This window comes from Nyctibius grandis, chromosome 4, assembly GCF_013368605.1.
Source record: "Nyctibius grandis isolate bNycGra1 chromosome 4, bNycGra1.pri, whole genome shotgun sequence".
Lineage (NCBI taxonomy): Eukaryota > Metazoa > Chordata > Aves > Nyctibiiformes > Nyctibiidae > Nyctibius > Nyctibius grandis.
The window spans coordinates 101,760,816-101,882,711 of NC_090661.1; the positions used below are offsets into that span (position 1 = coordinate 101,760,816).

General features: G+C 39.0%; 5 protein-coding genes across 8 annotated transcripts; 2 read left to right on the forward strand and 3 right to left on the reverse strand.

The window, feature by feature from the left end:
- Window positions 1–26,771: 26,771 nt before the first annotated feature.
- Window positions 26,772–32,580, reverse strand: TEX36 (testis expressed 36). The gene is made up of 4 exons (XM_068397465.1): window positions 32,539–32,580; window positions 31,033–31,164; window positions 28,365–28,445; window positions 26,772–27,053 (listed from the first exon to the last, which is right to left on the reverse strand). The coding sequence occupies exons 1-4, from the start codon at window positions 32,578–32,580 to the stop codon at window positions 26,772–26,774; spliced, it is 537 nt and encodes a 178-aa protein (XP_068253566.1).
- Window positions 32,581–35,645: 3,065 nt separating this feature from the next.
- On the forward strand, window positions 35,646–63,929 carry EDRF1 (erythroid differentiation regulatory factor 1). Its single transcript, XM_068400113.1, has 26 exons — window positions 35,646–35,793; window positions 37,144–37,352; window positions 38,607–38,673; window positions 39,577–39,702; window positions 40,230–40,354; window positions 40,821–40,980; window positions 42,242–42,343; window positions 42,636–42,757; window positions 43,735–43,846; window positions 44,579–44,726; window positions 44,801–44,909; window positions 45,240–45,351; window positions 49,336–49,596; window positions 50,934–51,005; window positions 51,121–51,271; window positions 53,561–53,749; window positions 54,650–54,850; window positions 55,224–55,442; window positions 56,609–56,832; window positions 57,230–57,388; window positions 57,665–57,814; window positions 58,431–58,584; window positions 58,835–58,950; window positions 59,720–59,888; window positions 62,138–62,141; window positions 63,110–63,929. Exons 1-26 carry the CDS (start codon window positions 35,728–35,730, stop codon window positions 63,279–63,281), a joined length of 3,699 nt encoding a protein of 1,232 aa, XP_068256214.1. The 5' UTR covers window positions 35,646–35,727; the 3' UTR covers window positions 63,282–63,929.
- Window positions 63,930–65,240: 1,311 nt separating this feature from the next.
- On the reverse strand, window positions 65,241–85,520 carry UROS (uroporphyrinogen III synthase). The gene is made up of 10 exons (XM_068400112.1): window positions 85,421–85,520; window positions 79,596–79,685; window positions 78,763–78,846; window positions 77,307–77,403; window positions 75,465–75,539; window positions 74,206–74,280; window positions 69,235–69,318; window positions 68,654–68,739; window positions 66,606–66,704; window positions 65,241–65,971 (listed from the first exon to the last, which is right to left on the reverse strand). Exons 2-10 carry the CDS (start codon window positions 79,656–79,658, stop codon window positions 65,825–65,827), a joined length of 810 nt encoding a protein of 269 aa, XP_068256213.1. The 5' UTR covers window positions 79,659–79,685; window positions 85,421–85,520; the 3' UTR covers window positions 65,241–65,824.
- Window positions 85,476–96,725, forward strand: BCCIP (BRCA2 and CDKN1A interacting protein). Of its 4 annotated transcripts, none has more exons than XR_011048139.1 (8): window positions 85,476–85,653; window positions 88,332–88,406; window positions 89,080–89,160; window positions 90,292–90,384; window positions 90,926–91,113; window positions 92,411–92,588; window positions 93,254–93,446; window positions 96,086–96,164. XR_011048139.1 is itself a non-coding variant. In XM_068400110.1 (7 exons), exons 1-7 carry the CDS (start codon window positions 85,531–85,533, stop codon window positions 96,254–96,256), a joined length of 909 nt encoding a protein of 302 aa, XP_068256211.1. In that variant the 5' UTR covers window positions 85,477–85,530; the 3' UTR covers window positions 96,257–96,725. The 4 variants fall into 4 exon arrangements, 1 of the variants encoding a protein (XP_068256211.1); XR_011048141.1 differs by having other exon boundaries at window positions 93,260–93,446; XR_011048140.1 differs by lacking the exon at window positions 96,086–96,164 and adding an exon at window positions 95,637–95,760.
- Window positions 96,726–121,447, reverse strand: DHX32 (DEAH-box helicase 32 (putative)). The gene is made up of 11 exons (XM_068400109.1): window positions 121,178–121,447; window positions 118,314–118,507; window positions 116,791–117,163; window positions 114,342–114,587; window positions 112,089–112,188; window positions 111,817–111,975; window positions 102,168–102,359; window positions 100,408–100,557; window positions 99,251–99,441; window positions 98,209–98,390; window positions 96,726–96,918 (listed from the first exon to the last, which is right to left on the reverse strand). Exons 1-11 carry the CDS (start codon window positions 121,445–121,447, stop codon window positions 96,726–96,728), a joined length of 2,250 nt encoding a protein of 749 aa, XP_068256210.1.
- Between the last annotated feature and the right edge of the window lie 449 nt (window positions 121,448–121,896).

The window sequence follows — 121,896 nt, forward strand, 5'->3', positions numbered from 1 at the left end:
TGATTTAGAAATGTATGTATGTGAAAGGAGAGGCAATGAATTGAACTGGTGGAAACTCACCACACTATTCACCAATTCAATCTTTATTATCAGATGCTAACGGAGATGAAGTGCATTATAACCCGTTTTGATCCTTTAGCTTACATGTTTGCAACGAACCAAGTTCAGCAAAATAAACTGTTGATTTTAAAAAGCTGTTTGTCTCCTATGTATAATATAGGCTGACATTTCCTCCCTGTTGAATCATCTTTTGCCATTCATTATACTCATCCACTGTGTCTTTCCTCGGATGTCTTTATATTTATAGTTCTGTGTCTTCTCTATTTTTTATTGCCTCTTAGGACTGTGGAGTCCAAAATCAAACGTGGTGCCAGAAGACACAATTGCTATTGGATTTTTCCAGGGCTTCTTAATTTGCTTTTGGATCCTATTCACTTCTTACCTAAACAGCCCCTCATTGCTTAAGAGGTTGTCCTGGTTTGGACTAGGACAGAACCCATTCTCCTTTCAGTAATGTTTTTCCTCAGTTAAGTTTCTTCTAAGTAACTGCACTTCCTGAAGTTGACTACATGTTTTTCAGTGTCAGCTTCTAGAATTGATAATGCTTGAAGTTTACAGTTAGTACTAAGGTAACGGTATGAATGGTATGCAGAGAGGCTCTTGCTTATACGTATTCCTATAGAAACCAAGGTCACTGCTAAATCTCATGTTCCACAGGTGAAAGGCCATAGAAGGGTCGCACCTGCAGGGAGGAGCAGACAGGGCAGGTGACCCAAAATTGACCAATAAAGTATTCCACCCCATACACATCATTCTCAGTCTAAAGCTGAGGGATCACGAGGGTCATGCGCTCTTCTTCTCTGGCTGGTGTCCAAAGAGGACTCTGTTCTTCTGCCTTCCATCCTGACCCATGCATTCCTGAATTCACTTCCCGTCTGCTGCTGAGTCCTGTCCAGGACTGCCCGCTGCCTGCCCTGCAGCATCAGTGGTGACATGATCATCATGAGGGGAGCTCGATCATGGTTTTGTATATATTTGTCTAGATTTAATTTTTTTCTATTAATATTATTATACTCTTTTTAATTGTTATAGTTTATTAAAACTCTTAACTTTCCAACACGTAAGTCTCTCTCCCTTTTCTCTTTTCCTCTCTGGGGAAGGAAAGGGTTAACAGAGAGCATCTGTTGTCCGCTTAACAGCCAGCCCAGCCTTAAACGGTGACATAGGTATAATGCCAGTATATAATCCAATTTACATATTGTATGGGAATTTGCAAGAGCGTAACAACCAGTTCCTGTAACTACCTGCAATAGCACTTGCCTCAGCTGGGCTACCTTCCCTTCCCCCAGGGAAGCGGTCTGGCACACACAGCCTTCGCTTTCAAGAATTGTTCTCTTCCCTCTAATTTAGTGTTTCTAGAAGATCAGTGCTTATTAAATATCACTGCTGAGCCTACTTAGGTTGATGAGACATTCTGGTATAAAGCCTCATCTCACTTGAGCGAGATGAGCCTGGGTTTATGTAAGATACATATGAGAGCTACCTTTGGCAAGTTACGGCCTCATAACAAAATAATAGAATTTTGAGGGACTTTTTGAGGTCATTTAGTTCATCCCAAGCCACAAAAAGGATCGTGATACCTATTAACTTCTGAGGCCAACCAACTTCCACAGATGGAGGCACCACAACCTCTTTGTAATACCTACTCCAATGCCTTGCATACCTCTCATCCTCTAGCCCCTCTAGATTTAAAATGATTTAAAATAAAGCTTCAGGTAAAGTCTTGCATTCCAAAATAGACAAACCTCTTACTAACTTTAAAAAAAAAAAGAAGAATTTGGTCTGTGTAAAAATTCTTCATTCATCGTTGTCTGCTGGCAGAGATTTTTAAACTCTAAGAGCAAGGAACAAACTCTACTGTTGCTGATGACAAGCAATAAGCATTCTTTGTTAGACAATAAAGCTTTTTATTTTAATTCCCTGTGACTTCAAGACACAGTGTATCACGCGTTTTTGGTTTCACACTTCACTACCATAATTTATTTGGAAACAGAAGAGGCGGCATAAAACACCACACAGTATTCCAGGACACTTCTAATAAACAGATAAATCCAAAATACCTGTCTGAAACTCCATGGAAAGTTTTCTACTCAATTTCTACATTGAGCATGGAGTTTACTACATGTATTCTGTTAGGGAAGGATAAGTGGTGGGAAATTGTTGCTCGGTGATAGTAATTAATGGTAGTAATTAAGTTTCCAGATTATAAGGCAAGTGATAATGAAGTGTTGATTGTTGCAGGTGAAAGAATGAGTATGGCACTGTATCCAAGTGGGAGTTTGGTACTTGGAGCTCTAATAAGCTCAAAACTTCATAAATAAACTTTTTTCTATTCTTCTTTTTCACCTAAAACAACTGGAAGAAAACCAACAAACTTGAAACTGATACTGATCTCAGTCCCACCAGCATTACATAACTTTAGTACCACATTAAATGATTTCAATACAGTTTAAACCAGTATGAGTACATTGCAGACTGGTCATAAATCTTGTTTTCTGATCAAATTAATCACCAATGCATGTCCTTCTACAAACTTCCTCATTCATCATTGATCAACACTGTAGTCTCCTCTCAGTTTTAACCAATTTTTGATTTTAGGAAGAAAAGAAGATTTTACAGCAGCTTTGTTTCACGTGCTAGCTATTCTTTGGGTAGACAGGGGCCATGATTCCTTTCAGTGTCCTTCAACACCCAAGATTATATTTGCAAGAATTATATGAAGTTTCAGAAAGGAAAAATACCTGAAAATTAGCAACTCTAAGTAGTTTATGGGAAAAACAGAGATGAGAGAAAGGAAGAGAGGAGAGAAAAACAATAAATTGACTCTTGGTGATTTCAGAAGGCCTGATCTAGGGCTTAAGTTGTTGTCTAGAGCCGTGGTCTATCTGTCCTTGCTCAAAGTTCACCTGAGAACATCCAATGCGATGGGGCTGACCCTACCTGTAATATTCTCCTCCAAGCTGCACTGCTGCTCTGCTTCCTTCCCACAGGAAAAATTACACATACAAAGGATAACAGCAAAGGCAGTCCAGTGGCAGGAACAGTGGCCCCAACACAAAGGGTCCTGTCCAGGGATCAGCTCCCCAGCTCGAAGGAGCGCTGGGCACAGAGCAGGGCAGAGCAGAAAGCAGAGCCTCGGCAGTGTGCTTCGGAGCATAACCTCTGAGAGCTGCCTCCAGGGGCGGGGGAGAAGGGATCTAATGGCTGAATCGTATCGTAGACACAGATGCACAAAATAACCTACTGCTTTGGCTACTACTTGATCCTTCTGCTGGTTAATTTGCCACCACTTCAGGACTGGATTTCTCTTATTACCTGCATCAGTCAATCAGAGATACACAGATGGAGAAAGGAAGAAGAAATGTTTGCATGGAAAATGTTCCATTTTAGTTCAGGCAACGCTTTTTCTGGCTAATTCTCCTTTTTAGCACCACTCTCTATGATACGGTAGCCATCCACTCACGGCGGAGTGCAATGAGACCCGCTCGGCCTGGCTTCTTGTGGGGCTCTCCACTGTTTTCTGGCATCTTATTACCCAAAGAGGCAACTGCCTCCACAGAGGGCCCTCCTGCCCCAGGTCAGGCACACAAGCAAGGGAGGGTGGGGAACCCCTCTACCTTTTATAGAGCTTCTGTCCATTCAAATCAAGATAATAAGAAGAATTCAGTCTCATGCTCCAGGCCGTAAGATGATCGCCCAGAGGTCTCTGAGAAGAATTTTCCCACACAGCCATGCACAGAGCTAGTGAACAGTCTGCGAGCACTGTGGTTTGCCTGCAGTCTGTTTTCTCCAGTTTGAGATGTTAGCCCTGGCAGGGACTGGTTAGCAAACTGGAGGGATCTCCAGTCCATTCCAGCACAGGCACCGAAGCCATACATTAAAGTTGGGGATCACAACTGGTGTAAGTTATTCCAAAAAAAATAACTCTGTGCAAGAAGCCACAGAACAGCTGTTACTTAGTAAGTGCTGATTTGATAAACTCAGTACATCAGGGAATCAGCATATACAGGCACGAAAGAGTTACAATTAATGTCCAGCAACTGTTACCAGCACCACTAACCAAAGAAGAGTTTAGCAGAGGGCTTAGACGCACTTGTTCAAGGATGGCAGAAGAGGAAAAGCCTTTGCAAACACCCACGTGTGCATGTGCACAATATCCCTTTTCGCCACAATCCACTGTAAACCAAACGCTAAGATATTACACCTGAAGTAGTCAAAACTTCTGAATCAGGTCTGCAAAAACACAGGACTGAATTTGAAGGTCTTTTATTTTTCTGTGGTTTATAGGCCTTTATGGCAGACCTTTCTCCACAGTCACAAAGACTTTATTTCCTCTTACTTTATTAAATAAAAGCTGAGACGCTTAGAAATAAAGCAGGAATCTAAAAATACGGAATGTGAGCAATGCAGGACATAGAGCAAGGCTGTGATTGGCTTTGAAGACATAACGGCAGACTGCTCTGCAATGAAGAGGGCACTGAGGCAAACTCAGAGAACACGTTCCCTATGGAAAAAAAAACCCTCAAAAACATAACAATACAAATTTCAGGTCAAGAATTTAATCTAAAAATACAGAAAATAGTTCACAAGGAGCAAAAACCAAGAGATATTAAGAGGAAACCTACAGAGGAACGTAGCCTACAGTAGGATTATAGGCTTTGGACTGATTCTTACCATGAGTAAGGATTAGCTTTGATTACACAACGGCTCCGTTACTATTAGCGACTTGCTCACTTGCCAGTTGCAATAAAAGCAATGCAAAATATATTTAGTTAATTTTGACACCAGAAATGCAGCCACAGGGCAGTTATTTAACCACAATTATGTGAAAAGAGTCCCACTTTTTGTTATCTTCCAGAAGTAGACGCAGAGTTCAGTTTGTACTAAATATCAACATCATTATGCATATACTGCCATTCCTCCCAAAATCTCCCCTATCTTTACCTCACATAAATAAAACCAACCAACCCTCTAACCTCAATCTCTCAAGCAACGCTTCCAAAGCAGAGCTCTATATTGCGAATAGTATGACAAGCAGATAAATGCACAAGTTGTGATCCCTCAATAAATTCCATTAAGGTCTGACTTTAGGATTAATAGGATTTAACAACTTCCCAGAGACACAGAAACTCAACATATAATAGGTTTTAGACCACCTTTAGAGCATCTCTCCTCCGTATGTCAAGCCAAACAGTCATTAGATTTAAGACAGACCCCAGTCAGCCCTTTTCCTTTCAAGTGAGTGCCCTGTGTACTGAGTTGTGGACTCCTGTTCCTACAAGTGTTCACTGGACTAATTAATCTTGAACAGGAAAAATTAGTAGTGCTCCTGTCCCATCCATCTATAACTCAAATAAATCACTTGAGAGATGAGATTTGAATTTCCTTATTCAAAGGAGGAGATTGAACATACATCTCCATTACATTTACTTGTGTAAGTACTCTGAACACAGCTATTTGCAAGACACTTTCACGTTCAGCTCACTTCCCTCCTTCTGCTGTCCTTCCACACTTCCCCAGCTACAGCTCTGAATCTTTTTGAGGATCAGGCTTGAGTTATGCTTGGAGCTCTTCCCTTGGTCTTGTCAAAGCTGATACACAGACTGAGGAGGATTCTCAGGCAGTTTGCAGTGTGGCAGCCAGCTGAAGCATCCTTAAGACTCTGTTAGCACTGAAAGGGGTGATCCTGACCTTCTTTCCACGGGAAAGATGGGACCTTAGCTGGATTCATTTAAAAGTAGCATATCATGCTAACTTTAACTACAATAACTGTGAAAGTCTGATGCAGGTGATACACTAATATACTACTAATCTTCTAACTCATAAATACTTCCCTGTTTCAAATCCAAATTTTCTGAGGCCTCTAGAAGGAGCAGGATCCTGCTGATTAAGGGCAATGTTAACACCTCCGTTGATTATCCTGGATTTCAAGAGAAAGGTTCAGATACTGAATCAAAAGTTTAACTCTTTTAAGAGCTCCTTCCTTCCTCATTACTTGTGTGGCCAAGATGAAAATCTATCATTGAAATTTTTAGAGAAAAAGCATTTGGGAAGAGAGCTTGAAATACTGTCATTAGCCTTACCTACTCATCCTAGCCTGGAATCACAGAGTTGTAAATAATTACCTTTACAGAAATCAGACAAAAGGACTGTAAGTACAGATACCCTTCAAGCCCTCTATTTTTTTTTTACACCACACTATGAAGATTTTCTGACACTGTAATTAAGCTAAAGGGAGCATGCATAGTCCCTTCTTTTTCTGATACACTACTACAGATTTATTAATAGTTCTTTTATGTTGATTTAGTTCCTTTTTGTGGCCAGTAAAGGAACCTTTGGTTTGAAGGCACCAACTGATGTCTTTCTGATCTTAAATGATGGAGCTGATACATTGCTGAGTAACTTTTGCACTGCTTTATTTATTATTTGGCATACGTAGCTATAATTATGGTGCTCAACATTAGGCTATGTTAAGTGAAGGCAGATATTTTTTCTGGAGTCTTTTCAGCTGGAAAGGTCTCCTTGGGAAATCAGTGATAAACATCCATGCCCTAAGCCAGTGTGTATACACGCACAAGCTGCCCTCTCCGTACCCACTGATGGATGAGCCGTGTGATGTTACGCAGCCATTGACCGCAGCACCATCTACCGGAAGCCCCTTCCTCTGTACTGCACCCAGGATTCCTTCCACATATTAAAAAAGCAAAGAAAGGAAAAGTTGTGACAACGTTTTCAAGTGGCAGATGTTGTCCACTGTTGTACGCGATGCTCAGAGGGGCCCTCATGAAGTCAGTGCCACATAAAGGTCTCTCTTCTTAGGCTGCTGCACATCACTGAACGCTCTCTTGGTCCTTCAGGTTACTAGAAAGGAAGAGACAGGCAACACGGTCTCCCTCCCCTGCACGTAGGGTGTGAGAGACAATCCTTGCTGTAACTACAGACTGATGTGGTGGAGGTAGAGGTGTTGTCTGTATGTTCGTGGGAGGAAAGGAGAAAGCGTGGCTGCACCAGATGATGTGGGAACACCCAGCCCAGCTCTTGGCATTAGTACCTCGCAGGTTTGGTTCTTCAAGAGTTCTTGTGTTATGGCTTCCCTTTCGTTAAACAAACACAGTATCCACTTTTATCCACTTGTAAAACACTATGAGAGCAAAGATTAAAAAAACACCAAACCAAACCAAACAAAAAAAGAAGACTCCGTGGAGAGACCCTGGGAACAAGTGACACACTGGGGTTCTGCTCTGGCTCCCTTAAACACACATTTGATCTCAGAACAATCACTGAAATTCTGTGCCTAAAAATTTGCCTTATGTAAAGGAGCAAAGGCAATAGGATGTTGACCCCCAACCACTGAACCTTATAGCTTCACTAGATAAAACGGGTTACTGACAGTCTCTTGTTTCAAAGGATCAGTCCAAGAATTAAGATAGACTAAGGAATGTGTGGTGGAGATGTATTAAAAATTCTTATGATGTATACGTATAAATGTGTCACTGCCACCTAACTTAAGGGATCTAGTTCAGCTAAAATGAACTTGCATTCTTCTAGGACAAACTGTCCTCCACTTCATCTAAAGCTCCACCATTAAATTCAAAGGCAGGAAGCCTGCTCTTTAAGGATATTCATCTATTTATTCTTAAATAACTGTAGAAATCTCTTTTCTGTATGAATAGCAGCAGACTACAGAATATTTGTAAACACATGCAAGCAATGCAATACACAATTTTGCTCTATGCTTTCTAGAAGTGCCATCCTCTCAGGTGGAATTATCAGGATTAATTTAAGGACCATTAAAGGACAAAGCCCTTCTTAAAAATGGAACCAGACCAATTTATCTCTTGCTTGCCAAGAAATGCATTTAGGAAAAATCAGCTACTTTGCATTTAGAACATGAGATAATTTAGTAATGTCAACATCCAGCAGAATGGACTGAAGTGCTAAAGTGACTGCTGCCACGGTGTAATTAAGACTCGAGTCTTGAAGGTTATAAAGCCGATATACCTGTATTCCACTGGGGTCGACTCCACTACATTGTCTAATTATTTTTTAAGAACAATGGCAAACCATGTCAGACATCTTGCTGCTGATTTAATAACATTAAGTTTCTAGGAGACAACCGCTATCTTTCAGGTAAATCTGAAAGAGCAAACAGGGCATTTAAAGAAAGGAAAGAAAAAATGCAGCTATTTACCTTTCCTCACACAAATACCTCAAAGCACATAATACAATCTACAAAACGTCAAAGAATCAATTTGAAGAAGTTTAAATCTGTGTACATCCACACAGGAAGACATCATGAAAACTTCATGGCTCTTTACTAAATTTACCAGTTTTTTTGAATTATTTTGAAGGTTTTTTGTTTACTTGAACTTATTATTCATCATTCAAATTCTTTGGGGAAGTTTTTTCCCATCGCTGTAATAATATATATTAGCTCTTCTGTTTCCACTAAATCTTTTCTAATACAGGTTGATCAGAATCAAGGAAAGCAATTCAAGTAATGCTGTGCACAGAATCGATATAAGACATTATAATAGCTCAGTTCTACTTTTATGCATTTCTGAAAACAGCCTTATATTTAACTATTGAAAGCTATATCTGAAAGATTATCCATTAATCTTCTTACAGGGACTTCTGGATCTTTTTCCTGAGGGTTTGGAATGAATTTAGAAACTATCTGTTATATCCGTGTGGTTAGTTATAATGATGCTTTTAAATATGCTTTAATGCAACTTTAACACCTAATTTCATTTCTCTTGTGACATGCAGACACCAACGTGTATTGGTTCCCTCAAAGTTTCAGCAGCCTCTTCTAGTCTTGAGTAAGTAGCTAATTTGTTTCATCTGTAAATTTTAGCATCTTTTTGTTCACACTGTATCCTGAATGTTAAAGAGACTGAATGAGATGCAGTATGAATCCTTGGGATACAGCTCCGCTAATTTTTTTGTCACACTAGAAGCTGACTGTTGTTCTGATGTTTGGATTTTTTTTTTTTTTTTTTTCCAGATTAAAATGGAGCTGCAAAACTGGGAGAAAAATAAACCAAACTTATCTCTCTCCCTGACAATTTAGTTCTTCTACCAGCTTATCACAGACATCTGAAAGTCCAAGTTTATTACCTTAAGTAGTTAATCATAACAAAAAATTTCTACTGGACCAGAAATGCATGATTTTCAAAGCAGCTATATTTTTCCCAAATGTCTTACAGTGCAGTTATGATCAGATCTGATTGGAAACAGGAATTTTCCCCAAGTTCTTTAAATTTTTTAAAGACAGAAATATGAACTTTTCACCCAGAATCCAAACATTTACTTTTCAATGGAGAGGACCTTGATGGTGCTATTGGGAAGGCTGGCAAGAGTTTAAATCTTCCAATGGAAAACGAACGGCTTCTGCACAGATACAGACATGATTTTCTCAAAAAAGAAAAGGGAGAAATTCTTCATTAACAGAAAATTTTACATCGCTTGAAATGATATCCCTATACCAAACAGAGGGGTATTTAATCACTTGGGTGTTTACTTAAAGGTACACAGAATTTTTACTGAACGTCCACAACACGGCACTGTACCCAGCAGGTAGGGGAGACTGCATAGTTTATTTAACAGTGCAAACATTTAAAAGTTGAAGTCCCTGCAGTTTAGCTTATCTGTTGGTTTTCCATTTTTTGGTTTATTCCAGCTCTGTCATTTTTTGACACATCAATATCCAGCACTGCCTTTGTCCCTAACTCCCTGCCACTCTTGCTTTTGGTATATTTGAAATAATTTCTTGTTTATCTTCCTATCTTCAGTTATTTGCTCTTCAATTTCCTTCTTAGTCTTGCTTGACTTTTTCCTGTAATAGTTTGTTCTTTCTCTTGGATCCATTTGGGCAGGATTGCCATTTTCTCTGTGTGGCTTGAGTAACCTCTTAAACTTTACCAGTAGAGGAAAAATCTGCTATTCTGATTGAGCAATTAGGATTCTTTAGGCATGTTAATGAAAGGACACTGACAAGTGGCTGAGCTATACATAATCATGCCCTTTTAGAAAGTGTCACCAGAAAACCAGTAAAATAAATTTACTAATACTAGGTCTTTTAAACCCCATCAGAGAGCAAAGTCTATGAGATAGCCTGAACATCTCATCAGGTCGTCCAGGTTCTTTTCTGGTTTCTTCACCACGAGCTTCTCATTGCCATATGTGAACTTTCCAGATGAGATTCACTCATCTGATTATTTCCCTGGAGGATGGGAAGAGCACAGCCCTAATTAGCAATCTACTTTGATAGGAAATAAATATTAATTGCCTTTTTTTAATCTGAAGGTGTGTACAACCCTTGCCTTGTACTATTAACAAGAACCACATTCCTTTCACTTTTTTTTTTTTAAATCTGAAATGTGTCTTTTTCTTTTACTGTTACATGGGCCATAAACTTGTCCAGGCAACATCTCATAGTGAAAGGTTTGTATGGTGCTACTATTGAGCAAGCACTGGGTTTTTTAGTTCCTTTCAAGGCAGTTTCAATGTGGTTGTGCAATACAATGTCCCAAACTATACAACTGGGCATTATATTGTATTTTTATGTCTTCCTTAACCATTATGTTTGCTCTGTTTCCATTAGAGAGAGACTCATCTAGCAATGACAAATGCTCTGGTGAGAAACAGATGCAAAGCTAGGAAGTGTTCAGACTCGACGCATCACTCAACCTACTATCCTGATCAGCAATTCAGCTCCAAAAATTCATCCACATTTCGTGATCTACTGTCAGCACACGGTACGCAGTTTATTTGCCTGGTGAATGCAGTTCAAGGCGGGGCTGAGGGGGGGGGAAGCACCTAATCAATGTCCCAATCCAAAGTATCAAGTGCATGAACAAATCTCCGTAAGAAGAGACATGAAAACTATGACAGATGTCAGATATGTCACTTAAAGGGTGACTCAAAAATGCTCAGACACTGTGGTAATGAGGAGGATATAAAATTCACCAATAAAGAGAAGAATCAAATTGTATCCTCTGTCTTCTACAATTAATATTTTAAACTAACACTCTGTGGTGAGTATCACTTACTATTAAAAAGGAAAAGAAACCTAGCATCCTGCTAACAGATTAAGCTTTTCTTTCTTCTTCTTTCTGGTTTAAATCAACCATAACATGGAGTGATATTTATCCTATATTTTTCAATTTTCCGATTTGTAGAAAAATCTGTAGAATTCTATTTCTAAAATAGCAACCAAAAGCAAACACTCACTTGATTTCCTTAGAAGTAGTCCAATAAGAGTAGATATCAGATACATTATCTATTTTAAAATGCTAATTAAAATGGTTAAGAAATATGGACTTACCCCTGTAAAATACATATCTGGAATTAATCTAACAAGTGGCTGTCACTACTGCTCAACATTTAAGGGATAAGGTACCACTTATCAGAAAGTCAGAGATGGCTTTCTAAGAAAACAATTAGAAGATACCAGTGCAGAGGAATGATTAATACTAAGGGGAAAAGGGGGCATGGGACTCCTTGGCACGAGGAACTGGGGTGCAAGAAGAAAAACATTCTGCAGAGAGAAAATGAAAGTTCTCATTTCCAGTCCGGTGCTGTTCTTCCTCAAGCAGCCCTTTTTTTCTGTGCCAGGTTTTCCCTTTAAAAACAGTAAAGAAGTTTCCTTACACAACATCCACAGAAATCATCTTCCCGTAAGAAACTTCAGGAATACAATATTAGCTTTTCAACTTTTCCTCTTCAGTAAGAGAGTAATGGCAACCTGGCAGAAACAAGAGGCAGGCATGAAAGCCTAGGGAGGATTTTTTTCTTATTATCAACACCATCACATCTGCAATAATTCCAGGATTCAAGCCAAGATCTTTGACACAAGTATTTGTAATGTTGAGCTAAAATACCAAACCAAAATGTAGTCAAGCTCTGTTTGCCAAGTCAGAAATCCTCCTGCGGAGTTTCTAGATTTATCTGTCTTCAGAAGATGAAAGAAAAAAAGAAATCCAGAAGTTTTTTCTGAACTGATACAGCTTCAGGATTGAGTGTGATCTGTAGACAGAACATTTTGCAAGGCTTTTTATCCCTGACATGGCAGCCATTTCACTTGAATGTTCTATTTCTGTAGCCACAGGGGATTTTTAAGTTTGCTAAAACAACTGAATACATTCTTCAAAACAATACAGTGGGTCTTTCTTGTGAAAGAAAGCTAATCAAATACAGCATCCTGTGCTACTGATGTCAGCCAGCAAGCCACTCACGGCACTACTAGATGCTCTGCTTGTAGGCCAACAGATGTATTATGGACTGTTTTCTCCATCTGTTCTCCAAGCAAATGCCAAAATGGTCAAGGTATCAAAATATCCCACTGAAAACCAGATCAAAGAAGTGACCTGAGCTGCTGTGCCAGGGCTGGAGTCTTTGCCAAGACAAAATCTGTAGAAATAAAATACAACAACAAATCTAGAAAACATTTATAATTCAAAAGGAGAAATCCTGGATGGACTTTGAGGCTTCCAAGCAGAGTGCACAGCCCAAATGAATCAATGAAAGTTAAACAGTGAAAAGAACTGATCCTTTTGCAAGGCAAAGTTAAAAGCAGAAATTGTGTGCTTATCAGTGCTGATAAGTAAACTGGAGTTCTTAAAACACATCTTTCGACCTGGTGTTGGTCTATTGCAGAGGCACCCCATCGCCTCAGTGAAGAGAGAAGCTGAATACTGTATTGAAAACAGCATCAGACAACCACCTGTGACACAGTCCCCTCTACACGCCTGAACAGCCCCAAAAGCCCTATCCCAATATACCAAAAGGTGTGTTAAGGAAATACATAATGTGATCAGAGAGCACTGGTTATTTGTTTGAAAAGTACGTTAGCCTCCTGCATGGCTCCAGTCTCCTCTTTCTAACCTGACATTAAAGGTTTTCTCATTACAGAAAGAAAGAAGCAAGCTGGGAGGAGAGGTGCAAACAGGATGGGTAAATGAGGTGACTCAGACCTTGGGAGGTTGGAAGAAAAGGAGAGGGAGATTGATGTGGACATAGTGCAAGAAAGAAAGGAGACTGTTGGCAAAGAACACCCTTTGATGGAAGCAAAAATCTCTCCCCACAAAACCAAGCATGAGGTTTGGTTAAAATCTCTCTTGAGAGCAGCATAATTTCTTAGAGGCTGGAGGAAATGATACTTAAATATTTAAGAACAAATACCTGGAAAATGGAAGCCAGACAAGAATGATGAGATGGACACATACGTGGATGTGCATGTGTACCCTTGCTCTCTGTTTGCACTCATGTTGTAGAGGCTCCTTCTCAGCTTTGGGATGTGCTACCCTCTTCCCCTGGCCTGGAGAACACCACAGATCGAGCGGAGAGGGTACTGCTGATAGAGCACAGCTCAGCACTGAGTGCTCATGCTTCCATCTGATGTGTCACCTCTAACAAACTAGGAACTGAGCATGTCCTGGCTAAGTTTTGCCTTCCTGGGGAGCCCAGCCAGGCCAGCTGAAGCTTTCAGAACACGTCACATCTTCCTTTAAATCCAGGTGTCTAGGGCAGCTGCCTGCTAGAAATGTCCATGGCTGAGCCAGCCTTACTGACCATGATTTCACTGCCACAGAAAGAGGCACCTGAACAGGAGAGGTGGTAGCTACAAGAGGAGAGGAGGACCTTCCTTTTGGCAAAAGCAGACACCACCACATCATTCCCACTCCACTAAATATGGCAAGAACAGCAAATCCAAACTTGCAGGGCTGTCAGTCTCTCCCTCTTTCCTTCCTTTCACTCCTCTTACTGGAGCAGGAGGGGACAGTCTCTGGCACCTCATCAGAGGTAGCAAAATTCAATTTTACCAGTGCTGCTGAAAGACCTGCATGAGTTCTGGACTACTGTGCCAAGAAAAAACTTTAAACTGGTTGCGAAGTTTAAATGTTCCAGGCAAGCACTGAAGTTTTCAGGGACTTTTCTTCTATAGCGAGTCAGAAAATGCCTGTGGATTCAAAGCTTCCATTTAAATGTAAAGCATCGCATTTCCCTGACTGACCAGAATAGGCTATTATGATTTGTTTGTTAAAGCCTTGTGTTTTCCACCTATTGAGTGCATAAACAACAGTTTAACCTTTATCCCAAGGCATGTACACCCTTCTACTCCTAGAAAAATGAATTCATGTTTAGCAGTCAAATCAGTATCAACCTGACCTTTAAACACATCAGTGTTTCTTGGAAAAATATTATGGCTGAGATGCCTACTGTGGTAAACAATATTAGCTGCTCCAACCCATTGTTCAGCCATGCTGTGCAGAGCCTTATCAAAATAAGGGGGTGGAAGTCGGCAGGGACCACAGATCTTCTGACGAACTCCACAGGATATGAAGAACAATGTAAATGTAACAGTACTGGCAGATATATTTCTATATTACTGTTCCAGAGATAACAGCTAAGGTGAATCATTTCCCACCACCTACAGTACTGAATTATTTCAAATTCTGAAGGGACCATATTTATTTCATTGGTAGGTAGCAATTTACTTAGCTGAAGATCATTATATTTATGTGTCTGTGAAATCCTCACAATAATTATATATTTGAGCTGTCTCAGAAGTGCTATATATATTCTCATTAGTCATGTACTTCCAAGGATATTATCATTTTTTTTTCCTTCAACAACCTTTGCAATCTGAGAGCGAAGTACTGCACTGCATATGAACCTCGCTTCTTATAGTTTTCTTAAACTCCAGTTTAATCAAACAGCAGGGTGGCCCACATTCAAATGCAAATGCTAAGCGTGCGATGAAATATCTTCATTTCCTTAAATGACTGCACTGTAGAGCTTATTTAACACAGACCACACTGTGCAACAAAACAGAGGAGGACATGGGAAAAAAGTCCTCTGTTCAATATTACTTTTGCAGAACTTTTCCAAAAAAGGTCACGAAAATGGTTTAGAGCAGGGTAAGGAGATAAAGGCGAGGGGATGCCTTGGTGCCAATCCTATCTTTGCCAAGTAGTTAATTATACCTCTCCAGGGTGGAGAGAGGTCCATTTATTCTCTTCAAAGCACTTCGGAAGTCTCTTCAAAACACAAAATGGTGTACGAGTCTAAACATAAGTGGTAGTCCATGTAGCTAGAGATTAATAAAACCATTGAGCATCATTCCTTTCAGTCGCAGTACACATTGATGTTAAAACTCCCAGCCCTCAGACCTGGATGAGAAGATCATGCTTTCCTTTACCCCTCAGCTTGTTACCCTCTGCAATGTTCCTGCGATAATTTTTTTTATTCCCTCCTTTTTAAATGCAGCAACAAGAGGAGGTGCCAGGCTGACAGTTCTGGAGACTGAAGGTCCTTGCTTGTGCTTGATGTTAATACTCCACTCTTTTGCAGAAAGTTTGAGCCAAAGAAACCCAAGAGCTTTAAAAATATTAATGACTTGCATCAGTATTCTCATTCTGCCTAGTTTCTTATTTATATGAATACCTCCCACAAGCAATAAGGAAATGGCATGAGTTGTATTTCCCTCTACCATCCTTGCCAAAACCAGATAAGCTTCATATTTGTTTCTCCTGGTTTGGCTGATGGATTTTTTTTACCTTTTTGAAAATAACTGAGTACAAAAAGATGTCATGTAGAACTTGTGTGCAAGGTACACCAGGTCATAACAATTACTCATTAGCCTTAGACCTACCGAAATGACAAATTACAGTTAAAATAAACAACAAGCATACGCAGAAGACTCAACATCGTATCTTATGCATGCAATGTAGTGACAGTGGACAAAACAGACAAGCTTACAGTGGCTGTGTTATAGTCCAGCAGCAGTGTACTACAATTACCAAAATCAGGAAGGAAAGGTTAGAGGTTAAGTTCTACCTCAGACTGTATAAGCAAAGGTTGAAACAAAGATAAACAGTTCTCACTCCTCTTGCTGGCTCGGGAAATTGAGTAGCGAGGGAGATGCTGAGGACTATCTTGCCATGCTCTCCGGAGCGTTGCTAGTGGATACAGTTATCCTGGCAGAGCACACTGCTGCCAGAGACCACCACACTCTGAAACGCAGTGTGGTCAAGGCACAGAGAGGTAGGCAAACACGTACCAAGCACTATGCAGCAGCAGTAAAGCAAGTTAAGTGAAGAAGAACATCAAGAGATGTTCTGGCTTGAAACATAATTTCTTCTTGACCATCAACCCATCGCTGCAGTAACCTTTATTCTTCCCTTTGCCAAATACACTCCTCAGTGCAGACATTTGCCATGAAAATTAAAACTCTACCCTATTTTTAAAAGAAAAGTTTCAGATCAGATCACCGAAGAATCAATTAAAAAAGCGTAACTACAAAGTTTCCCGAAAACCATCCTTGCAGCAAACGAGTCAAGGATTAACTAACTTTGAGGAGCTCACTGCACCCCTCACCTTATATATCTATCTATACGTATGAATATATATATACACATGATCCTGTCGACTTCAGTGGGGCTGCTTCCATAAATAAGGGAGTGCAGCTACACATAGGATCTACCATTTCTCTTCAGGTGAGCACCTATTCCCACCAAAGGCAGAGGAGGTGTGTTTTTTTTTGTTTGTGGGGGTTTTTGGTTTTATTTTTTACACTCCATGGTTGTGAAAACAAGCGTTGAACACATGTAAATAAGCATGACTTGGCAAATAGACGTACCCATTGTGAAACCCATCCACAGCAAATTAATAAGCCTAAAAGACTCTCACAGTTTGAAACTGTGCTTCCTAATCTATGATCACTGCCACATTTATTTTATTATGATATAAAATAAACATCACACCTTTAAACTTTTCACGTTGCTAATAAATCAGCTCAGAGGGGATGGCTCTCATGAGAGGATCGTGCCTGTGGTTAGCAGAGTCCCACAGATACACAAGAGATGCAATTATGCTAGAATAGCCAATTCTACAGCTCTGACACGGCTTATTATTTGACTAGCAAACAAGGAACTTCTTCAACTTAATTGCAGCCTGGCTTTTCTATCACTGTTTTTTTTCATCCTTCTTTTCTTTTAACTTTGCCCTTCACAGAATTGTGTTTTATTTTAATCCTTTGGTTGTTGATGTGCCCGTTTCTTGGGCCTGTGTTTTGTACTTGCTACGGATATGCACAGCTTCAGAACAGGGTAAGCAGTAGTTCTGATAAGATCTACTCCATCATAGGTCACTTGTTAGAAATTTGTGCTTCAGATTAAAGGAATTTCCAGCATTGACTCGAGCCATGCACTGACAGGAGTTCTTAACTGCAGTGGTGCAACACCCCTGAAACCTATGAAATTATCGTCTCTTATTGAAATGTTTATTTTTGGATGCATCTTCAGACAGTAATGTTCCTTGTATCACAACGTACGTATGTTTGGTAAGGAATTTAGAACTACAGAGGGCAGCACTAAATATCAGTAAAGATTTGCATGATCTGCTAACGCGTGAGAAGAGCTGAGCTTCGACCAGCGTTAGAAGCAGAGCTCGTGTCCCCCGAACAGTGGAGACCCTTACTCCATGGAGCTGAGGGACTGATCACCATCTTGGCCACACGTCAAGGACCAAGCCTGTCCCAACTGAACATCATTTCTGTCCCCCTGTAATGTAACAGTTCGATTGCCCTACACATAACGAACAACTAATTTTCACTAATTAACAAACGGCCCTGGCACAGGGCCCCAGGACCTGTCTGCCTGTGCTCTGGTACCAGGAAAGTGCACAGCAGAGCAACTGCTTTTGCAGGATTGGGCCCTTAGAGGTCAAGTAATTACCAACCTCTCGGACGCATAAACTGCCTTTAAAGTCAACAAAGTAAACAAAAACTGTTCGGAGATTCATCCAACATTTATCTTTCAACTTGTTATCTTCAATACATGAACTCATTCTTATACTGTTTGCATTGCAATGCATAAAATATTAAAATTAAAAGGCTTGGGGACTTCTGAGGAGAAAAAAAAAAAGAGTAAAACTATTTTAGGTTCAGAAACATTTCATCAATACGTAGTGTATTTGCATACTGGAATCAGGGACTCCTGATTATGCATGTTTTCATTGATTTTGGCTTTGTTTTGATTAATGATAAAACTACGATATGTCTTGTGAGGTAGCAAGGCTTGAGGGAGCTTAACACAATACAATGCTTTGTATTTTAAGAAATCCCAGTTATGCAAATAAGAGGACATTCACATGCATTTTGCTCAACCATGGTTGTAACAAAGCTCTAAAAACATTCTCTTCTATACTCTGGATAATTTGGGGAGGCATGTTTAATACAAAAATGCTGCATAACAATTACTTTTTTCTTCATTATGAATGACTTCCATTATATCACCTTGGACAAAAGAACAAGCTTAAATTCCCACTGCGTCTAATTTATTATTACTGCTGAAGATATTGTTTTGTGTCAGAGTGTGTACGATATTTCTAGGAATGTATTGCAAAAATCCTGCGGGGGGGAGTTAAAGGGGAGTGGGGAGAAGCAGGGAAGAAATAAAAACATAGCTGGCTATAAAAGTTTTTGCATCTTTTACAAAGAGCAACGTTGGCATGTTAGCCTACAGTCATGCCACTCAGGAAGAAGGGAGAGAGGTTTTCATTATACACAGAAATGTTATTAGAGTGCAAAAAAAATGTCAAGACAGACTTCCTATGTGTAGCATACTAAGGACATCAACAGTTGTGACAGATTTTATTCATGTCTTAGATACCAGCATTTAAACCATACACTGGGCAGCAGGCTGAGATTATTCTGAATTTATCCAACAAGACACCTGCACATCAAGATAAATAAAATTATCACGTGGCCTGTGTTCTGACACATGAATTATCCTTACAGATCTCAGCAGGATCTTTGTCTGTGACAGCTGCCATATTGGCTTCTGGTATCTACTTTGGCAGTAAGACCAGAATCTAGATTAAATGTAAGAGCAACCAGAGAATAAGGGAGAGAATGGAGATGAGGAGGATCTTCCTCCCTAAGGTAGGAACAACCTGATAGTCCAAAGCTGTGTTGTAGAAGAAGGATATGGAACAAAAGTGTCCACTTCTGCAAGCAAGCGCTGACCCATCTGCTAACAGACCCTGTGACAACTCATCTTCTAGAGCACAGCAGGGTTTGCCTTCTGTGGGCTGTTGGGGCTGGGGACAACAGAATACCACTCTTCCCCATCATCCTCCCATGACCTAAGAATATTTGCTTTCACAGCAGTTTAGAGCTGCTTCATCCTGCAGAAAGCCTGGTTGAATCCCTTCTGCAGGCACCACTGTGTATTTGGAGAGAGACTCGGCCAGCCTCAGAGGGAAGTGGGGTCAGCTGAACAGCAAGAAAGGGTCAGGCTGCCACACAGTCATTCCTGCATCCGAAGGACTGGATTTGTCTTAGAAATTGTGCCTCTTAACGTCTTCACTGCTTAACAAGCCCTCTTCTACTTCAGGGACTTCGTTATATGAGATAGATGAAACGTTCACCTTACTCTTCTAGCTCAAGATGCTGGAAATTTTTCTCCTCTTTCAGAAGAAATAGTATTGCCCACTGAAAGCCTTCGTTCTGCAGTCATTATGGGAAAGCAGGACAGCCTCTGCTTAACAGCTCAGCAGGGACCTCCCTTTTGTGATACTTAGGGATTGGGAACAACAAAGCCAAACAGACCGATGGGGAGATCACAACTGTTTTCTGAGACAGCATTTCTGAATCTAACAGTCTGTGGCTGGGGACTTCAGCACAAGCTCAGTACGCAGGAACCCGTTGCTGAGGGGTCCCTCCCAATCACTCTGCAAGAAGGGATCATCTAAGCTGTGAAAGTCCACACACACTTCCCTTCCTCTAACAAAACAAGTTTCATTCATTTTTCCACTCACTTGAAAGGGCAAATATGGATTGAATGGAATTTCAAATTTCGGATTTCATAAGGAGCTATTTAACCCAGACACTAAAGCTCTTTTATATTTAAGCCTGAATTTAACTTGAAACATAAAGAAAACTGTAGCATAAATTAGCACATATTGAAAACTTGAAGCTAGAAAAATTAAAAGTTGAATTAAATCTAAGTAGCAAACTAAAGAACTAATTTTGTTAATTTGCTGGATATTGTCAGTGATTGATTAAATAAGTAACTGCAGTCATTATAGGCTCTCAAAGACAAAACAAAATAATTGTGGATTGAAAAATCTTTGAACTTTTTAAGCATCAAAAATGAACAACTGGGAAAAGATATTTAAATCCATAAAACCCACGAGACTTACGTATTTCCACTTGTGTCCAAATCAAGTTGTTGCATTTCTCTGACATGACTGAGAGCTCACTGATACCAGTACAAATCTGATAACTCAACTCACTACAGCAGATCTTACACTAATGTAACACATGTCAAAATAAAGCCATTCAACACATGTGCCCTCCTATGGTACCAAAGTGCATCGCATGTTACAAAATATTTTTATGATTAAATGTTAATTCTATTCCAAATGATAGTAAGCTTAATTTAGAATGAAAATTAACGCCACACATACACAGAAAAGCCTCACAGTAATATCTGAAAGTTGACAATGTAGAATTTCACACCAGTAACAAAAATAGGATTAGGCATTTTTGATGGAAAACATTCTGCTTCTGTATTAACAGTCTTCCCCCCTCACCAGTCCTGTTTTTTCCTTTTTTTTTTTTTTTTAAGTCTTGAAACCTAGTACTTAACCCCATCCATGAAATATTACACAATATGTTGATCATGCTGTTTTTTAATTTCAACTCAACTGAAGAAGCATTGTTAAGAAGAATCACTATATCCCAGGGGAATCAGGAAATTAAACTTTATTTATTGGGTTTTGACTTTCCCATAAGTAGATAGAGCCATATACCATCTGATTACCATCTGAGGGGAGGCACAGCTTGAAAAAGAGCACTGCCAATGTGCCACTGGGCCATTGATTAATTAAGCAATAAGACGAGAAGGTCTGTCGCTTAGGGTCATTAATGCATGCCTAAAATGCCATTTGAGGCATGAATGTCTGGTTAGTATCATAGAGCCTGATCCCACAAGAATTTACATCTGAGCACAGTACTTGATACTTGTGTTGGTCTGTTTGCATAGCGGGCACTGCCATTTGCAGGTATTAGAATATACTGGACAATCTAAACGTGATCTTTATTTTTGGGTGAGGGAGGGATGAGACAGGGAGAGATGATGTTCATTTTAAATTTAAAAAACACACTGCCATTTCAGAAGTGGCATGCTTCGAGTTACAAAATTGGTCTTTCATTCCATAGAGTGTTGAAAGGGATCATAAAAACATACACACAGCCATTAGTTTCTTAAAATAATACACTGGCAGGCAACTAGATCTCTAATGAAGCTCTAAATCCTCTATAGCAAATCTACGCACAGGGAAAGAAGTGCTGGTTACAGCAAAAGCCCAGGAGTCAGGACTCCTCCAGCTTACAGTCATGGCTTTGATGCTGACTGAGCAATCACCCTCAGTACAGCATGCCACAATTAAGTCATCTGCAAAATGAGGACTGCTGCTTAAACACTTCATGGGGTTGCTGTAAGGATTAATTGACTGCTATTAGGGTAGTGCTTTGTGATCATCATATCACTATTTCTAGACACCCCACAGCAAGGAAAAAAAAAAGAGGTGCTCCTAAGATTCTTCTGATTTTCGGAACTGGTTCAGGTAGTCTGGAGAAACGACCACTCTATACCCCTTCTGCCAGAGCTGCTACATTTTGTATGAAATAGTTAAACATTGGGCTTGAAAGAAAGCCCAGGGTTTTCTCTAGTTCAGTGGTCTGGGCACTCATCTGTGAGCAGGCAGACCTGAGTTCCAGTCCTTGCTTCAATTAATGTTTACTTCAAATTTAAAAGCCATACAAGGACTGTGACCCAGGCAACTCCCTCTCTCTGGTGGGTGTCCTAACCCCTGGGCTAGATCATTGTGCTCACTCATGTATACACGTGAACTTTCTCGTGCTGATTTAATGAACATCTAAATATTCCGTGCACATGAGATGATAGCTTCAGGAAGAGGAAAGTAAACAAAACTTGCACCACTGTGTAATAAGCCGTAACCCTCTCCCTGAAACAATGCAAAAACAGAGGAAAGAATAGAACCTATTTCAAATGGGTGTTGTAATAATTAAGCTTTTACACAGACATGAGAACAGCTGCTCTTCATGTACCCTCTGAAGAACTTGATGTGTTTGAGCATTCTCCCAATTTAAAGCACGGTGGTGACATGAGAATAATAATTACTTTGTGAATCCATTCCCTGATACAGGTTTGAGCTTGGTGCTGTCGAGACCAAGGCACTTTAGACTTGTCCAGAAGTAGCATTTCAAGCACTCACAGAAGACTTCTGGGACTTGGGTGGCTCTAGCATCCGCCACCAGATTAACAGGAGTTCAAATATATATAGTTTCTGTAAATTCTACACAGTTTCCACTTTTGCTACATGCAGAATTAGCTGCATAACCTCAGAAAGAAGGAGAAAATGCAAGCTCACCTGTCCCAGAGGTCACCTCCAAGCAGCACTTCTTTGATTCTATTTGGCTGAAACTTACCTATTTCAAACTACATTTCTTTCTGTACACCACATTTAAGAAATGATAATTTGAGATATTTCACTTTCAGGTGAATATACTGAAGTATAACAAACCATGATCAGACAAGAGATCCAGCTGATAACACACTTTTCATAAATGCTACACAGCTGCCTGGCTGAATCATAAATTGGGTGCTTTAATGGTTCACTCACACCCACTATTGCCATACATCCAAATTAAGGTCAGTTAGGATTACTTCCCTGTTGAATAGACTTCCCTTTAATTAGGTATTCCAGAGATAATGTTTTAACAGCTCATTGTTTTATCACTTTGTTGGGGAGGCAGGCATAAAGCAAGAAATTTGGGATGAGGCAGCTCTATGTAGTCCTTTCCCACTCCAGAGTGGAACAGGTCTCTGTACTTGCCATCTACTGCTCATTAGATAACGTGGCAGCAGCAGGGGGGAGGTTAAGGAATAACAATTAAAAAAAAAGTTTGAAGACTGTGATTTAAAGATAGAGATGCCTAATCCAAAGTTTCTACCTAACTTCAGAAATTTTATTTCTTGTCAACCAGCATGGCCACTGTACCAACATAAACATTTCTATCAGATACAGGCCTGTACTTCCAGTTCAACATTAGCACCATCACAGTTACACCAGTATTTTGCTCAGCTAGGGAGAAGTTAAACGAGTATAAGAACATTTATAGAAGCTTAATATTATCCACACTTGAACTATATCACTGTAAATAAATCAGCACCAGTTTTGGATTTAGGCAGATCTCCAACAGTATGGCTACTGGGTAACTGTGTAGCCCAGGGAAGGAAAAGGGCTCATCGTCAGTGCAACGTTTATATCAAGTTACTTCACTCAGACTAACCTTGAGAGTACATGCTAAGAAACAACATTTCAGCTACACAGAGTGATGTGATTATGAACACAGAGTGATTAGATTAGCAGCAGATGACTTGGAAGTCAAGCTGCTGCATCCCCACTGAATTACTAGCTCCACAAGAAGCGGCACTCCCCCTTCCACCCAACCCTCCCCACAGGCCAGGCAGTTCAGGCTTTAAGCATCTCTTTAAGCTTCTTTAGACACCAAGTAAACAAAAGGCAAAATTTAAATCTTGCCTCCTATTGTACCACAACCAACCTGCTATCATGCAACATCAATGGTTTGTCTATCAGAGTCAAAATGACTATTAAAAGCATTTCATAGGTCACAACATTTCATCAATGAAACAGCTATAAGAGCTGACATCTAGCTTACCAGGAGGCACCATGGTCCAAGAGAGAGCAGCTTTGAGCAAGTCCATTTTCTCAGATCTAGTTATCAGCAAGCAGGGCAGAAAAAAGAAAAAAAAAGCAAACATACATTAAAAAAGTGGACATAACCATGCAGGCACAAGCATAAGACTGTATTCCAACGCAGCTGAACTGACACAACCTGAGAAGCAAGTTGTCTTCAAGCAGGACATAGAAAGTTAGGTGACAAAGTTGCTACTCTTCAGCTCAGCCATACTAATCACCAACCTTAGTCTGTTGCAGGGTTCAGCTGATGAGCATCAACTCATTAAATCAAAGGAACTTGCAGCCACCTGCCCATCCCCTTGGGTTAATTTTTTTAATCAAGTTTGTTTGAGTTCTGTGAACTTAGCTAACATATTGAAATAACTTTTAAATTAATACGAAAGAGACTTCTTAAGAAAACTGTATAGACAGTCCCTAAATTGGTGTAGGCTCAGAAGAAAAAACAGAGGGCAACAATAGCTGCTCATTCAAAAGGATTATAGTACGAAGCCTGTTGTTTCTGTGACGAGGTTTTGGCTGTGTTCAAGTTGTTGACAATACTGTTCAAGGAAATTTTGCAACAAACTCGCTTGGTTCTGCTTTTTTTTTTTAATAAAACAGTGTACAAAAAGGTCCATCTTTATCAGCAGCACCTAGAGCATAACCTCTACTTCTCCAGAGAAGTATTTGGCTGAGCTAACCTATATTATGCTCATTCTGCTGAGCCTACCTACACCAATCTGATCCTAATTAACTACCAGCTGGGAGCACTTTCCTGCAGGACTAGGAAACCTTTGTGGGAGTTACCAGCCCTCCTCCCCTCTCCTCCATCCCCCAAGAAGGTAAAAACTCCCTATTACAAAAATATTTTAACTCAATAGGGCCTTCTTCTCAGAGGCATTACTATCACAAGATTAAACAAAACTGATGGTTCCTACCCAAAGTATGCAAGGCTATGGCTTTCTGGAATTTATCTGAGGCGTTTATCATTCATTTTGAAACTCAGTATATTGTATCTCATGTTATTTACCCAAGAAACACAGCCAGAGCATGAGATATGTGGGAATCACCTGTTTTGTTCCACCCAGTACAGTATGTTTCAGTTTCTATAGAGGTTTCACGAGCTCTCCAGTTTTTCCTCTGGAATCTTTATCACAATATTGTTGAGAACATGTATTAATCCACAGTTACTTTTTTTAAAAAAAAAAAAATCCACATTTGAGTCAAAATGTGAAGGGGGGAAAAAAGAAGGGAAAAAAGAAATCTGGAATATTTCTATTGGTGTTTTAAGGCATAACAAACTACAGCAATTTATTTCACCATATCCAGTTGTAATGCTAAACCACAGATAAACATTACTAACGTAGCAAGAATGTGTTTCTTCCTTCTGATGGAGGTCCAAGATTGCCCTCTTGAGTATGCCAAACAGCATGGGGTACTTCATTTACCATGTGATTGGCACACACTTTAGTTTTGAATCAGTTTGGAGATGAAATTGTTGGCTAAAGCTCTGGAAATTCTGACTCTAGAGTTGTCAGGCAGGCTGTCTTTACTTTGAGAAAAAATAATTCTTTTTAATAACACTATGTTACTTGGCTTTTTATCTGCTTTTGCATTGTTCGTTAATGTTTTGCATTTCTACGCATTGTGCAGCACCCCAAGAACTTTAGTAGAGGGAACTTCATAACAAAAAGAAAAAGCAGTTTATTATTTCAGTGTGTTCTAATAAAATTGCTACACGTTTGGGGAAATATTCTAATACAATCTATTTTGATGGCACACAAAAAGCTCAGCCATTGCACGCTGATAGAAAAAGATATATCTGTTCACTGAAAGGCAGAAATAATTTCTTAACATCGCTCATTTTCAAGGCATCTCTTACAATGCAGGGAAATCTAAGGGCTGAGGGTTTATTTTTCCATTTATCTTGTAAACAAAGGAAATTATCCCATAAACTTACGCTTAAATTTTTTTAGTCAACATTATTTTGCGTAGCAACAAGCTTATTTCTAGTTTATTTTAAGACACACAATTTGGTTTATTATTTTATTGATACTAATGGAAATGATCCAGAAGAGAAAAACACATTATTTGGAGGTCTGACTCTAATGCCTTCCACATCCTAAAGCCAGTAAATATTCTGGGAGCAGAGTGCTTGGAGGATTGGTTCTGAATTCACTTCCTTAGGGACACATAACTATAAAATCACGAGTTCTTTTCAGTCCACCTCAAACTCAAACCTTCATGCAGTTTTCCACTTTCAGCTTGAGCTTTTTTCCCTTTACTGCCATGAATGCCGCATACACACGTACACTCACACTTTGTGAGGGCACACACAGGCATGCAAACATTGTTTACAACATCCTTTCTTTCTTTACTTAGACAACTGCTGTGTTATAACCAAACGTTACAGTTATTTTGCACAGCAATCTAATGCACAGCTTCTTTTTTATCTAGTTTCTCTCATGGCTAGTAACCTGCCTTCATAGCCATGAAACCTTTCAGAAAAGTTTCTCTCTTACCTGAACACTCAGTTTTGGCTCCCTGGTGTGGTAAACCCTCAAGGATCCAGCTCCATTATATACTTCCATCAACACAGATGCTGTTAGCTGCTTGAGGTACAGCCATACCACTGATTCCGAAGCTGGAGGAGCTTTTGTATCAAGATGAGGGTCAATCAGTATCAAATAACACAAGTACAATCACTACCTCTGTTCTCCTAATAGAGGTATTTCTAAAAATATGTGCAATCATGCTTTTCCTTATAATGCTCCTCTTCATTAAAACTTTTATAGTAACCCATGTCTTCAGAGTAAGGTATGATTGTTGATTTCAATGAACTCTCTCAACTGTAACACCACATTTGCTTTACACAAATGTTTATTTCATTACGTATTTGAGTCACAAGTAGTTCAGATCTTGAGCAAAAGCTCTAATAAGTCAGTGATACAAAGGTGGTTTGGCTGCAGGTATTTTTCATTCTCAGGAACGGGTTTGGCAGTGCACCATTTTTCTGAGTGGTGTTTTGGATACCGCCTATGAATCGGGCTCTCAGTATTCTGATCTTCCACAAACGATGTCTGATAAATGGTTAAGCCATCCTTGCTGCTAGGAACTGACTCGTGAGCCCACAGGAAAAAGTTCAGAGAGTTGTGTTGCCGTCTCTCCGGTTCCACCTTCCTCCGGCCCATACCCTAGAAAAAAAAATGGAAAGAAATATTCATGTAAACATATGACTTACAATCACAGTTTCACAGATGAATCTTGTAACAGTCACTATCCCACTGGGAAGTTAACGAAGCTGTTACCACAGTGATTTCAAGAACTCACGGCTGATCTTTAGCAAGTTAAAAATAATATTGTCAGACTTGCCTGTATGAACATTTCTGGTCGCATACATAATGGGAAATCTGTTGACCTTCCATCTCTTAGTACTAATAAACCACTTATACTTTGCATTTCTGTTGCATACTATATACTCAAAGCTATTGGCTAAATTAATCTTCAGAGTAATCTAAAGAAATAGGTGAATAATTTTATGTCCAGACTGCAATAAAGAAACTGAGACAGACCATGAAATCTGAATTTCAGAACTATCCCTTGTGTGTCCAAACACAGAGAGACAGAGCCTGATTTTCACACTCCATAGCTTGCAGGAAATTTATTTGGAATTATGGTTGATCGGTATCTCTAAAACTACGAGACACTGCACAAAGTGCACAGAAATGGAGGTTACTCAGTGAATAATGAATACCAAAATATCTAGGTCTAAGAGAGCCCAAAGTCAGACAAACTTTCAATATCACAATTTGCTGCTTCCTCCTCTACTCATTATCTTGTGAACTGCACTGTTTCTTTTGCTGCCTAGAAAGATGTCAACAATCTAAGAAAAGTGGAAAAACATGAAACTGTTGCATATACAGAAAAGCCCAAAACAATTTAAATTCTATTCAAGGTTGTTGCTTGTGCAATAAACATTTGAACAGGTATATTACAAAGAGATGTGGCTTGGAAAATAACACCTTCTGAAGATATATTGTGGCTGTCCTATGGATTTTGGTTAAACTTGTGATAAAGATGAATCTGAACCAAATCTGTGGGACTGTGAATTATGAGTGGCCGAGAGCCCTACAAAAGTTCATCACAAGGCAAATCACTTTTAGCAGACCAATAGGACACATAACTGGGTACAAAATAATGTTAAGACACAAAAACCAGGACTACTAGAAACTGCCTTTCAGAGATCCAAGTCATGGGTTTTTTGTTTCCCTTGAATTCTGCCACTCTCAATGACCATCTGTGCTGCTGCAGACCTCTGCCAGCCCCAGAGGAGTCACATCCCTATACTAATAAAAAGTGTGTTTCTCTTTGCTGTTTACATTTTTCCCTTCTCACAATTTTTAGCATCTATAATTTTTGCAGGGGAGAGAAAAGATACCGTGTTTAATCTCTGGCAGACTGAGAGATATGAACTTGTTTGATTTTTCTCAGTGCTGGGTACTTACAAAATCAAAATACTCTCCTACATTCTGTAGACAGTGTCTGTTGTCATGAGAAGAAAAGGGGAAATTGTTGTTCACAGCTCTCTGAAAAAAATAAATTATTGAAAAAAAGATTATGAATTTTTACATACCTTGCTTGGAGTCTACTAGTCTTAGTTCTTATATTCTGACATGCTGAAATTACAGCTGCCTATGTTCTAACACAGAAGTCATATTAATATGTTAAATCTTCAACTTCACATAATTTTATAGGGGTAATGTGGACCCTCTGTATTTTATTTTTTTTTTAGAAAATCATCAGGAGGATTTGCATTCCCTTGACTTGCTGAATATATACATGATTAATATAAAAGCGTGAATTTTCAAATAAGAAATGCTACATTCTGTCTGCAAGCAGCAAAATACCAGATATATGTCAGGATTGCCTTGTCTGATTCACTAGTAAGCCTAAAGCTAATTAAAATGAAGTACAAAAGGGACCTCAAAACTGAATTAATCTATGATTTATGTACTGAATGTCATGTACACTGTTGCAGGGGAAGTGGAGGAGGTACTAATTGCATAATTAATTTATAATCTCATTCTTTAACATAAGGTTCATCCAGTCTCTAAAATGAACCTAGAGTTCCAGAAGAAAAAAGGACAACTGCAAAATAACTATTTTTAAAGTAATTTAACATATTTAATTTTAAAAAAATTTGTTTCTTTATATCATCACAATATTATTAAAAAAGCTAAAAATTGAAACACTGAAAAATCTTCTGGACTATTAGATTGCCTCTGTTCTTCCTCAAGCATTATTTTCCTGCTTCATGGTGGGAACTTTATGTTTTTCTCTGTAAACGCTCTAGTAACTTTTACTTTTAACTTTGTGGAAGACATTTTTCGTCTTCCAACTGTGATATTCACCTCCAAACAGAAGAGCAAGTTTTAATGTAACACAATTTAAAAAATGTATTTCAAGAGTAAGTGAATTTGAATCAGTTCTAAAGATAAATGTTACTGGAGGCCTGATCCAGCAAGAAGAATCCCCAAATATAAAATCTGCCTGCATGGAGTCAGCTGCATGATCATATCTTCGGGTATTTGGTATACTAGGCAGATTCTCTACCTTTTTTAGGTACGTGCCACACATTCACTTGTTTTCTCATACAGATTGAACCCTACTGTAGTTCAATGGCTAAGTAAATTCAGTGGACACATTCTCATATATTTGTTTAAAAACAAGCACCTTCTAAGTCAGTAAAATGCAAGACTCACTAAAACATCCCACTGCAATTACACGTCAGTCTTATTTTAGGAATAGTATTTATTACTAGTGCCTATATGCTGCAGGAAAATTGAAAACCAAGGTGGCAAATATTGAATATCACCTCTTGGAAGAATTCCTCATATTACCTAACAGTTAAAAAACACCTATTACAGAATAATTATAGGACTATCATGAAGTAAGAAATAAGAGGTAATATAAGCTTAAACAGTACTATATTTTTGAGAAAATTAATTAACCTCAAAGCCAGTGAGTTCCCTCATACAAGAGATTAGAGACATCCAGCTTCACATGCAGAGAGCTTCCAACACTCTACCAGCATTTTTTAAAAATGTCACATAAACAAACTTCCTCAGATTGTTCCTGTGACATCTCATTTGCCCCTTTAATGAATCCTCCTACTCTCACCGCTGACCTCATTTCAATTCTTGATTTATGACAGACAGGAATTCCACTGACTCATTTTAACAGTGAAGGGCTGGTAAATACAAGGCATAAAACATCAGGTGAACAGTCCTACTAGTGTTGATGAAAGGTCTCTCTAACCTAGCTCTCCTTTTCAGACAGTGGCTAAGGCCAGATGCTCCACAGAAAGCTATAAGTAATATCAGCATAATGTGTACTCATGTTACAGTATAATCTTTTCTTTTCACTAGCCCCAAGCTTCCCTTTCAAATGCTCCTTCCTAGCCCATTTGTGCTCTTCATTACAGCAAAATCTGTGAAATGAACTCAATATAATTGCTATGCTTAGAGAAAACGAAAATAGAAAATATTCTGTGCACAAAGTGGGTGGGTGAAGCAAAGCTCAGTGTGATGATAAAAAAAGGACATAAAAACGTGCTTATGAAATTGTAACATTTTAAATACTTGTGATTTTAAAATACTGTGTTTTGTTTGTTTCCAAAATTGTCCCAAATCTCCTCATTTTTAAGCAAGCCTTAAAAATGTTTCAAATGGAAAGTTTCAAACTTTTTAATGATCAAAAAAATAATCCTTTGCCTGAATATACAGAATTTCTGACATTCAGTTCAAAACAGATCATCAAATTTCAATTAAATGTTCTTATAGGGCTTTACACACAGATTTTGGACTGAGATCGATCATAATATAATCTGGCACATAAACGTGTCTCAAACAGCTGTAGTAGCTAATAAAAGGGAAAAGTAACTGATGCTGGAAATGAGCAGTAACTACAGCAGGACTTTGAGTATCCAAAATTAGAACTGAGTAAGAGTGAAATATGTTTCTTCCTTAGCACAGCTAGCGATAATTTTCCTCCCTGAGGCACAAAGTCTGCCAGTCCGCTGTGACTGCTTTGCTAACTACCATAAGTGCTATTCTTATAACTTAGCAAGCGCTATCTTGCAAAAAGGAGCTCTGTAAATTGACTGTAACTCACCTGCTCCCGAGCTCTGTATCCCAACGGCAATCTATCCTCAATATACTGAGCTGCTCCTGAGTTCTGGACCTGTTTTAGTGCAGAGCTTGTAATTGACTCAGGTTGACTCTGGCATACTCCAATATGAGCAAACTAGAAAATAACGAAATAGTGACCCATTAAAAAAAAAAGTCAACAATAAAAAAACACATAAATCTGATCAAAAATGTGGGCAAAATTGCATTTTCCCCTTTATTTTTTATTATTTTGATTGCAGCAGCACCTAGTGGCCTCTGGAAAAATCAGGAGCCTCCCCCACACAACACAACCCCTACCATAAAGACCTTATGACACAGATCAGTAAAACAGACAATAACATTATTTCTCCAGGACTTTTCCACATATTGTTTACACAGCGATAATGCATCTAGCAAAACCACTTGTGCTATAACCTCTTTCCCCCCCACCACTGCTCCTGCTGTTGTGCAACTGTAGGTTTGAAAGTACAAAACTTTTTGGGGAACAGCTCAGCCAGACGTTAGGCCCAAGGGTTCACGGAATCACTGAATTACAAAATGGTTTGGGTTGGAAGGGACCTTAAAGACCATCTAGTTCCAACCCCCCTGCCACAGGCAGGGACACCTTCCATCAGACCAGGTTGCTCCAAGCCGCATCCAACCTGGCCTTGAACACTGCCGGGGAGGGGGCAGCCACAGCTTCTCTGGGCAACCTGGGCCAGGGTCTCACCACCCTCACAGGAAAGAATTTCTTCCTAATATCTAATCTCAATCTCCCCTCTTTCTGTTTAAAACCGTTCCCCCTCGTCCTGTCACTACTTGCCCTTGTAAAAACCCCTCTCCTGCTTTCCTGTAGCCCCTTCAGGCACTGGAAGGTGCTAGAAGGTCTCCCCGGAGCCTTCTCTTCTCCAGGCTGAACAGCCCCAACTCTCTCAGCCTGTCTCCATAGCAGAGGTGCTCCAGCCCTCGGATCATCTTCGTGACCCTCCTCTGGACTCGCTCCAACAGCTCCATGTCCTTCTTCTGTTGGGGGCCCCAGAGCTGAACACAGTACTCCAGGTGGGGTCTTACGAGAGCAAAGGGGCAGAAAGGTTCAGAGAGGGAAGAACAGCCTGTGCCAGGTGTGCACCGCAGTGCCCTGGGATGCTGAGACACCCCAGCCCAGGGCCTCCAAGGGGGCCGTGGCACTTCTCGTCAGGGCGAGAAGCGAGGCAAACGTCAGCTGGCATTTTCCAGAAGATAATCAGCTAGGGCTAAATATAAAATAACGAGACCTCCAGCACTGCTGGAAAACAATCCTGCCAGCGTTTGCTTTAGCCTGCTTCCTCTGACTGTCTAGGGCGCTTTTTCCTCATCAACGTCAGGAACGGGAACCCTCGTTTCTGGCTGAAGGCCAAAGCCACCCTTCGCACAGCGTTTTTTAGAGAGTTTAAGGATAAAATAAGCCCCATGGGGGCTCCCGCCCTCACCCAGGCACCAGCGCGCTGCCTGCGGGGCTGGGACCCCCGACCCTTGGGCATGGCTCTGTGTCCTCGGGCACCGTGGTTGCCATGGCGGCCACTTGTCCCACTCAGGAACCCCCACCGTGATGTCAGACCCTCCCTGACTGCGTCACTGAGGGATTCTGGTGTTTCCCTGTAAGATCCAGAGCAGCAAAGGCAACTCTGCTCTTACCCGTCAACTGCAGAAAGGGGAAAAAAAGGTTGGTACAAGTATTGAATGCTGTCTTAAAATGGGAGAGAAGTGGAGTTCTGTTTAAAAATTAACTAGTTCTGCACAATTACTTCAATGACACTTTACAATCTGAATGGTAATATCTGAAGAGGGTCATTTCTGAGAAAACCCAGGGACATTAGGTATATGTTTTTTTAAGATGTAACTTCACGCTCTTTTTAAAATTGCTTTACACACGCACACGCCTTAATCGCAGGCACAAACAAAAAGACCTGACAGCACCTGAAGGATTTCTTTGCCTTGGAGTTTGAGCACTGACTTGTAAACATCCCTAACTATTTAACTTGCTCTGCCAGCAAGTGCTGCCCAGGCGGGGGTTCAGGGCATCACAGGGGATCAAGGCATTTGGCAGTGGCTGCCATCTGCACCGTGCCACTTGCCTGCTGCTCAAAAAAGTCCCTAGTCTGCTCATTCATATTACACATAGTCCCTAAGATGGATGTAGCAGACCTTTTTTTTTAATATATATAGCATTTTGTAACATCTTTTTATGGATGGGGAAGTGGAGAACCAGCCAAAATGTCAGGCTTATTTCACAGAAAGAAAAACCAAGGCACAAAGCCCTTCCTTGCTGTGAAATGAGCCTGTAGGTGAGCTGCAGACAAGGCAGAACTTCTCACTAAACCAAGCACAAACTGAGACTTTGGCCTCCTTGGCCTTGACAGACTGTAAAAAACAGGACACTCATACGGTAAGTGGCCTGTTTTCCAGTCTATTGATATTCAAGGCTAACTTATGCGGGAATCAGATACCACGGCTGGCAAATGGAACAAGAAAAAATACAGTACTTGTATTAGTTAAGTATGAATGATTCAGAGAGTCATGGCCATTTACAAAGAGCAATTACAAAGTTCCTGGGGGAAAATCTAGTTTTCCATCTTACTATCAGAGATAGGTAATGATATTTGGGAATACCAGCTGCCATCATGGAGTTTTTCAAGGCTTTCTTCTAAATGACTTACTCTGTTTCTCTAAGTAACTGTTGAATTTTTGATAACACAGATAAGAGCAATTATTTGGGACTTATTATTATTAATGACGCCACGCTGCAAGTTATTTTTAAATACAAAAGTAGGTAAATGACTTTTATGATGATTTACAGAGGCTAATGTAAACCTTGTTTATGAAAAATAAGCTGTTCCAGATAATGCAATTTTGGGTAAGGAAAAAAAAACAACAACAACTGTAAACAAGCTGGAAGAGCAACATGTTTTGAAACACTTTCATGATTGAATTGTCATCTCAGCCTTGACTGTAATGAACTGTACCGATATCTAAATGTGCCAGGATCAGATGAGAAGGCTGTGCAGGTAACTCACGCTATTTTTAAGACTGCGTAAGCCAGTAATAGAAACAACTAGAGAAGGATAAAGAGCGTGACAGGCAGAGGAAACTGTAATTTGTTTTCATTCCATTCTACTCACTTTCACATTCAGTAACTTGGGGCCATTATTGTAAACTCAAACAGCACTTTGGCTTTTAAACTATTACTCCACTAGAATCTCTTTTTTTTTTTCCTGAAGGGTTGCAAGTTTTGTATTTACTGCTGTTTTCCAGTGAGATATGGGTAAAGCTGAAAAAGTTTAAGGATGAAACTTGAACGGTCCCTTCCCAACACCATAAAAAGATTCTAAAGGAACATAAGGAATAAATAATTAAGCATGAGTTGCGCCAGTCTGCAATGGCAGTAAGCATAGGTCCAATATAATAAAAGTTTGACTAAAACTGCTTTAAAACATTATTTTAAATAATTATACTTCTTAAATAGATTCTATATGTGTATTTTCATATCAAAGTGTATTGTTTTATTTATGATGTTACTGCTAAAAGACACATGCTTTGTGTTAGTAAAAATATGCAAAATTAAGACTATTTTAGCTTGGTTCACAAAGGAAACAAGGCATATGCAACTGCACTTTCTGTCTCTGAGATCTCATAATAATTTCCACATCCTTAGGCCGTTTTCAATCAACTTTGACAGAAAAAAATTTGAAGATGATTAGGAACATCTAAGCTCCATAAGGATCACTGGTAGGACAGAGAAATACTCCAGTAAAGAAAGGCAGGCCCTGGCCCGCTTGCTCTGTGTATTGTCTAGGAGGATGACAGGCAGGCAATATTTGTACTTCCTGACCACTCACAAACTGTACTGTCTCTTGTGGCATGGAGAATAAAGAATACCACCTAAGAGAAAAATAATAAATACTAAATATCTATTCATGGCACCATTTGCTTGCTCTAGGACATCACAGCTAAGCCTTTGTCAAATTCAGTGCATAAGCAGAGGCCAGCACGCTACAACTCTTGATCACCCCACGCTCTAAGGTGCCCCATCACCAAGTGTTCACTTGTTTCATGAAGGTTACAGTTATTCAGCACATCTGTAAACCCACCAATAAGCCCTACTGGCCCTTACCTAAGCTACCTAACACGGCAATGGAGCAGTCCTTTCTCAGGATAGGGCTGGGACAAGCCTGGCCAGCCAGGAGCACTGGGCAGGCCCCAGAGGCCCGGCAGCTCCCTGTCACACCGGGACGCGCCCTGAGGGCTGCAGCACCTCCCTCTGCTGGTACAGCACAGAGTAGCGCGGCCGGACTAGCTGCTGGTGGTGGTGCAGCCCTACCGCAACCATTCACTTCGGCTCAGAGCCCCTGGGGGGCAAGAAGCCGCCCAGGAAGGTCACACCAAGCCCTGAGCGGGGCAAGCAGTGGCCCCGCCGTCAGCCGCCATTGCCCGCCGCTGCCCCTTCCCCTCGCGCCGCGGCCCGCGAGCCCACCCTCCGCGCTCTCCTATTGGCCAGCGCCTCTGGTGCCTCTTGGGAAGTCTCGCGAGAGGTGGCTGTTCCCGTCGTGACGCACCTCCCGCCTCCCCGCCGGCAGCGGGCTCTGACAGCGGCCTGTGACCACCCCGCCGCCCGCGGGAGCGCCCCGGCCCCGCACGGCTGGTACCGCAGGGCGGGCGGAAAATGGAGGAGCTCTGCGGCGTGGGGGCTGCCGCCCCTCTGAGGGGAGACGCGGAGGAGCCCAAGCAGGTAACGGCGGTGAGGAGGCGACGTGGATCTGCCCGCGGTGCCCTACCGCCGTGGCGGGCAGCGGGAGGGGGCTCCGGCGGCTGAGAGGCACCGCAGCCCCGCAGCCTCCCCGGAGCTGTCCGGCGGCGCCACCGCTGCTACCGCCCGCCTCAGCCTGCCCCGTGTCGGGGGGTTGGCGGCCTCAGCGGGGAGCAGCGCGGCGGTGCCGGGCGCCTGTGGCACCTTGAGGCGGTCTGGTCACGGTGCGGCGGGGCCGGGCCGGGCCGGGCCGGGCTGAGGTGCGGGAGGGCAGCGGGGCCGGGGAGGACAGCGGGGCCGGGCCGCCGGGCGCTGCCAGTTTCGCCGCGGCAGGCTCGGGGCTGTAAACACAGCCCACAGTGATGTTTTAAGTGGCCTCATAGGCGTGCACCCTCGTTCCAGTTCGGCGAGTAAGGGAATGCTATTGTCAGGGCTGCAGTACGGTAGGGAATGTACTAATTATGATTAAGCTTTAATTGTCAGCACTCTTTCTGTTGTTATGCTTAAGTGCAGTGTGCTGCGTTCTATTTACATAAATAGTGTCCTGTGGATCTGTTTTTCCTTCACATATATCGGTTCAAAACTCTTAACACAGGTGTGACAGCTGTGTATTTTGCTGTATTTGGAAAGAAATATGCAGTCATAAGGCTTACTTATTAAGGCAGAAATATCACAGAATCACAAAATCAACCAGCTTGGAAGAGACCTCAGGGATCATCGAGTCCAACCATTGCCCTGACACCACCATGTCAACTAGACCATGGCACTAAGTGCCATGTCCAGTCTTTTCTTAAACCCCTCCAGAGATGGTGACTCCACCACCTCCCTGGGCAGCCCCTTCCAATGGCTAATGACCCTTGCTGAGAAGAAATGCTTCCTAATGTCCAACCTGAACTTCCTCTGGCGAAGCTTGAGGCTGTGTCCTCTTGTCCTATCGCTAGTTGCCTGGGAGAAGAGGCCGACTCCCACTTCACTACAACCTCCCTCAGCTTTAATGTCAGTGTTAGTGAACACTTACATTCACAAACTTCTGCAGCGTTAGTGGGAGTTATATTTTAGTTTTGGCCTTTCTGAGTAATTTCACATTCCATGTGGAGCTGACCTTAATAGCACTTTAGCCTTATAACTCATAAAGTGGAGCATATGCTTGATGCAAATGTTGAAATTAGGGTAACTCAAATACTTCTGAGTATATGCAGGAAAAAGTTATAGGTAAATCCAGGTCTGGGCTTTGGTTGCTTACCATTAAAAATAGCTTATCATAGAGCAAGTCTGATAGTTTTAATTGCTATTATTTTATAAATGAAAGACTGATTTCTCTTTGAAAACTAGGGGCCGGTATTGTTTCTTGGAGGCAATGAAGTGAAAAGCAGTGCTGTGGTGAAATACTCCTCTGCCCCACCACAAGCAGCGTTTGCCCGTCTTCAGGAGAAAACGGACTTGAAGCTTCCGCCTGCCAACTGGTTACGTGAAAGCGCTGAGCTGGGACCAGCAGGTACAACCATTCTTGGCAACAACAAAAAAAGTAAACCATTTTCAAGGTAAATAACAGCAGGCTCTGTGTTCTCCAGGCCTTTCAGAATAATACTAATAGTGAACTTGGACCTTATGTAAAGTATAAAGTTACAGACTTTATCGTAGCAACTGGCTATTGATAGCTTTGATAACAGATGACAATGGAACAAATGTGGTTCCCCTTGAAAGTTACAGAGCCAATTTATAGCTCTTCTGGATCTTTAGAAACTGGACCTGGCTAACTAATGGCAAAAGAAATTTCATAGTCATGTCAAGCGTGAACACAGAAGGTGAAATAAGGGGCAAACCCCAAAAGCAGTGTTGCCTTTCAGTATGGATGTTTGTTAGATAGTTGGATGAGTTGAGTTCAGAGTGTTTATAAATAGGAGGCTTAAATGCTGTGCTGAACAAGCAAATTCACACTAAGTCAGCTAGTTAGTGAAATTTTAACAGTTTGTGGAGGGTCTGTGTTTAAATCCTCATAATCTGGTTTAGGAGATCTATGTTTTTGAGCAGAGTAATGTGTTTCTCAGGGCTTTATGAATTCTTACTGTTTATTTTACATATTATGTTTATTTGTCAAATAAAGGCTGGCAGTTTAATCTCTGTCTCTAGTGTCAGTATTAAAAAGCTAATAGCAAAAGTATAACTTTGGACACTTGCACATCATGTATTTGTTTGGGTTGTAGTAATATCTGGTTTAATTTTAAAGCATGATCTGTACATTGAAATATTCTAACTTAAATAGCTTGTAATTTAGACAGGCCTTAATGAGGGGGGATGAAGATCCAAGGATGTGTCTGTTACATCATGTAGGCCAGTTTTAGAAAACAGAAATAAGAGGTAAAATGAAATGATAGCTGCAAAAATGAAAGTATCTAATGTGCTTAATGCCTTAAAGAGAAACTCTTTGAAAAACTGTTCTCATTATTAGTGTTAAAAAACAAAAATGAGAAACTCAATTTCTCTTATTTCCCGTAGCTGTCTTAACAAACACTTTAAATAGTTCTGATTTTCTTGATTTCAACAAAACGTAACCTGTCTTTTAGAATGTCTTGAAATTGTATCTAAGCGCTTTCAAAGATGTCTTTGAAAAACTTGTAGAATGTAAAAATGAAATTATTTTGTTAATTAACTTTAGACCTCATTACACCTGGTAATGTTTAGCTAGACTTTTTTTTAAATGAATAAAAAGCTTTCAAAGATTTAATAAGCTTAAAAAAACAGGTCTGTTTAATGTCACACTGCATTTGTCTTAACTTGTAATATTTTCTAAACAGCTTTGGGATGGCATATGACTTCATTGACTCAGTTGGAAATGATGTCGATGTTGTGTCTGATTCAGAGGTATGTATAACTTCTAAAGTTCTATCATTCAAACTCTTACGTTGTATAAACCTTATTTTAAGGTACTGTCATGGCTTCTGTCATCTTTGTGTCCTTTGAGGAAAAGTAAAAGTGAAACACAAACAGATCACCTAACTTTCACTCTGTCATTTAAGGTAGTTGTGGTTACTGAATAAGAAATGTAGAGATAAAATCATATTTCCTGTGGATTTCTACAAATAATCTTCAGCTAAAATATGCAGTTTAGTGAATGCAGCACATCAGTCTTGCAGTGTAGTTGTCTTGTGTTTGAAATTGGTTATTTTGATGTAAATTGTTACTCTTAAGATGATTTATTTTCTATTCTTGTCTAAAGAGATGCCCCCCCCTTCCAACCTTCTTCTTCTTTCCTCTGATTTTTGCCAGCTTTTTTGGTGCTGGTAATATCTGTAGAATTCAGATGAGTCTATTCAGAAGAGGAAACACATACTCATTTACTGTCTCAGTGTTGATGTTTGGCAGATTTTTATTCAGACTTAGATCTCTGTCCAGATTCCTCTGGATATCTGACAAAGTGTTGGTATTCCTGTGGTGAAGATACAGCTTTTAAAATCCAAACAATCCCATTGCATTTTTTTGTCAATTTCGATGATACCTGGTTGTGATGATCCAAAGAGACATCATGTTTAAACCATGAATGTGGTTTATACTGACTACTTGGTCTCTTTAGCACTGTCATCCATGTTCTGTGACCTCAACAAATGCAACTTGTGGAATGGCCTTAAAATCACTGGCACTATAAGGTTTTATTTGCCTGCCCATGCCTTTCCAATGTTAGTAGTGTATTCTTTGCTTCCTAAGAATTGTCTTACAATGCAGTATAATTATATTGAATGTTATCTCTGTTCTCTTTTCTCCTGCAAGAATATTAAAAAACTTCTGAAGATACCTTATAGCAAGTCACATGTGAGCATGGCAGTACATCGCATCGGGCGGACGCTTTTGTTGGATGAGCTCGATATTCAAGAACTCTTCATGAGATCGTCTCAGGTTAGCCATTTGTTTTTTGTTAAACATGTCATATGGTCAGAGTGCATTATTTCAAGAACAGTGTAGCCAGCAAGAAAGCAAGTATGTATCAAAATTCCTGAGACTCATATGCGAGCACAAAAGGTGCTCTATTCTGCAGCAATCTATTTACCCATGAACTGCATCTGATGTCCTATATTTATGGTATTGTAGGATTAAAATTCCATGTCCCACTTTCCTATAATTACTTCAGTATTGCTATACTATTTTATTATTTTTTTTATTAATAAGTAATTGTTACTGTGTAATCTCTTACCATGTATCTGACTTTATTAGAAAGTCAACTTTTCAGTAAGAATGTAACTTTTTTAGAAGATACATTTTCTATAAATGACCCATTCAAGGATTTAGCTGTGAAGTTACTTTGTTTTTTTTTTGGGGTTTGAGGTTTTTCACTATTGTGGATGAGTATTTGTAAGTTATTATGTCACTTGGTTTACTTTGTAGATGTTTCTTGACACTAATTTCATATCTGTGATATTGCCTAGACAGGGGACTGGACATGGCTGAAAGAGTTTTATCAAAGGCTGATTGATCAGAAGTGGCAGCGAAAAAAGAAGAGTAAAGAACATTGGTACCAGAAGGCTATACTTTCTAAATTTTTGTATTACAGGTAACCTTATGTCTGCATGAATCTTGAATTCTGCACCGCTGACTTTTGCCTGGTTTCTTGTCTTGAAGTAAATGTTAAAATTCCCTTACAGTCTGTCTTATTTACTGATTTATCCTCATACAGAGGAAATTGAGGGCTGAGATCAGGAAATAACATGTAAATGTTTTAACAGAAATTGAAGTATTTAAAAGTAAAATTAAAGTATTAAAGAATAAAATAAACAGCATGACTTAATTAACTGTATATGTCAATATTTCTGGGTTTGAGGGAAGAACAACTTAAAACAAGCAAGGTAAATTGTGACACCTGCTGTTATTTTGGAAGAGTTTGAGCAAAGAACAACTTGTCAATATAGCAATCTTTTAGCATATTAGCAAAGTCATTCTTTGAGAACAGTGCATCAAATATAACAATTCTAAAATGCATCTGTTTGCATATTGTCAACTTTTTAATGTTGCTTTGTCAGCATTAATGGAGATGGAGCTGCTCAGCCTGTTCCTTCCACTTCAAAACAGCACCAGGAGGGTCCTGTTTCAGGTGAGAGTGATGAAGCAGGAAGGGCCTCCTGGCCAGCTCCATTTGAAATGCCTTCTTCCTTATCTGAAGATCCAGGTGCCTCTAACCAGGTTGGTGTCTATAATGTTTTAAATGACACCTTAGGTTTTGTAGACATATATATTGAAAGGTTTTCAAAGGTGCTGCTTCAGTACTCTTTGCTGAAAGAAATGAACAAAGGTGTTAGAAGGACTTGGCATTATGTGTGGTTTAGCTTATGCCAGTGTTTCAGAGCCCCAAATTTCAGAAATTATTTTTTTCTGTCACTGTAATACTGAATTCATATTTATCTATGCAGTTTTGAGAAACAAAACATTTGGCTAGGAGTAGTCTTCAATGACTTTACCTAAAAGTGGGAAAATCTGATATTTGGAAGGTGTGTATGGAAGCAGAAGGTTTTGGCTGTTCTTTTTAAATCTGCTGTTAAAATGAATCTGTGGTGGCCCTGAATTTATTAGGTGAAGAGGAAAATGAAGATCTATGAAAACATTTGCAAAACAGTTAGCAAGTATTTGTAAATGTTGCTTATGAGATTACACAAGTGGAAGGGAGAGATGTTTATAGTAATTATGCAACAAACTGTGATTAGTATTAGGCCCTAATCCAGGATTTGAGTTTGTGGCTAAGCTTATTTATGAAAACTGTTAATTCCTGTGGTTTTCTTGAGTAATATAATACAGGAATTGATTAAATTTTCAAGAGGTTGAAAGATCTGTTGTACTCAGTCTACATTAATAATGATGCTATAGATATGCTTGGACAGTATTACCAGCTGGTATGTCAAATTATTTGGTCAGCCTTGTCAAATAACTTATCAAGGCTCCAACCTACATTATCCATAAGATTGTAACTGCATGTATTGTGATGTAGTAATATTCTAAAGTGGAGAAATATTTTAGTATTTGAACGCTTTTAGAAAAATACTACTTTTCTCTTCCACCTTCTTGAGGAGCTATTGCCTAATTTATCATAAAGAAGCTGTTGTGCATTTGTACCGTGTCAATTTATAAATAAGACATCAGGATAGAGGTTTTATATTCTAGAGACTGATAATCTGGTGCTGGCCCTGGAGTAATAAAAGATTTCTAGAAAAACTTTCTGATTTCTTTCCAAAGCCTATGACAATGTAAAGTACAAAATTCTGGTACTAGCTATAGAAAAGATGCATTCTTGTCACTGACTAGAGGCTTTTTGTAGTTTAATACATATTTATTTAAAGATGTTAGAGGTGAAGGTTTCTCCCTTGTATGCTTTTGTTGTTCAGATTTTTTTTTAAATGGCCTAACTTTACCTCAGCAGCAGAATCACTCCTTATCCTTGTGCTTTTCACAGGGAAATGTGCCTCTTGAACCCTCATATATAGTGGGGCATGTGGCCTCAGCCCCCAAAGAACAAAACCTGACTACTTTGTTCAATGACGGGGAAAACAGTCAGGTATGCTATGTGTGAAATTTGAGCTCAAACACTGAACCCCCAATTTAATCAACCATTTTAAAATTTGGTCTGAATTGGAACCAAGAGAAAAACTAAGTCCCCTGTAGAAGTAGCTTTTGTGGCATCTGTGATCTCGGTCTTTTACATTAATGTCAATGCGTAGCATAGTTCATTATGTGCTGTCTTTTATTTGCTGCTTTTGCTTCTTGCTTTCTCATAATTCCCCAGAATGTCATAGAGAACGTGTTTTATAACAGTGATTTATAGACCAATTTTTTTTCCCTTAATGAAGGGACTTAAAAATGACTTTGTTCGCAATATCTTGTGGACCTTTGAAGATATCCACATGTTAGTAGGATCAAATATGCCGATATTTGGAGGTGGGAGATACCCTGCTGTGAGCTTGCGTCTCAGGTGAGTTTTGAAGCTAGTGAGATATATATATGCCAGCCTTGACTGACTTGTTGCTTTGCTTCCTATTCAGCTATCTGCATTTTGTCGGGTTGACTCTTAATTTTTATGTGCAGTAAAAATAAATAAAAATAAAATTCATGCTTTAGACTTAAACGGCGGTGGCATTGTAAAGTGCTGGAAAACAGAAACAGTCCCAATGCAATGCCACTGCACTGGGACTTGAAATGCTCTGCTGCTTTTTCTGGATGTGTAACTAAATCTCTATTTGAAAGTACTGGTGGTTTGCAACCTTTCTTGACTTCAGTGTGATTGTTAAGTGTTAAAACACTTCTATATATCTAATCTTTGATTTCATTATATTGCTATTTTTATAAAAGAGGGCAGTAATATGTCTCTTACTGGCATTCTGAATTTCAATAACTGCTAGCTGGGCACTTAATTAAGTACTTAGAACTACTATAGTCACAAGTTTTAAGTTCTGACTGTCTTACTGTTCGCCAGCCTTTGTTCCTGTCAGTGCATAGGCAAAAACATGAAAGTCATTTGGTGTATTTATCATCTTTTTAAGACATGTCTGGGAATTAACAGTACCTTGCATTGCAAGGAATTTTGGAAGGTCTGGGAGAAGGCTTGTGCTATAATTAGTTGCAGCTAATACTGCTCTTCCTTTAGAACTTCTTAAGTACTTATTATCTCAGTAATAGCGTGACATCTGAAGCTTGTTAAAGTTTCAGTATAAGTGTGGGCAAAAATGCAAAATTGCTGAGGGAATGTGAGTGTATTCCACTGGAGAGATCAGTGTGTCTGTTTTGTTTGATATAACTCCTTGTTTGCTGCTTTAAAATACAACAATTCACAAATAGTTGTTTTAGTATCCATCCACTCAGGTGTCTTAAAATCTAAATCCCATTAGTAGACATCTCTAATATTTTCTGAAGAGTAAATGAAGACTTAACACCTGAAATATTTGGTTTTAGGGATAACAACAAGCCAATAAATGTGCTGACAGGCATTGACTATTGGTTGGACAACTTAATATGCAATGTACCAGAGCTTGTGATGTGCTTTCATGTTAATGGAATTGTTCAGGTAAGTCTGTCTCATTGCATTATGCCTAGTTCATCCGTTCTTCAGTTTCTGAAATTGCTTCAGTTGTAACAGATCTCCTTCTAACTTACTGTTCTGACAAAAAAAATGACAAAAATCCTTTATTGCAGAATGAGAAGCATCTACACAGCTTGCAAGAGTCATCCAAAATAATGTGTTCTCTTTTTTTTCTCCCTTCCATGCATGCAAGATTCCTCCTTCCCCCGATGTATGAATGAAGGCAAAAATAAGAAATGTAGCAGCAGAAATACATCAGTTTCTTGCATCTTAAAATCTGTAGTGTTCACTGCCCAAGATAGATGCATGCTTTTAAAGTTTTTGTTTGTGTTTACTATTTTACAATAGACCACACATACCAGCTGAGTTTCTGTTGTCTGCAACTGTATGCTGCCACATACAAGGCTGAGTAGGTTTCATTGAAGTAATAGCTAAATGTTGCACCCTCACCACTTTTTTTCCCCCACCTTTTGTTTTCCGTTTACTTCACCATGTTTGTCATAGAAATGAGTCCTCTTTAAAACTTCCATTGAGTAGTGTAATCACGATGTGCTTGCTTTTAAAGTAAATCCTAGAAATTAACTCAATTTATTGTGACACTGTATCATAATAGTAGCCTTTCTTTTAGCAGTTGATTGAGACACTGATCTATAGATTTTGGAGAGGTAGGTGGCATAAAACCCTCCTAATCTTGAGTTTTAACATAATTTCTTGCAGAAATATGAAATGATCAAGACTGAAGATATTCCCAATTTGGAAAACTCTAATTTTTCTACCAAAGTGATAAAAGATATTGCTCAAAATATCTTATCTTTTCTGAAATCAAATTGCACCAAAGAAGGACATACTTATTGGTTATTTAAGGGTAAGCAGATTTAGATCAATTTGAAAAGATTTACGTTAGTGTCATGTTGATTAATGAAAGGTCTTATCTTTCAGCAAGTGGGAGTGATATAGTGAAGCTCTATGACCTAACCACCCTTTGTGAAGAGACAGAAGACAAATACCAAAACCCTTTTACAATGCCAGTGGCAATTCTTCTGTACAAGTGAGTTTTTGTAATTTTTGTTGTAATACTTAGTTCTTGGTACGGTTGTACTTGTTAAGAATACAGACCAAAAATTATGATGAAATGAAAATGCATTAAATGAAAATCTTCTTTTACACGTAAGCTTGGTAAGCCTCAGTCCCACTAAATCAAAACAGACTTTCTCCTTTTCACCATTTCTTCATGTAAACTACACTCTTGCAGAGTGAATCTTTAGACCCATCATAAAGTTCAGGAGATCTACATTTGCAGTGAGATTGTTCAAAGCTTTTTTCTTCTAGCACAAAGGAATTATCCAGGGATTTACTGTTTTGTTCAACTTTCTTTTAGGGTTGCTTGTAATATGATGCTGAAGAAAAACCAGAACAAGAAACACTATGGCACTATCAGAACATTGCTCCTTAATTGTCTTAAGTTACTGGACAATGGCAGACACCCTCAAGTAAGCATTATGTGTTTTCTTGTAGCTTTGTGTAAATACAATGGAAATGCTGTCATCGTAATACATCTGGTTATATTTTCTGTGGTACTTCCTCCTCCCTCTGCAAGGGAAAGGATTTAAATTTATAAATAAAATTTAGAAATTGATTTATGTTTAAAGAAACCTCAGACTTTTCTTTTTTTTTTTAATTGGTAGCCTTCACTGACCCTCATTGCTGTATGAGTCTTCTGCTCTAAAAAGGAACTTGTCATTACATTTGTTCTCTTGCTCTTGTTCCCAAAGAGCCCTTTTGTGTCTGGAAGCTGTACAGGCACTGAAGCAGATCTTAGCTAGGCATCATAAAATGTGAATATAAGAAAAAACACTTTTACTCTGAAGGTGGCTGAATGTTGGGACAGGTCAACCAGAGAGGTTATAGTCTCCATCCTTTGAGATACTCAAAGCCTGACTGGACGTGATCCTGAGCAGCCTGCTTTGAGCAAGGGGTTTGGGCTAGACAATCTCCAGAGATCTCTTCCAACCTCAATTATTCTGTGGTAGGTGGGAGAGTCAGAAAAAGAACCTCAAGAGAACCTCTTGATCTCTTCATTAGACCTTTGTATCCACCATCGATACCTTGAGATGATCTGCACTTTGTAAAGCAGTAAGAAAAGTAACAAAAATGAGATGAAGCTGTATTGACCTCCTTTATTCCAGATAACTTGGTTCTAAGAAATGCATTTAACCAAAAAAAGTAAACTGGGCTACTGCAGGAGGCTTGGAAGTTGATTGGACAGGAGCTGCTTTATGCAGGCTATGGTACACTAACATATAACTTAACAATTATACTATTTATAAGCAACACATCATAAATTTCAAAAAGAAATATCTATACTGAAACTGAAATCTAATCCAAAGTATAACTTAATTCACGTGTAAGTGGTCTAGATTTAAGCTGTTTTTAACTGAAAATTGATCCCAAAAATGTGATGTGAAAAATCTAAATTGTCTTTGAAATAGATTACAAGAGAGGACGTGGCATATATTAACTAAATTAATAAATATTTTGTAGATTCTTTCTAAAGTTGTGGAAAGCTCTCAAAATCCCACTAGAAGCTCTTGAAAATTATTTTTCTTTCTTGCATAAGATCCTCCTCTCATTTACCTCTTGTGATCTATAAGCTTTTAGAACAGGTAATACTCATTCTTTACCAGTTGGTTTTTTCTCTTCTAAACTTGATCAGGCTTGAATCCTTTTCTCTTTCCTATATGGAATTTTTAACTCTGTAAGTAACTTTTTAGTAGGGCAGGAGAGAGTGCTTATTTGAGCTAGTTAATATTCACACTCCTGCACAGTGGTGGCCTCCCTTGCCTTCTCCGCAGTTTTGTGTTGGTTCAGAAAACAGCCTGGTAGAATAACTAATTTTCTGGGATTTTTTTTTTTTTTTTTTACCTCTGCAAAAAGCCCTCCAAAAATACACCAGAAATGTAAAATGTTGTTTGGTTGGCAGCTCAGACAAATGTCTAATGCCAAATGTCTAATTTTCCAAATGATGGAAAGTTACTTAACATAGCTCAGATCATACAGCTGTGCTACTGTGGAGAACCTGTATCACAATTCTGCTTTGTGTGCAATTGCCAGACTGTATTCTGGTGCAGCTCACTGGACTCCAGCAGAACCAGGAGCTAGAACGTGCCCTTTATTACCAAAACCAGGAACTGTAAGTAACCGTGCTGTCCTAAATAGAGGGCTTCAGTGGCAGTAAATGTAATATCTTTTTTTGAACAGTCAGAAGTAGAGAGGATGTTGGGAAGCAGAAGAAAGGAATGTGGGAACAAATTTTTTGTCACTGAATTTTTTTTTTTTTAAATTCCCATCCCTGGCCTACCCTATTGCTGTGTTTTAGAAATTAGTCCTAACTCTTTTTTATAATCGGAATGTTCAGGCAGTAAAATGCAGGAGTTGATATCCCCAAGGTGAATTTCAGGGGAGTTCATTGCAAGTCCTTCACTTGACACTCACTCGGTGTTGGGGAAAAAAGGCATCTTGAAAGCAAGAGATTTCACTGTAAAAATATGTTCTAGAACTTATGCCCTGTCATAATCCCTCTCTGTGTGCATGAAGCAATAAGGCAAGTCTTTTGGCAGTCAGATCCTTCTTAAGGTGCCTAAATCCAAAAGTTCAACCTTTACTTAGTGTTTGCATAATGCTGGAGCTACACAAGAGTCAGTAGTTTCAGGTGAGGCCTAAGCACATCGTATAAAATCGTTCGTTCCAGTTCAGGGGTCAGGGGCCCAAAAGCAGGTCACTTTAAAGCATGTAGGTGTTGTGTGTTTGTTTTGGTATGGTGTTTTGGTTTTTTTTTTTAAAAAAAAAAATAGATCCAAATTTCTTAGCAGACTTGACTCATCTCTCAGTGTCAACATGCCTCATGATAGGAGTGTGAGAGTTGGCTGAGCCAAGAGTTCAGTCTTCAACTAAAATTGAGGGAGAAAGAAAAGGGCTTAACATTTATCATAAGGAATATTATTGTATTGTTCTTACTGGCTTAATTGTTAGGTGTATTTATGGTTCCATTAAAACCTTTTCTCTAAGCACTTCTGCTCTTAGAGGAAAAAAGTGTATGTATATGTGCCTATAGTGTGTATACATAGTTCTCATCTTGCTGTCTTAGTCTTTGATGGGAGTGTGGAAGTGTTCTGGAGCACAGTCCGATGCTCGACCAGGTTGGCTTCCAGGTGTTCATGTTCCTTCTCTTTTGAGTGGAAGGGGAGAGGTTACAGTGACATGCACAGGACTGCACAGTACAGTTGGGCAAGAAAGGAGGTTGAACTTTGGTACATGTTGCCTCAAGGCTTTTTATTTCTGTATAAAACCAAACCGAAGCAGGGGGGAATGCTGCTTGGTTTAGGCTGTTGTATTTCTCCTGACTTACTGTATAGTTTTATTTCCTTTATCACTATAAAAAGCAAGCTACAGTTACATCTATAATTATATGCTGTTTGTGCCCTGGTGTCCTGTTTGACCTCTTGAGTTTCAATTTGAATCTCTGATTTGTTGGGCTGTCAGTTTTGCTGTGTTTTGAGAAGTTGAAATTGATGCTCTAAATTTTTAGTACTGTGCTTGTTGCTGCTGCTACAGGATAGTTTTTAAATGCTTCTATCTACTATTTTCTCATTCATCAACGTATTTTGAAACTCTGGCCGTGTATGGTATTAAAGTACATAGATGAATGAAGTGAAGAAGCAGGAAAAAATGAAATGCAGAGCCCCAAATGCTTAGCCCTGCCAGAACATAGCTTTCATTACTTCCTTGTTTTTCTCCATGTGACAGCAGTCCAGAGAAGAGAAAGAGTAAATATCTCCTTACAATCAACTAAGAAGATAGCTGCTGGGGTTTTTCTATGGCTGATTTTTCCTTTCTTGTCTGAATTAGAACAGAAGTGGAGAAAGTAAAAGCTTCTCTGGCATGCAGCATAGCTGCAGTTTGAGAGAATCTGTAAAACTGAAAAGATGTGAATAAACAAGGAGTTTGTTAGGATTGCACTCAAAAGAAGTAAATAGGATGGCCAAGAGCTGCCCTTATTTATTTTTCTTTTAAGAGAAAAAAAAAAAACACACCACCAAAACCACCTTGGGCCATGGTGTCATGTATGCCCAGTTTTTACCTTTATGCTCTTGCTTGCAAAACAAGAAATGAAGACCTTGTAAGGTGGGGGTAAAACCAAGTGTGGGCAAGCTTGAGTGCAGGGGCTGCATGCACATATATGGATAGCTGATAAGATATTGTCTCCAGCCGTTTGCTTATTAAATATTGATAAAATTCAGTGCTCAAAAATATGATCATACAGTGTGTGTGTACACTTTGTATTTACAACTTTTCAAGTACCTACTTGCATGTACTGTTTGTTCCTCATTCTAAGACAAATTATATTGACGTTGCCTCTCAAAAGAAAAATTTAACTTGAAAACAAATCACTATTTTTTTCTCTCTTATTTAAAAAGATTATTGCTTCAGCAAACTACATGTTATCAGAGCTTTTTCAGTTGGATGAGCCTAAAAAAGAAGACAGTACAGACTTCCCTATAAATGGAAATTCTGATGAAAGTTATAGCGAGGAAGAGGAAGAAATGCCAGACAGTGATGAAAATGGTTCTTACAGTAACAGTTCTGATCCACCGGATGACAATAAAGCAGTGGCGATAATCAAATCTGTTGGAGAGTTATCAGTACCAGAAAAATACAAGTCTGTTCATCGAATACGTGTAAGTGAAGTTGTGGACTTTTTTAAGGGTTTTCTTGAAAGAAACTTTTTATAAGCTGCTCATAAAATTTGAGATCTTTGAATTTTACAGTATAGCAGGTTTCACATAGATTTTCCCCCTACCATCTTGCACGTGTCCTTTACAGCATGATTCTGCATAGCTGGCTACAGAAAAGGTATTCCTGTCATGGCAGCAGAAAAAATATTGCCAACTGTGGCCATGTGTAAGAGCTGTAGATGACCACTAGTTTGTGTGAATACCTAGGTTATCTTAGTATTTTTTTCTGGAGCAATATTAACGCTCTTTTTTTTGTGTTTTTTTTTGTTTTGTTTTTTTTTTTTTTTCTGGGAGCATCAGCTACATCATATTGATAGAATTAGTCTTTGATTTCCCTATTTGACTTGTCTTTCCAAGGTAGCTGGTCAGAATACAGCAATTTGTTTTCCTTGAAATTTTGGTTATAGTTACTTTTAAAAAAGAGATGCAGCTTTACTCTGCACACATGTACATGTGTTTAAGGGGACAGCTGGGTGCATAACCATAGTATTCCTGAAACGTCACTGACATACGTGTGCTTCATAAACACATCAGCAGAAGTGTAGGACTGCTACCTTCAGTGCACTTTCTGTGCACTATTATTGTAACAAAATAGAGGAACATGAGAAGCTGGGAAGATCAGTGAAGAAACTGTTCAAAGCATTTTACTTTTCTGATGTTTTACTTGTCTTACCCATATAGGGATATGATGATGAAATGACTGTCATTGGTCAAAAGCTAAATGTTTTTTCTAACATCTGTGCTGAGTAGCAAAGAATAAGATTTCCTAAAAAAAAAATTCTAACTCTTATTGCTGTCTTAATTTCTAACACTTCAAGGTCCATCAGCTGAAAATACAACAGTTTGTACAGGTGCAGAAGCGCTCAATTTCCTCTTTCTTCTCCCCCTTCTACTCTACCCCAGAAGAAAACAAAAATACAAACCCCTCAAAAAAAAAAAAAAAAACAACAGGACCTTGAGTTGTTCAAAGGTGACGAAAGTGCAACTTCTATGTGTAGGCTGAAGAAATGATTTCTGTATAGCATTGAATCAGCTTATCTTTCTGGGTCTGCATTGCAGACCATCTGTGGATGCTTTTGTAATTCCTGTTACAGAATAGAGTCATCTCTTCTCCTCTTTGCATTGTGTTTGGGATTACCAGGAGAGACCAGGTGTAGATGAGCAGGATATGAATTCCTCACTAAGATAAAGGAAAGATGTTCTATTTGCATCTTCTAGCCAGTAATTTTGACATTTCATATGCTGAATGTTTATTCTCTTCCTGTTCCCCCTCAATGAAGCCTAGTTGCACATTTCCTGTCTGCCACGGCACTGAGGAGCGCTGCCGGCTAGTGCTCAACTACGTCCTGGAGGTAAGTTTACTGTCAACTTTCTAATGGTATTTCACCTAGTACCCAATTCTTGGTGTCTTCTGTATTTGCTAAATATTGCTTTCAAGGTGAATTAAATCCTTTCTTCTTCTTGCAGGGCTTGAAGTCTGTTGACAGCAGCGTTAAAAAAGAGGGTGACCTTCCTGCAGCTGACCCCAGCACACCAATCCCGTTGAAATATGAAGATGAATCCACCAGTGGTGGTCCCGAGTGTCTGGAAAAACAGATGGCTTTATTTTTAGACAAAAGTAAGTTGTATTGTTGTGCAAATAAAACCTTTCCAGTGGCAACACAAACTGCTGCTACTTTATTTTGAATGTCAAAACAAATGTAAGTCACTGATTACATTATTGCCTGAGCAAAAGTAGTATTCTGAAAATTGGAGAACAGTCTCTTCCTTTTTAAATATGAAAAGATTCGTTTTTCAATATGAAAAATAGCTCATTTGGGATATTTTGCATATCCAAGCATCTTTTATTAGTAAACACATAATGTTACTGGACCTTATTTAGATGTGGCTTGCAGATGACTTCCGTAAAGGCTGCTTATTTTGGGGTTTTGTATTTTTGGTGGGTGGAGCACCATAAGTTGTGTGGATTGTTTTTAAAGCAGTCTTCATTCTTTCTTTGACTTGCAAGTTTTGTGAAAGAACTACTTGCTTCTGGCAGTTTTTTTCCTACATTATGCTTGCTGCTGGACTGCATATAAAATGTTAGCTGGGATTTTGTTTTCTTTCTTGTACCTCTGCAATTGTGAAAGGAAGCAGGAAATAAAGAAAGATGTTTTGATTGCTAAAATACTCAAACTCCAGAAGTCTCAGACTATAGTCTGTCTATTTTATTTTTATCTGGAGTGCCATAAAACGGTCTAGGAAAGACTCTTCTGAAAGTAGTAGAGTTCTCTGCAGGGCAAGAAGCCCTATAAGTATAACCCAGAAAGAAATTTGTGTCTTACATATTTTTACAATTCTTTATTCTTTCCTTTCTCCTCCTTTCCCCCTTTGAAAATCTCTAAATAATGAGCAAGTTCAGTTATGAGTTACTCATTTAAGGTTCTCATGTTTCCCTTCCAATTTTATGATTGTCTCTTGAATGTCAACGACCTGGAGATATCTGATAAAAACTAAGAAAGTATTCATATGTGTGACCACAGAATTTAATACCTCCATCAGAAAATTGCATGGTGTTGAGCTTGCATGAATTCTGCACAGTACTGTTAATAAGGACTGTGAGACTAATTGTTACCAAGATCTACTGAGAAATTTTACTTAGGTCAGCTCAGCAAGAACAGGGTGCTGATTTCAGCTCTCCTGTAGCCAGGCTCTGTCTTCTGCCTTCACAATTTGGAACTGATGACACATTGCAGCTGCTTGCCAGTTGGCAAGGAGAACGTCCGCATGTTAACTTCTTCTGTTTAGAAACAAGTGTTTCCTGGGGGATGTGGGAGGTAAATATTGCACAGATATCAAAAAAAAAAAAAATTATTTGATTTCTGGACCTGTGCTGGAGTTCTTCCCTGAAGTAGCAATGGTACTTCAATCCATAAGGATTGAATTCAACCTGGAGAAAAATAGTTCAAACATAAGGGAGAAACTTTTGCTTTTCCAGTATATGGGTTTGTTTTCTGTGATGCAAATTATGTAGTTTCTCTGCTACGTGTGTATGTTTACATACATATAGAACGGACAAGTGCTTTTGATTCTTGAATTTCTAACTAGAAGAGAACTACTTCTGAATAGTATATGGATACAGAATGCACATATACTGTGTCTTTAAGTGCAGGAGGTGTTACTGTATTAGATTTGTCTTTGTCCTAATGTAAACATGTAGTTCTTCTAGAACTTAATAAAGACAGTGGGCTTGCAAGTCAGACCTTGTAGGTCACTTGTAAGCAAGAGACTCATTGCTGTGTGCAAATATGATCAGGACAAAATTCTGTCCTTTGGTATGCCTAAAGTCGGTGGCCTGTTCTTTCTGGTTCCATAACCACTGCAGCATTGAAGAAGGAACCTTCATAATCTTGTGCTGAGGATGTCTTGAAACTAGGGTGAGAGACAGTGCTTTTCCTTGTGGGAAGAACCAGGTTATCTAGTTCCTTCTGTGCTGGAGGCTAAACCCACAAATGGAGCCTTTCTCACTTTGAGACTGTTCATACAGAAACAGAGCGTATATTGTAAGGATTTGGTGGAGAACATGACAAAATTATCCCTGTGGCTTTTCTGTTCTTTGCTGCTGCTACCTAACAGAATAGTCTTGGCCACTGCACCCGTTGTTTCTAAAGCTGTTAGAAGTATGAGATGTTAGCTGCGTTCTCACTGTATTCGAGCATCCCACTAGCAGGTGGAGTACGTGGAAACGTTCCAGGTATGGGTCCATTTTGCAGATGAAAAATGAGGTGGCAGACAAGTTGGCATAACTCTACTTGTGCAGAACTGTAGTAAGGCAATTTACATCCTGATTTACTGACGAAGTGGTGTCCAAGCTCTGGCATATGTTACGGAGATCAGATTGACTGATGAGGTTCTGTTCGTGTTACAGTGGGCTCATTTCAGAAGGGTAAGCATTCCAGTCAGTCAGGAATGATTCCTGGATCATGGCAATATAAAATGAAACTCCAGCTCATTCTGAAATCATCAAAGGCTTATTATGTCTTGTCTGATGCTGCTATGATTCTACAGAAATATGGGAGAGCGTTACGATACATCAAGCTGGCTTTGCAGTGCCATGGTAAGTTGCTGGAATGTATTTGTCATCTGTGCTATTGCCTGTATATACCTTTCATGGTATCAAATGCTTCTCTTGTGCATGATTTATCCTAGTGCCATGCAGTGACAAGGCTGACAACCATGTGTTTAGTTAAACTAAGTGTCTAGCTCATTATTCATAAGGGAAGTCTGCAAGCAGATATTTTTCCCTGGAAATGCCTGGTGGTTCCCATTTCATTTAAATATATTCCTGACTCTCAAAAATACCAACGTGTTCACCAGCTGAACTGGATACTCCTCTAAAATGAAAAACACCCTCAAGTATTACTGAGGAAAATGAAGGAAGTAAAATCAGGCTGGTTAGAATATTACTACAATAATGAGAATAACTAATCAGAAAATGCTGTTAGCTTAATACTGTAGTACTGTCATTTTGCTTCCATAGTGGTGGGGCTTTGAGCGGGGGGAGGTTTATAAAGCAGGAACACTTGATCTTAACACAAAGCATCAATATGCTTATCAATAACTCAAAGCATTCTTCAGCTTTCAGTCTTTTAAAGACTTGAGAATCAAGTTTAAAATGTACCTTTTGGAAATTAATTTTTCAGGCTATATCTCACTTGAGTTAATCTGTAGAAAGTCAGTTTTCCTTTAGTCAAATCTGAGATTAGCATTTGTAATTACCAGATTCACTGCTCATCTTGAACAACATTGTTGCTCTTTTGAAACTGTCAGCTGTGTAGAGCAACTATGACTTTAAAATAGGTTAGTTCTTCTTAGAAGAACATGTGTTGTCTGCATACAGAGAATGTGTGACAGGTAATGTAAAAACCAATTATATTGTCAGTCTGTGTCAAACCTGTTGACATTTAATTCTTTTCTTTCCCCCTCCCTTATCCATGGGACTTTTTTTTTCTAATAGATACCTACTGTTGTCTCTGCGCCAGCATGCTTCCAGAAGTATTAGTATTTCTTTGTCAGTGTTTAACCCTTTGTGGAGATATCCAATTAATGCTTGCTCAAAATGCAAACAACAGAGCAGCATATCTTGAAGAGTATAATTACCAGACAAAAGAAGATCAGGAAATATTACACAGTCTTCATAGAGAATCCAGGTGCCAAGGTATGATACTGATACAAGATCACTGCCATAATTCAGTTGTATGACAGACATAAGTAATTTCATTGTGTTTCCTCAAAACCATGCACTGGTGTCATTTCTGGAGCAGGGTTTATTACCCCTCAGTTCTGTTTTCTTCAGAGAAAGCTAATTCTGCCTGTCACACATAAGGAGGTTGTCAAGATACCGTATGACATGCCTGAAGCTGTAAAACAACTAAAGACAGTAATTGTGCTTATCAGTAGAAATTGTGGGATCGTTCTGACGTGGATCTTATACTTAGTCTCGAGGAGAATGCCCAAAATGATGACCATTGCAGATTTAAGTTTGTTTGGAAGTACTGTCTGACATGCAGGCTTTGCATTTTGTTTTCTAGTGTTTGCCTGGGCTACTGACTTGTCTACAGACTTGGAGTGCCAGCTTTCCGTCAGCTGTAAATGTTATGAAGCAGCTTACGAAATTTTACTTTTCAGTAATTTAAAAAACCAAAATCCAGAGCAGCACATACAGATACTAAAGAGGATGGGCAATATCAGGAACGAGATTGGAGTGTTTTACATGAACCAGGCTGCTGCAGTGCAGACTGAGAGAGTGGGCAAGTATATTTTTTTTTTCCCTTCTTACTGTTTCACAGAGCTACAACAACGATTGTGTTTACTAATAGTGCAAGAAATCTTGAGTATTTCTGATCATAAAGAAGACATTTAAAGAACTTCGTAGTAAATACTTCTCTGTAATTGATGTTTTATAACTTTAATGTCCCTTGTAAATATTTGCCTCCAATAGATTACTGTGGCTTGTACACTGTACTTAAGTGAGCCCGAACTGAATAATGGAATCTATAGCTTTGGAAGAAATTCTTTTAAAGTGTGTAGAATGCCCTCAAAAAACATGATGGAAACTTTAAACCAACTCTTATAAAAGGGAGGGCACATTGCACTCCTGGTGTGTTTGGTTTAGCCCAGCATGAAGAAGTGTAAGCTTAATTTAAACACAAAAATAGTTTCAGTGAAGTCAGCCTCTGATTTTATTTTTTCTTTTTTTGGCAAATAAGTCCTTGGAAGCTTTGTTTTCTGGTTTATTTTTGGTGGATTTTTTGGAGGAAATGGAGGATGCCTAAGCTGCTTTGTAGGATAAGGTGTTTGGTGGGTTTTTGGTTTTGAAAGCAAAACCAATAATACCTTGTCTATAAGTAAGAGTTATATAAACTAGAACAAATGAGATGCTGGTGGCTCAGTGTGAACAGCTCCAGTCTCCCAAATACCGGCTGTTTTCTGTGACCTTTGTCCAATTAATATTTGAAGGATTTTGGGTTGGACTTTTAATTTTATAATTTTTCATAACCTCCATGTTTTTGCAGAACTGCTATTTAGCTGAAGTCAGAGTTCAAATACTGAGTTTCACTTGTCTGTCAAAGTCACTCTTTACTTGTTTCATACTGTAACTTTATAGAAGTAACTGCAATACCCTGAATATTACTATGAAGAAAAAAAAACCCTGTGTTTTATCTTGTTAATATCCCATTTTTTGTGTGTCATGTTATCACAATTCTTTTGAAAGTATAATTATGTGTAATAGTGCACTTTAGGTATTAAGTTTTTCATATGTTTGAGGGTTTTTTAAGAGTATTTTCCATGAATTGGGTCTTTAGAATCATTTACCACCCTTAAATTTTAGAAGATCGTTTATGAGAAAAAGAACATAATGAAAATGATTGTTCAGTATCTTTCAAGAATTCAAAGCCTTGTGTCTCAACCCTAGTGAGTAAAAATGTATCGACGACAGAGCAGCAACTCTGGAAGAAAAGCTTCTCTTGCTTCGAAGAAGGAATTCAGAATTTTGAGTCAATTGACGATGCAACCAATGCTGCTCTCCTGCTGTGCAACACGGGGAGGCTGATGCGGATCTGTGCTCAAGCGCACTGTGCAGCTGAAGGCGACTTCAAAAGAGAGTTTTCCCCAGAAGAGGCCCTTTATTATAATAAGGTAACAACATACTATTTTTAGATGGCCCATACCCTAATATGCCTTTTCCTGTAGAATATTTGTAAATATCTTTGTGAAGATCTGTGAGTTTTGATGTAATAACTTGGGATACCTCTCCTGCTTTCCTGTTATCCTAATCCTTGCTGTATAGGCTTCAGTGGTGTTGAGGTTTGGTTCCATCGCTCTGATACGTGAAGTGCTGTGACATTCAGATCTTGATGTTCAGCACACTGCAGTACCACACAAGGGAGATAGAAATGCATGGTCAGGATTAAAGTTACGACCAAAACGGGTGTAAGGAAAATACTGAAGAAGGCTCAGACAGATTATTTGGGAATGCTTCCTTGAGAATGAGTAAAGCAATAACCATGCACGTGTATTATTTCATACTCTGTAGGCTATTGACTACTATCTGAAGGCATTAAGATCGCTAGGTAAGAGAGATGTGCATCCAGCTGTTTGGGATTCTGTGAACTGGGAGCTGTCTACTACGTATTTCACTATGGCAACTCTACAGCAGGATTATGCTCCACTGTCTCGAAAGGCTCAGGAACAGGTAATGAAAAGCATTTGTGACAAAATAAGCTATTGTCTTCCTGAAAAACTAAACAGTGAGCAAAATTGATATTGGAATAACTTGTAAACCTTCGTTAACTGAAGAACTTTTGTGAAGTAGCTCTTGCAAGTGAGTAAACATGTTATAGCTTGCATTATTAAGGTTTTGCTTAATGAAAAGATAGTGCCACGAATAGAGATTTAACCCTTACACTTGCACATGGTGGTGTTCTAGTTTCGAAGTAATCACACTACATCTTTCTGGTTTATTTTGTAGATAGAGAAGGAAGTTAGTGAAGCCATGATGAAGTCCTTGAAATATTGTGATGTTGATACAGTGTCTGCACGACAGCCTCTCTGCCAATATCGCGCTGCAACCATCCACCACAGGCTTGCTTCAATGTACCACAGTTGCCTGAGAAACCAGGTATTAGTACAAATGGGTTTGTTTTTCTGTATAGGTTCTCTGCTTAACATGTCCAACGTGTGTGGAGATTGATATTTATCTTTCTACCTGTAGCTGGGATATATTTATTTAAGTGATTTAACCAAAGAAATGTGAGGTGGTTTGTTTGCAAATCATGAAATACAACGTTACTTTTAAGAGCAGTCTGTCCTTTATTAAGTGTATTGAGCTTTATGATAAATATTTTCTTTGGTTTGGTTTGGCTTCCAAGCCACTCTCCTGATACTTAAGCAACCAGCCTTCTGCTAGAACATTAGCGTATGATTTGTTAAAGCCTTAGTGTAGACTTGCGTGTCGCTTTCTGATTATTTTTTTCCAAATTATTACTCTTTATGATTAACTTTGTTCTACTTGATGTGAATTTGTTAGCATTAGCTATGAAATTACAATAGCTTCACAGACAGCATGGTGGTGATGTGTTCTAGAAATGCGCAGACATTTAGATGAACCATTATGAAATGAGGTGGGGAACGATTGTTGGTGCCTAGTGCTGTCTATAAGCAGGTTTTTTTCTAATGGTTACCTCATGAACATACAAATTGTCTGGGACTTACTATGTGCCCTACTTTGAGTGCAGGTTGGTGATGAACATCTGAGGAAACAACACCGTATACTTGCTGATCTTCATTATAGCAAAGCAGTACGACTCTTCCAGCTCTTGAAGGACGCACCCTGTGAGTTCCTTCGTGTGCAGCTGGAAAGAGTGGCGTTTGCAGAATTCCAGATGGCGAGTAAGTCTAGCTCTGTCGTGCTACAACAGCTTTCCAAACTACTATTACCTATTTAATTTCATTTTTAGATAACTTTGTATATGAGAGTAATGTGAATTTTCTTCAAGAGAGAATGTTTTTATCTTACTGGCTTTCAGTTGACTAGGACAGTATGTGCTTTTTTTGTGAGAACTCTTGAAATCTTTGGATGGAAGAAAAAGTCCAATCTGTAACATTAAGCCATTTACACCCTTGATTTTTACTTCTTAAGGTCAGAACAGCAGTGCTGGGAAATTAAAGACTTTGTTTGGGGCCCTAGATATAATGGTGAAAACCAAGGGTGCGTTCCAGCTCATCAGGAAGGAGCTCGTGGCAGAAAGTGAACAGGTAAATGAAAGTCAAGTGGTCTGATTATCCCTTGTGTCTCTTACATTCACATAAAACTGGTCACTTGGTAATTTAGATATTGCTTGGTTACTTTTCAGTAGAGCTAGTTGCTTACATAGTGTGGACAGGGCTTGAACCTATTGCAGTTCACTTCTAGCCTTTAAGTAGAAGTGGATAAAAAAAATTTACTATAGACCAAACCTTTCATCTGGAGATGGATTAAAGTGTGTTTGTATATGGATGTGTACTGACTGCCTGAGGGCATGGGGTTCTGTGCAACTCTGTACTGTCCCTTAAAAGTCATCCTAAAGAACTTAAGAATGTATGTACAATACAAATGGGAATTGTGTCTATGTAGTATATTTACTATTGAAATATTAAAATGTGGAAGGTTATCTCTAGCTAGTGTTAATAGGTTCTTGATGCCTAAATAAATAATTACTTGCGATATATGCTGATGTGTGTTCATCCCTGGCTGACAATTTGAGCAACAGGTTGAGTAGTCAAGTCCATATTTTCCTGATAATTTTTTTTATAACTAAAAATTACTATATTTATATATGTACAATATGGGCAATCAGTGTAACTTGTGCACGATGTGGATATGAGCTAATTACTGAAGCCTCATAAACAGGGTGTTAATGGTTGGGATGTTGGTACCACTCCTGTAAAGGGTAAGCTAACCTGCAGGGGTGGTTGTCTGGCTTAACTGAAGGGCGTTTAAATGGTGGAGGTGAGTGAAACGGTTTTTGTTTTTCTCTCCTTGTAGATAAGCAAGGATAAAAGTAGTGCTAAGAATACGTCACCTAGTGATTCCTCTACTGGCCTTAACAAAGAGGAAGTATTGAAACTGCTTAGTATTTTTGAGTCCAGAATGTCATTCCTTCTCCTCCAATCCATTAAATTGTTAACTTCAAGCAAAAAAAAAAATTGGGTAAGTTGAACCTTGAGACACGTGTGTAGATGTGATTCTCACCCATAGCTCCATACCAACTTGAGTACTCTTGAGCATGCAAGAAAGTGTGATATTTATTCTTTTCTGGAGGTGACTCATCTGTGTGGAGAAGGAGCTGAGATACGCTTTGATCGTCTAAATTTTGCACATTTTCTGTGGTTTTGTGTGTGATCGAGGGAATGACCAAGAACCATCTTTACTGAGTGTGTCTAGGCAGCGGTTTTTTCTCTCCTCAGTCCTGATAGCAGTCCAGGACTGAGTGAGGACAAAACAGTCAGACTTGAATGGCTGTATTCAAATAGGAAAATAATAGTTTGTAATTATGGTCTCAAATGCACGTACAGTTATGAATCACTGGTGCTTTATCATGCTCTGTGATACCTAACATATCCTTTAGAGGATATAAATCCCATGGCCTTCAGATATAAATTCACACACAAAGTAGTTTAAGTTGTACTGCCATAATTTTGTTGGCATATTTCTCATTGTCTTTTTTTTTAATCAAACTGTTCAGCACCTGAGGTACGTGTATATGGTGTCCTTTAGCTTAACTGACACTGGTCTTCATCTCTGACAGAGCACTTGAAAGTTAGTGGGGGAGAAACTGCTGTGTGCTGCTGATCTTTTGATATATCTTGATGATAAAATATATCTGGGACAGCATAGTTTAGCAAGCAAAATACTTCAGAATAAATGTAGGCACGTCAGTAATGCTGTAAATAGAGAGGGATGTATATGGGGAAGAGGCTCACTGGCGTTAAAGAATTTTCTAATGCCTGATGGCGTGAAGAAATAATCTGTCTCGATGCTGGGATTCAGAACTAATGTGGCTTCTCCTTTTTGTGTTGACCTTGAAGCGTTGCTGGGATTAGGTGTGGCAGTGGAATTCCTTACACCGCTGCTGCTTCTGTTGGTTTGATTTGAATGTGTGTGGTGTTGCTTTTGGGATCCACAAAATACCTTTTATTCCCTCAGCAGCAAAGGTGTTTGACTGCAGAAGCTACAGCAGCATACTAGCGCTGTGTCTACTGTTATATAAATTTTTGAAAATGTGGCATTAGTTCTAGTATATAGTTCTAGAGAATTCTTTTATTGTTGGAAGTTGTGTTAATACTTTTTCAGATTGAAGCACTGCTGATGCAAGTGCTGTTTCGCTAGAAGTAAACTGTGAAATGAATTCATTCTGCGCCAAGCCGTCTGCTGATGGTGGGAGACTGGTAAACAGAAAAACAGGAGACAAGAAGAAAGCCCGTGGGCTTCCTTAGCAGTGGGTTAGGCACATTGTTAGGTGCTTTAAAAAAGAGCTTCCACAAGGTGGCAATCTGAATATGTGAAATGCAGAGGGGGAAGATTTGTATGTAACCAAGTGGATGTCCCAAGTAATGGAGTACATTGTTTTAGTTCTGGTATCTCATGACACGGGTAGGTGGTGTAAATCAAAAGACTCTTGGTTTTTTGTTTTGTGGCTCTTTCCCTGTTTACTTTCTCAGCATTGTCTCTCTCGAGTGGGGTTTTGTACTGAAGGTTCCATAGGGAACGTGTTAGTTTTAACCTGAATGCTGTGAAATGGAGCATTGCTGTGAACTGTTAAACTTTCTAAACAACGGAGGATTGAGGCTAAGCTTAAAACTACCTTTTGTGTCACCTTTCTAGTACCTCGTGTTTCCTCAGTTCTGCTGTGTAGAAGAGGACAACGCCTGCCTTCTGTTTTAGTCACAGTCTGGAAAGGGGGGGACACTGGAGCTCACAAACGCTATTTCAGGGTCTCAGGTGCACTTTGGCAGAGAACAGAACATGTGGTAAAATTAATGTTTGATAATGAAACTTGCAGACTGGCAATAAAACTGGATGAAACCAGAGTTTTACCCTCTAAAAGTTAAATGCAGAAGCGTAACTGAACTTGGCTATGTAAATCGGAGGAAAGTAATTGAAAGTAATCCTTCGTTCTGGGAATTCTTGTAACTTACGCTGGAAATACTTTGCCATTTCAGTGGCTTTTTATTGACTACCTGTTCTGTTTAATAAATAAACCTGTCTGATTTCTGCCAAGTGTTATGAATTTAATTTGCTTCACCATTTCTTGGTAATTCCTGAAGCATTTGCAATTAAACTGTCTGCTGCTTGCACACATATACACTTAATTTATTTATAATATCAATGGCAACATTTTTATCTTTTTTTTTCTAGGTTGGGTCATATATTTATTAGTCTGGGACATTAAATGTAGCAGAGCAGGGTGGCAAAGAGGAAGGGTGACAGCGCTGAAACAGAAGACCAGCACGTGTGTGATGAGGGATTTACAGTGTCTGTCAAGTGGAGAAGATTGGTGGGAGCTTAGACTGCAGCTGGGCAAAAGAAGGAGCAGCTCTTTTGTGTGGAGGTGTTGAGCATGGGAAGGTCTCTGTCGTAGGGAAACAGCGTAGATGTGTGGAACCTGAGAGAACAAGGGCAGTTCACGGGCTTCAGACTTGAACAGGAAGATGATGCCCGTAGTGGTTTAGAGGGGAGAGCCAACGGCACGGGAGCAAACAGAGCGTGTCTCTGGAGCGCTCCGGTGTCTGTCTGCGTTTGGCACGATCAGATTAGACACTGACTTAGACAAAAGTACAGAGTTTGGGCACGGAGATGTGGATTTGGAGGGTTTATGACATGACTTGGGATTACGAGTTAATACAGTGGCCAGACTGGAGCTGAATAACCATGGGAACACCTTATCCCTCCCGCAGTGTGAGCAGAGGCTCTGACTGCAGAGCCGTGAGATGGCAGGAAATAGGAGCTAAGGAAATAGAGACTCGGAACACCAGCCGTGGTTTCACAGGCATAGTCAGTGGTGTTCTGTGATAATTGTTTTGATAATGTGCAGAACTTTTTACAAGGGCATGTAGTGATATGATGAAGAGGAACAGTTTTAAACTGAAAGAGGGGAGATTGAGATGAGATATTAGGAAGAAATTCTTCCCTGTGAGGGTGGTGAGACCCTGGCCCAAGTTGCCCAGAGAAGCTGTGGCTGCCCCCTCCCTGGCAGTGTTCAAGGCCAGGTTGGATGGGGCTTGGAGCAACCTGGTCTGGTGGAAGGTGTCCCTGACTGTGGCAGGGGGTTGGAACTGGATGGTCTTTAAGGTCCCTCCCAACCCAAACCATTCTATGACTCTATGAAAATATTGTGGTGAGGTTAATAGCTTGTATTATCTGTTTTCTTTTTAGGGGCATTAACGAAGAAGAAGTTGTTCTTAAAACAAACAAGCAAGTTTACTCCCTGCTCTTACGTGCAACTGCTAATAAAAGTGTGACTCTGCTAGAACGAATAGAGGTAATCTTGAATTTACTGGAGCAGCTGACACAGAGTAACGAAGCTGGTAACGGAGGAGTTCAGTGACCCAAACGCTGCAAACCAGCAGAAACAGTGCCTTGCCACGCGTGGGCTCCCTGGGAGGGTTTCCCACGTGGCATTTGTATTTACTGAAGGTGATAATATCGCCTACATCTGGGAAAGCCCAGGAGTTCCTTTTTACCCTGCGAGAACTCTAACGGTTCAGTTACCAGCCTCCCTTGGTTTGAAATGCCAAACTGGGCTTTTGGGTATAAACAAGTTTTTATGTTGGAGAAATTCACAATTTTTCTCTTGCAGGTAATGGGCTTTGCAGTGATAGAAATGTTTTGCATAAACATGTAACCTGACACTTGCTCTGGTTTGATATTTAATGAAATGTACTTTGTAAGCAAAGCTTCGTTGGAACACTGTAACCAGGAACGTGAACCAAAGTTGTACAAGGAAATTGGGCACACTGAGACACTACTTTAATTAGTTACTACCCTGCACAAACCCGTGTGCCTTTCTAGCTTTGATGCAGGACTCTTGCAAACACGAGCCAGCGCTGGGACTTCATTTACCCCCCACAGTGAATGCTTCTGGCTGTGTTTGAAGTGGTCAAGAATAGTGTTATCTTTTTGAGACTTGAAACTGTGAATAAATGAGAGCATATTTTTTAAATAAAAATTTATTTATTAAATATAAATTCATGAATTTGTCTGCCTTGTTTTTATTGGTTATGACTGTGATGACCCTCATCAGAGAAGCAAACTGCTCAACAGAATTAAAACTGTTTGAAAGGCAGCGGGGGCTGGGAAAAATCTGTAAAATCTGGCTTAACAAACGGGTGTAGTCTTATCTCAGCTCAGGTTTTTGGAAATAGGTATTATTTAATGATAAACTTCTCAAAGATATAACATCTGATGTCTTAATGTTTTTCTACAAATAAATGTGGCTCATTATTGTATAACAACAGTATGAAACACTTTAAAGGTGGTAACAGCTTTTACATGTGTGTATGCATGCATATGTGTTTGGTTTTTTTAATCTCTCTACTTATACACAAATAGTGAATTAACTGTTTAAGCTGCTTGTTTGGAGGAGGGGATTCTGACTCTGAGTGGGAGAGATACAGAATGATGCTTTATTGTATGGGGCGTGTGTTCACCTAGAAAACCCCAGTTTGTAGAAATTTCTACCCTGACCATTTAAACGTGGTTTTACAAGTGCAAAGAGAAGTGTCAGCCTGCAGCGTGATCTCTGCTGCTCCGGGGACTCAAACAGGTGCCTCAGTGGGGTTTTTTAGAAGAGCTTTTGCCTGCCTGAGTGTGTTTTGCTGGCATTGCACCGCACAGGTCCATGCTGAAGGACAGTGTTTTCTCCAGAGGAAATGTGAGGTAGCAGGCAGAGTTTAGGAAGGAAGGGAGGAATGGAAGAGGTGGAGGCATTGCAGGGGCAGGAGGGGGGAGGGTTTTTTTTGCCATTTAAAAAAAAATACTAAACCGAGCACTGTAAAAAGTAGTCAGAAGGAAACACCCTTTACACCTTCCCACTGTTGAATGTTATCTTCCAGCAATTAGTGTACTTCTGAGAGTCTATTTCATATCAAGAAATTGAGCTGCTTTATAAAGCAAAATGGTTGTCTTCTTGTGCCCAGTCTGGCTGATGAATCCACATACACCATCTGCAATCACTTCAGTTTGTATTAACAGATGGGGTTCATACTAACTCTTACTCGCGGTACAGAGCATCTCGCCTCACTGCAAATTCAGGCCATATACTCCGAATTAAGCTAATAAAAACTTCACAGCAAATGAGGATTTCTCTGTTATTCTATGAACCTCAGCACTATACTAACAACATAAATGACTTTCATGAGGATTATAATTAAATCATAATATACTCAAATCTTCTATGATTTCTTAGCATTAGTGAAGGTAGCATTACTGCTCAAGAGGATTACTTTTTTCCTTTCATAGATAAACAAAGCATAAACCACACCCAAACCAGACAACTCTAACACCATTATTAACAATCATAAGCCAGTTTATTTCTCTGTTAGTAAATCCTCTTTCATTACAGCAATAGAAACCAAACCCTATTTTTTAAGACCCTGTACTGTAAGGATATTTAGTGGCAATAGCTGACCTGCTATGAGCTCCACACAGTGCAACTTCACTGCAAGAATTGTCCTATTCCGTTGAGAATCTACAATCATCATTTTAATGAGAATCTACAATCATCATTTTAATCATCATTTGACAAGCAGAACAAGGAACAAGTAAGCTTTACAACAGAAAATGCTTCATTGTAAGTATGCTTTGCTTCTGCAGAAGATGATGATGTCATATAAAACTGGCTACGGAGGGAAATGAAAAGCTTATCTTGTGTGCTAGGAGATACCTGAGGTGACACATTTATTTCGATATACTACTCTGCTGCAGCTCAGCCTCTCACAACTAGTTTTCAAGGAATGTCCACATAAAATATTTACACTGCACACATGAGAGAAAGGGGAAGAGCTAGATGCTTGAAAACAATGCTCGACACATCCTAGATTTCTTCGCTCTTTAGAGGCAAGCTTCTCACACCACACCCATGCTGTGCTCTTACTTAGATAAACAGCAGTTCTGTACATGAAGCACTTTTTGGATCCCAGCGGCGAGGTCCAGGGGAGTTGGACTCGCTGCAGTGCAGCTCACTGGGATTCCTGCCGCTTCCAGGGCTTCGGCAGTCGTGGGACCGATGGCAGCAAACTGCAATGACGTTGGTCACAGTTACAGAGCATAGTCAGGCATGGTGGCAGCTCTTAACTAGTTACTTAGGTACATGTCCTTCCTTCTTTGCTGACACTGTGTCAGCTTGCATGCCTGAGCTTACTGAACCGTTTCAAGTTGAAGATTTTCCGTATTAAAAACCACCCATCAATTGAGCTACTAAGAAATTACTTAGGAAAGATGATTATTTATCTTGTCGTTACAAATATTTAAAGCTCTTAGTCCCACAAAACAGAAAAAGTGAGAGAGATTTTATTATGCCTCAGCCTGTAATTGCTGATTCAAGCAACAGCTACTCACACCTTCACATTACTAAGAGAAAATAAAGCCTATACTCCATGGGGACTGAGTAAGTTAGCTGGGGAAAAAAACTCTAGGTGAAAACAATTACTTCTTCCTTTTTTAAAAAAAGGCTCTCAGCCTTTTTAATATATTATAATATAATAAAATAACATTTGTATTTGCTATCTATGTGTTTGCTATAACCTGTTTTTTCAGAGACAAACACAAATGAGAAAATGAAGGTTTGTAATGAGTGTAAGCAGCTTTCCTCTCTTTCGCCCACCCTAAACTTACTCCCTATTGTATTTCACCCCTTTTACAGAAAAGATACCTTGATCTGGTTGATAGAATCCCCGGAAAGCTTCTGAATGTGCTGGAGACAAAATCTGACACCAGATGGACTGAAGAACACAATGCTTGCTGGAACTCCCTGAGTAAAAGTAACCAGAGGTTGGCACAGGCCACTCACTCCTCAGCAGTGCAGCAGTACACTTGCACGTAAACCCCTTCCACTGCCTCTCTAGGGAGGTGAAGTGTTTCTATTGATGAGAAGCAGCGGTTAAGCCAACAGACAGGGTTTCTGGGGGTGCAAGCAGCCTGCCAAACCCCCGTTATACTGCAGAATGCTGAAATGCAGGTGTGACTTTAACCAAATACTCCGTCACACAAGCAGCTGGTGATGTGTACTGAAAGTGGTGTGGAGCTGTACTCGTTTGAGCAAGAAAACTCAGCAAGTTATTTCCCTAAACCCATTCCCACCTGTCTCAGTTCTGCGCACATCCTGTGTTTCCCAGCCTCTGTGGTTTACCCTAAGTTCTGCCCGCCCTGAGACGCTCTGGCAAAGATGAGGTGATGCCTTAAAACTGCAGACCTCTGGCAGGGCTTTCTCTCTCAGAATAAGCCTGCCTTAAGATAGCAGCAGAAACCATCTGCAGCCAAGAGAGAACCCTGCAGAATTCTGTCTGCAGCGAAGGTTCCAAGCTCTCGAGCTGCAGACTCAAAGCACATGTTGCCTCTATCATGATTTGCTGTCTGACAAGATATGCTAGTTCCACTCAGCCTGCATCTGCTGTTGGTTTATAGTGCATGACTTGGAGGCTGGCCTCAGCTCACGGAGGCCACAGTGACAGTTTAACACAGTGCTGTTCGTTGTCTCACAAAGTGCTAAATGCTTGTCATTTCTTGTCAGCTCTCCGTGTGCTAAACATAACCACGACATCATCAGTTAAGAACAGCTAAAAAGTGGGTGAGAAACATGTTTTAATGGCTTTACACTGACACAAACATCTGATTGCAGCAAGCTGAGAGTTCCATAAAAAGTTACCAAATGTGCTATTGACTCAGTTTTGTATCTGCTCTAAACTAATTACTGTGGAGCTCAGCACTGCAATACTCACATAGAAACACCAGGATACTACAATGTATCAGACTGCCCACGCCATAACCTGTTAGGACCTCTTTAAAATCAATATGTAATTTAACAAGAAATTAATGTACAGATTTTAAAATGAGGTGGAACATGCTCAAGCAGGCCAAGTTTCTGTAAAAAGGAAAGGCTGTATTTTGAATAAAATTAATCCTAGATATCATGTAGGCTCCTACAAATGGAAAATTCAGAAAGCCAATCTTGAAAAAATAAAAGCAATTATTAGTACCTTCAAATCTTTCACTATGCACCAATCCTCGCTTAGTGACACTTACCAGATGGTTTTAAAAAGAGAAAAACATTAATAATTCTAGCAAATATATCTCAATACACTTGTCGACAGCACATCACTTGGAATTCTAACACTTAAAATGAGATCATTAATGCCTTCATAGATTGGATAATCGGAGAAGGAACATCGAAACTATGTAGCACAGATTACTACTGGATTCTGATTTGTAATATACAGCAAAGATGTCCAGTGATAGTTCAATTACACTAATAAAAATTAATAATAAAGCTGTTCAATAAATATCCTCACTAAATGTAACTTCTGACACGGTATTACTTAAAAAGCAGTCTTGTCCAGCTCAAAGGAATAAGCTGAGTATATAATTATATATGCAGTTATCTTCCAGAAATTCTGAAGCACACATGTATATTGAAAGTCAGACAAGATGTGAAAGGTTTTGTTTTCTTCTTCAAATGGAGGCACTGCGTCTTAGGCTTGTTTCCAATTGCCATAACAAGTAACTGAGGGACTCACTCCCTGTCTGAAACTTTTGCTAAAGGCTTTTCTTGGTAGTCAAGAGGGAAACAAAACCAAGAAGCCTATGCAGGATATTCTTGTATCACCACAAGTATCACTTACAGACAGCTGAAAAAAAGGAGCCTATTCTGCTAGGTGTTAGCACGGACCTCGAAAATCCTCACATGACATCAGCATCCAATACCTGTTGTGAGAAGTAACTGCTCAAAGATTCTTGCAGGTCCGCGTGTTGGGTTGTTTGATAAACAGTAAGGCTTTCCAGAGGTACACCTGGAATCAGGATATACATTCATAATTAAGCAGGGTTTCATTAATTTCTATTATTTCAGTAAAACATTCTTCAACATACTAATTGCACTTAAGCGTACTATTTTACGCTAAAAAGATACAGAAAAAAATTCTGTGAAGGATTTGTAGGTATTTCTAGAGTTGCAAGGTATACTAAAGCATCTGTAATCGTAGGACCTCGAAGCACACTGGAAAACTGGCAAGTCTTGCAACGTTTCTGTGAGTAAGTGACCTTCTGCCTCAGAGAAGAGAACACACGTGAAGAACAAGGCAAATAACCCGGCTCACGTCACGCCACCACTCAGTCCCAGAGCTGTGGGCAGCAATCCAACCTCACAGCTTTTACTCCCATCCTCTAACTTCTAGCCAACATAACAGCAAATTCCATTTTTACTGATCCAAATCTGGTTCACAAGCTTTAGAAACAACTTTTCTCATAACTGACTAATTAAAATGAGGCTCTAAGGACAGTTCAACCTTTTTCTCTGAGTACTGTAGGAAGCACTTCTCTCTTCAGGGCTCCACAAGGAAAAAGAAGAGCTGAGGAATTAGGTTTCTCTCCTGTAAACACACAAACAAGAACTTTAATTAACTTCTGTCTTTATGAAACACGATACATTTAATACATTTTAAAGGTATCAAATGTTGAACACTGCAGTAAATGCTGCATGCTTCATCACAGCCCTAAGATAACTAAAAACACTTGCAGTGCAACTGCATCCACAATTCAGAGGACAGAGGCTACTTTGCATGTAAATTAAAAAATATTCCACAACTATAATACCAATACATTGGCTAAAAAGATCTCATGAAAGATAAACTGCATTTCTATTCCCCTTGCCATTCTACAAAGCAAAACAAGTACTGTGCAAGTTATCTCCTCCTCCTCAGAAACACAATCACCTTCCTCAATTTTATATTTAAAATCTTAGTCCCACGCAATACGTGACAGCTCTCTCGAGATGAAAGAATGTTCAGGCAAACAAAGAAGAAGACAGAAATATTTTGCTGAAAAGTTTCAATCTATCTGAAAGTCTTATTTTCGTACTTCCCCAAGGAAAAATGATTCTACTTCCAGTGGATATCCTCACTTGCTCTTCTCCTTTAAAATGGAAGTGACCTCCAACCTTAATTATTGTTACATTGCCAACATGTGAAAGGAGAGCCTGGACGGACCTTTCTGATACATGGCTGGTTATAACTTAACTCATGCAGGACATGATACCCCTGGGATGCAGTTTCCATAGGTTTTGTATGTTTCTAATACATTATCAGAGGAGTAAACAAATTCTGCTTAAAAAATACCACCAGGTAACAGTATTCATGTCACCAGCTCTTGGGTTACACCTCTGCCACTCCCTGTCCCCGTGCACTCCGTGTGCGCCTGCGCGCCGGAGGGAGGAAAGGGCCAACCCTGACAATAACCACCACGTTGTGAATGCAAACCCCTGGCTTGGGAAGAATGAAACAGCACCGTCTGTAGGGGATTCTCAATAATTGGCTGGGTTTAGGGCTTAAACTAATCCTTTTGGAAAGTTTTTCACTACTAGATTTTATCTAATAAAAGTGAATATTGATACTTTGCAAAAGATAAAGAGCATTTTCATCGAGGAAGAATCTTCTTCCAGGCAACTAGCGATAGGACAAGAGGACATAGCCTCAAGCTGCACCAGGGGAGGTTCAGGTTGGACATTAGGAAGCATTTCTTCTCAGCAAGGGTCATTAGCCATTGGAAGGGGCTGCCCAGGGAGGTGGTGGAGTCACCATCTCTGGAGGGGTTTAAGAAAAGCCTGGACATGGCACTTAGTGCCCTGGTCTAGTTGCCATGGTGGTGTCAGGGCAATGGTTGGACTCGATGATCCCAGAGGGCTCTTCCAACCTGATTGATTCTGTGATTATGTGATTTTTGCTAGGAATTTAAGCAGACTTTTTTTTGCACAGAGTTTGCCTTTTCTGTAAATAACAAATACAGAGAAAATTTCAAGATGAAATTCTACACGACTTTGCATTCACCTTTCAAATAAATGGGAATTCCTAAACACATTATTGTATTACTAATTCAAATATGTTAATACACGTGTTTAAGAGATGACTACTAGAAAAATAAATGTTTTTTTTTAAGTGCAGGAAGTAGATTCTTGGTTTATAACAGTAAGTGTCAGACATGCCTCAGGGGAAAAAAAAAAAGAAAAGAACAGCATGGTAAAAATCACATGGAAAGACCCTGGTAGGAGTCAGCACAGATGTACTGGACTGTCCTAATTGCACGCTGAAGTTTTATTAGAAGCCACAGATATGCTTGTAATAAATTACAGGGAGGAAGAATGAACTTGGGACAGAATGTAAAAGAGATTTTAAAATAATAAGATAAACCCAAAATATTTCAGCATTAAGCCTCCTACACCTCATGTCAGTTAATTGAAATGTCAATGTGATAACTGTAAAGAAACACTAATCCTTTCTGACTTGTGTCTACAAAGCACAGAAGAATTCCTTAGCAGGCCAGACCAATCCAACAAGTGTTGGCCCCAATGGTATCCCTGCTTCTGTAACCAACACAAATGTTTTACACTGTAATAAAAGTAAAAAATATTTGCCTTGAAAAGAGAGTAAAGCTAGGCAGGTAGCTAAGGAGTAAATTCCCTTATTTTCCCAATCACTTAAGCTGAAGTGGGTACCAAAGCACAAAAGGAAAATAACAAAAGAAATATCATTGCTTCAGATTTTATTTCTATTCTGACAATTGTAATGATATAAAAAATTTAGAGCTATTCTTTTCATTTACTTATCGCTTTATGTATAAACAAAAATAAATATATACATAATAGGGAACATGATGTAATTTAATCTGTACTTCAGAGGTTGTTATAAACCACTTGATAAATTGAGAGTGCATAAATACGCACAATCCAATAAATCATGGGTATGATTATATGTATCAACAACAGGCAGGCTCCGATGACTGAAATTCCCTGGTGGGTTATCAAAACTGAAGGGCATTCAAAGGCAGTAATTTCTGCAAGGATAATGGCAGTGTTGCAGCATTGTGTTAATTTAACTGGCCTGCTGGTGTTCAGGGATGAAACCACCCTCAGCAAAAGGCTGTAAAACACTCGGATCTCTCTTCCCCAGGGGTGGCTACCACAACCTGCTGCTGGCTCCGGGCTGAACTTCTCTGCTGTCACCAGAAAGTGCTGCTCCCTGCCCGGCTCCCTCTGTGACTGCCAGCTCCCAACTGCAGGAGGGCACAGGCAAAGCGGGGAAACAGCCACGGGATCAAACACGGGCACAAGGAACAGCGTCCGTGAACCGAGCAGCTCCCAAGGGAGGGGGAAGAGCCAGGAAGATCCTCCACTGGACTGAGAAAATAACCAAGAAGAGGTTACGATGCAGTAACTGTGCCAGTCACAGGCTCACCATTGAGGAATTTCCACCCCTGGTATTACACACGGTTTTCTCTAGACCTGATCCTAGTTTTTTTGCACATTCATTCAACACAAGAGGTATTTTTCTCATCTTCCTTCTCAAAAAAAACCCTCCTTCTGCAAACTGGCAAACATTAATTCATTACTGAAACTAGTTTTCCTAGCACTAAAAAAAATCTTTGTCTTTGTTTTAAAATACCTGTTGAAGAGCAGATATGGGTTATTCGTTACTTATGGCATTTTTGTGTTGAAAATTTCATTTTTAGTTTTCAGAATTTATTATTTAATCTTGTGTTGACAACTATCATTGTTATCATGAAATATTCCATATAGTTAAAATATGTTGTTTGCCAATGAATTAGAGCACTCTGCCCATAAAAAATACTAGCCAGCTCCAATCAATTCTTCTTCTACCTGTAAATCTCTGCTACTACACAAACTTTGCTACTCAACACTCTTTCACTTCTAACGTTATGCCTAACAGCCAAAAATAACACGCCAGCGTTCTTGACGTCACTCCCACTACTGAAGCACCTAGCACCTTATTCAGCAAGTTCATAAAGTGTGGTCAGCAGCAGGGCTTTTAAACCAGCAGATACAATAATTTATCCCACAACTAGAATAATTGCACTGATTGTCATTTGTTTCTCTGACTCGTGTTAGCCAAAGGCAGACTGGCTGAGGAACGTGGCTTTTCGAAGCATTGGTCATTCTCTGTTCAATTAGGGGATGCTGCATGAGCCTCTGGATGAAGTTTTCTGTTTCCCTTTTTAAATTTGGGGCAGAAAGTCCTTCAGCAAAGAACACAGCTCTGTATCAGAACGAAAGCTACCCTCCAATTTCACTACAAGGCTCCACTATACAGCTCCCTGCTTTCTCACGTGAGCAGGGATGCACCCCAGGCCTTATAAAAGTACAAAGAAGGATCTGCCAGCTAACAGGTTGCTGCTGAGATACTGAACCTTAGAGGTGATTTTCCTCTGCTACGAAGATGATTTTAGCAGAGTTTCAGAGAGCTTGGGGACTAATTCTGCTGACTTGTTTTGGTAACTGTTCCTCCCAGCCGGAGGACAGACACTTTGAAGGCAGCATGCACCTCAGTCGTGGATCCCCTGGAACACCACGTGTGTCAGAAGCTCTGAGGTCGAACTCATTGCGCTGGCAGCTCCTGCTTATGGCATTTTCACCCAAGTTCTATAACCCAGGCTGTACAAAAACGCAGCCCCTTTTTTCACAGCTTGTACTGACCCATCCACTCAAAAAATAATCAGCCCCTAAGGCTAACAATGTTTCTTATTACTATCAGAAATTTTAACAAATTATTATAAAAAAGAAAGAAGGAAGCAGACTAACGAGTCTTTTAAAATTACCCAACAATCTGATAATACATTTAGAAACAGCAAACAGACCACCATTACAGCTTTAACCATAACAAAATGGTTAAACAAAACATAAACCATCATTTTAATTAACTCTTTCTGCAACTTCTTCAAAACTACTCTCCTTCAGTGCTGAAAAATAGATTCCTCTGAAACCACGTGTTCATTCTGAGGAAAGGAGTCCCCCTTATCTGCTTTGAGCTATGGCATGGTGAAAAACCCCCAGCATCCACTGGTTTGAAGCAAGGGAAGTCAGGTCACCTGAAGCTCACAGAGGATCAGCACAGCTACAGTCATGATTATTTAAATCTTATGATTAAGCAGCAATTTCCAATCATTACAGCTCTGATCGTTTAGTAAAAAAAACCCTTTGTCTACTGGGTCATATAGTATTATTAATTAATTACAGAGTCTAAGATTTCAGGTAAATTAATATTTTGTATAGGTATTTCGAAGTATTTTTAATTGTATTTTAGAGATATCCCCCACATTCCTGGAAGCTGAATTCACGGGTTCTACATATAAGAGATATATATGGTATGTACTTCCCTGCTTCAGTGTGCACTTGATTTTATTTATAGGAAATTCTGAAACAATGGGAGGTACATTAGCTTAATTTAAGTAGAAGATTTTTAGATACTTACTTGAGCAAATATATTCAGCTAATTTTTCAGCATTTCCAGACTTTTCTCCTTGTGGAGTAAGGCCAATTTCTTCCACTATAACCAAAAGTAGCAAAAAACATGGAAATCAATGAGAACAATTCAGATTTACTGTCACAGAAACATGGGTTGAAAAGGGAGAGACAACTTGATCCAAGCACACAAATACTTCTTTGAAAAGCAAAAAAATTAGAGTAACATGCTATGAAAAATTCAATTTTGGCTCTAGGAAGACATACATGGAAAAAGTACAAATGAAGAATTCTGGGGATTGATGAGCTGTTTTGGAGAGTTTTTAAACTCTCATACCTGAAGCAGTGAAACAGAAAGCACTGTCTGACCACGCTGCATGGGCTGCAGTTCCTGGCATGGCTTGGCTGCAGCCAGCTGCCCCATGAGCGTATCACTGTTCCTTGAAATCTGAGAGTCTAACACTGCAATTAAGTAGGGATACGATGAATCCCTGAGCAGTTAACTAATCTGGGACTTCATTGATTCAAGGTGCTTGTCAGGTGTCACCGGTTGGTGATCCAGTGTTGTTACCTGAAAAAATATGCTTTTCATAGAGGTAGCCAGTACTAATCCGAATTATTTTTGGAGTAGAAGCAGAAAAACATCAAGACTCTCAAAATTTTCAAATGCTACTCTTCGTAATATTTCCTGTGTGGTTCAGTGGAATTTGCAATTTTGCAATAAGGCTCTCATAAATTAAAATCTATGTTGCATTTTCGTTATGCACATAAAATATGTATTGCATCAGATTGAAAGCAGTGTCAGGACAAATAAAGCAGCTGACCCACTGAAGTCAGAGACGTACACTGCTGACTTCTGTTTGGCAAATGCCTCAAGGGAACACTGAGGGAATGAAGGGCCAGTGCATCACACTTCGTACAATCTCAGACAATCATGCTATAATCATCCAATTTCATTTCCAAAGTGAATGAAAAAAACCACACGTAAATTAAGAACAAAAAGGGGTTTGTCTTTTCTGACAAAATGTTTAAAGTAGTTACCATCACATTACAATAAAAGTAATGAAAAACAGAAGCTAGATCCTTAGATGAAGTTAGCACGTCTAGTCCTAATATATACAGTTGGATACAACTACTTGTTTTCAAAATTATCCATTTAAAAAACTTACATATTTTTTTCTAAGCACCCTTGAATACCAGCTAATATTCCAAAAACTGTACTTACAAGACAGATTTATCTAAGATTTCTTCTTTTAAACCCCAGCTTACCTAGAGAAGCTGTAGCTTTTCCTACCACGTATGCTGGTTTGGTATTCCATCTTTGTTTAAGAGATTTTGACCAGGCTGAAAAACATTAAATTAAATTTAAACACGTGGCAACAAAATATGAATGCTAAATGAGTATTTGGACTTCTGTTTAATCTACAAATACAGCAAAATAATAATAACTAATACTCCACTATTTATTTCAGCAAATCTGGATGTACAGAATGAATTTTTAATGTATTTTTTCATTGTGTAAATAGCAGTCTAAAACATATTTTTAAAAGCCTAATTTGAGTAAACAGTTGTTAGCTGCTTTTGTTAAGTAGCATTTTTAATGCACACTTGCCCTATGCCAAATCACATGCAATTTGCAATGTTCATTTCTGTTTTGTCATTAAGAATTTTAAAAAAGCATCAAAACCCATAGGAAAAACCTGCTCATAGTACAAAGGGAGACTTAGACATACAAACTGATGGTTTAAAACTGAGGGTTTAGGCAAAAAACAAAAATAATCTTCTAGGACAACAAATAAACGGGTAAAAATCTATATCCATGCACTACAGTGTTCTTTAACACAACTCTTTCGTATACAAGAAAAATATAGAAACTGATTATATTTTAAATACACACCAAAAACAACTTATCAGCTCAGAAATAAAGTGTACCAGAGACTAAAACAAAATTACTAGCAAACGTTTTTCCTCCTTCAGGCAGTAAGTTTGTTATAGATTACACTTCTTGGATCCAGCTACCTGATCCCTATCCCTGAAATCCTAATGGGTGAAAAATAGATATGATAAGTCTTTATTATCTTGTCTTAAAACAGTACAGCATGGGACGCTGAGTTCCTTTCTAGTATTCTTAGGGAAAAAGAAATTAGAAATAGAAACTACAACACTTAAAAAAAAAAATCAGAGGAAACTATTCTAAAGAAGGAAAAAGGATTTATTACCTTTGAAAGGAACTCAAATGGAAACCAAAGACTCATTTTATTGATTAAAATATGTATTTCAGCAGCTTCCAAAATTCCTCATCAAGATTAGGGATGAACTCTAGATAAGAGATTACCTATGACCAAAAATCCTAAAATATAGCCCTCTGCTGCTGAAAATGCTAAAAAACCCTGACAGTGCTTACTGCTTATGCAAGAGTGTAACCTTACTCACTGTACATTGATTAGTACGACTACAGCCTAAATATGGAGTAGATAAACTAATGATACAATTTAAGTGCACACAGAAACTCGAAGCCAGAAGTTATCACTTAGCCTAAGAATTCAGAAGAGTTTACAAGGATCTGATAGATCATTGGTATGGTAATTTCTATTTAGCACTCTGCAGGATTCTTGCAACTAATCTGTTGGCTTTTACGTATCACCATTTCTTCACTGCTTTTTAGCTAATGCTTAATTCACTTGAGAAATTTCATATTCAAGACAGAGAAATCTCTTTTTCTGCAAGACTTCATATGAATTATATAAGCAGAGAAGTAGCAGTGGCCAGTTTCTATAACATGCTCCTCTCTTTAAGGGTGAAAAGTAGTTAGCAAAACTAGGCACTGCAGCAAAATACTCCTTATGCATGAGATAACCACAACTGAAAAAGCCCACACTAATTAGCAATTTGCACCAAAAGCTCTCTTATTTTTAAGAACAGTGTTAAGTTAGGAAAACCCAACCCTTAAAAGCTCAATTTAGCACAAGGCCTTCATGATGCCAAAAGAACTACGAGATACAGCTTTTTTAAAAAAGGCACGCTCCAAACACCTACTGGGGGGTGAAATAAAATGACAAACTTCACCAAATACTGAAACAGAAAGACCAAGGAATATAAATATGCACTTACCTTCATTTTTACTATTCTCTTTTAAACATATCTTGATGGCTTCTAATGCTCTTGGACTGGTAAAAACTAGGCCTCCATAACTTTCTGGATGAGAGAGCTACTTATAAACAGTAAATTTAAGAAGCAAATAAAAAAAAGAGTAAATAAATTTAAAAATTCAGTTGATCAATTCTTTATAATCTTGTGAAGAAGAGAACAGCTCCAATAAATGACTGAAATGGGCAAATACTTCGTTACTATCAGCAGCCAGAGTGTTTATACAAGAAATGTATAACAAATCTCAAATTCAGAATGAAACTTGCACAGATTATATTAATTCTGAGAATCTGTAGGAACAGACAAGGATTCCTGTCACTGAAATGAGCTGGAAGGATGGGCGAACGACATAGGAGGTACTTACAAATTCACACAAGACAAATGAACTGTTATTCCAAGTAGTAACACAGAGGGTACTACCCAGACAGCTCCTTGCCCCCTGCCCCTCAAAGAACAGTGAAGATTATTAAGGGGCTCTCAAAGATCAGCACAAAAAAAGGACAAGTGTTCTTGGATCACTTGTAAAAGCAGATCATGATACATTCAAACACCTAACAAAGTTCAGTGCTGTTGGAGAGTGTCAGTAAAGGGAACCTCCCTCAGAAAACCGTTTCAACATTTTAAAATTAAATACATACATTGAAGAAAGAGTAGAAAGAGACCATCGATTGTGCAATTTTATTCCATGTAACTAGGAGACGCAGTACACAATTTCAGTACAGTAAGGGTGAACCTTAGCTAACCTTTAGCTGTCACTGCAGACTTCTAATTTCTTGTTGTGAGAAAATGCCACAATACCTGCGATTGTCTACCGTCCCTCAACCTCAATGTGAACTCTGTCTGACCAACTTCACTCTTTGACAAGTACGGGCAACCTACCTGATGTTGGATACAGAATGACAAAATCAATCAGGTTGGAAGAGACCTCTGGGATCATCGAGTCCAACCATTGCCCTGACACCACCCTGTCAACTAGACCATGGCACTAAGTGCCATGTCCAGGCTTTTCTTAAACCCCTCCAGAGATGGTGACTCCACCACCTCCCTGGGCAGCCCCTTCCAATGTCTAATGACCCTTGCTGAGAAGAAATGCTTCCTAATGTCCAACCTGAACCTCCCCTGGCGAAGCTTGAGGCTGTGTCCTCTTGTCCTATCGCTAGTTGCCTGGGAGAAGAGGCCGACTCCCACTTCACTACAACCTCCCTTCAGGTAGTTGTAGACTGCAATAAGGTCACCTCTGAGCGTCCACAATACTGTATTGTGTTGTATGCAGTATGGTACTGTACACCACTGTGTTTGTGGACATATAAAAAGAGGTACAACAAAGGGCATTATTAAATCAAGGTAAGACATGACATCTTGGCAACCATGGCCTAAATTCTGTTGAAATAGAAGCAAACGGAAATAACTTAAAACTTACCTTTTCAAATAAGCTTTCAAGAGATACGAATTCAAATGACAAAACTGGAATCGAAGTCGCTTCAAATCCATAGAATTCTAATTCCTACCAAAAAAAGTTTACAGCTCTTGAAACAGATTTCAAACAGTAGTGTTTTCTTTTTCAAAGACTTGACTAAGTCAGCACAAATATTTATTTTTACTAAAGTAAAATACAAATGCATCTTATTTGCTTTTACTAGTGAATCTTAGTTCAGTTTTGTTAGTTATTTAGTATTACAACATAATACCAAACAAACAGCTGTGGAACTGAGGCCTCCTACATAGCTACTGAATAGTTAGAGTATACACCAGCACGTAACCCTGAGGTCCCTAAGTGACAAACGATCACCTAGTCCTGCAAATATTCTTGTACATGTCCATAATTCTTTAAAGTCAATAGAACTTTAACCTCTTCTTCACGTTACATTCCCAATCAGACTACTAACATTTTTTGTAATCTTAATTCTACCCATATGAACATAATCAACATTAATTAATTAAAATGAAATTGTTTTAATGGCAGTACTTTGCTGAGAGCTTTAATGGTGAATTCAGTATGAATGCCCCATAACTAAAATATTTTTTTTAGTAACGGCAAATTTTCTAGCATACTTTTTTCTTAGCATAATTTCAGACATGCACTCCTAATTTTGATTATTTTTCTTAGAAAAATCATAATTTCAGACATGCACTCCTAACTTTCATTAAGCACGTTTTTCACTTGAAGTTAAATTCATCTATCGTGCTGAACGCATGATACTATTATTTAATAGTGAAGTGACACAATTGTTTACTTTTTTAAAGTTTACTCACTTTAACGTACAGATCTGGTCCTGAATCTTTGTCTTTGGGATCCTTCAGCAACAGAACCTTCATTGTTTACCAAATAACTGCAAAAGAACTCTGAAATACAATAAAGGAATTTATCTAAATTAGATCTAGAGGACTTTGTACTGAACAGTGACTTGAATAGCTCAGCTTCAAAGAAACTGGGTTGCTAACAGTTGTACTGCTCTCTACAATGAGTAAGCAGTTAACGTTCTCTGTGCATGAATATCCACCCTGATAAGACCAACAAATAACATGCTGTCTTTAGATAATAGCTTAAGGGAGAAACTATAACTGCAGTCATCAAGGAGAGTACTTTTAAAGGAGAATATTTTACAAAAGAAGTAACAACCCCTACAATGCAGTCATGTTCAGCAACCTAATAAGCTTCTACGTATAAAAACTTACTCTATTCTTTTCATTTCCACGCTAGTTTCCACCCTATGCTCATCATAATGAGCACGTAAGGGCTTACCTATCAAGTGATGTAATTCAATGTATTTGGGGTCTCACCCTGTTCATGGGGGAAAGCATGTGTGGGGCAGGGTTTGTATTTTTAAAAAATACAAACGTAAGTGTGTATATATACACACATTTGTACATCTGAATATAATATATATAATATTCAGATGCCTTCTTTGATATATTTATAGTAAACAAGGCAAGACTGAAAAAATAATATTTGGCCATTAAAATGGAAAGATGATAGTTCTCAGTTCCTTAAAAGTTGACTTTGGTGCTGAATTCAAAGCCTGTTACACCACGTAAGCAAACATACCAAGCAGCAACGTAAACTAATGCAATGACACAAACAAACAGAAATCCATTCTCTAACTGCACATTTACCTTAATTATCTACGTGTTACTTTCCTGATAGATTACATACTAGCAAATTATTTTTAAAATGAATAATTATGAATACTCAAATGTACAGAACATCTTAGATTTTATTCATTTGTCTGACATGCATTGAAATCCTCAAAACTTCATCAAAACCAAAAAACCTGTTCAGACAAAAATGAAAAGAGAAAAGGCAGCTTTAGACAACAATGGACAAACCAGGATCTGGTACGAGGAACCAGAGCTCACTGTCACACATTCTTCTATAGGCAGAAGCACTGCAAAATGCAGGTGGTGAAAAGGGCACCCAAAGCATCGCCCCCAGGAACTCAATATCCAACTGTGATACTGTGTTAATTTGGGAGATTTTAAACTTCATTTTTTTAATCTGGTGTCATAATTGTGGTGTTTGATTCTGAACGCCTTGCCATTAGACATGGAAGAGCTCATTTCCACGAGACTTCCAGCACTCAAAATGGACACAATGGGAACTGGTAGGGCTTTGCAGGTCTGAACTGCCAAGGCCAGCGAAGTCAAAGGGAAAGACTAAAAACGTGCGCAGAAGCAGCAGCAAGGACTTTGTCGAGGGCCATATTCTCTAACAGTGTAATTCTCGCTGATTTCAAACTAGAGCAAACGCCAAAGTAGATCCCATCCAGAGCTTTCAGGAGTTAGACTCCCAAATACTTTTGAGTGTCCAGTTGCCAGTAGCTTGAGGGAGGTAGGGCTCAGTGACTTTCCTCAGTCACTTTAACACTGGAACAGTCTTCACTTTAAAAAAACAACAGAATCACAGAATCACAGAATCAATCAGGTTGGAAGAGACCTCTGGGATCATCGAGTCCAACCATTGCCCTGACACCACCATGTCAACTAGACCATGGCACTAAGTGCCATGGCCAGGCTTTCCTTAAACACCTCCAGAGATGGTGACTCCACCACCTCCCTGGGCAGCCCCTTCCAATGGCTAATGACCCTTGCTGAGAAGAAATGCTTCCTAATGTCCAACCTGAACCTCCCCTGGCCAAGCTTGAGGCTGTGTTCTCTTGTCCTATCGCTAGTTGCCCGGGAGAAGAGGCCGACTCCCACTCCGCTACAACCTCCCTTCAGGTAGTTGTAGACTGCAATAAGGTCACCTCTGAGCCTCCTCTTCTCCAGGCTAAACAACCTCAGCTCCCTCAGCCGTTCCTCGTAGGTCAGACCCTCCAGACCCTTCACCAGCTTGGTCGCCCTCCACTGGACTCACTCCAACACCTCAACATCTTTCTTGAAGTGCGGGGCCCAGAACTGGACACAGGATTCAAGGTGCGGCCTCACCAGTGCCGAGTACAGAGGGACGATTAATTAGTCTAGATAGACTACATCCACAGCCCTGCCCTCATCTACTAAGCAGGTCACTTCGTTATAGAAGGAGATCAGGTTGGTCAAGCAGGACCTGCTTTTCATGAATCCATGTTGGCTGGCCCCGATGCACGACTGCACAGCCCTGGCCCTCCTAGAAGCCACTGGCTTATTTTCAATCCTGCTAGAAGGCAGCTTGTTTATCGACTCCAAAAAGGGGCTGCAAGTGTCCAGCAGAACACAAACTTGACCTAGGGAATCTGTAAGTTTGTGCATTCACGAATAACATGTGTTTTCATCTGCAACTACCCTCTGACTGCTTTAGGTTTTACTGCTGAAAAAATTAGTCTCCTCTTCCACAGCCATAAACCTGTTCTTTCTACACAGTTCAGACAGGTTTGCACGGATTTGGTGACAGGTGTGACCACATCACAACTGGTGGAATACACCCGTTTCCAAATGCCAGGTCATCACACCCAACACTATGGGTGCAACCCACCCAGACTCACGTTCCTAGCAAGTGTACAATACCACCACATCACTGTGAATCGGGGCAAAACGCCGTCTTAACAGGCAGGCAGGAGAGAAGGCAGACAGGACCCCAAAGAGGGACAAGCACACAGGAGCACATTTTCAAACCAAACATATGCCAATATGCATTCAAGGGGTGAAGAAGTTAAACTCCATGACGGATTCTTTTTGTCGGGAAAAGACACCCAGAGAAGTTTTTATGACTTGCTGCAATGATGCGAGGGTCCCACTGCACTGGGAATGGTAAGAGAAATACAGTCCTTTTACTGGTTTACTTGTGTCTCTGAGGTGTTACTAAGCAGTGCCCTACAAATGACTGAAATAGTTTTCCAATCAGCTAACTTTCTGCTAAACACACATAGAGTCAAGAACCCTGACAAACATCCCCATTGAATCAAAGAGCAGTAAGAGAAAGCACATAAATAGGACATGCAGCATCTTTGGTAATTTTTGATGTATTCTGAGGGAAGTACTTAGCTAAAATATATCTTTGTATTGTATCTCATATATTTTATCTATAAATTGTATCTTATATATTTAATAGAGGTACACACAAACTTCTAAATAACCATAAAAAGTTTCTATTTAGAACAATGAATGGACTTAAGAGTCCAGCAGTGCTCAGTCTGTACCTGGAAAAGAGAATGTGTATGAATAACCTTAATAAGTTTTCCACTCCCAAGTCTGGGTTTACTGGATGCTGCTGGCCACCCACTTTTGGCTCACTGAACAAGCACTTTCTTTGCCTGAGCACCAATAACAACCCTGCAAAGATTGCTCTTCAAATGGGAAAAAAATACCATTTAAAAGCCATTAGGCTTGCAAACAGCTAATAAGAGGACAACAGATTTTCTGGCTTGAGCACACAGACACAAAGATGAAGAAAAACTTGTATTAGTCTGAGGTTTGGGAACCATCCAATTAGCTGATAACAAACTACAAGAGCGACTGGAGCGTCTGAGGTGCGACATCATGACTGAAGGCTAAAACCAGCTTGGTGCTATTTCTCTGAGTCCACATTACTTAATATTAAGTCCACCTTACTTAATTTAAAAGAAGGGTAATTTTAGGTCACATTGCATATTCAAAATATTATGCTTACAGACATAATTGAAACGCTTCCCATTCACAGCATCAACACAGTAAAAGTCAACATCCCTGTGCCTTCAATTAAAATATAAAGCTGATTACAATGTGTATCCCTGATATTAGTACAGTAAAAATGAGCAATACTCTCTCATATTAAAAAATCCTTTGTGGATTTCTTATATAAAACATTGTACAGAAAGAACACCTCTGTGGGTCACTCAACTTTCATTTCAAAAGCTGTCTCCAAACTAATTGCAAACTAATACAGAAGACAGCTTGTAAAAAGAAATAAATGGGTCCTTTTGTTTCTTGCTGCTAAGTGACACTGAGAGCTGCAAAATATATTAAACTTTTCTAATACTATTCTGATTTTTAGCAACTGCATGGGTCACACAATAAGGTTTGATTGCCAAGTGCACAGGGAATTGTCTGTTCCATCATAAACATAAATGGAGATGAATTGTAAGACACTATTGAGATATTATTTTTAAAAATCCTCTAAAAATCCCTGGGCTAGGATTTTTGATGTTATGCATTTCTTACCAATATTCTTTTACTATGGTTAGATGGTTTTAATAACCAGAGAAGGAAAAAAGCCTACCTGCAAGGCTGAGATGAAGTATGGTTCAGAAATCTACCAAATTCACAGATAATGTAACACATGTATCATCAAGTAACAACAACAGCAACAAAAGATTTGAGAATAATTGAAAAATATTTGGGTGTCTGTGTCACAAAACTCAACAACAAAACTGGTTCTTTGACATGGCAATCGAGTGGAGCAGCAAAGGACTCAGACCCTTCTACTACATCGTGGATTTTCACCAAAAGCAATGTTAGTAACTACTGTCTTTTTTCACTGACATAGTTGCAAAAATGAAATAGAAAACTGTATATAGATACAGATTGCATCCCACAGAGGCAGTTCTACTGCAGCACTAAAGGGCTTTGCCAAATACATCTTTTTCCGCACTGAATTCCTTCCCTGTGTATCAGTATTCATATTTTGGCAATGACCTAAGCGCTCTTAGGGCAGACACAGCTCTCAGAAAATAATAAAAAAAATAAATACACAGACATGTTTGATACTTTAAAGGGACCAGGCCCTGTGCTTTGCATTTCTTCTGTCTGGCAACAGCAAATGCCCAACCTTCTTCTTCAAATGACCTCGTTAACACCTACCTTTCTTCATTAACTACACTTAGGACTTAACTGGAACATGGTCCGCATGAATGAGGCTCAAACATTAATGGTCACTTCTATACTTTTAGTGCTTATGATTTTTCAACACATTTTCCTGATCGATATTTTTTATGAAGACCACATTTACATTGTGTTTACCGTATTCAACCTCACCGCCTTTTCTGTTCCTTTGCCTGGAATTATCTATAACTAGTCTGGGAATTAATTTTTTACTTTAATTTAAGCAATTGATTCCTTTTTTAATTTGGCTCTCAGTAATTTGACTAATGTCATAGATGCTCAGGACAGACTTCCAGGCTCCATCACTGTATTTCACCCTCTGTTAGACCTTCTTTACAACACTGTAACTGACAGGTTCAGCAGAAACAGGCCAGGAACAGAGCGGGTGAGGTCGAAGCGAGGTGAGAATATGTTTTGCACAGGACAATTATGTCGCTTGCCTTTACACAAACGATACTTCAGCAGGGCCGGGCGCGGCAACAATTAACACGCACCTACACTTCCATGTATCGTTTTTAAGCGTGTTTTGAGTCCCGGCAGTGTCCCCATGACGTTCCCAGAATACTCTTGTTTCTTTTCAAGCAGGTGACAGCAGCAGCACAAAGAAGGATCCCGGGTTTTTTAGAAGCGAGGAGAGGGACGGCCCAGGATTGTGCCCCCCCGCCCCGGCCCCGCTCCCCACACGTCCCGGCGGCCCCGGGCGCCCTCCTCGGCCTCAGCCTGTCGCTGCGATTCACCGCGGACAGGCACCGCGTACCCCAGCCCCCGCCCGCAGCTGCAAGGCCGCGCTCGACCCCGGCACTCACCTGCACGCAGGGCCGGCAGCCGGGCCGCCCCGAGCGGGCACCGCGCCTGCCTGCGGCCGCTCCCTCCGCCGCGGCCTTCCGGCTGCGGAGCGCCTGCGCGCCGGGACAGCATGGCCACGCCGGCCAAGCGGCGGGCCCAGCCCCAGCCCCCCGCCGGGGAGAGCGGCTCGGAGCCGGAGTCAGAGCCGGAGTCGGGCGAGTCGGACTCTGAGGAGGAGGAGAGGATCGATGAGGTGAGCGGGGGAGCAGGGCCCCTCCCGGCCCGCGCCCTCCCTTGCCCTCCCCTGACGGGCCCTCGGTGCCCCTCTGGCGCGGCCGCCCCCTGCCCTCCTCCTGGGCCTTCCCCGCCTGATCCACCGGAGCTAAAACAATAGAAACAAGCAGCCGGGCTCACGAAGCTGAGTGGGAGCTGCTGGGGAGGGGGGTTGTCTCCCTGTGAAGCCCCTTGCGTGGGTCGGGGCCCAGCGTGGGGCCGTTCCTATGTTAAAGCGTAGGTAACATCTCAGTGTGTGTCGGTGAGCGGTGGTGTGAAGTGTATTCGGTTAATTGTTGTTGGAAGTCTTAATTTTCTTGTTTCCTTCTTTTTTAAATGTCGGAATCCCCGAGGCCGCAGTCAGTTGTACAGACTGTGTGTAGCCTGTCAGTATGTGTTCTTGTGTGGGGCTGGAGGCAGCCACTTGGAAGTAATGCTTTCAACACAGAAGATTTGCTCTAATTTCCTGCTTGTATAAGAAAAAAAAAACAAAAACCAAAAAAGCCAGACCTCAAGGAAATCAAATATTAATTTCTTTTCAGAGCGCTCTCTCTATATATATCTATAATTGCACCTGGACACGTGTGAAAATGCATTTAGTTGTGAAGCACGACACTGAGCGAGGAGTCCTCCTTCTTAGGAAAGGGAGAAATGTGCACTGACTTTGAGCTCTTATTAAAATCTTCAGGTGTAAGGCAATCTGTCATTTTCACAGGGCTTAAAAGAGTCAAAGAATAGGAGTATGTATGGGTTTTAACTCGGTACATTTCAAATTAAATATTTTGCTAGCTGGATTGTCTTCGCTAGGATTTCACTTTGAGTTAATTATCTTCCTTTTTCTTAGATGAGACCTTAGTTAGCTTGCGTTAGCAAATAAAAACAAACCCACTTTTTTAAAAAACTACGTTGTGATAAATGTGTAGGCTTAATTGTGTTATCAGTCATACTAACCTGATGGAAAAGCACGTTTACCATTTGCCAGAATTGTGTGCCACGTTAAATGGGTACTGACGTAGTTTGAGCTGACATGCTTATGAAGTTCTTGACTAGCACTGCTAGTACTTTGTGTACTGTTCAGTGTTTGAAAACTGGTAGAAGTGTTTAGACACTATGGAGATAAAGCTAATGGCAATAATCCTTTTTTTTTCTCTTTTTTTTAAAGTGCTTGGTATTTCTGCGTAATGTAGGTAGGAGAGTGGTTTTTACTGTGTTTAAAGTTTCTTGAGTCTCGAGTGACAGAGGTTTTGAGGATGCTGTCTGTGTGTCCTGCACTACTGCATTTTGTTTGCAGTTGTTTATGGATAAAATTTGCAATATAATGCTTATTTTAATTTAGTAGTCCAGCTTTTGAGGATGATATATCAGTATCGCATGTGTTTCGGTTTGGAAGTCTCTATAAAGATAATTGAGTTTCCCTCAATTCTTCTGTACGACAACAAGGTGTGCATTGCTAATGTTAAAGAAATGGAAGGGCATTTGTTTCTGTGTAATTCTCAGCATTTTTATTTTTGCCATACTAGGCTTTCCCTTCACCTCTTTCCACTTCAGGTGGAAAAAGGACAATCTCTTCATTTATGCAGGTATTTTCTTCATGGAAAGGGGCCTGTGATAGTTCTGTCGAGCTGAGAACAGCAATACGATCGCCAGCTGGGGCCTGGCTGCTGAGAAGGTGCTTTGCTTTGCTCTCTGCTATAGTGTTGTACGTAGCAGAGTACTGGTGCGTATAACAGCTTGCTCTGTGGGCTCTTGCTTTGCTTTGGATGTGATGCAAAGGGAAGAGAAGAAGTGCACAGTAGCAAGACAGGGCACACCAAAATATATGATGAGTCTTTATTTGCTTTGTTTTTTTTTTAATAGATGAAAGATGGAGGGTTTGTAAACTCTCCCACACCGGGCTGTTATTTTGGGTAGTGGAAGAGCCATGAAGCAAAACCAGTGTTAGAACATCTAGTGCTCCTGTGGTTTATATCAGTTTTATGGCTGTGATTTGCACAGCATTCAGAACCACTGTAGACTGTGTTTTGTTCGGAGTTTACTGGCTGAATCATTCAGTGAGATCCTTGAATTTTAAAGCAGTCAAAAAGTTCCTGGATGTCAGGAGTGAATACTGTATACACCAAAAATACAATCTGTTTTCTTGTTCTTTCTGTGCCTGGGTCTCATCATGTGCCTACTGAACAGACTTCCAGAGTGGGGTTAATGATACCATTAAGATTTGAGGAAACAGCAAAAGTATGGTCTTGGATGTAATTGTTTAGATGTTTTCAGCAGTCTTCATCTCCAGCCAAGGCATTACGCTCCAATCCTGCAGTTTTAAGAGTTTAGCTGCCTGGATCAAGCCTCTCTGCAGTAAGAGTCGATGTGGCTACAGTCGATGTGGCTACAGTAAACATAACTGTGTGAATGAGATTGCAGGATTAAAGGTTTGTTCACAACACAATTCGTTCGTTAGTTTTAAAAAGTTACTTTCACAGATGCTCTCTAAAGATTACAGAGGACATGATAACTATAACAATTGTTGAGATTACTGAAAGATGGAAATAAGTTTCATTTCTGATGTTGACCATTAGTTGTCTTCAAGTTTCTTATAGTTTAGCTTTGTTTTGATATAACTTTTTGCCAAGTATGTTTGATATTCTTTATTTTACTTCTTCGTAGGAGGTGAATATTGAATTTGAAGCACATTCCATATCAGACAATGACTATAATGGGATAAAGAAATTACTGCAACAGGTACTTTGACTTCTTGTTAGCCTAGTTGATATTTCCATTAATGAGAGAGTTATGCAAAGTCATTAGTTCACATTTTTGTATTGAGTCATAATTCTACTATGCTTCAGCTTATGAATATTAAATAATTACAGCCACAGTGAGCGTGTGTCTCCTAAACCATGATTTCAAGAACTTTACTCAGTGACCTGTAGGGCTGTTCTTCCACAGTGTGTTTAATCTTTCCATCTTCTTTGTGTTAGTTGCTGCCCAGAAAATCTCGTTCATGTTAATCACCTTTCTGGAGGTTTTTTTTGTAAATTACAGCCCTTAAAAAACAGACAAACAAGTAATGTGTCTGTTCAACGTGGCAGCCTTCAGTTTCCTTTTGGCTGTCTCTGTTGTAAACCTGTGCTCAGCAAGCATTCAGGTCATACCGAACACAAAAGGGTACCAGGTATGCAAAGTGCCAGCTTGTGGAGGGTGGGTGAGGAGCAAGTGCTTCAAAGAAGCTGATTTTCAGTCTTTACAGTATTATATTGAATGAAGTTAAATAAACAAACTCCCTAAATGGAAATTAAAAATAGAACAGGATGTTGCATAACAACTTAGAGAAATTACTGACTATTTTCTACTAAGTGGCCCATGGTATATCATCAGGCCTAAAAATTCTTAATACTTGTTTCTTACTTTCCAGCTGTTTCTAAAAGCTCCTGTTAACACTGCTGAATTAACTGGTATATTAATACAACAGAATCATATTGGAAGCATTATCAAGGTAAGAGAGAATTTACGTTTCTAAATTAAGTACAGTACTTTTTATGTTGAAATTACATAACAGCCTTTCAGAAGGGGATCCTGTCTTTGTAATTTGTACGCTTTCTTGCTTTTTTGCTTTGAGAATAATTCTTCTATGGGAGCTGAAATTTTCCATACCTACTTTCAACAAAACAAGGAATTGGATTTATTATTTTGGTTGGTTTCTTTTTACATTTGGAAGGCTTTTCACTTTTCTCTCTGAATTTTGGTGTAGTAGAGTAATAATGCTGAAAATGCTGTGGAGAAGTTTGTTACCGTCTCCATAAGAAATAGGACCTTGTGCTTTCCCTTCATTCTCAGGATGTACAGAGATACAGACCAAAAATATCCTGCATGCAGTTTCTTTTTTGTGCAGAGTTCTTTGGGCATAAGAAAGAATCCCGAAATGAGTCCTGAACAAGTTCTGCTATGGCAGTGGAGCACTCTGCAGAGGCTCCTGAGTTACTCCTGGCTAATGAAGCTGTTCAGTACTGCAGAGTGCTCAAGATGTCATGGTCACATTGCTTTCAAACCCAAACAAACTGTCCCCATGGGGCACAGTTGTGCTGTTGTACCACGTTGCATGCCATGGTTGCTATACATTCCCTTTTTGTCCTGTGCCAACAGATTTTCTGCCTAAGTTTAATAAAACCCTTGTATTACAACTGCATGACCCCCAGTTCTTTCCCCAGGTTTTTCATTGTGGAGTTTTGTTGAGCTTTTTGTTCCACTCTCTATCAAGGCTCTATTGCTCTACAATTTTTTAAGACTTCACAGGTTTGCTTCCCTACATTAGAAACTGAAGAAAATTGGTTTTGCTTAAGATATTGCCATCCCTTGTACCAAGGTGCTGCTTATTATATCTGAGCTATCAAATTTTAGTGCCTTTCAAAAGATCCTGGTGTAGAAGATACATGACCTGGCTCTAAGTACACAGAGACATTCAATGATGCGGCACCTTCATAACCGTGACCAGAATTTGTAGGCTGTTTGTACAGATTACCTAGATGGTTGTCAACTGCTGAGCATCTTCTGGAACGAAAAATATTTCTTGCTGCAGAGTGGAAATAGAATGTCAATATGAGTTGTTGCTTTTTCTTTCATTAAATAGCAAGCAGAAGTCCAAGAAGACAGTAGTGACGATGATGAAGATGATGATGAAGTCTTTGGTTTTATAAGCTGCTTAAACTTAACGGAAAGGAAGGTTGGTATTCTTCATTAATATCTAGGCAGTAATAAGTGAGACTGCGTTCTGCTTTTCTGCCTTGTATAACAAGCCTAGACAGCTGGGTCAGGATTTTGAATTCCACAATGGAGGACTGTAGTCTTAAAAGTTGCACATCACCTAGCTTTCTTTTGGATCTAGTCCTGTGTAACTTGCTGAAGGTCAAACATAAAGCAAAGAGCAGAACAGAGAGTTAAAACTAGGTCTAATAAGCAGTTCCAAGGTAACTGAGCTGTCAGCCTATTGTATTTCTTCGCTTTCATCTTTCACAGCTTTTGAGTTTTGCTGTTGAGTGTACTGGTGTTGCAGCTCCTCGCTGCGCTCCTGTCAGTTCAGAACCCTTGTTTGCCCTCAGCTTCAGAGTTGGTAAATAATTTCAGAGAAATTGTACAGTGCTTTAGAGACTGCTTAAGGAAATTGCCAATGGGCCTGTAGAATATTCCCCTGAAGTTCACATTCAAGGTTTTCTTGTGTAAATAATTGTTCTATTAGGTAAAGAAAATACACCTTTTGATTCTAGGGTACACAGTGTGCTGAACAAATCAAAGAGCTGATTCTAAGTCAGTGTGAGAAGAGCTGTGAACAGCATGTGGTTGAACAACTGAATAAGCTCCTAAATGACAGTACAAAGCCTGTGGGTCTTCTACTGAGTGAAAGATTCATTAACGTACCACCTCAGATTGCTCTGCCCATGCACCAGCAGCTTCAGTAAGTTTGGGTTTGGTTTTTTTTGATGTGATGTTGAATAGTACATTTTCTCCATATTTTTTCAGAAATCTTATGCATGTTAAGACAGGTGATACTATAGATATAAGTACGACATGAACAGAAAAATTGTTTTCATCTCATGTAAGGTCTTTAGTTAATTTTAAAGTTTTTTTTATATCTTTAGGCTTTTCAAACTTTATACTTCAAGACAGGAAATCATGTAAGAATATGTGCTGTTCTACTGAAAAAATAGCTGTGTGTATATTGTAGTTTGTCTTTGTATTGCAGATTATTTTCATATTGATCTAGGAAAATTTAAAAATGAGAACTTTTTATAGCATGCTGATAATGAGCAGCTTGGATGTTTCTGCTCGTGTGTTAATGTCTGGCTCTGGAATGGAAGGTTTGGATTGAGGGACAGGCTTATAAGGTGGATGAGTTCTGGACCATAAAAACCATATGCAGTGTTTTGATTAGTTTCAAGTAAATGAGTGAAACTCATATCATAGCTGGGTGACAGTAGGTAAATAAATCTACTGAGAGACAGCATTATATTGTTTTAGTGTCATGTTGAGAACCAGGAAATTGTGTTGGATAAGGAACTCTAGTAATTAAATGAAGATTTTTTTTTTCTTCTTTCTTTTCTCTCATGCAAGGTGAGATTGGAAGTCAGATTAAGCTGACTGCTGTCATGGCTCATTGAAACAATAAAGTAGACCTTTAGGGAATTACTACTTTGATATGAAAGAAAACACGTAGATAAGATTGGTCAGGAAGGTTTTTAAAGAAAGAAATGAGGTGCTTGAAGGCCTGGCTTTGAGGTTTACCACTAGTACAGCACTTGTCACGACTCAGATTCAGGTCTCGGCCTCTTTGTCTGAAAGGTTTTGGAGTGTTGCAGTGACACATGTTTAAGACAACGGTGGGCAAGAGTATCTTCTGGCTCTTCAGTTCCTCACGAATGATAGTGTGATGTATTTTCAGGAGAGTTGCACTTAGAATCATTCCACAGACTCTCTACCATGAACAAGATTCTGGGAAAAAAGGGTTATATTGTGAGGTGTGGAGAGACATCCATATTTTTATTGTTTTAAAGTGCAAGTAGTATGTTTAAGTACTAGGAATGCATATGCAAAATTTATTTTCTGAGGCACTTCTAAAAAGAATAGGCTGCAATATGTATATCCTTTCTGTACTAATACATTATAAGGTTTACTGATACACTTGTTGAGGGTTTAAATTGTGTATGTAAACATGTATTTTTAAATTGTATGGGTAAACATTTATTTATCCTTAGGAAAGAGTTGACTGAGGCACAGAGAACAAACAAACCTTGTGGAAAGTGCCACTACTATCTTCTTATCAGCAAGACCTTTACAGAAGCCACAAAGAGCAATTCGAAGAGGAGGGAAGGGAGAAATCAGCAAAAGGAGGAATTAATGTTTGCAAATGCAGAGGAAGAATTCTTCTATGAGGTAACGTGTGATTCTTTTAATTTGAAGTGTTTATGTTTCTTTATGGATCAGAAAAACAGGTGTTTCACCTTAAATTCAAGGGGGCCTTTTAAAAAGATATGATCAGATATCTTTTAAATTAAATCCAGCTTTCTTTAGAGTAGATCTCTGTTGAGAGATGAGCAAGCAACCTATTTTTGTGTATTGAACACAACGCCTTTTGTATTTAGAGAATCATGGAGAGGTGTACCATCCATAAATCCAAATTATTACATTAGTCCTCTGTATTGTCATGAATTTACTAATAGTTATTTGTATCAGGTCACAATTAACCTGACTATAAGATGGTATGGCGTAGGCTACCTGATAAGGTCTCCAGTGCTATGAGGCTAATGGAAAAATTTAAATACCTGAAATAAACGGAGATTTTAGGGGAAAGATCAGGTGTTACTTTGTCTTGAGGCCAGTGTCTTGGCCTCAGAGAATTAACAAACCTCATCTTTTTGCTTGTATAGCAATGCTGAAGAGATTGAATTGAATGTAATATTTTCAGACTTGTTGAAATACTATGAATGAAATGTCCACATTTTTAGGATGAACAACTGGTAATAAATCTGGATATTGAGTTTAGCAGCATGTCCCATGCCTTCTGAGTTTACAAAAGTTTGAAATTCCTTTTGTTTCAGCAACAGGGCAGTTGTCTTTAATCTGAATAATAAGAAATGTGAAAGACCCGTTAAATTGCTGTGTCAGGTGAACAGAGAAGACTGACTGTGGATGAATTGCAGGAAGAGCAGTTTAGCTTGAATATCTGTCAGTGAGATTCAAGCTAACACAATCTACATCGCAAGTGGTGTTCAAGAGTGGCAGCTCAAACAGGTAGTAGCTTGCAAGGGTGCTCTAAATTAATCGTGTGTCACACCTATAGGCACTTAGAAGAGTAAAGATTAAAAAAAGTGTAGATGAGACTGTTAGAGTCTCAGTCAGTGTCTGCAGTGCCCATTAATACTTAAATACACAGACCTCTTTTCCTTGCCTCTACGTAGTTCGTCCTGTGTTAGAAAAAAACAGCTGTTGAGGCTTTATTTAGGTGCAGTTATTCATTTAAATGCATTTCTTTGAGATCTCTTCCCAAGAAACTTAACAGATGCAAATCTCTGCATTTATGTTGTTGTTGGTATTACGTGGAAAGTTGATTTATCTGTTTCCTTTTGGATACTTCAAAAACTGCTCAGAATAAAAAGCCTTTGAAGATCCAAACAAGTAGCTATCACTTCTCTTTTCTGTCTCTGACTCAGGACAAGTACATTAATAAAAAGTGCTAAAATACTGAGATGAAAATGCTACTTCCTATTTACTAAGGCGACCCGTCTACACAATTCTGGTCCCAAGGCAAAACAGGAGAGGGGAAGATGCAGGAAATGAAATTAAAAATGTACTTTGAAATGCAAAGAATTTTTCATCGTTGTTTATTTTTTTTCAAAGTGTTAAAAATATTATTCTACAATATTATTGCTTTGTCAAGAGCCTGTTATTTTTCATTTCTGGCAGTGCCTACAGGATAAAGTACATGCACATGCATCATATGGTTAATGGCAAAGGTTCCTGTGTGTAATCATTCATGGCATTCTCTGTTAGAGGCTGTGATACGGCTGTAATTTTATTTCTTGGGAGAAAGAAAAATGTAAGTGGGTGAATTCATTGTTAGCTGTAGGGAATGCTGTTGTAGCCTCTATGCAGTAACAAGTTTGGGATTTTCTTTTTGTGTTCCTGCCACAGCAGCTTTAGCAACTGAACTTGAACTCTATGTAAACACGTTATTGAAGAACTGAAGGGGGGAAGCCTGTGCTGCCCATGTGTCCACGGGTGTTACGTTCTAGAAGGCCTATTTTGTATTTTTCTCTCTTTTGTTATTTTGAGGGGCATTTTAAAGACTAATTGTGTGCTTTTATCTAAATTGCAATAATTTTCAACTCAAGTGGATAGACTCAGACTGAGCATGCTTTTCTTTTTAAGTCTTTCTAGTGTTTTTAACAAATTCCTTTTAAACATTAGGGAGGATATTAGATTAAGTGGGTCTCTGTACTTAGTAATATGTATGTGTTAAGTTAGTGTTGGAGTGTATATTCTCCCTGATCCCACATAACGTTAATTAGATTGACATAAAACAGTATTAACTGCAGTGAGGCAGACACTTAGAGCCAAATACAACAGAGAGATGCCTTTTTGCACTTGTCAGTTCCCTGTGCTTTATTCTGTTCCTTAAAATATTATTGAGGGAGCAGGAGAAAAGTTCTATTATAGCCAGACTTGGAATTGATTAAAGGTTTAGGGCCTCCATTGCTCAAATTGTTTGTTCTTGAGCAAAGCCACTCAATTAATTTGATGGTTCTTCCAGAATTAAATTTACAACCTTGAGATACTGTTAGTAAATAGCAAACCTAAAGGGAGACTGGATCTTAACTTTCCCTGCTAAGCGAAGAGATTAGATAAGTTTTTCTACTTAGGAGTTCAGTTCATACTTCTTCATCTGACTTGTGTGAGAACTAGGAACATTTATTAGGTACGTTTTTCGTATCCATCAGGCATTTTGTTTGGGAAAACTAATAAAAAGGGACCGTTTTATCTGTATGCAGCATATATCACTGAAAAGAAAGAATGCACATTATGGACACCTAGCTATTTGAAGAAGCAACCTTTAGAAATATGTCTTGCAGTGGCTCCAGCCGTCTAGAGACTTCCCAAAAACTTTTTGAAATTCTGCTCAGGATTCATATTAGTGCCCGTTCCCTTAATATATAATTTCTACTGGCAGTGTGAAAGAGGGGATTACTGCACACATATTCTTAGAGATACATTAATTTTTAGGACTCTGAGCAGTTTTAGAGTAAACCATGAAAAGAGCAGAGTCTGTTCATTGCTACAGGCCTTCCACGTTGCCCACACCAAGCTGTCATCTTTAATGCAGACCCCATTCTACCTGCGCTCTCTCGCTGTTCTGTTTATCTGGGTTTTGGCTGATCTGCTAATTCTTAAAATTACACAGCTAGTGGTTTGCTCTTGTTCCAGGGTTGAAGGTCTATTAGGAGCCTGATATTCCTGTTATTGGTCAAGGATCCCTGCTAGCTGGCGCGATAGCTTCTAAGGGTTGGCATTTCTTAATGAGATAATATGGAATGAGACGCTGTCTTAAAACCATCTAAAATGAGGCACAGTAAGCATATAAAGGGGACATTGATTTTTTTTTTTTTTCCTTTTTAGGTCTTTTTTCTGGTACCAAACTATAATGATAGCAATCATTTTATACTTTAATATGAATTATATAAATTATGTGAAAAGGAAATAGTTTAAAGCACTTAATAGTGGATTCTCTTGTAGTTTTTTTTGGTGGGCCTTTTGAGAGGGAAGAAAATAACTTCTTAATAAGCATGTGCATTGTTTTTACTTTGTTTAGATGATGTATTATCTTAATGCTAATTAAAAATTTTAATCCTAATGCATTTCTTTCTGTTCTTTAGGAAGCCCTTCTGAAGTTCAGCTACTCTGTGCAAGAGGAAAGTGACACCTGTTTGGGCGGCAGGTGGTCCTTTGATGATGTACCAATGAAACCTTGGCGGACTGTTATGATAGTTCCAGCTGATGGAATTAATGTAATTATGGATAAACTCAAAGACTATCTCTCACTCTGAACTTCCCTATAAACACCAGTTTTTATAAAGCAGCCATGCAGAACTATGACTTAGTCTTTTCAGAAAACTGCTGTTGAGTTGATGGTTTTGTACTGCTCAAATGCGTCCTCTGTATACTTAGAAGACAAGTAGGTGATACAACTAAAAATATCCATCAAATCAATATTTTTAAATATTGTATCTTATTATACTTTGGTATCATCATTAAGCAGTCAATAAAAACTCAGTGTTACAAGAAAACATGAAGATCTGCTCAATATGTTTTTAACCCAACCTAAATTGTATATTTTTGTTATGAAACAATGCATGCAACTTCTTTTGCTAAGAAAAGTGCGTTTTCTGTATGTTTCTTCTGTTAAATATGTTTATGTCAAAAGTTTGAAATAATTACATGGGTTAAGATGGGGATGTATATTGCATATGCTGGTTTTATTTATATTTGTCCAATATATGATAGTTCAATCTAAAATCACTGAATAATACATCTTTGTTCAGTGGGTGTTTGGGGAAATTTTTCATGTTCTTTGCTGTCATTGTTAGTTTTCTGTTCCTCCTTCGTGGTGGAAACAGGAGACAAGTGATTGATCACTTCCTGCAGAATATCCTTGCTTTCACTAGGAGGAAGATTGCTGAAATAATACTGAGGTACCAGCTCCACGAATCTGGTGAGGAAATAAGACAAAACATTATTATTTTTTTAATTGAATTTTGAAATGTTTGAATAGCTATTTCCAGGCTTGTACGAAAGACACCAGCAACATGATGATGCATACAGCTACAAATTGGTACTTCAACTCAAAACCAAAACTCTGTGCAAGATGTAGTAGTCGTTTGTGCTTTCAGTAGACTTGCACTTAATGTACTTAGTCTACAATTCAGGTGATTGTCATTCAGTTCTCAGTGCTGCAGATTGCATTAAATAGTATTTTTTCTGGATTTGAATGTATTTTTAGTTCAATAAAAGTATGAAAATGGCTTCTTATAAACATTGAAAATAGAAAAGATAGTACAGTGAAATGTATATTCTTGGTGTAAAGAGATTTTTGCAGAAGGAAGACTGTAGTCTTTTCTTGAATCTGTAAACAGTTGATATGGGATGATTTAGCTGACTGGGTACATTAAACATGTCGAGAAAAGATTTGCTGGAAAACAGCTTTTCAGGGAACAAAGAAATTTCCAGCTAGATTAATCTATGAGTACACTCCTGTGTTAACCCGTCCTTGCTTGTAAGAAACTTTTGCCACTTGTAAGGTGTTTTTTCAGTGGATGAATTGATTACAGTTACAGTGGCAGACATTGAGACTTACTTTAGTACCTGAACAGATCAGCACACACTAGGAAATACAAAATGTTGACTTAAATGATGTTTTGTTTTGCATGAAAAGAATAGTAAGGGTGTGAGATCACAGTTCTTCCCTTTTTTAATAGTTCTGAGCTGAAATGCAGTGAGTGCTCTGAATGAAAATCAAGACATCAAGCAAAGCTAGACACAGTGACAGAGCAATACTGGCAGCAAAGAAATAAAATTTATTCCACATATACTCACTAGTGAATATAAAAAGTGTGAAAACCAATGATTTCTTCACCCTTCCAGTGATGCTAACTCCTCTTGCTTGACTAGGTATGAAAATTGTCCTTTTCTCTTATGCCTATTTTACTGATGTTGGGTTTTGGGGTTTTTTTGTTTGTTTTGGTTTTGGGTTAGGGTTTTTTTTTTGTAAACCCACATCTGTACCTAGAGTGAATCAGTTATGCTTGGAATGATTTCTCAACAGAACCAGAAGATAGCTACTTTTATGTCAGAGATAAAGGAAAAGGAGAAGATGACTGGAGTTGACTTCTCCAAGCATTGCTCGCAGCGTACACGCACATCCTTACACCGTGTGTGACTTAAGTTACACTTTCGTGGTAGAGGTGTGAGTGAAGAAACAGTTTCATCATTGTTAACTTACAGATCAGGTGATATCTCAGAGACGACTCTGATGGAATTGTCTTCTGATACACTAAACTCGTGGAATAAAACCCACTCAGGAATCTTTCTGACGTTATAATATGATGAGAAAGGATGAAGCTGGGCCACTTGTCTGTGTGTTAACATTAAGTAGTGACCTGAGCCATCTACATCACGAGCAATCTAAAAAAAATGCAGAGAGTTATCCATTACTTAATTGAATGTTCAAGATGCATAGATCAGTGTTTGCCTATCAGGAATTAAACTTGTATTCGGATACTTTCAACTGGAGAGCCTAAACCTCTTGGCAAATTTCTGCAGGAAAGCTAGGGACTGGATACTATGAAATGAGGCTTAGAGTTAAAAAAAAAGTCAATCTGTATATTTGGAAGGGAACTGCAACAGATGAGGGCAGGCTTATATAGTAAGTGTCTGAACTTGGCTTTGAAAGGTCTGTGTGAAAACATGTATTCTTAAAGAATTAGAAGACTTCAAAATACAATGTGTGGCCGGGCACTTGAAGTGGTGTAGTTTGGAGGGGTCATTCTTGTATTTAGGTAGAGCATAGTGGTGTGAAGGGAAGCATGTTTTCAAGCAGGAATAAATTAATCTTTCTTGTATATGTTTACAGCTAGAGTACCTCATTTGGTTGAGATGAAGAAAACTGTATATTATGTATACCTAAACATATTCAACAAGTCAATTCACTGTTTCCAGGGTATTTTCACAAAAGCCTCTTCAAAAAGGATATAAGGTCTGAGAGAATATTACAAGGTAAAGAGTTTTTTGAGGTAAAAGAGTTCTTTGAGTGAAAGGCATATTGGCAGTTTTCCTGTTGTAGTGAAGTGTGTGGACTTGATGCTGTGATAGCTGAACCCCAGAGGGAAGATTGGAATTGGCAGAAGTGTTTGTCTGATGCACTGCGGGAAAAATGGCTTTTATCCTTTGTGATGATCAGATTTCACTACCTAACTTAAGTTCTCTGGAAGCATTCTATAGAAGATAACAATGCAGTAAGATGGAACCACAATATTTTTCCTTACGTGCATAAAGTAACCAGATAAGAGAGATTTCTTGATGCTTAGTATATTTTCTTCTGATCCAAAGTCCGGTTCTGAAATGGGGAGTTCAAGACGCTTCATAATCTCTACTAGTTCGGCTCTGATAATTTCTGCCATCCTCAGTGCAGAACAGCTTAGAAAATAATCACGACACCATTTCTCATTGCTGTAGTCTGTGGAGGAAAAAACAGTGTTTTGGCTTAAAGTAATGTCTTACAGATATCCACAGATACTGCTCTGTGAAATGCTTTTTGACTGGTGCAATAGGTTAAAAACATTTTGGAGTGAGTAGCTGTGTCAGAGCTGTCCAAAATTCTGATAACAAGAACCATACGGACAACGTAGGCTCGTTGATCTTGCTTGTAAAGTGAGTGGGCAATACTTGATATCCTTGCTTAGTTTTATGGAATTTTAGCTATGTTTTTCTGAATATTCAAAATCCCTTATTTGGTCTGTAAAAAGTAATAGCTTCAAATAGAACAAATAGCAACTGTATTTTCAGGCTTTCTGGATTCAGGCCAGGATGTGGAACTGAGATCACGTTTGTAGTGCTGGTGATGACCCTGCATGCTGGTAAAGGACAGCTTCTCTTGGACCTCTCCAGCATTCAGCATGGCTGAACATGAAACAATCCCACTGTCTGTCCTAAGGTTTCGCTTGGTATATGCAAATCTGTCACTCCAATGTCTTAAGTACAGGACTCAGGCTAAACGAACCTGAGCAAGGTGTTTGAGCAAAGGAAAATGCTGTGAAGAGCTGTCTGCTGTGCAGTCCTGTGGCTTTACTTGGTTTCCTGTAAATGTGAACTTTGCTACTTTCAGTTTTTCCCTTAAACTGAACTTCCCTTAAACTTTTTTTCCTTTAAAAAAAAATAGTGCTTGCATATCCTTGTTGGATGAGGTACACTGTCCTAGGTCACTGTCAGCTAGTTAGTAAACTAAAACTAATATTTGTTTGTAATAACTACTATCTTAGGTTTCTCTTCTCTTTGCAAATTAGCAATTCTAGAAACAATCATTCAAAAAGAGTTTATGAACAAAATGCAACAATGTTATTTTTTTTTTGTTTATTTGTTTTGGTTTGGTGTTTTCCAACTTGGTTACAATGTGTTTCGTTTTGTCTGGTGTGGGTACACTTACATTGGCTTGAGGAGTTTGCACTGGCTTCCTTGAAGGCGTGGAAGATATTGATGAGAGTAAAGTGATCTCCTGCAGGGTGTGAGAATTTTCGCCAGCAAGTAAGAGCAATCTCTTCTGTTCCAGGAGGTGCATGTAAGAAGCAATTAGGAGCTTAGAAAAAAAATCAAGGCAGTGGTTATTATGACACATAGGTGCATGCACAAATAGTAACTCTACTGATTTTTTTTTGTTTTTTCATTTCTCAGTTCCCTTTAATCTTCAGGGTTCGATTGCTGCTGAAGAACTGAATCTGTTGCATTCACTATGGTTTTATTTCAATCTCTTGATTCAACTCTTTCAGTCTCTTTATTAGTTAATTTGTTCTATAAACACAAAAGAAGGTGTGCAGCTTTCTCCCAGACTGAAGCCAAAAGTGCTTCATAATGGCATGATCCATTTTATCCAGAATCTAAGCATATGGTTTCTTGAATATAGAAAGAAACTAAATCTATGGATATAATGCCTTAATTTACTCCTATATGTTGAAATTTGTATCTTCCAGTGCATTTTAATTCTGTTGTGGTACTGTATGACATAATTGTGTCTTTCAAGATGGTTGAGCTTTTTAAAAACTAAAGTGTGCCTATGCTCAATTGTTTACATTTGTTGTATGTACTTAAAAATTTTATCATAAGTTTAGGCCCACTAGTAAAAATCAAGCCAGCTTGGGCATAAAACCAAGTTGTTCTATAGGGAGAACAAATACAGCTTGGTGTCCTGGGGGTTCATGTCCTTACTGCCTAAGACTCCCCACCAGTTTCTGGGCCTAGGGTATTCCCTCTGGGCATTGGTTCTATACTAGGGTTAGGCCATAAAACCAGTAGCATAGTGCTACATAGTCAGGAGGCTGCTGTGGAGAGAAGTGAGACAGCTAAATATTGCTGAAGCCAACATTGCTGAGACCTGAAAGAATCGAAGTCTAGCCCTGTCCTGCACTATCTGGTGGGATCCTGAGAAGTCATTGTCATTATTTGCTATGTGAACTTCTGGAGTCACCCTACTCTCAGTTACCCTAAAATCTTGGATTTTGTGCATCTTTGATGTATTAAGATTTCAACAGCAGCTTTCACAGAATGCAAGATGGTTTTAAATATCTGGAGTTTGTGTTGATTTGAAAGCTCTGTCACATCAAATGAACGAAGTTCTATAGTTAACAACCTTCTAATGTAAATGTTCTTGCTTCAGACTTCACATGTCCAGTGTTTGAGGCCAGCTGGTTTGTCTCACAGTGCCATGTAGGAGCAGAGTGATCCGTCAGGACAGAATGGTATGGATACTTCAGGTTATGTTAGTTTTATAAAATAATTGAAGTGGAGAGACAAGATCACAAAGTAATTCTTTGTAGGTGAACAATTCAATATTGTTTGTAATTAGAACTTCCCCTAATTTGCTGCTTCAGTCTGTAACAAATGTACATGAGTATGAGATAAGAAAGTTCATTTTGAAAGGATGTTCTGTGTACGCTTTCTGACAAAACGTTGGAAGTTAATGGGGCATCTGAAGCAAGGACTTGGAGTGCTGCTTATGAATTCATTACTTATGTTTCATTGCATGCTTAAAGTAAAGACTTAAACTGCCAAAGATATTAATTTACTTGAAATAAGCAGGATGTGAATAACAAAAGTTTGCCTTTGGATTGCCCTTGTGACTAGACTTTGAAAGAGTCTATGTGGATCTGGCAGGTGGCACAAGCCATGCAGTAAGACATTATTTATGAGTACCTGTTACCATGGCCGCAATGGTGAGCATTTCATCCACGCACTCAAATTCACACGAAGCCAGAATTGACTTTGACAGTTGTGGATCCAGGGGAAATTCTGACATAATAATTCCAAATTCAGAAAGGTTTCCATCATTATCCAGGGCTGCTAGATAATCGAGATCTTCCAAAGCCTGCATGAGGCTTTCAGGAGCTAATAAAAAGGAAAGATAATTCAAATTCTTGAGAATGGCTACATATAAATGAATGCCTGAATTCTCATTATAATATTTCAGTTGCATATTTCTTATGTGAAGTCAGCTTCTATCATTTGACAACGGGTGAGAAGAAAAAGTAATAAATGAGATGAACGGAAGGCTGAGAACATTCTGGAGGAAGAAAATAAGGGATAACAATTATAGGGCTGCAAATAACTTTGTTGATCTTTTTTTCTGTCAGAGCAGTTTTTGTCAAAAGTCAAGACAGCGAGTGCTGAATGGTGTATTGCACCCAGACTATGTCAAAAACTCCTGGCACTATTGGCAGTCTTCAGGTATTTTTTGTGTGCATGTTCATTTTTTTAGAGCGGTGGTCACATTTGACGGGTGTCAGGAGATACACAACAGCTCTAGGAAAGAGGATTAGAACCAAAAGACAAGCATTTATAGAAGTTGTAGCTGTTTCACCATTCCTGCAGGTATTTGGAGTTCTCTTGGTTGCCTCTTTTTTTTTAATTATTATTACTTTTTTACATAGTTTCTCATGATGTCAGAAGAAAAAATGGGAACATAGGGAAAGAAAATATCTCCCCAGCAATTGGCTGTACTTTCTCACTGCACAAGATTAAATGTTCAGTTTTCCCTTATTGTAGGTTATAACTTCCAGAGGTAGAAGTGAGAACAGCAAGACAGAAAAAATGATGAGTGAATATAGAAAATCATTAGGTAGGCTGAGAGACTAACGTGGGAAATAAGTAGGAAATAAGTGAATTTGGGCCACACAATGAGTAGGGAGCATGAGTACGAGATGGACTTGAACAGGGGCAAACACGAAGGATATCATGAGTTAGAGTTTAACGTTTAAGGTGGGGGTCTGAACAGTGACAGCAGAGGAGAAGGCAGGCAGATGTGAGGGGGTTTGTATCTTAGATAAATGCACTTTAGCTTTCAGGCTAAAGTGGTTCATGTGTCTTTTTTCGGAAGACTGATGGAATATCAACAATAATTCAGTTAATTGTTCAATTAATTCAGTTTTGATCAATGGCATATTAAGCTTAGTCTATGAGGAGTACCTGCACAAATCATAGGTGTATCTTCTTCTTTCGTGAATGAGGGTAAATTAAATCAACAACCCACAAGATGTGAAGATACAGAAAATGGCTTATACACATGGACACAAATATTTCTTTTTCATCAATTATCATTACATCTCATCAGTTATTTCTCGATGGACCAGAAGGTGGCGTTTGCAGTAGCTCTTCTGAACCTCTCAGTGGGATGGGAGTAAATAAGGAAGGAGTTTGACAAAGACTCTTTTCTCATTAAGCATCTTGCTGAATTTCTCCGTTACCATTTTTTTTCCACTATTTTTCTCTTGCCTTTCTGCATCTGTGGTAGTGGAAGACAGAATCAGCTTGAGCATACCATAGTGCTTTTACTATTATTGACTGCTCTTTTTGTTTGATAGATGGTGCCAGAAGAATGTGAAGCATTATTCTGACTTTTTTTTTCAGATTTTGAAAAAATTAGTTTTAAGTGTTTTCTCAGCAACATTTTGTTTTGCTGAAAGAATGGTGTAATGAATTCAGACCCTCACAGTTGCAATGATAAGAAAACATGTCTGAAAGGACAGGATTAAGCAAATCAGTACTTAAAATGAGAACTTGAGAAGGTCTGCAGGAAATCTGCTGTTGATGAAAGTAGGTCCCTTTGGCAAAACAAGCACAGAAGAACTTTATGTACAACCATGGTGGCTACAGTTCTGGGGCTAGAGAGGGTGCACCTGAGAGCTGAGTAGAAGTTGTCAAGCCTACACTCTCCAAAAAGTAGTTGCTAGAGCATGAAAGACATTGATGGAAATTTGGGAACTCTTGAAGCATGAAGGCTCTTTCCTCCCAGTTCTTTTCAAACGTAGATTTCTATTCCAGGTCTTATTGTAATGGTCAATATCTTTTATGAGTGCCAGTTCATTTAAATTCATAACTGCTCTGTTATCCCTGCAGCAACTTTCTCCTTATTCCAGTTTAAGGAACTGTTTCATATTTTCTCTCTGTTTTATGGATAACAAGTTAAATTCTAATCCCATTGAGGTTGGTGGGAAAAATTTCCAGTACAGCAGGACATGGCCTCATCCCCAGCCACGCATACCCAGCACTGGGAAACTAATGACTGCACTGGGAATTTTTCAGGCTTCTGTGGGCTGCTGCAGTTTGGTTATTAATGTCAAAAAACCCTCTAAATTTAAAAAAAAAACCCAAACCACAGCCACAGCTACCCCCACAGGCAGGGTGTGTATTTGTTCCTGTATCTTCATTAGTAGATGACTAGAAATAATTTCTTGCTTGAATTCATTATGAATGGGAACCTATCTTTGGCAGGCTACTGCTGCATCATGAAGATTAAAAATAAAGCCTGTAAGGAGCTCATAGGTCACATTTAGCCATAACATCCCACTTCAGGCACCCTGCCTTCCTGCGAGAAAATCTTGAGTTTGGGTTTTTACTTCATTGGCAGTAAACTGTTAGTTTATTGCCATCACTCTGTAATTAACTAGTTATAATGAAGTAAAGAAAAAAGTAAAATGGGAAGCAAGCAAACACTTGCTGTTTTTAACCCTTTTCTGTTACTACTGTCTGAAGGGAAAAAATAGTTTATTAATTCCCCTTACATGAGCTTTTACAGAACTACTCCAGCATGTCAATCTGTTAGTGTTGTGACTTGACTTAATTTTAAAACACTTACTATCAGTTTTCAGAGAAATTCTCTCAAGAGTGTATAAATTTCTGTTAAAACTGTGGACCTGTTTCATTTCAGTATTAGAGTTCATATATCTGCCTGTACAACATGAGGGGTTTCTGTTTAGAGAGAATATTTGTTATTGGTCATATGAGATAAAAGATGAGCCTTTGCAAAAGCTAAAACATGTGAGAAGAACATACTTAGGAAGTTTAAAGAAATTAAAAGTAACAACTGATGAAGTATAAGAGTCAGTGACAGCAAATAGATATCAGTGATTGAAGCTACCAGGAGAGTAAAATGGTCGTTCAGACAGATAGTAATTACTAGGAAATCATGGAAAGCTAATTTCCAGAAATCAACAAAGTAGTTTGTGCTAGAACTTACAAAATATATGGTTATATGGCAACCAATTTAAATCCCCTGACAGCATCAGTAATTTGCATTTTTATGCCTTAGAGTTAGTTGCCTTGAGATTTGTCAGCACAACTTACTTCCCTATTTTGCTATGAGCATTGCCAAAAAAAAAAGAAAAAGATGACTCCTGGAGTTTTATTGTGTTAGAAAGGACAAGATGGTAAAGGTAGATTAAGCAAGTGAAGGAACAGTAAAAAAAAAAAAATAATTTCAGATATGGCTCTGCATTTTGAGGCACAAACTCAATTAATGAAAAGCCATTGTTAGAACAGCAAATGCTCATGTGGTTGAACTGTGATAAAACAAAAGTAGTGTAAGTGTTTAGATATGGAAAGCTCTTCTTTAAAGAACAGAAATCTGCTTTGTCTTATAAGGATTTCTATCAAGCAGGTGTCATTATTTTTGGGGCTGCTTGCCAACGCCAGCTCCTGCTGCCATCAAGTAACCTGCAAGGCTTTGTGACTCAACTGCTGCTTTCACAGGAGCAAAGTTAAGAAGAAGCTCTCAAGATACCTCCTGTGCTTTCTACAAGAAACTGTCGCATCCCTGGAAGTTTAAAAGGTATTTCCTTATCTGATATTTTCATTCCCTTGCCTATGTTCTTTGGCTACTAAGACTGGGTTGCTCTGGACTTGTCTCAGGAAATCTGACCAGTGTTTTATACAGGTCCTACTCTTGATCAGACTTAGGCTTAGTAAAGCAAATATGTAACTAAATATTATTGTTAGCACTGAAATAATTTATCTGAGGGTTTCAAGCTGACTTAAAATTATATTCTTTGTTTCACAAGTTTTTTGTAACTTTGACATGAACAGAGTAAGATGTTTCTAAAGGTGGCTGTGCCTTTCATCTTTTCAGTATCACATCCTACATGGCTGAAATTGAAATGCTTACTGTGTGATAACATAAATACAAAATTATTATTCTTGTTGCATAAGGAAGCAAGTGATACAGAGATTTGCCAAAAATTTGATAAGTGAGTATTAGAGAGAGGAATGAAATTTAAATTTCATTATTACTAATAGTCCATTTAACTGCCATATCATGCTTGTCTGGAGGATCTACAGGGCCTGTGTTCTGGTCTCCTCCTCTGTGAAGATTTTGAGTATGTAAAACACCTGCTTTTTGATAGATCTTTTCTTTCCATAGGAATAACTGTTATAAAGTTAGAGCTGACATGAATGTCAGGTGAACGACGTTGTCTTTAAAGAGCTGATTCGCTGTCTGGCAAACCACAAGTTTTTCCAGCTTCTGTTAGGCTTAACAGCATGAAGAACTGCCAAAGTAATTACTGCAGGGAGAATATTCTGGGAATGGCATTTTCTGTCATTGTTTTTTAACATTGCTTCTTGGATGGCAAACTGAAGATACAGAGAAATCTAATGCCAAGTTTTCTTCAAATTGTGCAAAGATTTTTCTTCTGCAATAACAAGCTTCTGTGTGCAGGTTTTGTCTTGATTCTCTTTTTTCCCTTATAACTTCTGAGGTATGATTTCTTATGAGTCTGTCGTGCTCTGATGTCACCAATTCAGTAACTATTATTTTGAAATTATAGTTACTGCTTCTTCACCCCTCCAAGCTGGCTGGTCGTGGTCCCTACTGTGCTTTTCTGCTAGCAGGCACAGCCAGCACAGGGACTGACCTGCGTTTTCCTAACATAAATACACCAAGTTACAGCCACGCACCAGGGGTAGCACTGACTGTTCAGTGAAGTCAGTTTTCTATCTGCTTTGTGTCATCCTCAAAGCATGCACGTGACTGTGCAACTGTAGTATATCCACAAAGAGTATTATATAATGGCATAAAAAAATATTTTAATCACCTTGGTTTCTTCTGTTACTCTCTAGGAAATGACATGAGAGTAGTCCAACTTTAACAGTACTGGGCTACCTCTTCTCATTTTTGGGGTGCCCTTTGTAATACCAGCTCCCTATTCTAAGCAATTGTCTACATGCAGCGTGGCATGTGCTCGGTTATTGGGCTGTACATAGTGCCCTGACACCCATTCCTGATGCCTCTTGTCCCATGGATATGGGACTGCTGCTAAGGGTCGGGTTGTCCAGTCTATACCTTGCCTCCTGTGTTTGTTTGCTGTCTGGTCCTTACCTCCTCCAATTGCTTTTATGCTTTTCCACTGATTTGTGCTGTACAGAATGTGAAGTATATGGCCATGTCTATGCTATCAGAAAGCAGCATGTCTATGCTTCATTAGGAGATATATAATACTATTTAATCAATGAAATTCAGAAATTAAAACATCAAAGAATCAACAGGAGAACTTAAGATAATAAATCTGCCATGAAGTGATCCCTGTTGAGCAGACCTTACATGGTGCATTGAGTTTCTGTCTTTTGACAGCCTGTTTCTAACAAAAATATATGCAAACAAATTTTGTTTCTGAAACAATTTGAAATTATACGCATTTATACAACTTCTGTTATTACGGATATTCTAAGAATATGTTCTCAGTGGGGTTATAGTATCGTAGCTCTCAAATGTCATGGTTTCCATGACCATCAACAAATATTTTAATCTGAAAATTGTTTATGGTAATTCTCAATGAATACAGAATCTGCAAACTGCTTTCACCTTTATTTCTTATGGAAATTTTTTTTCTTATGGCTTCATCTTTATCCTGATTTGCATAGTTTAAATAAGGATTTTCCAGTGATTTACAAAAATACATAACGTTGCTGCAGTCTATGGGAAAGGAGTTCTTTGTCCCATTATATAACACAGCAAAGATCTAGCTGATTAACTGATAAAAATGTAAAGACATCCCTGTTATAGTGGCACAGGCATTCAAATAACGCACTTCAGAGCTGCAGTGCCAAATAGATTTTCATACGGCTCACGAAATCTAAAAAAGTAACAAGTCTGCTGCATTTGCTCATCTCGATTATAGCGTGAATTAAATGCAGCAGCTGTAAGCCTGACATGTTTGTTGCTTTCATAATGCAGTAATGAGTCAGAGTTAATCCACGCTTTTATTTTTTCCTCAAAGAGCAGCAGAAAAAAAAACTTGTGCACATTGTTGTTGAGCAGAAATAAAAGGTTTTCCTGATGTAATTTTTGTTTCTTTACTTATCTGCTGTATGTTCTCTACTTTGTGTACGGGGAACGGACTGTGAAGTACTTGTCTTTGAATTCTTGCTGTGAATTTCGGTGTACTTTTGATATGTTTGTTCACCCGTTCCTGTCCATATGTTACTCTGTCATCTCAGTGAAAACATTATTTTGTTTAGGAGAAATTCACCTTGGGTTAAAAAACCCCAAAGCCTCCATCTGTTTCAATTGTAAAGAAAACTTGAGGATGTTAGCTGAACAGAAAGGGTACATAGGAAAGCCCGTGGCATGTGTGGCACACAGGAGATGCTGCAGTGTGTTTATTCCCTTTAATCAAAGGGAAGTCAAGTTCAAGGCGATGAAGAGACATTGAATAGTCAAGCTCAGGACAAACTGTGCTAGGGAGAAATAGAAAGGCTGTTTGTGGGTTTAATATCTGTATGCTCTGAACAGCACTTGATTTGGCCAAGTCAAATGAGAACATATGGATTTACTGCCATGTCTTTCTGTTTGTTTGTTTGTGGGGTTTTTTGGGATCCAGTTGATCTTGTGCCATATTTGGTTGAGAGTGGGCAAATTGGCTTTGTGTACATTGGGAGTAGATGAGAGTAACAACTGTTACGCCCAGGAGTTTCCTTAGGGTTAGAAAAGCCACACTGCTTGTTTTGTGAGCTTTGCTCATATTTTTCGCATGGGTTTGTATACCATCTCAGAGACCCCCCCTCCTCTTCCTCAGCTGCCTTCATCACTTCAGGTTACAGAAGGCTTATGCTACTGAACTGGCTGCAGCAAAGATAATGAAGTCTTTTTGAAAAGCTAAAGATCTCTCGCTTAAGAGAGGATGCTCTCCATCTCTGATAGCTCTTGCCTTTGCCTCCTTTGCAGCCCTGCTCTGCAGTACGTAATCCAGGAAGGTGTAACATCTATTTGATCTTATGGCTACCAGTCAAAAAGCTTCAGGCTACCCTTTAACTGGGTACCAGAGGTATTTGGAGCTGGGCATCAAGGACTCCATGGTGTGACTTCAGAGTCAGTCCCTGCTTCTGCTGGAAGACGTCGTGCTGCTTCAGCCACTGGAGAGCTGTCTGGCGTTGGGTGTGTGCGGCAGGTTGGGGCTGTCTCAGCACCAAAGGAGAAAGCTTGGCCTGTCACAGGCTGAGATCATTGACCCAAAGCTCTCGGGAGGATGAAGGGCCCAAAAGAAGGTTTTATGTGCTTGAAAGCTTGACGTCTGTTTTGCGTTCTGTCAGTTGGCCTAACACAATAACTAACTCCCCTTCCAAACTTGTTTACGTCAGTATTCCTGTTTCTTTCAGATAAACGTGTTTCGCGCTGTCTGTATTCTGATAGCGTGAGCTTTATAGTCGTCTCTGGAGAATTGTGGTAGGGATATAACTTGAGTGTTAGTAGGAAAGAGGTTTGTTGCCTGCTCAGAAGTGGGAAAAACAAAGCCCCAAGGCAAAGAAAGCCAATGTGTGATCTAGGATAAAGGAAGAGCTGTAGTAGACAATTAAAGCGATGTTTCAAATGCTTGATTATGTGGGGCCTTAAGATGGGAAGGAGACCAGGAAACTGTGCAGACTTTCTCATGTCCTTTCAGTGGACCCCCTACAGTCTTTGTGGGATTTTTTTCTTTGTTCAAACAGTTTACCTAACATTCCTCGCACTGTTTCAGTAATTCCTCAAACTTTTCAATACTTTGACCTCGCACTTTTGATCTAGTTAGCAAAAAATTTTTCATATTTGATGCCCATCCAAGGAAAGCTGATGCATTCATCAAATATCTTTACAATTTTGTACACATCAGCAAGATGCTTTCTTCAGCTGCATTGTCTCAAAAATCCAGACAAAACTTAGCATTCCTACATCTGTGAAATACTTAAACACCTCTAGCATTTCATTCTCCATGAATACCAACTGTCTCCATTGTGCCTTTAAATCCAAAAATACTGAGTGCTTTTCCTAATCTAACTTTACTAATTCATTCTACAGTTCAAGAACAACTTTCTTCAAATCCAGTAAAAGCACTAATACATTTTAGAATATTTTTTTTTTTTTAGTAAAATAGTTTCTAAATTTGAGTGGAAGCCAACTGTATTCCATAACCTTTTCCACGAGCGTTTCCTAGATTCAACACGGGAGGTGACACAAGGCCAAAATACTCTGATTCTCATCAGTCTTGAATTAGTTACCATTCAGACTGGCAAAGTTTTTTCACATTTCTTTTAGGCATGTTTCTGCTAAACAGGCAGACAAGGGAAAAGTAGAATAAATTCCACTTAAAAATTCCACTTACAATCTTTCACAGCATCCAACAGTGGGAATTAAACTCTTTCTTCTAATTAATCGTGGTGTACAACACAAAGAAAACAAATGATCGTTCTTATTTCGTGTATGTGCATGAGGAAAGGGAGGATAATGTAAAAATGCTTCCTATTTGCACTGGAAAATTATCATAAATGAAGCTAGAATAGGTCACATGATCCCCAAACCAGTGAAACCAGTGCTGTTTCCCTCACTTTTAATTGGCTGCAAATCATCAGCAGAATTTGCAGTGGTACTTGGGTTTTGTGGTAGGTCAGAACAGAGGAGAATATCCTTCTATAGAAAAAGCCCTAAAACATGAAGTCAGAAAAATAAAAAAAAAAAAGCAGCCACTTTCTTCACACTCTTATCTCAAAATTCAGAGTATTCCCTGTCTAGTATTGAAAGTTGATTTGGCTTTATTTTGTAAAAAATATTGTCCTTAAGTAACAGCTTATTGTAAATTTGAGGTGGGAGATGCCGGAGAATAAGAAGAAAACTGATTTCTTCAAAATATATCTCCTAGGTAACACTAGTAGTTTATTTGGGTTGTAAACTTTTCATTAAAGGAATATATTTTGTTGGATATCTGTACAATGCCTTGTACAACAGGCCACAAATTTTCTTTGTGGGTTCCAGGAAAATAATATGAAACCTACATGAGAAGATATTTGGAATATTTTTTTTTTTCATTCCAATTCCATTCGGGTACTTTATGGTCTTTTTCAGAGCAAAGAGTTCATACACGGTACCGGTTGTCTAAGTGCAACTATTGCATTGTGAACTGTTCTAGCCACTATGTGGTAAAAGCCGTGGCAATATTACAAGTGCTTCAACAAAAAACAGTACTGTGAATAACAGCAAAGTTAATCTTTTAAGTAACTGCAAAAATAATAATGAAAAAATGGAAAATTGGTGCATCATCATTACCTGGCCTGCTTATGAAGTCACAGTGTCCTAAGCCTGCTATATCCATCCTCTTCAGGAAGAGAACCATGCTGGTTAGGTTGGATTCCTGTATTTTGGCTGGTACATGTGGTTTCATTTCTTTGTATGTAGATTCTTCAGGATACAAGCAGAAGAGTTTTCCTGGAAGAGATTTCAAGAAAATTACCTCTTTTTTTTTTTTTTTTTTACATTGCCACATTGATTCAATTAACATTTTGAGCTAATGGATTTAAATTTTGAGCTAATAATTCTACCTGATGAAGACATGCCCAGAATTTGTTTATGCATCTCTGCTTGACTTTTGCTGATAGGCTGCGTTATAACAGAGTCTGCTCTGATTCTAGGATTGTACACCTTTAAATGAAAGAGATATTAAGCATCAGATAAGTAAGTGAAGACTACAAAAATATTAATGGTCTGTATTGAATTTTTGTCTAGGTCATTTTACAGAAAGTGTAGTAACATTTTCATTTTTTTTTATACTACAGTATTTCACCAGCTTGGAAATGAGAGCAGTCAGCACTTTGATAAATTGACAGACACTGATGTTTTGCAATAGCTCTGTAAGTACACTCTAAGATAAATGTCTTTTTCTGAAGAAATGTACCTTACTAAAGCACAAAACGTATAGCTATGGTATCATCAAGAAAAGCATCGAAAAAGATTATTTATTTCTTCCAATGACAGAATCCCAACACTGTCTGATAACATTTTGTTCCATAACTCCAGATCTTTGTCTTAATACTGAAATCTGTCAAGTCAGTACAGGAGACAGGGACTGTAACAAAGATGTACAATGCCCCGTTTTCTTAATTGTGTTTTATTTTGATTAAACTGAGGAGCTGATTCAGTCACTGTTCTGACCACCAGATGATGTCCATAAGCTTCTGTAATATATGGCAAGACATATAACATCTGGATAAGGCAACTTTCTAGTCAAGCCATCTGAATTGACTTTGTCTACTTTAAGCGGGGTTTTAATAAAAAAGATAAAATGTGCTTCAGTGCAGGGACAAATTTCCTCTGGGTAAATTTATTTTTTTATTTATCCCAACTGCAAGACGTGGGATATTTTTCTGCACAGAACTTTGCCTGTTCCCTCTATGTTCAACTGACTTTCAGCCATATGGATTGAATGTGAATTTGAACTGCTAAGGAATATTAGAGGACTGAACTTAGCTGTTATGACAAAGTAATTGAATTAAAGGGTAAAAGTTGCGTAACTGATAGAGGTGATTTGATGGCCATCAGGACTGTGTTGGAACGGATTTATTGCCATCACTTCATATTTCTGATTCACAGAAGTCTGGATTTTACTTTGGGCTTCAGATTACTGTGGAGGTGAGATTCATTTGTCGTCCAAGACAACTGTAGTTTCAGAAATACGTTAAGTTATGCATGGCCTAACTGAAAACCGCTTTTAGGATTTTGTTTGTTTTACACAAAAGTATGACAATTTTTTTTTTCCTTGACTTGAGGCTGGTCTAGTTTATACCCCACAGATGAGAACCCTTGAAAATTACAGTGTTAGACGCAGTTTTTAGCAAAGAAAATGAGAGGTGGTGGTGGTTCCCAAGCTTTTACCTGAACTATTCTCAAGGCTAACCAGGATTGATGGTCCCCAACACAAAATTTTAGGAACGCTTAACTTCGACTTTGGTGATTCAATTCTAGATTATATAAAGAAACTGTATTACATTGTTTATTTTGCCTATTACTGAAATATTTATTTTGACTAGCAGAATGCATTGAACAGTTACAAAACCTTTAGTTCTGCAGCTTTCCAGTTCATGTAATGACTTGTTCCTACAGTCACTCATTATTCAGGACATCAGTTTTGTATAAATGAAAGAAACAAGAGCTATTTTTTGCAGCTGCACTAGTCTTTCCCAGGATGGGGTGGAAAACAAGAACTGAAGACATACTTAGAATGAACTGTAAAAGGTCAAAGATTAATTTGATAAATTGCAGCATTTTGAGGTACTTGGATGGATGGCACTACGCTGATTACTAAGTTGTTAAACAAGGGGTGAGGTTAATCTACTAAACCAGGTAATCTGCCAACAGGTAGCCAAGAACTGATTGTATTTTGCTCTATCTATAAGATACTGAAGAGATAATTATGACTGATCAGCCAAAACTAAGGCGAGATATAGTTTGCAAATGAAGTGTCATTGGTTTGGTGCCCAAATGAGTGGTGATTTCAGCTGGGAGTGTTAATCTGGCTTTAGACACTTGAAAATTTTGTTTTCTGACTGAATTGCAGAAGTAATTGTGTTTTCTTGCTTGGTTTTCACCTGAGATGTCTGTGAAAGTTATTTAAATTTTGTTACTTTGAATGTTAAAAATATTATAGAATCTGACTTAATGAATGAATAGAAAAATATTTGATCCTTTAGAAACCATTTGCATCTATCTATTAGCTGCACATTTCCCTTTCCCCCAACCTTAAAAAAACTTATGCATAGTTAATATTTGGCATACTGGTTTTGGTTAACTTTACTAACCTTTCTCCTTTCGACACCGACATCAATGACAAAGGTTACATTTTTAATCCAAATCAAAGATTCTCCAAAGCTTGTGGTGAGTAGCACTTTTCTTCTGTATTTTTTGCAGCATTTCTGTCTGTCTTGATTTGATTTGGGAATTAGGTCTTGTTTTGTGGGGTATAAAGGAACTGGGATGAGTTCTCCAAGGTCAGGATTTAAGTTAGACTGTTCCTGTCTGATCATTTGGTAAGCTTTTTCAATTTCCTGCAATCAGGAGAAAGATTATTTTTATTTTTTTTTTTCCCCCCTCATGAGTATGAAAAACAAATATCAATATTTAATTTTAAAGCAACTTTTTTATTCTAAAATGAATTTTAACTATGTATCAAACTATAACAACATTTGAATCTTACATGATTAATAATGAAAAGGGAAAAAAAGGGAACAGATCTATAGATGAGAATTTACTGACTATATCCACTAACTATAGACCAAGGAAAATCTGGACTGTTTTTTGAAGTGTCTTTTTCTCCTCTGCAATTTTCAAAATAGTCTTCTCTGGCTTTAATCCACACCAACCTCCAGGGGAAGACAGATGTGCAAAAATATAGTTTAGGTATATCAAGGCTGAGAAACTATGAAACAGTCACTAAACTTTATGTATGTAGGACATCCACATCAGTGATTTAGTGCCAAAGAGTCTGGTGCAAATTTGTCTTGTGTGTAGGGCTGGTAATGCTGTACTCAGGTACTCCACTGGTACGCCCAAAATGTTTTCTGCTGGAACCAAAGTCATGCACGGTGCACCCCAGGGCTGGCAACGGGGTGACCTGCACTGCTGGCCGAGGTGAGATGTGCGTGGGTGCTCCTGGAGTCAGATCACAGCAAATCACTGCTCCAACCCTCTCCAGTCCTTACTGTCCCCTTTTTAAAGGTATACAAAAAATCATTCATGGACTTTGTCCAGTTTGAAAGGTTTTCTTTTTTTTTCAAATGCATTTTTATTAGCAACCATTTTTCAAAATTGAAAAACCAGATTGAGTTTCTCTTTGAGAGTGCCACTGCATTCATAGTAGTTATGAGTTGAAAGTATTCTATAAAAATTCTTATAAAGAGATGACAGTGGCATCTAATAGCAAGGCTGGCACCAAGACAACACATAAATCTTAATAGAACGTTCTTAGTTTATTCATATTTTTGTCTGGTTTAAAAGACAGTTGAGTGCTAGGGAACAGTGAGCCATTAGCAATATGAAACTTTAAATCACAGTTAAGCAAGAATGCATGGGATGTGAACTGTGCAGTAACAGTTCATAATGAGTGTTTTGTTTGTGGTGAGAGACAGAACTAAGTAATCTCTTGTCGGTAAGAAAGACATTATTATTTGACTATTGTGTGGGACTTGCCCATCAAATATTTTTTAGCAGAAATAAAACTTTCCTCCCAGTCCTTTGAGTTGGAAAGACTATGTGTTTTCTCTCTAACATTACTTATTATAAATATGGGAACTGATACACAGAATTCATAAATTCATCACTTGTAAAATTTGAGTCTCTAAAGTTTACAACTGATTATTAGTATTATTAAAAGTGTTACATGTCCATCCCTTTTTACAGTGAAAAGCAATAGTACCTGGGTAGTTTATGGTAATTTATCTTTGCTTCTGAAAAGTCAGTATCTCCTGGAGCTACTAAGGTGAATTAGTGGAAGGTTGAAGATCACTGTCAGGAAATAAATAATAATTTATAAGAATTTCAGTCTTAAAGTGTTTATTTGATGGGCAGATTGCTTTGGCAGCTATAAAGTACTGTGAAATTTTTTTGAGAAGGACCTGATTGTGCAGTCCTGGCAACAACGAATTTAGGGCGTCACTGCTGTCTTCAGGGATTCAGAGATGCCACTATTTAAAATAGCCAAGCCCGTGCAGATTCCTGGATTATCTGTAGCACCTCCAGAGCGACCTTTGTCTACTGCTGTTGTGTACCCAAATGGCTGGGAAGTTTGCAGCAATGAAAGAGAAAGCAAATGGAAAAACGCTGCGGGCAGGTTTAAGGTAAAAACATTCCTGTGAATTTATGCAAACTGAACATGTGTCTACTCCTGCAAAACAGGGGGTAACACAAAGTGTGGTGTGCCCAGTGCCAGAATAGATTGCAACGTATTAACTCCCTGCATCTGTGGCCCTTGTCCCTATTTTGCATCTTTTTGCATCACACAGAAGGATGATGGCCTTTCTTCAAGCCTACAGAAAATCTGACAGTGCCTTGTATTAGTTTATGCTATATATATATATAAAATACAGTGTTACGTATACCATAACTTCTTTGTAGGAAAAACCTGAAATGATAAAAACTGTTGGCAGTGTCTGATGTCTTAGATACTGGCAACAAGATATATATATATATAAACACAGATGTAAATTGTTTCTTGATTAGAATCAGAAATACTGGACTCAGTTAATAACTTACTCGTTCACATGCCAGAAAGATCACAATGTCACCCTTCTCTTTTGTATGGTGTATCTCGAAGAGCAGTCTTAGTGCAGACAGAAAGTGGTCTTTCTGAGTGCTGCAAGAGTATACAACCTCTGCGTGGTGTTTGGTTTCCACTCTTATGAGGGGGACGCTGCCATAATAATTCTGGAGTTTGCTGGACATATGAGGCGCAGTGAGTATTACCAGCCTCAGTTCTGGTCTTGACATCAAGACATCTTTAAGGAGGCCAAGTAACGCATCTGTTGCAACAGTTCTTTCATGCACATCATCCAAGATGATAACACCATAATAGTTCAGAAGAGGTGTAGACATCATTTCCCTTTGTAACATATCGTCAGTACAGTATCTGCAACATACAAACAGAAAACTCGACGAAGTTTCTTGGAATATTCAGATTTGATTGCAAGAAATTAATTCAGGGGGACAGCTTGGTTCTTTCTGTTCTAACAAGAAAGATGTGATAAGAGCAGAGAGTCTATTTTGTAGACAGTATCAGTCTCATCTACATGTTTAAATCCTTCTTTAAGTAGCTAGAAACTCAATGTAATTCAATCACACTAAGTGGCACTATGGTTGAAAGGATGGTCTAGGCAAAAGAAGATATACTTCTGCCCTAAAATCATAACTTAGATTGCCTTTCTTCTTCCAAACTATCTAAGCATGTTGCATGCCATAACCAATTCTTGAGCTAGGAACTAATACTTTCAGGTGAGGAAAAGAAGGTGTACACGCACACTTCAGGCAGCGCCAGAACCAAGATGAGAGATTAACTCATACTGGAAGGCCCTCCTCTCTTTTATCCCTATTATTCCTGCTACTGAAAGTTTTTTAAAAGCATATTATTTTTTGCTGTGTTGCTCAGCAGGACTTTGAATTCTTGAACCAGGTTTCGATGTGTGAGAGGATAGGATTCATCTCCCTTTCACACCAGGAGCAGCTGCAGGAAGATGTGCTGCAGGATGAGGTTTACAGAGCTCTCCGTGAAAGAGAAAGGACACACAAAAGGAAGAGCGGTTGAACTTGATTTTCAGAAGGGGTGAGTATCCTCTTCTCCACTGGAAATCAGTGGCTGGAAAAAGGCTTATGTCTAGATTTTATAGTTTGTGCCTGCCATAGTAGGGAACCAGAGAAAATAACTCTCCTAACTTTCAGAGGAGCTCAAAATCTGAAACCATGCGTTGCTGCTGTCACTTGCCCACATTTAATACATTAAATGCATTTCTTATATCTTAAAAATCCTCCAAAATGCTTTTTTCTCTTGTTACTGAATATACCCTTTTCTAGCCATGACTTTGGCTTGCTTTTATGTTCCAGCTTTACTTTGTGATAGATTATCCCATGTTCTTTTATGGTTATGAACACTCCCGTACTGGAAAACAGCAAAAGAAAAAGTAGAATGATATAGAGGTTAGTGAGGTGCTTAGTGAAGTTTTGCACTTTCAAAGAACTGTAAGCTACATATTAATTTGAAGGCATTAAAAACCAAGCACACAAACCTCAGGATAGTTTCTGTTGTACAGCAGCTTTCAAATGGGATGAAATACCCCACTTCGTGGCCAACGTTGACATCCATTTCATCAGCTACGCGCAGTGCCAGCCACACCGCTGTCTGCTTGTGTACCTGGGTGCATACGACTACGCCGTGTTGATAGTGGACAGAAAGGCAGTACTCAGCACACCACTGAGGAATCTGTAAGTAAATAAGAAAACAGATGTATTTGGTATTTAACACGTTTAGCAGAGACTGTAATGCAAAAGAAGTAGATAGTGTGGAAGAACTAAATCAGCCCGAGCATCTGCTGCTTACTGTCTGCCTGACTGCTGACGGGTGAGCTGCACCTGGTGCAGAAATTATCTGCCTTGATGAATGCCAAGACCCTGAATCTCTTAGAGAGTCAAGAGTTGGAGTGACATGGGCTAGAAGGTTTACCTGGGAATTTCTCAGCTGGACTCAGATTACCTTGAATATCTTGCAGAAGGGACAGAATTGGCCTCTGGGGAGCACGTAAAGCTGGCAGTATCATTCTTAAGCATCTGCTGATTGATCCAACACTGTTAGTGCAGTTGTTGTCAGGGCCTTCTAGGCTGGCTCAGCCCATGCTACATCATATTCAGGTGCTTGACATGAGAAATATGTCCCAGGAAGAACAGGATTTCAAACTGACAAATGCCACAGTAAATATATGTAATTTCAGATTAACTCCTCTGTAAACAAAGATAGCTGAGACTGAACTGCTCCAGAAACTTAGGGAGTAGCTCTCTAATTTGTATATTTACAGTAGAAAGTTGACACTAGAAAATATTAATGTTATTGTCATGAGAAAGTAAAATTACATTATAAATATTATTTTAGTGAAAGTATTAGGTTTCAAATCCTTTACTTAATCAACATATATAAACTAGGTGCATCAGCCACATATTTATTTCTGTATCATGTTTCTAAAAATGTTTAAAAAGCATCCAGTAATATCTTACATCTTATTAAACTTGTTTCAGGACGTTTTAAAAAGCTAACTTTTCTTAGCAAGTAGTTTATCATTATACAAAGTTTGTTTTGTGTAAATTACAGTCAATAACAAGGGGTAAAGACTTTGCAATCCAAAAAATATTCCAGGCATCAGGTGGGTGTGTATCCTTTTATAGGAACACAGGAATTTTCAATGAGAAGTATGATATCTCTAGTTCAATATATGATCTCTAGCAATATCCAGCATCAAAGTCTCTGGCAGATATGAGATGCCCTGCAACAGTAATTATCCTACAGCTTTGCCTGCAGGAAAGTTTTCTCTTGATCCCAGTCATAAACAATCATGTTTTGGCTTATAACACTTGCTTGAAAATCCTTCTCTGCTTACTGTGGTAACAGACTTAGGTTGTCATATATTACTACAACAGAATTTGATAGTCCTAGTGGGTATTTATGTGTCTAGAGTCAACTGAGATCTTGGCTTCAGTGATGTCTTTTAACATGAGTTCTGTAAAGTAATTGTGTATTCTTGGAAAAAGCATTTGCTCTTGGCTGAAGTGAGGGAAAGACCATTACTTCTCCCTGAGAAACAGCCCTACTGATTTCAGTCCTTCATTCCCTGAGAACCTTCTTCACCTTCTCTTGTGACCTGCCTGCAAATCCACTGTGTTTCTTTCCTGATATAGCACTAATCAGAACCAAAACACACTTTCCAAGTAAGAATAGGCATTGAATCCAACACAGGCATTGCAGAGTTTATCATTTCCACTGGGCATTCAGTGTGATGATGGCCAAAAAGAGAATAAAATGACAAGCTGAGTCAGTATTAGGGAGGAGGCAATAAAATTCTCCAAATGAAAGAAATAGTGGCCAGCCAAATGCAGAAGGAAAGATTTATTGATAAAATACTAAAGCAATCTGAAATAAGTCCTGAAGTATTTTACACTTGCCCTTGGCCTCTCTGAAGACAGTAGAAATACACCTGTAATTTCAGTAGGGAAGGGTTTTAGCTGATAAATTTTAAAGTATGTAGTTGATAGTTTTTCAAGGTGAGATGTGATGTTGTGTTATACAAACAAAGCATTAATTTACAGTGCTCATACTGATAGATATAAGAAAATTTTATACAGAATTTTTCTAAGGTTATATGTATATTTGGGTCTGAATTTTAAACTACAGTAGTTAATGCATGTGGTCTGCAATGTTCAGGAATGACTTGATATTTTTAAATTTAGTATTTAGTATTCTTGTTAGTTGTTTATGACAGACAATCACAGTCTGAGAAGTGTTACTCTTCAGTGCTCAACTTACTCTGAAGCCCAAAGGACATCATCAACCAAGTAAAAATGGCTTGTAATGGATGAACATAAAGTAAGTGTCAGTTGTTGGTGAATATATGAAGAAAGTTACTTAAATGTATGCTTTTATATATATATATATATATATATATAAAATCTATATTTGACTGCATTAATCTTTTGTCACCTTCTGTATTTCACTTTCCCTCTGTGGCCTTAATAACTCAGATTACAATAGATGGCTGCACATCTGTTTCTACACTGACAACTGCTAAACTCAGTACAACTGTGTGTGCGTACACTGCAGCTGAACTCTTCAGAACTGGATGTTATGTTGCAATACCATACAGCACTCAGCATAGCAACAGTCCACTACTAACAGAAACCAGATACTGGTGTGATATAAATCTAGATATTGATGTGCCTAGTATAAATAAAGGGCCACAGCAGTGAACAGTAAATTAATTGCAAAAAGTTTTTTCTGTTTTAAAAATATGTAAGATTAGTAAAATAGTAATAATAACTCTGAAAAGTTTACAACACTAAATGTTCTAAAAATAATTTAAAAAGCCCCAACCAAGTGTGTGGTACTGACCTGGGAGCTCTTGCCAGTCTTAGCATCTCCTGACACAATCACAATTTGGTTATGAAGCAAACTTTCCATAAAAGTATATTTCTCTGTCCATACTGGAAGTTCTTCTCTTTCTTTCATAAGTTTATAATAACGGGAAGAGTAAGGCAAGCCATCAAAAGGATTAAGCTCTAAATCTTCTCCACATACTAGTATTTCCTCTTCATCACCATCGCTGCAGTCAAGTAAGTCTGAAAAGCAGTGGATCTCTGGAGAAAAGGTTAAAAATGCCATTTTTCTTACATATATTATTCCCAGCAAAAACACATTAGTAACAGAAGGAGTCCTTTATGTACTGATTGATCATTCAGGCCCCCTAAACCTGAGGAAATCCATTTCTGCTTGCTTCAGGATTAGTATTTCCCAGCTCTTCAGTTTAAAAGTTCAGTCCTGGGGTCCAGCTGCCTTCTTTTGTGGTCTGTTTGTCACACTTCAAGTGGTTTAACAACCCAAACGAGCGTCAAGAAAATATATTTACAAAATTGTCCAAACTCTTCAAAATAGCGGTGATTAAACCGAAAGATGTTAAACAGAAGCTGAGTAGCTTTTGCACTTTAGGAGCATGTTAAAGCCAGACCACGAGTACCAGTGTGTTTGCTCTTGTCTGCTACTGCTCGGCCAGGCTGGAGAATAATTGGGAAAGAGCACGCTGAGCCTGACCTTTATCACTCCCTCCTGCGCCT

Excerpts from the sequence above, each read along its gene's own strand:
- TEX36 (XM_068397465.1), bottom strand. The coding sequence starts at position 32,580 with ATGGCAACCACGGTGCCCGAGGACACAGAGCCATGCCCAAGG. Across the intron at positions 31,165-32,538 it reads ACACAGAGCCATGCCCAAGG|TTTGCTCATATTGGAGTATG; the intron begins GTCGGGGGTCCC and ends GTTATTTTCTAG. Across the intron at positions 28,446-31,032 it reads GATACAGAGCTCGGGAGCAG|AGAGCTGTGAACAACAATTT; the intron begins GTGAGTTACAGT and ends TATTTTTTTCAG.
- DHX32 (XM_068400109.1), bottom strand. The coding sequence starts at position 121,447 with ATGGCATTTTTAACCTTTTCTCCAGAGATCCACTGCTTTTCAGACTTA. Across the intron at positions 98,391-99,250 it reads TATCTGGTTACTTTATGCAC|ATTGCTCGTGATGTAGATGG; the intron begins GTAAGGAAAAAT and ends CATTTTTTTTAG. Across the intron at positions 96,919-98,208 it reads TCTGAGATATCACCTGATCT|ATTCGTGGAGCTGGTACCTC; the intron begins GTAAGTTAACAA and ends TTTCCTCACCAG.
- BCCIP (XM_068400110.1), top strand. The coding sequence starts at position 85,531 with ATGGCCACGCCGGCCAAGCGGCGGGCCCAGCCCCAGCCCCCCGCCGGG. Across the intron at positions 88,407-89,079 it reads TAAAGAAATTACTGCAACAG|CTGTTTCTAAAAGCTCCTGT; the intron begins GTACTTTGACTT and ends CTTACTTTCCAG. Across the intron at positions 92,589-96,085 it reads AGGAAGAATTCTTCTATGAG|GAAGCCCTTCTGAAGTTCAG; the intron begins GTAACGTGTGAT and ends TCTGTTCTTTAG.
- EDRF1 (XM_068400113.1), top strand. The coding sequence starts at position 35,728 with ATGGAGGAGCTCTGCGGCGTGGGGGCTGCCGCCCCTCTGAGGGGAGAC. Across the intron at positions 43,847-44,578 it reads ATGTTAATGGAATTGTTCAG|AAATATGAAATGATCAAGAC; the intron begins GTAAGTCTGTCT and ends AATTTCTTGCAG. Across the intron at positions 49,597-50,933 it reads AGTCTGTTCATCGAATACGT|CCTAGTTGCACATTTCCTGT; the intron begins GTAAGTGAAGTT and ends CCCTCAATGAAG.
- UROS (XM_068400112.1), bottom strand. The coding sequence starts at position 79,658 with ATGAAGGTTCTGTTGCTGAAGGATCCCAAAGACAAAGATTCAGGACCA. Across the intron at positions 74,281-75,464 it reads AAAAGCTACAGCTTCTCTAG|TGGAAGAAATTGGCCTTACT; the intron begins GTAAGCTGGGGT and ends TTTTGGTTATAG. Across the intron at positions 69,319-74,205 it reads AGCTGAATATATTTGCTCAA|GAGAGAAACCTAATTCCTCA; the intron begins GTAAGTATCTAA and ends GTGTGTTTACAG.